The 144,179-nt window shown below is 45.6% G+C and overlaps 1 protein-coding gene and 2 long non-coding RNA genes across 3 annotated transcripts; 1 reads left to right on the plus strand and 2 right to left on the minus strand.

Annotated features, from left to right (window-relative positions):
* Positions 1 to 7,763: 7,763 nt before the first annotated feature.
* On the minus strand, positions 7,764 to 9,043 carry LOC131906953 (uncharacterized). The gene is made up of 3 exons (XR_009378251.1): positions 8,867 to 9,043; positions 8,333 to 8,416; positions 7,764 to 7,884 (listed from the first exon to the last, which is right to left on the minus strand). It is a non-coding gene; the product is annotated as an uncharacterized LOC131906953 (long non-coding RNA).
* A 40,692-nt stretch (positions 9,044 to 49,735) lies between these two features.
* On the plus strand, positions 49,736 to 98,261 carry Snx10 (sorting nexin 10). The gene is made up of 7 exons (XM_059256663.1): positions 49,736 to 49,935; positions 69,647 to 69,694; positions 83,573 to 83,659; positions 87,787 to 87,887; positions 88,249 to 88,347; positions 96,183 to 96,395; positions 96,846 to 98,261. The coding sequence occupies exons 2-7, from the start codon at positions 69,671 to 69,673 to the stop codon at positions 96,922 to 96,924; spliced, it is 603 nt and encodes a 200-aa protein (XP_059112646.1). The 5' UTR covers positions 49,736 to 49,935; positions 69,647 to 69,670; the 3' UTR covers positions 96,925 to 98,261.
* LOC131905861 (uncharacterized) lies at positions 95,844 to 100,146 on the minus strand. Its single transcript, XR_009378061.1, has 2 exons — positions 100,055 to 100,146; positions 95,844 to 96,320 (listed from the first exon to the last, which is right to left on the minus strand). It is a non-coding gene; the product is annotated as an uncharacterized LOC131905861 (long non-coding RNA).
* Between the last annotated feature and the right edge of the window lie 44,033 nt (positions 100,147 to 144,179).

Below are 144,179 nucleotides of genomic sequence, written 5' to 3' on the forward strand. Positions count from 1 at the left end.
CCCTAAGTCCCACCCCCAGTGACACACTTCCCCCAACAAGGTCACACCTCCAAATTCTTGTCAAGTATTGCTACTCCCTAATGACCAAGCATTCAAATCTCTGCGCCTATGGGGCCTATTCTTTTTCATTTTGTTTTTTCAAGACAAGGTTTCTCTGTGTAGCCCTGGCTGTCCTGAAACTCAACTCTGTAGACCAGGATGGCCTTGAACTCACAGAGATCCACCTGCCTCTGCCTTCCTAGTGCTGGGATTAAAGGCGTGTGCCACCACCGCCTGCCTATGGGGGCTATTCTTATTCAAACCACCACACCCAGTCTCAAAAAGAAAATACAGGAGTAGAGTATGAGCGATGAAAATGAATGGAAGAGGAAGATGAAGTGCCATCTTTTAGTAGTATGCCAGAAAATACATGTGAAATCAGAAGATCGGCCATTGGCAATGACCATAACATCAATAGATGATTCCAGACTAGAGTTTTTGTTTTTATGAGACAAGGTTTCTCTGTGTAGCAGCTCTGGCTGTCCTGAAACTCACTCTGTAGACCAGGCTGGTCTTGAACTCACAGAGATCTGCCTGCCTTTACTTCCTAAGTGCTGGGATTAAAGGCTGGCACTACCACCACCAGGCCAAAAAAAAAAAAAAAAATCTAAGATGGTACCATACACCATGGTTGGGGAGGTCATGGACCCTAGAGGAGAAGGTATTGCTGTTGTTTTGCTAACTGCATATGTTGTGCCCATCAAATTGCCTTCTAAATATTTGTGTTCCTGCCCACAGATTAGTGCTGTTGTGCCTGAGTAGCAAGTCACAGCCCCACCACCACCAGCAAGACCACCAAAGAGCCAATATCAGATGCAAAACACATGGGTTTATTGGTAACAAGCAAGCCCAGGCTTGGTCCATGTGCTGCTGAGGGATGTTCTGTATGTTAAATGTGTTGCTCTGATTGGTTAATAAATAAAATACTGATTGGCCAGTAGCCAGGCAGGAAGTATAGGAGGGACAAGGAGAGAGGAGAATGCTGGGAAGTGGAAGGCTGAGGCAGAGAGATGCTGCCAGCTGCCACCATGACAAGGGAGATGTAAGATACCAATAAGCCATGAGCCACGTGGCAAAGTATAGATTAATAGAAATGGGTTAATTTAAGATATAAGAACTAGATAACAAGAAGCCTGCCATGGCCATACAGTTTGTAAGCAATATAAGTCTGTGTGTTTACTTGGTTGAGTCTGAGCGGCTGTGGGACTGGCGGGTGAGAGAGATTTGTCCTGACTGTGGGCCAGGCAGGACCAGAAAAAACTCCAGCTACACATGTCCAACACTCTGACAAAGCGGGTGGAGGAGGACGGCCCTGAGCTCTCAGGGTGAGGGTTTTTTAAAGGGAAAAACCACGAGCAGGGTGGTACAAGCCTTTGCATCACATTTTTGGGTAAGGGTGTGTAACCTTTGAATTTACTAGTTAGGGGTTACAGTTATTATTTTTGGGCAGGCCTGACAAGTCCCAGGTTCTGTCCTTGAGCTGCCATGGAGGCTGGCTGGCCTAGCACATACTGACTGTGGGGGCTGACTCAGTGGCCCAGGCTCTGTCCTTGAGCTGCCATGGAGGCTGGCTGGCCTCGCACGTTCACTTGACCCATGCACATTACTCTAAGTTGGTGAGGGGTCCCAGACAGCAAACAACTGGCTGAACCTTGAGCAGTCAGAGTACCTGCAGAAAGGGAGCTACTGCAAGGACTATGTCTTTTGTTCATGGCCCTCCCAGAAACTGCTTGCTCAAGTCTCAGGAAACTGAAATTGAGGCCTGATCTCTGAGAGAAGACTGACAGCCTGTTATGGCGTCTGCTTGGTCCTCTCAGTGCTGACATCAGTTTTGGTCAGGAAAACCTGGTTTGGCAGTGGTAGTGATGTTTGCAGACTCATAACTAGTCAAAGTTCTGAAAATAAGTGGCTATTGAATGAATGTTGGGTCCTAATTGGGACATCTATATATCACACACACACACACACACACACACGCACACAAAGGCTCAGGGGACATCACTGTATTGGTTGGGGTTCTCTAGAGATGAATGCATGTTAAAGAGCATCTATGAGACTGCCTCACACTGTTTGGGAGCAGGAAAGCCTCCTCACTGAAACAGGCACCAGAAATGGAGTGGATCAGGAGAAGTTTAACAAACACATTAACAAAGCTCTGAGCACATTCACAGAGGTTTTTACAGTACTTATAGCCCTTTTGGGATTATTTTTAATTACTTCATCATCGGAAAGCTTAACTTTCTATCAGCCGTAGGGGTCCACATGATTAAGACCAAAATGAGAGATCTCTTTCTTGTGGTCAGGCATGTTTAAACGGAAGCAGACAGAATGCTGGGCATAGGGAATTTTTCCTTTTTCTAAAACATGCTAATTACAGGCAGCTATTTTCCCTGAGATCTGTAAGTAGTCATTTCCTCTAGGTGGTCTCCAAAGTTCTGTTTTTTCCCTTCATTTTATTTTTACTTTATTTCCTCCTCCAATGAAATATGATCAATATAGTTGAGGAATAGTCCAACAATGGCCATTTCATGTGGGGGTCCCCTTTTTTCTCGTGGCCTGTTGACCACCAGTCCGCAAGGATGAAGAAGTGACGGCAGAGAGCTTTGTACGGCTGTGAGTACAATGGAGACAGCTCTCTGGGTGCTCAGTGGATCTGCTCAACTTTAAACAACACGCTCCTATCGTGAAGCTCCTAGTACAAGTCTGAGCATCTGTGGAAGCATGGTCCTATTGAAATGGTCCTAGCACAAGGTCTAATTACCATATGGGTGGCAGCAGGGGGAAAGCTTCTGCCTGGGACTGTGTCCAGGGCCATGCTAGAGATAAGTCAGGCATCCGAGGCTAGAGACAGTCTCCAAATAAGGTCAGGTAGAAAACAGGGCACTCGGGCGGGTCTGTGTTGATGAGCTGAGAGCTGCCAGGCCATGGCAGATTGCAACCTCTGACCAGCAGGGCCTCTCAGCAATTTCACACTGGGAGAGGCCGAGAATCTAGTAGTCATTCAGTCTACAACAAGCCTGTGTGCCATCACAGTCCCAATTTGACACCAAAGACCTAGAGAATTCCTGGAGAGCCACAAATCTTTGATCCAAGTTGGAAGCCAGACGCTGTTGTATCAGTGAATCAGCAGCAGTGACATCCACAGAGCAAATGAGCCCACCAGCAAGAGTGGAGGCCAAGAGAGCAAAAATATGATAAAGCGTTTCTTCCAGGTCTTTTTACCTGGGATGCTACCATATCTAGGGTGGGGCTTCCCACATCAATAAGGTAGTTAAGACAACCTCCCTCCCAGACATTGACAAAGATCAGCTCTGTGTAGACAGTGCTTCACTGAGGTTCCTTTCCCAGATGACTCTGGGTTGTACCAAGTTGACAGTTAAAGCTGTCTATCACAATCACCAAACGAAGTGTCTTAGCTGATGTTCTATTGCTCTTAAGAGACAGCACCATGACCAAGGCAACTCTTGTAGCGTGCTTACAGATAAACACTGGAGAAACCAGGCAAGTTAATCACACAGGCTTGTCTCCTCAATGGAGAAAATGTCTATCTGTTTTCCACCCAAAAGGCTGGAAGGGGATGTTGTTAAGGACCTGGGGACCTTTGCTATCTGTAGGACTGGGCCACAGCCAAATCCCGTGGAATGTTTATCCCAGACTCTCCCTCCCTAGACCTTTATCCTTAGCTTTGTTTCTCAATCAATAGAACCCATCCTTAGAGGAGATGTCACATGTACTTTGTAGCCTGGTGACCTCTATGCAATCTCAGTCATAGACCACATCAGATCCTGGGGCCCTTAAACTGTAGAACCCATCTTCATAGTACAGATCTCATATACATCGCAAAAAAGTTTTGATGTAGTCACACCTTAAATTATATTGTGCACATGGGACAGGGATAGTTGTAACCAGAAACCTTCTTCCAAAATTGTGCTGGACTTAAATATGTCTAAAATAAACTGGCCTGGTATCAGACTCCAGAAGTTAGAACCAGCACTAGCTAACTAAGTCATGCTGAACCAAGTTTCTTCTTACCTTACCTGGATCATTTCCCTGCAGGCTAGGATGCCTACAGGGACCCCACAAACTCTTTTATTTATTTATTTGTTTGTTTGTTTGTTTGTTTGTTTGTTTGTTATGGTTTTTTAAGACAGGGTTTCTCTGTGTAGCTTTGGAGCCTGTCCTGGAACTCATTCTGTAGCCTAAGGCTGGCCTTGAACGCACAGAGATCCTCCTGGCTCTGCCTCCCGAGTGCTGGGATTAAAGGCATGGGCCACCATGCTGGCAGCCCACAAACTCTTATAAAAGAAAGCATTTAACTGGGGGCTTGCTTACTGTTTCCGAGGCTTAGTCCATTATCTTCACGGCAGGGAGCATGGCAGCATGCAGGCGGGCACTGGAGCAGTAGCTGGTACCCTCTTTTGTATGTAGAAGGTGAGAGCTGGGCCTAGCTTTTGAAACCTCAAAATCGACGCTCCGGCAGTGACACACTTCCTTCAATAATGTCACACCTCCTGATCCTTCTCAAATAGTGGCCCCTCCCTGATGACTAAGCATTCAAATACATGAGCCTATGATGGCCATTCTTATTCAAACCACCACAGAGGCTTAGGAAAGAGCTGAGGAAGGAGGGCAGGAGAGATGAGTCAGCTGTTAAGACCACTTGCTGCTGCTCTTCAGAAGGACCTGAGTTCATTCCAGCACCCACATCTGGGGGCTCACACACCTGCAACTCCAGGGTCAGGGCACCTGCGTTCAAAAGCACACTCCTCCCCCCAAGCATTCGTAATTAAAAGTAACATTAAATAACAAAGACTTGAGGAAGGGGTGGAGTGTTGCAGAATGCGTCTTCTGGCCGTGGCAGGGCTGCTGTATTCACCAGTTCGTAAGAGCTGTGATGACTTGTACGATACCTGCACAGGGATGAGGTGCAGGTGTGGGAGGGCATGGGGGAGTGTGGAGGCAGGCATGGTCCTGATGGGAGCGTAGAGTTTAAACCCAAAGTAAGAAATATGCATAACTAAATAATCCAGCAATGTGTGTTGTCCTCGCTTACCATTGTACCGCTCTCTCCTACAAGGTCATCTGATAAATTGTAAAATATTTCTGTAGGAGACAAGCTCCTCCTCTGGGTGCTGTTTTTCTCAGCGTGAGCTTCCAGCGGGGAGACCCTAATTCCTGAGGGTCCTTTTTTTCAATGATCTGATAGCACATCTTTAGAATATATTTATTCCTGCCAGTCTGGGCACTTTCAATATCATTTAAAATAAGAAAATAGAGAATTGTATGTTGAATAGAAAATAGTAAACTGAATAAAAGATATGCAAGGGATTAAAGAAAACCCAAATGAATGCAGAGAAAGCCTTGATCCTAGAGAAGATATTATTGTCTGAAAAATATGGTTTAAGAGTGTAAACTCGCCGGGCGGTGGTGGCGCACGCCTTTAATCCCAGCACTTGGGAGGCAGAGGCAGGCGGATCTCTGTGAGTTCGAGGCCAGCCTGGACTACCAAATGAGTTCCAGGAAAGGCGCAAAGCTACACAGAGAAACCCTGTCTTGAAAAACCAAAAAAAAAAAAAAAAAAAAAAAAAAAAAAAAAAAAAAAAGAGTGTAAACTCGGGGCTGGAGAGATAGCTCGGCGGTTAAGAGCACTGGCTGTTCTTCCAGAGGTCCTGAGTTCAATTCCCAGCAACCACATGGTGGCTCACAACCATCCGTAATGAGATCTGGTGCCCTCTTCTGGCAAGCATTCATGTAGGCAGAACACTATATACATAATAAATAAATAAATCTCTAAAAAAAAAAAAAAAAAAAAAGAATGTAAATTCTGTGTCTGGGGATATAGCTAAGGTGGCAGGTAGGGTGCTTGTCCAGCACCCATGGAGCCTTCCGTTCAGTCTCCAATACTGCAGAAGTAGAGCATAGTGGTGTAGTCCTGCAATCCCAGCACTTGGGAAGTAGCGGGGGAGGGGCTAGAAATCTAAGGATCGGCTGGAGAGATGACTCAGCAGTTAATGCACTGGGTCTTCTTCCTAGAGAACCCAGGTTCAATTTCTTGTCTTTTCTTTTTTAATAATTTATTTAATTCTATTTTATTTGTATTGGTGTAAAGGTGTCAGATCTCCTGGAACGTGAGTTACAGACAGTTGTGAGCTGTCATGTGGGAGCTGGGAATTGAACCCCGGGGCCTCTGGAAGAGCAGCCAGTGCTCCTAACCCCTGAGCCCTCTCTTCAGCCCCAGGTTCAATTTCTATGGAGACATGACTCAGCAGTTAATAGCACACTGGGTCTTCTTCCTAGAGAACCCAGGTCCAATTTCTAGAACCCACATGGTGACTCACAATCATCTATAACTCTGATATCCTCCGTGGGCACCAGGCACACACAGCACAGGGTGCAGAGACATGCATGTAGGCAAAACACAAATACACATAAATAAATAAAATGAGTGGTTGTTGTAAACAGAGCCCCAGATCTTAGCACAACTGACTCCATGATGGAAGTACCATTCAGGCCATAAAACTCAGCACATAGACAGCACCACCAACCAAAACTAAAACAAAGGCCTAATCCATCAAAGTCTATAAGTTCTAGGAAAGTCTCTAAATGTACTAACCTTGCTTTTTGGCTTCTGATAGTTCTGCTTCTGGCTAACTGTCCTTGTTAACTGAAGTACGTCAACCCAGGACATTGTTTTTGTGCTTAAACCTCACCCTCAGAAAGGCTCAGGGCTACCCTGGGATCCCAACACCTGTTATAGTCACCGGCAGGCAAATAAAGACTTTTGATCAGCTTAAATACATGTCTGAGCAGTCTTCTCTAGTGAACACCTCACAACATTTGTGAGTTGCTATGTGGGTGCTGGAAATTGAATTTAGGTCCTCTACAAGAGCAGCAAGTGCTCTTAACTACTGAGACATCTCTCCAGCCTCAACACATAAATTAAAAAAGAAAAAAGAAAAATTAAAGGAAATCCAAATTGGTTTCTGTTTCTACATAGTGAATTTGAAGCCAGCCTGGACTATAGAAGAATGTGGTCCTAAAAATAAGTGAATAATGAATGAAGGAAGGAAGGAAGGAAGGAATGAATGAATGAACGAACGAATGAACCAACTCTTAAGTCAGATTGTCTTTGGCTCTGCCATTTAGCAGTTGTGTGACCACTGGAAAATTACTGATTTCAGTTTCCTTATCTGTAAGACAGATATTAAAATAGCAGTTCTTAGGCAATTGTAGTGGCACACATCTTTAATCCCAGCACTTGGGAAGCAGAGCAGGCAGAGGCCAGCCTGGTCTACAGAGTGAGTTCCAGGACAGCCAGAGCTACCTAGTGAGACCCTGTCTTGAAAACCACAGCAACAGGGCTGGAGAGATGGCTCAGCTGTTAAGAGCTCTGGCTGCTCTTCAAGAGGGCAACGTCATAGTGACTCCCAACCATCTACAGTGGGATCTGATGCTCTCTTCTGTAATGCAGGCACACATGCAATTGAGCACTCATATACATAAGTAAATAGACCTTCAAAAAACAACAACAACAATAGTTACTTCCTAGAGCTGCTGTGACTATTACATGAGCTAGTGCATACCAGGGGGCTCTGCAGAACAGTGCCTGCCACCTAGGGAAGTGCCTTGCCCTGTGTAGTCATTTGTTGATTGGAAGCCGTGAGTCGCAGAATGTATTAGTCAGCTTTTCTGTTACTGTTACAAACATCTGACATAGCTCAAGCTATGAAAAAGAGAAAGGTTTGTTTTAGCTCACAGTTTTGGGGGTTTGGGTCCTTGCTTTGGACCCACTCGGGGGCACACGGTGACCGAGTTGGGCAATGACTTTCATTTCACAGCCAGGACCTGAAAGAGGACAAGGAAGAGGCTGGAGGGAGGGAGGGATGGCTCAGTGGTTAAAAGTACCGACTGAGTGCTCTTGAGTGCTTCCTTGGGTCAGGCGGTAAAGCAAGAGTCCCACAAGATTACAGTTGACTTTGCTCAGCCGTCCTAGAGAGGATTGTCTGTTGGGACAGTGGGTCTCACCTTGCCTTAGATAAACAATTTCAGATAAGAAAAGCTGCAACAACGTCATCATTCCTAAGCACCAGCCCTATAAGAGGCGGCCAAAGACATCTTTTCCCTCCACCCCCCACCCTTCCCCCCACCCCTGTTAGATCCCTCAACTTCCTGGCAGGAGAGAGGCTGCTCCTGTCTGTGTGTGCTAAGGTCAAACTTCTGTCTCTGTTTTCTGTCTCTTTACACTGCCTCAGAAATCTACACAAATGACCCGGGTGTGATTCTTAGCACCCACATGGTATCACAACCATCTGTAAGTCTGGTTCCAGGTGGTCTGAGGCCCTCTTCTGGCTTCCATGGGCACCAGGCACACATGGTGCTGCAATATAGACATATTTGCAGGCATGAAGATTCATACACATAAATGACAATAAAATCTTGGCTTGACATGGTGACTTATACCTTTAATCCCAGCACATGGGAGGCAGAAGCAAGTGGATCTCTGAGTTGGAGCCCAGCTTGATCTACACATCAAGCTCTAGGCCAGCCAAGGCTACATACATAGTGAGACCCTCTTTAATAATCGTCGTCGTCGTCATCATCATCATCATCATCATCACAAAATAATAATAATTACTAATTTAATGCAAAAAAAAGAAAGGGGTTGGGAGACTGACTGTCCTTTTAAGAGTATACCTCCAAATGACCTTAAAACTTCTATGTAGCCCATCTCTCAAGGGTTCTGTTACCCACCATTGGGCCCAGGTTAGATGTTTTTGGGCTCACTCTAAGATGATGGATAAGAGGTTCTCCCAGAAAGATTACTTACTTGAAGGACACAATGTTGCCTTTCTGGGCATGTACTCAAAACCAGTTCTGGCTAGATCAGCCCGTCTGTTCTTTTTACCAGGATACACTGGGAACTATATTTGAATAGAAACTGCCTAAATCTGATTGTAATCAGGGTTGGGGAGCCGTACACTAATGTTCAGAGATCTGGAGTATGAATAGCCTCATAAAGGTAAGAGTTCAAGGGGGTTCTGAGGTTGCTAGGTGCATTATCCGCCAAGAGATTGTGGAGGGCCCCAAAACAGCTTGACCAAACAGCAGCCATGACAGGCTTAGGGGCCTAGACACAGCTTCTGTGACAGGCTTAATGGCAGGTAACACCTAGATCCAGGAAAAGCCTTAAGCTGATGGGATCTACCCAGGGATGAGGAAGTACCTAACATCCCAAACATTCCAACCATTAGGTAAGGTGGCCAGATGTCCCTGAGTCTAGCACATACCTATTTTTTTGTTTTACAGATACCCCTAGACAATTGTCAGCCAATCAGGGTCCTGAACTCTGGAAATTCCCTCACCTCAACCTCTGCTATGATAAAAACTTTACCCCACCTGAGCTCAGGGCTCTCTGCTCTCACCGCTGTGTTGGACAGAGACCAAGCTTCGGAGCTTGAAATAAAGGCTCTTTGCTTTTACATGCAGGATTCAGTCTCTGTGGTGGTCTTTTTGGGGTCCCTGTGATCTGAGCATAACAGGATGTGTGCCTAGTATGTGCGGGTGAAGGTATTAGGCCATGCTATAACATGCATTACTACAAGGGGTCACAGAACCCAAAACAAAATGCGGGTCCTAGGGTACTAAACTGTCTTCTGTGTCTGTCTCAGTTCCACCACCTTCCAGAGCCTGAGAGCTAGAGACAAAACCTTCAACATGGGCATGTAGAGGGTGTTTAAAATCCCAACTATAGCACAAAACAACAAAATGAAAGCCTGATCTCCTAGTCAACTCTACAGTGACCATATAAGTGAGGGATTCAGTGAGACCACTTAAACCAGACCACTCTGTGGGTAGAGAGAAAAGTTTATTGGGGGAGCAAACTGTTAGGCTGCCTCTGAGAATACAGGACTGAAGCCAGACTTTCTTTGAACCACCAACTGCCAAGTAATGACACAGAGACTTCTTACTAAGTATGAAAGCTTGGTCTTAGCTTAGGCTTGTTACCAACTAGCTTTTTTTTTTTTTTTTTTTTTTTTTTTGGTTTTTCAAGATAGGGTTTCTCTGTGTAGCTTTGGGCCTTTCCTGGAACTCACTCTGTAGTCCAGGCTGGCCTCAAACTCACAGAGATCCGCCTTGCCTCTGCCTCCAAGTGCTGGGATTAAAGGTGTGCGCCACCACCACCCAGCCCCAACTAGCTCTTATAACTTAAATTAACCCATTTATACTAATCTACATTCTGCCACGTGGCTCATTACCTCTCCTCAGTATCTCATTGGTGAATCTCCACTTCTCTCATTCCTCCCCAGAGTTCCTATCTCTGTCCATCTGTCCCACCTATCCTCTCCTGCCTAGCTATTGGCCGTTCAGCTCTTTATTAAACCAATCAGAAGATGCCTTGGCAGAGAAACATCTTCACAGTCTGCAAAAAGCGATTTATCCCACAACATAGGACACCAACTTGTCCTGAATGCAAGCAGATTTTATATGGCAGTCATCAGGGTGGGATCTTTGAGCTGATAAAAGCTGTCCAGATTAATCTGGAACTACAAGTCCTTGCCCATAGGCAATTGACCCCTGGGGGCAGATAGGGGAGGTGGTGGCTTTCCGGGTAAACAGAAACCTGGCTTTCAAGATTCCTGAGGAATGCTGAGTTTAGGTTTCTGTTAACTCAGTGACACCCCTTCTGTTTACCCAGTCAGAGTCCTTCTGTTTAGGACATTGTCACCAGCACTGTCGTCTTTGGGACCCACCTTGGGTTTGGTAAATCACTCCCAGGTATTTTTATTTGTTTTTGGTTGGGCTCCACTTTTTATTTTATTTTACTTCAACTTTTTGAGGCACCATAAGACCAGGTCTCACATTGTAGCCTCAGTGGTCTAGAATTCATTACGTAGATCAGGCTGGCCTCAAATTCACAGAGATCCACCTACCTCCGGAATTAAAGGCATGTGCCATCATACTTGGCTATGTGTTTGGTTTTTGAAAGATTTACTTATTTCAATTTTGTTCTTAACTGCTGAGCCATCTTTCCAGCTTTGTGTTTGTGTCGTTTTTTGTATATGTGTGTGTATTTCATGTTTTAATAAAAATTTACTTATACCACGAATTGATAGGAATTCCAACCATGCCCCATGGTCATGCATGCCCGGCAGGACACTTAGTCATCCACCTAGTCATAGGTCCTGCGTAACCCATGCCCCATGGCTGCGTGGTCACGTAATTTTGAGGGTGTGACTACGTGATCTATGCACATGCGTGGAATAGTCACGTGGTCCTGTGTGCGCAGGTGTGACCTGGCCTTTAAAAGACACCCCCCCCCGCCCCCTCCCCGCGCCCCCCCCCCCACGTCCCATCCCGTCCCGTCCCGTCCTGTCCCCCCCACTTCTCACAGGTGTCCTTTCACAGACCTGATGATCACATCTATCCCTTTCTCCTTGTCTTGATAAAACTCTTGTTAGTGGATTCTGTAGTATTTCGGGACTTTTCCTTGGGTGTAGCAGTAACGCCCTTGCTACCACCACTGGTTCACCATGTCCAAGCCAGGGGCTGAGGATCAAAGAACAGAGACAAGAACAGCGGGTCTCAGCAGAATGCCATGCCGAATGCCCTTCATTGAAGGAGGGAGGAGGCCTTAAATACAGGCTTACAGCACAGTGGGAGAACCCCGGAGGGCAGAGGTTCTCTACAGATGTTTACATTCTAGCATCCTAGCTGTTTACACCAAATGCAGGATACACAAACAAGGAACCTCAGGTAAGCATTCATGAGGAAGGAAATCAGCAGGGAATTAGCATATGGAGAACATCTGGTCAAGGTCAGCAAGCAGGGCAACAGCTACTCAAGAAATGGGGGGGTTGCCCAGGGCCCAATACTTGGAGGGTAAGAGCGAGCGCCACTAAAACAAAAACAAAAACATCGTTTTGTATCATTTTTGTATATGTGAGTGTATTTCACATGTTTTAATAAAAATTTAGTTGTATCATGCATGATTTTGCCATGTTTTAAACTTAATGTATATATTTCTATGTTATTCAATATGCTAGTATGAATTAGTGTTTCTTTTGTTGTTTGTGTGTGTTTATGTGGGTACAATGAGGGCATAAGCACATATGCAAGTGTGTACACGTTGTTGTAGACGGTCGGGATTTAGTCTCAGAGGTCTTTCCATCCACCTTGTTTTTTTTTTTTGTTGTTGTTGTTATTGTTGTGCCCAGGTCGCAAGACCACCACAGAGCCAACATCAATGCAAACACACAGAGTCTTTTTAATAACAAAGCAAGCCCAGTGCTTGGTCCTTATTCCAAACACTCAACATAGTGGGTAGAGGAAGATGCCCTGAGCACTCATTTTTTTTTTTTTTTTTTTTTTGGTTTTTCGAGAGAGGGTCTCTCTGTGTAGTTTTGGTGCCTGTCCTGGAACTCACTCTGTAGACCAAGCTGGCCTCAAACTCACAGAGATCCGCCTGGCTCTGCTGGGATTAAAGGCGTGCACCACCACTGCCTGGCCCTGAGCACTCACTTTAATGGGTTTATATAGGAAAGGTTTACATGCAGAGTTACATATCTTGGGACTGGAAGAGGGGGCTAGGGGTAAGGTAGTTCTTTGAAGTTACTGGCTGAACTATAAGCATGAGGTTACTGATGGCTAACAGGATTCAGGGTATCTACAGAGACATAATTTTTTACTCCCTATGTCCTGCTTTTCCTGAACCCAGGATATATACATTCAGATTTATTGTTCCAGTCCTATTTTCCCATAAGTTCAATTTCAGGTCAGTTGAGTCCATTACTCCCCATATCCTTTTTTTTTTTTTTTGTTTGTTTGTTTGTTTGTTTTTGTTTTTCGAGACAGGGTTTCTCTGTGTAGCTTTGCACCTTTCCTGGAACTCACTTGGTAGCCCAGGCTGGCCTCGAACTCACAGAGATCCGCCTGGCTCTGCCTCCCGAGTGCTGGGATTAAAGGCGTGCGCCACCACCGCCCGGCCCCATATCCTTTTTACCAAGTCCGGGATATATAGATTTATTGTTCCAACCTTATCTTCCCATGAGTTTTACTTTTGGTCAGTTCTAAAACTGCTGGTCAGCAAGTACCTTTAGAGGAGTGGGGCAGGGGAAGGGAGGTCTCTCAAGATGGCTAGTGATTTTTCCCTTTCAGCTATCACATTTTATATATTTATTTATTTTTTTTTGTTTTTTTGTTTTTTTGTTTTTCGAGACAGGGTTTCTCTGTGTAGCTTTATGCCTTTCCTGGAACTCACTCTGTAGCCCAGGCTGGCCTCGAACTCACAGAGATCCACCTGGCTCTGCCTCCCGAGTGCTGGGATTAAAGGCGTGCGCCACCACCGCCCGGCTATATATTTATTTATATTATATATGGGTATCTTGCCTGCATGCATTGTGTTGGGGCCCCAAAACAGCTTAACCACACAGCAGCCATGACAGGCTTAGGGGCCTAGACACAGCTTCTGTGACAGGCTTAGTGGCAGGTAACACCTAGATCCAGGAAAAGCCTTAAGCTGATACCATCCAGGGATCAACCCAGGGATGAGGAAGTACCTGACATCCCAAACATTCCAATCATTAGATAAAGTGGCCAGATGTCCCTGAGTCTAACACACACCTATTTTTTGTTTTACAGATACCCCTAGACAATTGTCAGTCAATCAGGTTCCAGGACCCTGGAAATCCCCTCACCCCAACCTCTGCTATGATAAAAATTCTGCCCCACCTGAGCTCAGGGCTCTCTGCTCTCACTGTTGTGTCGGACAGAGAGACCAAGCTCGAAGCTTGAAGAGAATAAAGGCTCTTTGCTTTTACATGCAGGATTCAGTCTCTGTGGTGGTCTTTTGGGGGTCCCCGGGATCTGGGCATAACATGTGTATCTGTGTACTATATTTATGCAGTGCCTTTGGAGGCCAGAGGGGAGCATTGGATCCTCTGGGACTGGAGTTATAGATGATTGTGAGCTGCCATGTGGGGGCTAGGAGTCCAACCTGGGTCCTCTGGAAGAACAGCCAGTGCTCTTAGTGTAAGGATTCTGTATATGCGCAGCTCGGGGTCTTGTCTGGCACCTTATTATGTCATCAGCGGGCGACTGCATCCCAGCCTAAAAGCCAGACGTGCACCCCCACACGCTCTCTTGGTCTCTCTCCACGCTCTGTCTCTCCTTCTAATAAAGCTTTAAAAGGTGCCACTGGGTTCTGTCGTGACTGTGATCAAACCAGCGCCGCGGTAACCAGCGCCAGCCACAGTGCCATATACCCTCTCATTTAGCCACTGAGGCATCTCTCTAGCCCACTGTTTTGTTTTTGAGACTGGATCTCTTATTAGCCTGGAACTTGCCAAGTAGACTAGGCTGCTGGCTAGGGAGCCCCAAGGATCCAAGGTCTCCATCTCTCTAAATGTGGGCCTCCAGGTACAGAGCACCGTGTCTGTTTTGTTTTGTTTCGCTACATGGGTGCTAGAGATCAAACTCAGGTCCTCATGCTTACATGGAAAGCACAGACCTATTTATTTGTTTGCTTATTTATTTTGAGACAGGAGCTCACTCTGTAGCCCAGGCTAGCCTCAAGGTTGAGATTGTTCTCTTGCCTCCACCTCCCACGAGCTGCATCCTGCCTCAGGTTCCTCAGTGTTAAGGATTATTAGTGGTTGGGGGGTGCAGGCCTGAAATATGGCTCCACATTGCCTCCTGAAGCAGCCTGAAGAGCCCCTCTGTGTACCCCTCTTCCTGAGATCATGCTACTCAGGTGAAGCTGGGATTCTGGACTTCTTTTTTTTTTTTTTTTTTTTGGTTTTTTTTCGAGACAGGGTTTCTCTGTGTAGCTTTGCGCCTTTGCCTGGGACTCACTTGGTAGCCCAGGCTGGCCTCGAACTCACAGAGATCCGCCTGGCTCTGCCTCCCAAGTGCTGGGATTAAAGGCGTGCGCCACCACCGCCCGGCTGGGATTCTGGACTTCTACAGAGAAGAATTTCTGCAGAATCCAATAGGAAGCAGTTGCCATTTTATGATTTGCTGGGATGGGTTTACAGCTGATAAGGTAAAACTCTAGGTGACAAGGGCTGCAGGGCTAAATTCAGATTTTTTTAAATTGTAAATGAGGGCTTTGTCTTGTTTTTGAGATTCCCAGAAAATGCCTTGGAAGGTAGTATGGTCTTCTTCAAGGTCACACAGTCTCTGGCCCTGAGCAGGGTTCATGGCTAATCTAGCGTTGATATTTGGAAATGTTTCCATACTGAAAGTACTCCATCTATCGTGGGCAGACTCGGCAGCCAGTGCGGCCAACTGTGCTGTGTTCTTGGTTGCTGAGAGCCTTAACCAGACTCCTTCCTCCCCCTCCCGAGTTCCCCTAATTTCCCCCATCTTTTTATCCTGCCTCAGGATTATAGACATGAGCCCCATAGCCAGCTAAATTGATGGTTCCCATGCTGGTCGTCTACTGCAATTACCCAGAAGGAATGTACAACAGCAGAGTCTAGATCCTACTCTGTGCAGTGATCCAGAGCAATGGAGACTTGTAGACCTCTTTGGGTGACGCAGTGAAACAACATCTTCTTCTTTATTCTTTCTCTTTGAAACCAAGTCTCACTATGCAGCCCTGGCAGCCTTAGGACTCACTATGTACACCAGGCTAACCTCAAACTCGTAGAAATCACCCTGCCTCTGCCTTTTGCCGGGATTAAAGGCGTGGGCCACCACACCCAGTTTATGTAGCATGTAAGTCAAGCACTCTACCAACTGAACTACATTCCAGGTGAATATCCTTAACCGTTATTCTGCCTCAGTGATTCACTGTGGCTAGCACTGACTGTGCAGGCCAATCCCAGCACTTAAATTAGATATAGCTTCACTTTCTCTCTGCCTCCCAGGTGAGAATAAGCTGAATTTCTCAGAAAGGAAAAAAGAAAAGCTATACCTCTGTTAATGATTCTACAGAGCTTAATTCGAACTTAATGATTGTGGAGAGCTGAAATGTTGCAGATTCAGAGACAAATTATTTTTAGCAATCCTTGATTCCTTTCATAGCTATTTATTGCCCACTTCTGTGTGTGACCTAAGATCACTTGAAATATTTGGGGATAGTAGAGATCCCCCCTCTACTATACTCGAAGCTATGGTAAAGATCACCCCTTTACTCAAAGCTATGGTAGAGATCCCCCTTTAGTATAACCTGCTTGTCTGATGTTTTTTTAAGCATGTCAATTTATGACTGTAGATGTAACCAACCGTCTTATTAAATAAGAAACACAGAGCCGATTCAGAGAAGAAAGCCAAGAGGTCAGAACTAAGAGCCTTACCCTTCCTGCTTCAGCTATCCTGCTTCAGCCAAGAGAGCTCTCCAAAAAAGGGCCTACTTCCTGTGTGTATGTCATTTTATAGTCTAGCTTTTCTGCCTTCTCATTGGTTGTAAACCTAAACACGTGACTGCCTTGTCACTGCCTGTATGTACCGCCCTCCGGGTCCTTAAAGGCGTGCGCCACCACCGCCATGCACTTGCTATGGCTCAAAAACTCTAACCCCCCAGGCAACTTTATTTATTAACATACAATTAAAATCACATTTCAGTACAAGTAAAATACCACCACATATGACTTTGTTTTGTTCTGTACCTGTGAAAAACTGTGAAACTGCCACCATGTTGGAATGTGACATTTGTGGTCACCTGACTGTTCTCAGGCCACCGTCACTCATATCACCAGCATAAACTCTCATTCCCTTTGGCAGGCGCTGTGTTCTGCACGAATGGAGGAGCCGAGGAGCCTGAAGAAGTCTGGGCACTACTTTGGGATATCATTTTCCTGGATCGAAACCAGATTTGAGTCTTTGCTGATTTACTGAAAAACTGGAGATGGGATTTGGTGAAGAATGGTGGTTTTTATTTAGGATTTTGATGAGAACTGGGGGGAAAAAGAGGCCTCAGCTCCTTTCTACATTGCCTGGAGCGCCGTTGTGATTTCTAAAGATGAAAGGACACGGCAGTGTGCAGGCAAGGCTATGAGGTGAATGAGCAGCAGCCATAGGCCTTTCCCCCCCCCAGGGAACAGTGCCAACCATGGCTTGTTCCAGAGCTTGCAACTCTTCTTGATCCCTGCATGAGGATTTCTGGATAGAATTTAATCCTTTTTTTTTTTTTTTTTTTTTTTTTTGCTTTTTTTCGAGACAGGGTTTCTCTGTGTTGCTGTGGGATGTCCTGTATGTTGTGAATAAATAAAACTCGGATTGGCCAGTAGCCAGGCAGGAAGGATAGGGTAGGAGGGACAAGGAGGAGAAGAATTTGGGGAGGTGGAAGACTGGGGCAGAGAGACACAGCTACCACCATGACAAGCGAGATGTAAGGTACCGGTAAGCCACGAGCCACGTGGCAACTTATAGACTAATAGAAATGGGTTAATATAAGATATAAGAACTAGGTAACAAGAAGCCTGCTGCGGCCATACAGTTTGTAAGCAATATAAGTCTCTGTATGGTTTACTTGGTTGGGTCTGAGTAGCTGCGGGAATGGCGGCTGAGAGAGATTTGTCCTGACCGTGGGCCAGGCAGGACCAGAAAAACTCTAGCTACATTGTGTAGCTTTGGAGCCTGTCCTGGAACTAACTCTGTAGACCAGGCTGACCTCGAACTCACAGAGATCCGCCTGGCTTTGCCTCCTGAGTGCTGGGATTAAAGGCGTGTGCCACCACCGCCTGACAGAATTTAATTCTTTATTGTCCTTAGACTCCAAGAATAAAAAGATTGGAAAGTGGGAAAGAGTACCTGGCCAGGTTAGCTGGCCTCTGATGCTGCTTCCTGATGGCCTGGGAGAAAAGAACCTCAATGTGCTGCTAGTCTGTCAACTTGACACAAGCTAAAGTCATCTGAGAAGAGGGAGCCTCAATTCAGAAAAGCCTCTATAAGGTCAAGCAAGCCTGTAGGGCATTTTCTTAATTAGTGATTGATGAGGGAGGGGCCAGTCCACTGTGAGTGATGCCATCCTTGGGCTGGTTCCTAGGTTCTATAAGACAGCAAGCTGAGCAAGCCAGTAAGCAGCACCCCTCCATGGTCTCTGCATCAGCTCCAGCCTCCAGGTTCTTGCCCTAACTTCCTTTGATGATGAACAATGATATGGAAGTGTAAGCCAAATAAACCCTTTCCTCCCCAAGCTACTTTGGTCATGATGTTTCATCACAGCAATAGTAACCTTAAGACACTAAGCTGTGTCTGTTGCTGCGTTCCCATGGCTCTGTCCCAAATAGGATGTGGCCTAGGACATTTTTTTTTTTTTCAAATTCCAGAACTCTCTTTATTCCTGAATTTGAACTTTTCACTCTCTGTAGCTGAGCTGAAGGGGATTTCTCAGAAGGGGGCGCTGTTCCACACGCACTGAAACTACTCTGTGAGCAGCATGGTATAAGGACCCAAGCTATTCCAGAGAGAAACTTGTGCTCCCGATGGCTATCCTGAGGAAGAGGCAAATGGCTATCCATGAGTTCAGGACAGCCTGATCTACAAAGACCCTGTCCCCAAAAAACAAAACAAAAAGGAAAGTGTACAGCCCCTAGAGATTTGTTGTGCTTGATAGGAAAGGAAAAAAAAAAATAGACCTCTTCTAGCAAGGGTGTGCCAGATGCTCATATTTATTTATTTATTTTGGTTTTTCAAGACAGAGTTTCTCTGTGTAGCTTTGGAGCCTGTCCTGGAACTCACTCTGTAGACCAGGCTAGCCTCAAACTCACAGAGATCCGCCTTCCTCTGCCTCCTGAGTGCTGGGATTAAAGGTGTGCTCCACCACCACACAGCCCAGATGCTGATTTTTAAACATTATTATTATTATTATTATCATCATCATTGTTATTATTATTATTGTGTATGTGTGAGCATGCTTGTGTGTGTGCGCGCACATGATGCTCTCTTGCGCGCATGCATCATGGGAATTGTTATGCCCAGATCACGACCCCAAAGAGACCACTGAAGACCGTGGATGTCCAGAATGCAACAGCAAGGTTTATTCTGTAGCTACAGGTCTAGACAGGGAACTCGTTCCTACACCCAGTACAGTGAGGCAGGGAGGAGTTGCTCTTTCTTTGTGAGGCTAACTTTTTTTTTTTTTTTTTTTTTTTGGTTTTTTGAGACAGGGTTTCCCTGTGTAGCTTTGCGCCTTTCCTGGAACTCACTTAGTAGCCCAGGCTGGCCTTGAACTCACGGAGATCCGCCTGGCTCTGCCTCCCGAGTGCTGGGATTAAAAGTGTGCGCCACCACCGCCTGGCGAGGCTAACTTTTTAAAGGCAAAAACCACAAGCCCTTCAGGGCGGTTGGGGGTTTGTCTTGGGTGCAACTTGGATTGGTTTATTTTTATTTTTGAAGGTCTCTGTTCTCTTTTAATTGGGTGAGGGTATGTAACCTTTGAATTTACTGGTTGAGGGTTACAATTATCATTTTGGGGCCTGTCCAGGACAAGTCCCAGGCTTTGTCCTTGAGCTGCCATGGGGGCTGGCTGGCCTAGCACGTACTGACTGTGGGGGCTGGCTCAGTGGTCCAGGCTCTGTCCTTGACTCACATACACAGCTCTAAGTTGGTGAGGGGTCCCAGACAGTAAACAACTGGCTGAACTTTGAGCAGTCAGAGTACGTGCAGAAAGGGAGCTACTGCAAGGACTGTCTTTTGTTCACGGCCCTCCCAGAGACTGCTTGCTCAGTCTCAGGAAACTGAAATTGAAGCCTGATCTCTGAGAGAAGACTGAGCAGCGTGTTATAGCATCTGCTCGGTCCTTTCAGGAATCAGTTCTCTTCCACCACCTGGGTTCAAGGGATTGGAACCACAGGTCATCAGGCTTGGTGGCAACTACCTTTACACACTGAGCCATCTGCAACAGGACGCATGGACATGCCAGGTTGAGAACCTTCATCTGAGTGTATAGTGGGGCTCCTGTGAGGGTTATGCCCAGATCACAGGGACCCCCAAAAGACCACCACAGAGACAGCATGCTGCATGTAAAAGCAAAGAGCCTTTATTCTCTTCAAGCTTCGAGCTTGGTCCCTCTGTCTGTCTGACACAACAGTGAGAACAGAGAGCCCTGAGCTCAGGTGGGGCAGAATTTTTATCATAGCAGAGGCTGGGGTGAGGGAATTTCCTGGGTCCTGGAACCTGATTGACTGACAATTGTCTAGGGGTATCTGTAAAACAAAAATAGGTGTGTGTTAGACTCAGGGACATCTGGCCACTTTATCTAATGATTGGAATGTTTGGGATGTCAGGTACTTCCTCATCCCTGGGTAGATCACTGGGTGGTATCAGTTTAAGGCTTTTCCTGGATCTAGGTGTTACCTGCCACTAAGCCTGTCACAGAAGCTGTGTCTAGGCCCCTAAGCCTGTCATGGCTGCTGTGTGGTTAAGCTGTTTTGAGGCCCTCCACATTAGGTAATTTGCCCAGGCTGAGCATCGCCCGGCTGCTTTCTCAGCCCTGTCTGGAAGGACCGGGTTGTGACACTTCATTTTCTGGCCCCTTAGGGCCCCGGGCTTGGAATGAGACTTGGGCTTTAACAGACATTCTAGGGGTTTTGGGTGCTGGTTTTGGTGTTGGTTTGTTTTTAGCGAGGCAGGAAGTGACAAAGGCCTGGCCTGAGGAATTTTGCAAGCAGAAACAATGAGTGGCTTAGCAATAAGGAATAAGACTGTTGTGGAAAACCCAAGAAATCTGAGCAAGCTCTCGGGGCTTTGTCCAGTCACAGCAGGGGCAGCCCGAGGATAACAGGCTGAATTTTTCTCCTAAAGTCAAGTGAAATGGAGGACCAGAGAGGCTGAATGATGGATGGTGAAGTGTGGAGCCAAAGTGGATGGGTGGTGAAGTGGGGGACCAGAGCAGCTGGAAGGTTAGAAAGGGCAGGCTGGAGAGTGACAAGAACATGGGCTACTTATAAAATTCAAGCTGTGGCTGGGGTGTGGTTCAGTGGCAGAATACTTACCTAGGAAACCCAAAGCCCTGGGCTCCATCACCAACTCTGGGAATGAATACTAAAACAAACAAACAAAAAGATGGAAAAAATCAAGGCTCAGAAAGGTTAAATAACAATTCTTCAAGTGTATATATGGTCTATGGTGTGGTATATGTATAGTCTACATATGGTATATGTGCTGTGTGGTCTATATATATGGTATATGTATATATGTGCTGCGTGTGGTATATGTGTTACGTGTGTGACATCTGTCATGCACATGTATTATGAACCAATGGGAAATTTTATTTACTTGTTTATTTATTTACTTTTGGTTTTTTGAGACAGGGTTTCTCTGTGTAGCCCTAGGTGTCCTGGAACTTGCTCTGCAGACCAGGCTGGCCTCGAGTTCACCAGATGTCCACCTGCCTCTGCCTCCTGAGTGCTGGGATTAAAGGTGTGTGTCACCACCGCCCAGCTTATTTTATTGTTTTAAAGATTTATTTTATTTTATTTTTTATGCATATGGGTGTTTTGCCTGCATGTATGTCTGTGTACTATGTGCATCTAGTGCCCATGGGGGCCAAAAGAGGGCATCAGATCTTCTGGACCTGGAATTGTAGCTGGTTGTTATCTGCCATAGGTCCTGGGAACTGAAGTCCTCTGTAAGAACAAGTACTCTTAACTGTTGAGCTGTCTCTCCAGCCTTCAATTGGAAGTTTTAAATAGAACAGAAATATGGGAAGGTTTCCATTTTTAGCAGGCAGCTTTAGATAGTATTTAGAAGGAAAATGGTAAATACAAGAAGACCAGCAGGAGCCAGGTAGCTGGGGTTCTTGGGATGACTCAGCAGATCCAGGCACTTGCCACTAAGCCTGACCACCTGGGTTCGATCCTTTGGACCTACGTGATAACAAAGATTTCAGATTGTGGGCACCAGGAGCAACCAGGAAAGAGCATTCTCTCTGTGGCCTTTGTTTCAGGCCGTGTCCAGGTTCCTGCCTTGAGTTCCTGCCCTGACTTTCCTTCATGATGGACTGTGATTGGGAAGTGTAAGCCAAATAAGCCCTTTCCTCCCTTCGTTGGTTTTAGTCAGTGTTTTATCACAACAGCAAAAGCAAACTATTACAGTAATAAGATAATATACATGTCTTTGTATGTGTAATAATAATAAGATAATATGTGTATTTGGTTGATTGTACATAGTGCTGGAGTTCGGTTCCTAGTGCACATGTCACAAAGCTCACATCTGTCTGTAAACTCCAGTTGTAGGAAATCCAACACTTCTGGCCTCCAGAGGCACTTATGTGTGTGCATCATACACACACACACTGGGAACCAAACCTGAGTCCTCTGGAAGAACAGTCAGTGTTCTTAACCACTGAGGTATCACTCCTGTTGGAATTCCTGGCCACTCCCTCAGCTACATGACCACACATGCGCTGTTCAGATGCTTAGTCATTCCAGGGCTTTACATCCTACCTAATCTGTGTGCTGCGCGATCTTGTAATTTGCACACAGCGTGATCACGCAATCTATGCTGCATTTGTGGCATAGCTCCATAAGCCCATATGCGCATGTGCAGGGGAATGCATAAAAAGCGGGTCACAGACTCCTCCCCCTTCTCTCTGCTGCCGTGCCCCCCCCCCCCTCGCCCCCATGTCTTCCACAGGCCTGATCACATTCTATTCTGTCCCTCCCTTCTCCTAATAAAAGTCTTATAGTGGGTTTTGTCATACCCGGTGGCTTTTCTCACACAGTAACAGCGCCTCTTAATGAATACCATTGTGCTGCTGCTTAAAACCAATGACTCCAGCTCCACTTCCTGTCCTTTTTATACAACTCAGAACCACCTGCCTAGGTGCCGCCCACAATGGGCCGGACTGTCCTGCATCAATTAATAATCAAGACAGTTCCCCACAGATATGCTCACAGGCCCTCTGATCAAGGCAGTTCCTCATTTGAGGCGTCCCTCTTGAATGACTCTGAGACCACATTAACAAGGACAGCAGGCATGTACCATCATACCAGGTTTTTAATATTTATTAACTATTATTGCTTCCTCTTTTGTAAGTCACCTGTTTTAGACTGAAGGAGTTAATATGCCATTCCAAAATACACTGCTCTGGCCCACTGACTACTATGAATCAAAAGACCTTAAAAAAATAGCAAGTACAACATCACTCTGATTGTAAAGGTTCTCAAAACTCTCACATGAAATTTCTCTGTGAAGACACAGAATTCTTTTTGTTTGCTCCTTTGTTTCTTCTTTATTTCGTTATATTGTGAGACAAGGTCTCACTGTGAATTCCTGCCTGTCATGGAACTTGTTATGTGGACCAGGTTGACCTTGAACTTCTAGAGACCCACCAGCTTTTGCCTCCTGAGTGCTGGGATTAAAGGCCTGTGCCAGCACATCTAGTCATAGTGAAATGAATGATAAACGGTGCTGGTGGCGGTGTGGAAAGGTCAAGGTCACAACAGAACCCAGTATTAGTTTCAGAGTTTTATTAGGAGGAAGGGGGTTGGGGGGAGAGAGAGCAGAGAGAGAGGGTGGGGTCTGCGTCCGGCTTTTAAGGGCTCCCCGGGAAGTGGGCTTACGGAGCTACACCACGCATGCGCTGATTGTGTGACCACTCCGTGCAGTCGCCAGTGCACATTGATGATGTAAGATGCAAGACCCTTTGCTTAACTCCTGATCTGCACATGTGCGGTCATGCAGCTGGAGTGAGGGCAGAATCCTAACACATAGAACTATTATTACCAAAGGTGAGACGTTAGTGATACACTCACATTGTCTCATTTGCTGTGGAAGCTGAGGCAGGAGGATCAGGAGTTCAAGTTCCAGGCCAGCTTTTGGCTATTTAGTGAATTAAAGACCAGCCCCGACTGCAGCAGACCGTGTGTCTCAAAACAGACAATACATGCAAATAAAAATAAATCTTAAACTGGGCGGTGGTGGCGCACGCCTTTAATCCCAGCACTCGGGAGGCAGAGGCAGGCAGATCTCTGTGAGTTCAAGACTAGCCTGGTCTACAGAGCGAGATCCAGGACAGGTAACAAAACTACACAGAGAAACACTGTCTCGAAAAACAAAAACAAAAACAAACAAACAAAAAAACTCTAGCACTCGGGAGGCAGAGGCAGGCAGTTCTCTGTGAGTTGGAGGCCAGCCTGGTCTGTAGAGAGTTCCAGGACAGCCAGGACTGTAACACAGAGAAACTCTGTCTCTAAAAATGAAACCAAAGCAAACAAAAACAAAACATAAAATCAAGAACATTCTGTGCAGATCTTTCTAGAATCTTCTTTTAGGACTCCTACATAATTCAGTAACTTTTTTTGCAATTTACTATGCTTTATCAATAAATAAGTAATCGGTCCCAACTGTCTGGATTTTCAGAGCCTATAAGGACTCTGACGAGCCCTGAACTTACTACGTAGCCAAGGATGACTTAGAACTTGATCCTTCTGCTTCCACTTTCCGAGTCCTGACCTACAGGTGTGGGCCACCATGCTAGGTCTACATTTGTATGGCTAGGTAGGATAGCTTATCAGGTAAAGTTGTTTTCTGCAAAGCTTGATGACCTGAGTTCAATCCCCAGGACTAACATGGTGGAAGGAGAGAAGCACCTCCAGCAAGATGACCTTTAACCTCTGTGCCTCTATTGTGGGCGTGCATGCAGAGGAAAAAGATAAACGGAATAATAAATACATAAATTTGTGTGTTTTCCTCCCTGTTAATCTTTTTTATGTCATTTTATTCTTCAGCTCAGCAGGGATCTGAAGAGGATGGAGGTGGAGTTTTTCAGGTCCCTAAGCTATCTTAGCTTCAGTGTTTGTCTCTGTGTATATGTTTTTAATGTACTCAAAAAGATGAGGGATGAAAAGTAATCTCCCTCTGTCTTTATTACTTTTCTTTTGCCGTGATCAAACACCATGACCAAGGCAACTCATTGGAGAGGACATTTATTGGGGCTCACAGCTTCAGAGTCATCATGGTGGGAAGCATGGCAGGAGACAGGCAGGCATGGAGCAGTAGTTAAGAGCTTACATCATAATCTGCAAATTGGAGGCACAGGGGGTGGGGAGGGGCTGGGGGCCGAGGGGATGTGGGGAGATGGGGAGTGGAGGGCTAACTGGAAATGGCCTAGGTTTTGAAATTTCCCATACACTTCTACCAACTGGGGACCAATGATATGAGCCTATGGGGGCCTCTCATTCAGACCACTCCCTTTCACTCCGGCCTCTCCATCTTCTCCTTATCCAAGTGTAACATTCCAGAGAGAGACATCTGGCATCTTCACGTGGTACTGGCACAGCACTGAGACTGTGAATGAGTAAAGCACGCCCCCTTCCTCAAGAGCTGCCACAAGGTGCCACATATTTTGTAACCATTAATTCAGTAAAGATGAGACATTCTTCGGGGAACACAATAATGTCTAAGTACAAAGTAGGAAGCTCTTTCCTACTCTGTAGATTGGAGCTGTTATATACATTGTTTCCCAAACACCCTCCTCAAGTAGGTGTCATTTCAGATAAGGGACTTGTGCAGAGGGATGGGGTGCTTTGCTCTGGGTTGTCTGGACATTACAGACTTAGTATCCTCAGGCTCTTTCAACTGAGAATTGCACTTACTAAAAAAAAAAAAAAAAAAAAAAAAAAATTGGGCTGCTGAGATGGCTCAGCAGCTGGAGGTGCCTGCCATCAAAGCTGAGGACCCAAGATCAATCCCCAGAGCCCCGCATGGTGGAAGGAAAGGACTGACTCCTGCAGATGTCCTCTGAAGTCACCTACATTGTGTGAAGACGTTTATGCACACACACATGCACACAAAATACATGCACACATACATAAATGTTATAAAAATATTTTTTTAAAAAAGACACAAAGTTGAGTGCGGTGGGGGAGGGATCTGGGAAGAACTCAATATTAAAAAAAAACAACCTTATAAAAACTGTGTCTGTATTGAGCACTATGCAGACTTCTGCTGTTACCCAACAAACTGCACAAGCCTAAAGTTTTTGTGGCAATGATGCTGGTTAAAATTGTATTGTAAGAAACCTGGAGATAAGTGGGGCATGGTGGCGGACACCTTTCGTCCCAGCACTCAGGAGGCAGAGGTAAGTGGATCTTTGTGATTTCCAGGCCAGCCTGGGCTACAAAGTGAGTTCTAGGACAGCCAGGACTCTGTTAAACAGAGAAATGCTGTCTCAAAAAACAAACAAAACAAAACAATTAGCCAGGCGGTGATGGCACACGACTTTAATCCCAGCACCTGGGAGGCAGAGGCAGGTGGATCTCTGAGTTCGAGGCCAGACTGGTCTACAGAGTTCCAGGACAGGCTCCAAAGCTACACAGAGAAATCCTGTCTCAAAAAACCAACCAACCAATCAACCAACCAACCAACCAACCAACCAACCAACCAACCAACCAACCAACCAACCAACCAACTACAAACAAAAACAAAAAGTCTGGAGATGGTTTAGACCGTAGGCAGGAAGATGTGTGCAGGTTGTGGGCCTGGAACTTTGGCTTGTATTAGCGGCAAGTCTTGGAGCCACTGCTACTGCCCCCACATGGCCATGCCCTGAAATGCACCCACGGTCACAGGGAAAGGCCTCACTGCCAGACTCTCCCTCTTGCTTTGTTGGTACTAATTTACACCACACTGCCATTGATTTCAAAGGTTTATGTTCAAGATATGTTCAGTAACACTAAACTTGGTTTCTGTCAGTTTTTTGTTTGTTTGATACAGGGTATTTTCATGTAGCCCTGGCTGTCCTAGAACTCACTACGTAGAGTGACCAAGCAGGCCTTGACCTCAGAGAGATTAGCTTGCCTCTGCCTCCCAAATTTGGGGATTAAGGGCAGGAGCCACCATTCCCAGCTTGTTTTAGTCAGTTTTAGCTAACCAATTTATTATTTTTAGTTTGCAATAATAGCATAAAACTTGCCATTTCAACTAGTGTTTATTTATTTAACAGGCCTGGACTTTTAAAGTGAAATGCTTTTAGCCAGGCACATGTAAGTAATCACAGCACTTGGAAAGCAGAGGAGGATCAGAGCTCAAGGTTATCCTCAGCTACAGAGCTAGCTGGAGCCAGTCTGAGCCATGTGAGACTCTGCCTCAAAAACTAAAAAATGAGCCGGGTGGCACACGCTTTTAGTCCCAGCACTTAGGAGGCAGAGCCAGGCAGATCTCTGCGAGTTTGAGGCCAGCCTGGTCTACAGAGCAAGATCCAGGACAGGCACCAAAACTACATGGAGAAACCTTGTCTCAGAAAAACCTAAAATAAATAAATAAATAAATAAATAAATAAATGGGTGTGGGTGGTACATGCCTTTGATCCCAACCTCCTCAAAAGAATAAATAAACTGGACAGTGGTAGCGCTCACTGGACAGTGGTAGGCAGGTGGATATCAGTGAGTTTGAAGACAGCCTGGTCTACAGAGCTAGTTCCAGGACAGCCAGGGCTAAACAGAGAAATCCTGTCTCAAAACAAACAAACAAACAAAAAGAATAAATAAATATAAATTTTAATTTTGATAATGCAAAGCTTTTTAATTTTGATAATACAAAACTTTCTTGAAGAGGTGATGTCTCTCCCTCTGAACCCTCCCTAATCTTTGAAGGTATGAGGCTTGTTGTACTGAGAAAAGGTACCAAGCCATGTGGCTGAGTGTAGATAAAAAATATGGGTTAATTTAAAATGTAAGAGTTAGTTAGTAACAAGCCTGAGCTATTGGCCGAATATTTATAATTAATAAGTGTGGTTATTTGGGAACTGGCTGGTGGGGGAAAAAAGTCTGCCAACAGTGTGGTCTTGCTGGAGGAGGTGTGTCACTCAGGGAAGAGTTTTGAGATTTCCAAAGCCCACACCAGGCTAGGTCTCTCTGCCTGAAGACCAGATGTGAGCTCTCAGCTATGCACCAGCACCATGACAACCTGCTGCCACCTCCACGATCTCTGCTGTGATGGTCATGAAATAACCCTATGCAACTGTTGGCAAGTCCCCAATTAAATGCTTTCTTTTATAAATTGCTTTGGTCATGGCGTTTCATCACAGCAATTCAAGACAGCAGCTCTCTGGGAATCCTTCAGGACTCCCACACCTGACTGGGTCTGCCAAAACATATGGCCCTGGGAAATGAACAATTACTAAATTGTAAGACAAATTGCTAAACGGTCATAAAAAAAAAAACCCAGAGCCAGATAATGGGGTTAAAACCGAGAGATCAGAGGAATAGAACAAGCTACAGCCAACCTCACCTTACCAGCCCTCAGTCTCCAAAGAGACCTACTTCCTTATACCCACAACCTATATGCCTTTCTGTTCTGCCATCTCATTTCCTCTCTCTGCCCAGCTACATCATTTCCTCTTTCTGCCCAGCTCTGTCACTTCCTGTCTCCAGACCTTTATGGTTAACTAGTGTTGGAATTTAAGGCTTGTGCCACCATGCCTGGCTCTGCTGCCAGTGTGGCCTTGAACTCACAGAGATCTGGATGGATCTCTGCCTCCTGAATGCTAGGATTAAAGGGGTGTGCTACCATTGCCTGACTTCTGTGTTTAGTATAGTGGCTGGCTTTGTCCTCTGATCCTCAGATAAGCTTTATTAGGGTGCACAATATATTGGGGGACACAATATATCACCACACTGGATTCCTGGCCTTTCTGTTGTGAGGCAGCCATTGTTGAACCACTGGACTACATCCTGGAACTCGTCTAATAATTCATATGTAAATTCTATCAGTTCTGTTCCTTTAGAGAACCCTGACTAATACATCATCTGAGGTTGTCCTCTGGTGTCCACGTGCACGTACACACACTTGCACCCCCACCCCACACATGCACAGTTACAAAAAACATCTAGAGAATAAAAAACACAGCAGTGAAAATGTGTGCGGTAGTGACCATGTGCCCAGCACAGTAATGAGGGCTGTACCTGGGTTCTCTCCTTTAACCCCACAACCATGCCATGGAGCTGGCCCTACTGCCTTATCACCACCTCCCTTCAAAAGGAGAAACCAGCCTGGGAGGCTTAATTTCCCATGATCCTAAACTAAGTAGTGGAAAGATGGGATTTGAGTCCCCTGAAGGTCACCTTCCGGGTGGAATTTGGGTAGAGTGAAGGCTTCCCAGTGCTGTAGTGACACAGGCATAGGAAGGGAAACAGCACACAATTGAGAGAGTAGCTCATTAACCCAGGCGTAAAGATACCATGAGTCTCCAGCTTACAGAAACAGCACACAAAGGAAACGGTCATCACTGTTGATGTGCATTTCTTGATACCAGAGTAGTTTTAAGTTAATTTTTATCTTTTATTTATATGACTGTATATATATATATGTATACACACACACACACACACACACACACACACACACACACGCACACACACACACACACTTGTGTGCGTGTCTGAAGAGACCAGAATCCAGGGCACTGGATTCCCCATGAGCTGGAGTTACAGGCAATTGTGGTCTTCCCACAGTGTGTGCTGGGAACTGAACTTGGGTTCTCTGGACAACTGGTCCTCTTAACCCCTGAGCCATTTCTCCAGCCCCACAAGTTTTATTTTTTAAGTCACACGTTTAACAGCATGATTCTTTAGATTTCAATTTATTTTACTTATCTTTGCGTGTGTTTGTGTGTGTGTGTGTGTGTGTGTGTGTGTGGTGTGTGTGTGTGTGTGTGTGTGTGTGTGTGTGTGTGTGTGTGTGTTTTGAAACAATTCAAATCCTGTCTTTCCACTACTTATTCTAGGATTGTGGAAAATTAAGCCTCCCAGGCTGGTTTCTCCTTTTGAAGGGAGGTGGTGATATGGCAGTAGGGCCAGCTCCATGGCATGGTTGTGGGGTTAAAGGAGAGAACCCAGGTACAGCTCTCGTTACTGTGCTGGGCCCATGGTCACCACTTCATACATTTTCATTGTGATATATGTGGTGCAAATGAGAACAGCATCCATAGGCTCATATATTTGAATGCTTGGTTCCCAGTGGGTAGAACTGTTTGGGAAGGATTAGAAGGTATGGCCTTTTGGGAGAAGGTGTATTACTGGGGGTGGGCTTTGAGGTTTCAAAAGCTGACAACTTTCCTAGTTAGCTCTCTCTGCCTCATGGTTGTAGATCAAGATGAGCTCTTGGCTACTGCTCCAGCACCATGACTGCCTGTCCACTGCCCTTCTCCCCACTCTGATGGTCTGAAACTCTAAACCCTAATAAACTCTTTTTCATTTTGTTTTTTGAGACGGGGGTTCTCTGCGTAGCTTTGGAGCCTGTCCTGGAACTTACTTTGTAGACCAGGCTGGCCTTGAACTCACAGAGATCCACATACCACTGCTTCCAGAGTACTGGGATTATAGGTGTGCATCTCCACTGCTTGGCTTAGAACATGTATTTTTATGTGTGTGTTCAAGAAGGTCAGAGGGAGGCATCAGATATCCTGGAGCTGGGGTTACCCATGTAGGTGCTTCAAAAGGAACGTGTATCCTCTAGAAGAATACCACATGTGCCATCTTTCCAGCCCTACACAGGATGTCTTTCTTTCTATCTTTGTTTCTTTTATGTTTTTTGGGACAAGGTTTCTCTATTTAGCCTTGGCTATCCTGGAATTCACTATATAGACCAGGCTGGCCTTGAATTCATACAGATTTATCTGCCATTGCCTCCTGAGTGCTGGGATTAAACGTGTGCACCACCACCACCCAGCTCAATGTTTCTTAACTAGAACAGAGTTGAGATTTTACCGGTTTTCACTCATGGTATAACAGAAACGTCACAGCCTTTAAAAGGTGGCCGTAACAGTTCCTTGAATCCAGATTGTAAATTATGATTTTTTTTTTTGTTTGTTTTTTTGAGACAGGGTTTCTCTGTGTAGTTTTGGTGCCTGTCCTAGATCTCACTCTGTAGACCAGGCTGGCCTCGAACTCACAGAGATCCACCTGGCTCTGCCTCCTGAGTGCTGGGATTAAAGGCGTGCGCAACCACTGCCTGGCATAAATTATGATTCTTAACCCAGAAAAATGATGTAGTTACCATACTGCCGAATTAGACCAAAACAAATTTTTATTTTTTTTATTTATTTTTTATTTTTTTTGTTTTTTTGAGACAGGGTTTCTCTGTGTAGCTTTGTGCCTTTCCTGGAACTCACTTGGTAGCCCAGGCTGCCCTCGAACTCACAGAGATCCGCCTGGCTCTGCCTCCCGAGTGCTGGGATTAAAGGCGTGCGCCACCACCGCCCGGCAACAAATTTTTATTTTAAGATTTATTTTATTTCATGTGTATGAGTATTTTACACGCATGTATGTATATGTACTGCATTGGTGCCTACAGATGGTTGTGAGCCACTATGTATGCTGGAAATGAACCTGTGTCCTCTGCCAGAATAGTAAGTGCTCTTATTAGTTAAGTGTGGTGATATATGTTTGTAATTCTACTACCCAGCACATGGGAGGCAGATGGGTGATGAGTTCAAGGCCAAGCTGGGCTACACCTTGAGAACCTATCTCAAGGAGAAAAAAAATAAAGCAACAAACAAACAAAACTTCAATGTAGTGTTGTGTGCTTGAAATCTCAGCATTTAGAATTGCAGGCAAGTACCGCTATGCCTGGCTGATTGTAGCTTCTTTCTATTTTGAATTATTTTTATATTCTTCCTTTCTCTGGGCCCTAACTCTAACAGTAGACACTGGAAAGGTTGCTTGTGGCTCTGCCCAGAGTTGAGAAGTCAGGCTCTTGGATGTTGTGTTGTGGAGAACATCTGTACTTTTAATCCCAGTACTTGGGAGACAAGGCTGGATGATGGCAGTGTGTTCTGGGTCAGCCTTGTCTATATAGTGAGTTCCAGCAAATGCAGAAGTCAGAAGGCAGGTTCTTGATTAGTCTGGACTTAACGGGCACTCAGGATCTTAGACATGCTGTATTTTATTTTTCAGGCAATGAATGCTACTCACTCAGACAAGAATTTGAAGGCTAAACAAAGTAACAAACAAAAAAACGATGGTTGCATATTGTCTTAGGGTTTCTACTGCTCTGAAGAGACACCATGACCAAGGCAACTCTTACAAAGGGAAATATTTAGGTGGGATGGCTTGCTTACACTTCAGAGGTTCAGTCCATTATCATCATGGCAGAAAGCAAGACAGCATTCAGGCAGACATGGTGCTGGAGAAGGAGCTGAGGGTTCTTACATCTTGACCTGAGGGCAACAGGAAGTGGTCTGAGACACTGGGCAGTATCGTGAGCATATATGAGACCTCAAAGCCCGCCCCCACAGTGGCACACTTCCTCCAACAAGACCACACCTACTCCAACAAAGCCACACCCCCTAATAGTGCCACTCCTTTGGGGGGCCATTTTCTTTCAAATTACCACACATACATCATAGCTTGGGTGCAATTTTGATCATTAAATGCCTATGATTCAGGACTCAGAGATACAAGCCCAAGATAAGACATTGCATTTTGGAAAGTTTTGTTCAGAATGCAGTGTAACCGTGGAATACAGACACAGACAACATTTCCAGGAAGATCCTGGGTGGTCCCAGATTCAAAGAATTCACTAACACGTCCATCACTGAGTTTTTCTGTCTTTAGATTTATTCATTTTATTTTATGAGTATTTTGCCAGCTTGTATGTACATGTGCACCCCGTAGGTGCCTGTACAGAAGGTGGTGAAGTGGAGTTATAGGCAGTTGTGAGCTGCCGTGTGTGTGTGTGTGTGTGTGTGTGTGTGTGTGTGTGTGTGTGCGCGCGCGCGCGCGCGCTAGGAACCAGGTTCTCTGAAAGGGCAAAAAGTGCTCTTAAAGCTTAGCCATCTTCCCATCCTGGACCACTGAGGTGTTCCATGCACACAGGTGGGTGAGATTGAGGTGGTCCATGCACACAGGTGGGTGAGATCCAGCCCAAGATAGTATTTAGGAAATGTGCCTATCTTTGGCAGATCTCAGAGCTTTCTCCTCATAGTTCATGGAAAAAGAGATTTTTTTTTTTAAAGGAATTACAGAGAAGTTAAAAATATTTTTATAGCAATCAGTCACACGCCCTCCATCGAGATCCCGCTGTTAACACCGAGTCATGCCGGGTGGGGAGAAAGACCCACGAACTAGGTGGCTGTTCCCACGTTCCTGCAGGAGGCTGGCAGTGGCGCGGGGCGGGGGCAGCGGGCGCGCAGGGCGGGGCGGGCGCTGCGTGCGCTGGACGCGGGGCTGCGCTCCTCCTCGGGTGCGCTCCTGGGCGCTCGCCGCCGCCGCCGCCGCCGCGCCTTGAGTCAGCAAACTCCGCGGTGCTCCGGGCCCGCCGCCGCCGCCGCCGCCGCCGCCGCCCAGACCGCGCCTGAGTAAGCCGAGCCTCGGGAGGGAGCCGGGTGGCGGGCACCTGCTCAGCCCGGCCGGGGACCCGGAGGATGCTGGCGCGGGCGGGTTTTTATTTATTTTTTCTTCCTCTGAATGCAAGGCCGGGCATCTTTGAGTTTAGAGGGTGGAAGGGGTAAAGAAGGTTTTTGGTTTTTTTTTTTTCTTCTTCGTGGGATTGTGGGATTGATGGAAAAGGCCTCGGAGGAACCCACGTTGACGATCGGGTTTGATAACACAGGGAAGCAACAGCCTGTTTATCGGTTCTGGACACATCACACTTTGCTAAAATTACAAGGATTGTTAAGGGGATGGTCACGGGATGTCTGTTTCCGCAAGGCACAGGCGCGTGGAGAGCGATGGATTAGAAATTGAGAGCAGAGGGGGGTTTGGCGTGATCTCCATCAACCCTTTCAGTTTGCGACAGGTGAAACCAAGGTCCGAGGGGGGGGAGCAGAAAGCACCCGGTGGAGGGGTGAATGAAAATCCCTCCTCTCCTGGGAGTGGGCTTGTGGGAGTGGCCGGAGGGGGTTGGGGGCATTAGGAGACTCCTCCAACCAGTGGCCCATCTTTGAGGGGCTTTTCTGGAGGTGGAGGTTAAGTGTCCTGGCAACAGTATCTCAAGTGAGGTTGAGGAGTCTGCATGACTTCGCGTGATTCCTGTCCCCAAAGCAAGGATACAGCCAGGACAGTCATTCCGATTTCACCCAGCCTCTAGGTGTCTTCCTCCCTTCTGGTCCTGGGGATGGAGCCCATGGTCTTGAGCATATTAGCAAGCACCTTACCGCTGAGGTGCACCCCAGCCCCCCCCCCCCCATTTATTTATTTTTAAAGGGGTAGTAGAGTTGAGATTGACTGACAGACTGTTTTGAATAATGATATAAATGTAGATATATTTAGAAGTGACTGTGTGAAGCTGTAAAAGACCTCGTTAGCAGCTGCTTCTAGTTAACTGACCATCCATCCAGGTTTCTTCTGTGAGCACATTCTTTTTTTTTTTTTTTTTTTTTTTTTTTTTTTTACCTGAAAGGGCTATCACACTTCTTTTTTTTTTAAATTTTATTTACTTATCTTTTATACATAAGTGCTCCACATGTATAACTGCATACCAGAAGGGGTATCAGGTCCTATTAAGATGCTTGTGGGGGGCGGGAGGGGGGAGAACAAGGGAATCTGTGCCTGTATGTAGAACTTAATTGCATTGCAAAATAAAAATTAAAAAAAAAAAAAGATGGTTGTGAACCACCATGTGGGTGCTGGGAATTGAACTCAGGACCTCTAGAAGAACAGTCAGTGCTCTTAACCGCTGAGCTCTCTCTCCAGCCCCCCAAAGTCTACACCTCCGCCCTGCTTTATTTGTACTTTCAAGACACCGATCTCTGAAGGTCTTCTTATAACTGAAATCAAAGGAGTCGGGTAACACAGTCCAGAGCAGAGAAGAGTGAAGTATAAGGGCCAAAAGACAGCAACCCCACCCCACCACTACCATGGGCACACCTCCTTGGGGGCAGTGCCAGCCAGGCCCATTTCTGTAACTAAGAATGCGCTGACAAGCTGGGCGGTGGTAGCGCACACCTTTAATCCCAGCACTCGGGAGGCAGAGCCAGGCGGATCTCTGTGAGTTCCAGGCCAGCTTGGTCTCCAAAGCGAGTTCCGGGAAAGGCGCAAAGCTACACAGAGAAACCCTGTCTCGAAAAACAAAAACAAAACAAAACAAAACAAAAAAAGAAAGTACAAATAAGCACCGCGGTTCTTTCTGCATGTTAGAGTTGCCCTTATGCCCCACTACAGCGCCTCCCCTCTACTTTGACCGCTCCTGATCTCCCTTTTCAGCCCTGGCATGGCACTCCTTTCGTTTTGAGTTAAGCCATTGGGGGAACTGCTTTCTCTTTCCTCTTTTAGTTCAGGGCTGTGGTGTAACAAGCACTTGTGAAAGGCGGGGAACTGCCTGAGAACAGGGTCTAGCCTACAGTGTGGGTTTCGATTTGGAGAACAGCAGAGGAGGGTTGGCTAAGATGATGGTCAGCACTTGGAAGGTCCCCCGGATTTTAGGGCTGTTATCACCAAAGGTCTTTTTCCTAGTTATGTAATAGGTGTGAGTTAACACATAGGCTCTCCAGACTTGTCCCTACTAGAGGCTATATGGGACTGTGCGTTGGCCACAGCTTCTGGTTTCAGATCCTTCTGAGTTGAAATCTTGGAACTCTTGTTGGCAGAGTCAGGCATGGTGGTGCACATCTGTAACCCCAGCACTTGGGAGGTGGAAGCAAGAGGATCAGGAGCCTGAGGCCATCCTTAAACTTAGGAGTCCTTGTCTCAAAAGTAACAAAACAGCTGTCCTGGAACTCGGTATGTAGATCAGGCTGACCTTGAACTCAGAGATCTGCCTGCCTCAGCCTCCAAAGTGCTGAGATTGAAGGTGTCACCATGATTGGTTCTATTTTTTAAATTTTTTTATTTTTTAGACAGTGTCTCATGTGGCCCAGACTGGTCTCTGACTTACAGTGTGGCAGAGGATGACCATGAGCTCCGATTCTTCGTAGTGCTGCATTACAAGCATGAGCTACTCTCGTACGTACTTGAGGATGACCTTGAACTCTCAAGTGCTGGGGTTACAGGTGTGAGCCACCACACCTGGCACTATTTAATTAATTAATTAGTTTGGAGAAAGAATCTCCTGTGGCTCAGGGCTAGCTTTAAACACAATATGTAGCTGAGGCTTCGAAGGCCTGATGCTCCTGCACCTACTTTCCAAGTGCTGGATCACAGGTGGGTGCCCGGCATCTTGAGTCTTTTTTTTTTTTTTTTTTTTTTTTTGTTACACCTTTATTTATTTGTTTATTTTTGTGTGTACATTCATATGTGCGTTTACACATGCCCTTGCACATAAATGGAAATCAGAGGACAAGTCACTTCTCTCTTTCCATCATGAGATCCTGGGGAATGAACTCAGGCTTGCAGGCTTGGCAGCAGAGACCTTTACCATGAGCCATTTCATTGGCCTCCCTAAATCCATTTTTCTTTTTTTTGTCTTTTTTCAAGACAGGGTTCCTCTGTGTAGCTTTGGTGCCTTTCTTGGAACTCACCCTGTACCCCTGGCTGGCCTCGAACTCACAGAGATCCACCTGGCTCTGCCTCCCCAGTGCTGGGATTAAAGGCATGCGCCACCACTGCCTACCCCCCCCCTTTAAAAAAAATTTGATATAGCTGAGAATGGGTTTGAACTCCTAATCCTCCTTTTTTTAGCTCCCAAGTGCTGGGATTATAGTTGTGTGCCTCCTTGTCCAATTCCTGAATCCTTTAGGAAGATATGAAAGGTAATTTTTTTGCTTTGTTTTGTTAATAATTACATGAGGTTCTATTTTGGTAACATTGTTGAATACCGAGTTAACGATTCATCAATAACCCAAACACACGCATGTACAAAGAATTCAGTTTCTTAGACAGTTCTGTCCCACTGCAGTTCTTCAAGGGGCAGGCTCTTCTTAGGTGCTGCTTTTGGAGTCTAGTGGGATATTCGTACTAGATTTGATTGCTGCCAACATTAGTATTGAATCAGTTTGCTGAATTACGGTCGTTGCTTGTCTCCCAAGGGATCAAGGGTTTGTCCCCAGTGTGAACCCATGACAGGTTGTAAAACTTATAAGAGGTGGGGCCCAGTGGGAGTCCTTGGGTGACTGGGGGCTTTGCCCTTAAAAGGGATCACAGACAGTTCTCCCAGGACCCTGGATTAAATCTCCTGTGAGAAAGTTGTGATAGAAGCCGGAGGCTGACCTCGGGGTTGCTCTTTGCTGGCCTGGCTGCCGTGTGATGTCTTTATTTTGTGCATGCTCCCTGCACTTTGAGGCCTTCAGAGCAAAGCAGCTGCTCTGCACCCTCAGGGCCGTGCTGTGCGCTAAATAAGTCTCTTTAAATCGTGAAGGTGCCCAGTCCTAGGTGTTCAGTTACAAATGAAAAGGGACCAGTTTACAATGGAAAGAAAGGCAGTCTGGAGCCCTTTTTGATTAGGGGATGGAAAGACAGAAAAGGGGCGAGAGGAGTCAAGGGGGACACCAAAGGACAGAGGCAGGCCCCTCAAGGCGGTACTAGCAAGGGGAGCATATGTAAGGAGGCCCCAGGCTGCTGAGAAACAGCCTCTTGGAGCCTGACATTCGAGCACACGGTCCCTGTCTCCCATGGGCTATGAGGCTGGCTCCTGGGTCCCCTGTGCCTCTCCTTGGGATTTCTCTATGTTCGTGCTCCTCACATGGCTGGCCTGGCACTGACCACACTTGACTTTTCGCTTAGCACTTGCCAAGCTCTCATGCGGTCATCTTTCTGCATTTTGCACTTTGATTCCAGGCCCCCCAGCCATCGTCCACTTCTCTGGCCATTTCTGCTTCATCTGGCCCGATCCTCAACTTCCCTGAGACCCTTCCAATGCATCTTCTTCTTGTCCACACTGTCTCCCTGGATCTGTGGTTTTCAAACATTAAAAAAAAAAAAAATTTATTTGTTATTTATTTGTGTGTGTATTTCATGTTAGCTGGGTGTGCATGTGTGTCACGGCATTACAGGTGTGGAGGTCAAAGGACAGCTTGTTGAGGTTGGTTCTCTTTCACTCTGTGGGTTCCAGAGATTGAATTCAGGTCTTTGGGCTTGGTGGCAAGTGATACTATCTACTATGCTATCTTGCTACAACACCCCCCCCACCCCCCACCCCCCGCTTGGACATTTTATCCATAAGAATCATGTGGGAAGAAGGAGATTTCTGGGCCTCAAGGCCCATGGTGAGACCTGGGAGTCTGTTTCTCCTTCTCCAAGGCTGGTACAGACTGTACAAGTCGGGCTTGTGCCCATGGCTTCAGAAGTCATTGGTAAGCCAGAGACTTCCCTTCTGTGCTAGGGATGGAACTCAGGGCCTCTTGGAGCCTGCTGGGCAAAGGCTGTAGCACTGAGCTGCATCCCCAGTTCCCAGTTCTGAGCTCTCTTGTTTCAAAAACTCAGCCCCTTCATCACTGATGGAGAAGCCGAACCCTACTCTAGGTTTGTCCGTCTGTTGACTCTACTAGGTTAAAGGAGAAGCCACCAGTGTAGCTCCAGGCCCCTCTCTTCCTGCAGTCCCCTGTGTGCCAGAACCATTGTTCTGTTACTGTAGACACCACCCACTTGCTCTCTCAGTTTGTGGCTTCATTTCTTTCTTTATTATGTGTGTGTAAAGGCATGCGATGGTTTGAATGAAAATGGCCCCTCTAGGCTCATATATTTGAATACTTGGTCTCCAGTTGATGGAACTGTTTGGGAAGGATTAGGAGGTGTGGCTTTGTAGAAGGAGGTGAGCTTGGAGGTTTCTAAAGACTCCTATGATTCCCAGTGCTCTTTCTCCCTGCCTGGTGGTTGCGGGTCAAGATGTGAGCTCTCTAATATTCCTTTGCTCTGTCATCATGGACTGTCAACCTCTGACACTGTAAGCCAGATTAAGTGTTCTTTTTTTTTTTTTTTTTTTTTTAGGATTTTATTTTTGTTTTCTATGTGTATAGGTGTCTTGTCTACATGTATATCTGTCTACCACATGTGTGCCTGGTGTCTTTGGAGGCCAGAAGAAGGGATTGGATCCCCCTGAAACTCGAGTTACAGACAGTTATGAGCCACCGTGTGGGTGCTGGTAGTTGAACCCGGGTCCCCTGGATGCACAACAAGTGCTCTTAACCACTGAGCCATCTCTCCAGCCCCTAAACACTTCTTTTCTGAATTGCCTCAGTCAATAGACATGTAGCTAAGACATGACATGTGTGTGCCACGCTGTGTGTGAGCTTCTTTGTGCATGCATGTGTGCCATAGCAGGCAAGTGTTAGGCTCAGAGGACAACTTGTGGGAGTTCTTTCCTTCCCCATGTACATTTCAGAGATTGAATTCGGGTCATCAGGAATGGTGTTTATCAAGTTCCTTATCAAGTTTACCAAGTTCCTTTATCCGCTGAGTCATCTTGCCATCCCCCTGGTTCCTCTTCTGTGAGTACAAGCTTATGTGGTTAGTGGACAGGGCAGAACATGACTGTGTGTGTGGGGAACTCATACTCCTTGAAGTCACAGACATACCAGGAGTTCTGTATGGTGCTAGGATTCAGTAATGATCTCTTCCTGGCAGAGCGTAGAATGACATTGGAGGAGGTGGGGGAGGTACGCTGATCCTGCTGCGTGGGGGTCTACTTGGGTTGGCAGACTGGAATGTGGGTCTCAGGGAATAACTAACGTGTAGCCTTTTCATCTGTTTGCCTAGCCGTGATCAGACCCTTCTCCAGCCCACAGCCATGGTCCATATGCTGGGAAATGAGTGTTAGGATTGGAATCAGGGTCCTGGCCATCACTCACTTTATGTTCAGCTCATCTCTCTGATGGTTGAGCAATGGTGGAAAACTGAAAAACTGTGACCTCCCTGTTCTGAGAACTTGGCAGAGCTGAGTCTGTAGACAGACATACATCAGATGACCTCAGATTACTTCAGTGTTTCTGCCAAAAATGGAGTTAGGAATAATAACTCTGACATTTCACCTCCTTCTAGAAGGACTTTCTGTGTGTCTTACCTTTGACTTCTTGATCCAGGCCTTGGATGTCTAAGAGTGAGTGATCTGACCCTTGAAGGCGATGGCCACGACGTGGGCTTCTCACTTGCAGGTGAACCGCAGGACATATATGTTGGAAACGTTCTGTCCCCTGAACATTGTTATGTGGCATGGAGGATATTTGAAGGGAAGTTGTTTTTAAAGGACCAAGTGAGCTGTGACGGGAGCCGGCATATGAGTATCTTCTCGTTGACTCGTTACAGTAGATATATGAAGTACACAGTTGGCCTGTTTTATAGGTAAGGAAACTGAGGCACAGAGGTATTAAAGGATTTCCCTTGGCCAAGGGCAGTGAACGCCTTTACCCTCCCCTAAGCCCCCATTTGCTGTGCCCTTGGCTGAGTGTAGAGGTACTTGGCTTGCTCACAAGGTGATCCCCTTGCTCACCAGGCCACCCTTCCTCCTCACCTGTCTGTTCTCCACAGCTGGAGCAGTATTCTGTTGGGTAGTTAGAATTTGATTAAGTAGGTCACGTGTAATTCCTGATTGAAAACCCTGTCCAGCACCAGTTCTCGGCATCTGTGTAGAAGGTGGTGATTGCCCGTGTGTCGCAATACTTGTACTTTTTGTTTCCCTTTCGTGCTTTTGAGGGAGTGTCTCCGTCAGTAGCCTAGGATGTCCTGGAATTCAGGCTGCCCTTGAATTTGAGGAATCCTTCCTTAGCTTGCCAAGAGCGGGTATCCCAGGTGTGAGCCACCACATCCAGCCCCACCTCTCCCTTTTTGAGGAGAGGGTCTCAGTGTGAGGCAGAGCTTTGGGTGGCTCTTTCTCTAACCCTCATACCGGTACCCTTCCTAATCTTAGCCCCAAACAGGAATGGTGGATGTTCTACATTGTGCCAGCCTGTTCTTGAGCTCAGTCTTCTTTCTGACCTCTGCGTCGTCCTCACCCTGCCTGTGACCCCAGCCTTGTTCCAGTCACTGGTCTGTGAGTCATCTGACCCCTTCTCCATTGTGCCCTCTGTCCGCCGAGTTCTTCCTGTTGCTTGGTGGCCTTTGTTTCCTTTGGTAAAAGTTTTTATTATTTTGATTAATCCTTTGAGAATTCATTCTATGTATTTGGATCCCATTCACCCCCCAACTCCTCCCCTTAACTCCTCCCAGGCACACCCCCACCTCCCCACCCCCAGTGGTCTTTATTTCTTAGGGTGGTTTTAGGCTCTCAGCAAAACTGAGCGGAAGACGTAGGGGAAGCAGCACTTGAACTTGCCATGAAGTATTACAGCATGTCTGTGTGACCTGAAGCTCCGTGTTGACATCCTGTTAGAGGGTATAGTATCACAGCATGTCTGTGTGACCTGAAGCTCCGTGTTGACGTTCTGTTAGAGGGTATAGTATCACAGCATGTCTGTGTGACCTGAAGCTCTGTGTTGACGTTCTGTTAGAGGGTATAGTATCACAGCATGTCTGTGTGACCTGAAGCTCTGTGTTGACGTTCTGTTAGAGGGTATGAGCAACCAAACTGGACTCAGTATCGCACACCTGTGATCCTGGCACTTGAGCAGGAGTTCAAGGACATCTTTGCCTGTATGGTGAGTTTGCAGCCAGCTATAACAGGCTTTTTTTTTTTTTTTTGGACTGCCCGCCCCCAAATCATGACACAGAGACTTATTGATTATGAAAGCTTGGCCTATAGCTTAGGCTTGTCCCACTAGCTCTTATAACTAAATTAACCCACTTATATTAATCTCCGTGTTGCCTTGTGGGTTTTCAGCTCTCTTCCCTCTTGCACCTCCTGTTTCCTCTCCACGGCCTCTGGTGTCTCTCTCATGCCTAGATTCATCTCCTCTTCCTCTCTCTCTGCCCGGAAGTCCCGCCTAACCTCTTCCTGCCTAGCTATTGACTGTTCAGCTCCTTATTAAACCAATCAGAAGGTACCTTGGCAAAGACACATCTTCACAGTGTACAAAAAGATTATTCCACCACAGCCAGCTGGGGCCCAAACTAAAAAAAAAAAAAAACAAAAAAACCCCAGAAAACCAGTTGGGAGCCAGTTATAGGGATATGCATGTGCAGGTGTCTGCAGTTAGGTAAGGGTATAAGCATTAAAATTGTGTATGGGGTGTCAGCCTGGGGCTCTGCCTTGTAACAGGATAAAACTCCAGTCTCCGGTGCCATAGGAAGGAGTCTGTTTTCTCCTTCCACCCTTATGTGGGTTCCGGTTTGAACACAGGTCACTAGGCTTGCATGGCAAGTGTCTTTACTCTCAAGCCGTCTTGCCAGCTGCCTCATACCTTAAAAGTCCCATGCTGGGCCTGTTTTTCCTGCTTGTCCTCTGCCAGTGTCAAGGCCTAGGTAGTTGGCTCATGCCTTTTCTTCTCTCCCTCTTTTTTTTTTTTTTTTGAAGCAGGGTCTCTCTATTGTGTAGCCCTGGCTGTCCTTGAATAGTCTCTCTATGTGTAGATCAGGCTGGCCTTCAACTCACAGAGATCCACTTGCCAACTGAGATACATCTTCAGCCACCCACTTTTTTCTTTTTAAAAGATGTCTTGTTAGCTTATGTGAACTATGCATGATGAAAGGGTTCGTTATGTATTATATTTTGATCATATTCTCCCCCACAAATGTCTCTTGTCCCCTCCTGGTGATTTCCTTTCTCTTTCCAAACCAGTCCCTCTTCTACTTGATGGGTCGCATCACAGGACCACAGGGGCGGGGCTGTTTACAGGAATATGAACACTTTACCAGTGGACTAGAGTGTTGAGAAAAATGTCTCTCTTTCCCCCATTGCCTTGGCTAGTGTTCCGTCACTGGGAAGAGACACCATGCCCAAGGAAACTCTTATGAAAGAAAGCATTTAATTGGGGGCTGGCTTACAGTTTCAGGGGGTCAGTCCATTGTCATCATGGCAGGGAGAGTGGTGGTACACGGGCAGGCATGGTGCTGGAGAAGTACTTTATCCTGATCTGCAGGTAATGGGGGGCGAGGGGTGAGAAAGAAACAGAGACAGAGACAGAGAGATGGACAGAAAGAGAGACTAGGTTTGGGCTTTTGAAACCTCAGCGCCCACCCCCAGTGACACACCTCCCCCAACAAGGTCATACCCACTCCAAGACCACACCTCTTAATCCTTCCAAACAGTTCTTTGTCTAGGACAAAGCATGCAAATATGTGAGACCTTGGGGGCCATTCTCATTCAAACCACCACACTCATCAATCATTAATGGCCTCTCAATCCTCAGGGAGAGGAAGGGCCTCGTGAGCACTTCCCTTTTGAATTTTTAGGGCAAAATGTTAACATTATTCTTTTTTGTTTTGTTTTGTTTTTTTCAAGACAGGGTTTCTCTGTGTAGTTTTGGTGCCTGTCCTGGATCTCTGCTCTGTAGACCAGGCTGGCCTTGAAGTCACAGAGATCCGCCTGGCTCTAAATAATAAAGGCATGCGCCACCACCACCTGGCAGTTAACATTATTCTCATTAACCAGCTCATCTTCCACAGTCCAGTGAAATCAAGAACTAGGAGACAGTGAAAGCCATGTGTTCTTTAGTATATTAGCTGTGGCCAGAGCTGGGAAAATGCTTTTTTTCATCATGTGATGAAGGGTTAACCATGATGGAGAGAGGTGGGCTGGAATAAGAGGCTACTGTTCTTATGTCCACCTTTCCATCACAGGTGGTTGGTGTTATACCCAGGTCGCGGGGACCCCCCCAAAAGACCACTGTGGAGACCGAATCCCATATGTAAAAGCAAAGAGCCTTTGCTCTGAGCTTGGACTCTCTATCTGTCCAACACAGTAGTGAGAGCAGAGAGCCCAGAGCCCAGGTAGGTTTTTTTTTTTTTAATCATAGCAGAGGTTGAGGTGAGGGGATTTCCAGGGTTCAGGACCCTGATAGGCTGACATTTGTCTAGGGGTATAGGGAATGTTTGGAATGTCAGGTATTTCCCCTTAGATGCAGGCCCTCCCTGGGTGGGGTCAGCTCTGGCTTTTCCTGGGTCCAGGTGTTGCCAGCCAGAAGCTGTGTCTGGGCCTCTAAGCTTGTCATGGCAGCTATGTGGTCAAGCTGTTTTGGGCCCCCCACAGTTGAGCTTTTCAGAAACTTGATGATGCAGAAAACGGAGAGAATTTTCTGGAACTCATTCAGTCAAGTTTAATGTACCCAATATTTATTGAGTACTGACTTGCTGCCAGGCACCTTGCTAAGTGAATGCTGGGTTTTAAAGCATAAATGATTTGGACAAGGCCCCTGACCTCTGGGGACTTCTGAGATGACAGATAATAAACCCAGAAATAAATGAATGGTTAAAACAATACCAACTGCAATAAGGATAAGGTTAAAAAAAATGGAGCATTGCCTCTCTGCAGAGGTAGAGAGACCTACCCGAAGGGTAGGAAGGAGCCATTGTGGTGAGTGGGGTGAGGGAGCTGGAGTGGGGATATGAAGGGAATAGGAAGCACAAAAGGCTTTTGGTTGAGGAATGAGTTGGGCAGTGGAAATGGCCTGTTGTGTGTGCAGAAGAGTTCAGAGGTAGACGTAGCTGGGCAACTCTGAGGGGTGTGGCCCCCAGGGCCCACACAGGTAAGGCCTATCTTCTGGAATGGGGTTGGCACAGTTTTCCCATCATAGATTCACTTGAGAGGCATGAGGTGCATGGTGGGGCTGTTCCAGTGTGGGGCTTGGGTGTTTGGGATTTGGATGCCTCTTACCTTTAACTGCTCCCTAGAGTCTAGTGCTTGGGGGTGCTGTGTGTTTGGCAAGATAGGTCATATACAACTGGAGAGAAGAATTGGCATTCAAGGCTTGTGTGTGTGCAGCACACTTCTTTTTTAATAATTTATTTAACTTTATTTAATGTGCATTGGTGTGAAGATGTCTGATCCTAGGGAACTGGAGTTACAGACAGTTGTTAGCTGCCATGTGGATGCTGGGAATTGAACCTGGGTCCTCTGGAAGAGCAGCCAGTGCTCTTAACCGCTGAGCCATCTCTCCAGCCCGCACCACACTTCTTTTGCCCCGGGACACACAAGCCTTGCACAGCCTGCTTGAATAACCACGTACATGCTCTATGAGCAGTATTGATTTGTCTCCATACAGTATGTCTGGGAGCACATTAGGGTGAGGCTATAGTTTGTGACCATGGTGGAGCTTCATTGTTCATGGCTGGGTTCTCTCTAGGAAACTCAAAGGGAAACAGTCCTTGTAAATTTAGGACAGAAATGGCCTTTCTCTGTGTGGTAGGCACCATAGGAACAGAATGATAAATAAAACTCATTACTAAAAAAAAAAAAAAAAAAAAAATTAGTGAAGCAACCACCAGAACCGACAAAACCCAACAAACCAGAAAAACGTATTTGTAATTCGTGTCATTAAGAATCAGTTTTTCGGCCGGGCGGTGGTGGCGCACGCCTTTAATCCCAGCACTCGGGAGGCAGAGCCAGGTGGATCTCTGTGAGTTCGAGGCCAGCCTGGGCTACCAAGTGAGTTCCAGGAGAGGCGCAAAGCTACACAGAGAAACCCTGTCTCGAAAAACCAAAAAAAAAAAAAAAAAAAGAATCAGTTTTTCTAAAAAATACGAAAACCTATAAATCGGCCAAGAAAAGAACAAATGGAGAGGCTGAGGCAGGAGAATCACTGTCCTGTCCTGTCTCAAAAGTACCCCAAACAAAAATGGTTAAAGGATATAAACAATTCATGCAAAAGAAATTAGTAGTTCATAAGTACATGGAAGGACCTTGGCCTTGCACATATTTGGAAGACCCCCCCCCACCCCCACCCCCGAAAAAAAAAAAACCACCCCAGTTAAATCTCACTTAAATAGAGCTGGCAGGCTGGCTCAGCAGGTAAAGGTGCTTGCCACCAAGCCTGATGACCTGAGTTCAGTCTCTGGGAGCCACATGATGGAAGGAGAGAGCTGACTCTCGTAAGCTGTTCTCTGACCTCCATGTGTGAGCACACGTACAAATAAATGTAATTAAATCAAGTCACTTATGTAGACCTGGGAAAATGTGGGGACTTATCATATTAGGAAAGATTTGGGAAAACAACTCACTCAACTGTGAATTCTCTGCAGGGGTACATATCTGTCATAGTTAATAGTTCACCTGACCTTATGAACCGAGAAATTCTGCTTGTAGACATTTATTTCTCAGCTGTACTCACGAAGGTTTTCACTGAGCACTGTTGGTAACAGCACAAGAGTGTATGAGTGGGTGGCTGGTGAAAATGAGCAACAGTACATCTTCATGGTGGAGTAGTATGCAGCTGCGAAAAAGGAGAGCGTTCCGTGGATAGCTGGGTGCAGGCCACACGGTTAAGTATAAAGAATGAGGCATAGGAAGATGTGTGAATTGTTACCATTTGCAGGAAAGGAAGGATATGGAATAAATGTCTATATACTGGCATCTGCACAAAGTGTCTCAAGAAGAATGCTCGAAGGACCGGAGGACTGGGGTGGGGATAGTTTTCATTTTGTACTCATATTCTTCACATTTCCAAATGTGTTAAATTAAAAATACTTTTATTACTTTAAAAAATGTGTGTGTGGGAGCTGGAGAGATGGGTCACTTGCTGTCCTTGCAGAGGATAGTTTCAGTTCCAAACACTCACATGCTGACGCATAGCTGTCCAGTTCCAGCGGATCTGATGCCTTCTGACCTCTGTAGGTATGAGACATGCATGTGGTGCACGGACATGCATGTAGGCAAATCACTCATACATTAAATGCCGACTTGGCCCTGTGGTCGGGACAAATCTCTCCCACCTACATCCCACAGCCGCTTAGTCCCAAGTAAACACACAGAGGTTTGTATTATTTACAAACTGTATTGCCTATGGGTCAGACTTCTTTTTTTTTTTTTTTTTTTTTTTTTTGGTTTTTCGAGACAGGGTTTCTCTGTGTAGCTTTGCGCTTTTCCTGGAACTCACTTGGTAGCCCAGGCTGGCCTCGAACTCACAGAGATCCGCCTGCCTCTGCCTCCCGAGTGCTGGGATTAAAGGCGTGCGCCACCACCGCCCGGCGGGTCAGACTTCTTGTTAGCTAGCTCTTACAACTTAACTCAACCCATTTCTATTAATCTCTATGTTGCCATGTGGCCGTGGTATTACCGGTCTGCTGGCATGTTGTTGCTCCTTGGGCGGTGGGCTGGTGTCTCCCCACTCTCCTTTCTTCTCCTCTCTCTCCAGTTGGAATGTACCGCCTCACCTTATTCTGCCTCACCATTGGCCAAGCAACTTTATTTAGCAGCCAATCAGAGCAACACATATTCACAGCGTACAGAAAGACATCTCACAGCATTTAAATAGATAAATCTTTGCAGAATCTGTTTTGAAAAGTGCGTGTGTATGTGTGCAAACACATGCACACCACATGCATGTATGTGTGTGTGGGTGCCCACAGAGAGAAGCATCAGGTCCCCTTTGAATCTGGAGTGAAAGGCAGCTGTGAGTCGCTCTGCATGGGTGCTGGGAACTGAACTCGGGTCCTCGGCAAGAGCCGCAGCATGTGTGTCTGACTGCTGAGCCGTCTCACCATCCCCTAAGTGTGTTAGAATAAGAGGCTGTAAGAGCGAAATTGAAGGGTAGTTGATGGACAGACTGGTGCTTTACCCGCATTGCACAGTGTCTAGCGCGTCTCCTGTGCTGCAGCTTTCTTGCTTGGAAAAAAGGACTTTATAGGCTGTGGCTATGTTAAGGAACTTAATCTCTCTCTCTCTCTCTCTCTCTCTCGCTCTCTCTCTCTCTCTCTCTCTCTCTCTCTCTCTTTCTCTTTCTCTGAGACAGAGTCTCACTGTGTACCTCTGGCTGGCCTGGAACTTGCTCTTTAGACCCAGGCTGGCCTAGAGCTCATAAAGATCCACCTGCCTCCGCTTTCCAAGTGCTGAGATTAAAGGTGTACACCATATGCCTGGCTAGAGAACTTGATTAAAAAAAAAAACAACAAATATTATTGTGTGATTGTGAACATGCTATATGGACATGCCAGGATGGCAAGAACCAGGACATAAGAACAGACACAGCAAAGCAAAACCAAATCTAGCAGTGTGGAACCAAATCTCGGAGCTCAGTGCCTGGCATCTGAGGCTTGTAATCGTTTGGGCTCCAAAGGGCTTGGGCAGCCCTGCCTCTCCAGCTCTGCCATCCACAGCCCCCAAAGGCTGTCCCTTAGGCCATCTCCATTCCATTTCTGCAGTTCTCCTGGGTCATAGCATCTCCCAATATCCTGGGATCTCCATAGCAACTGGAGATTGACCTTCACCTATAGCCCCTCAGGCCCTCTCTGCAGGACACTGACCCTGCCACAAGGTGCCAAGCCTCAGCTGCGCTCTCTGAACCCTTCATACCTTCGAAACCAGTAATCCACGGAAGACTCTTGCATTGCCGAGTTCACTCAAGATGTAGTCTGACTCTCTTGGACTACAGTTGTTATCAGCTTCTGTATGTTGACCTCAGGAAGTACTTTGCTGTCCCAGTGAAGTATAGAAGGCTGCACTTCAGTGATACTGAGCTCTTAGGAACAGTAGCTGGTTCTTCAGCCAGTCCTAGCCTGATCTCCAATTCTACGTCGCTGCCCATCATGTGGGTCACAGCAGCAGGAGCTCAGGGAGCAAGTCACATTACGTGTGTGTGTGTGTGTGTGTGAGTGTGAGAGAGAGCACGCGTGCAGCGGTCTGAGGATAACTTTCCAAAGTCATTTTTCTCCTAAGGTAGGCCCTGGGGATCAAACTCGGGTTGGCAGGATTTTGTAGCAAGTGAGCCATCTTCATGGTCTTATTCTGGATGAGTCCCTTCAAAGTTGACAGGCTTTCCTGACTATGGACAGAGGAGAAGTAACCTGAGGCCTTGTGGTGCCCTAGTGGACATCTTGATTTTAGCCTGGAGAGACCCATGTCTTAACACGGACTTACAAAACTGTAATGAGGAATCTCTGCTGTTGGAAGTCATTAAATTGGGTGAGATTGGTTTGCAGCATTTTGGGGGTACTTGTATTTCTCATTCTTAATCTTCCTTTGAAGGCCAATTAGAACACTGCTCAGCATATGGTGTCTTTTTTTTTTTTTAAGACATACTTATTTTTATTTTGTGTGTGTGTGTTTTGCCTGCATGTATGTCTGTGTGCCACAGTGTGTGCCTGGTGCTCTCAGAGGCCAGAGGAGGATGTCAGATCCTCTGAACTGGAGTTACAGATGGTTGTGAGCTGCCATGTAGGTGCTGGGAATTGAACCCAGGTCCTCTGGAAGAGCAGCCAGTGCTCTATCCACTGTCCGTCTCTCTAGCCCCTTGTTTGCTTTGACACAGGATTTCATGTGGCCCAGGCTGGCCTTGAACTTTATAGCTAAGAGATCCTTGAACTCCAGCGCTTCTTGCTTCCACATCCCAAGTTCTGGGATGGCAAGCATGCACCACCTGCCCAAATCTTGACTATGAATTTTTGATTATGTAGACAAAGCTGGCCTTGAACTCAGAGATCCGCCTGCCTCTGCCTCCCAAGTGCTAGGATTAAAGGCATGCCCCACCACCACCCTGCCATTTTTTTTAAATGTGGAAGAGATTATCTTCTTAAGACTTTTTTAGCCTTAGATATGATATTGTGGACTATGAAGACATATTTGATGTCATAAGAACATCTTTCCCCCAAGGCCATTGCTCCCCTTTGCCTGTAACAGTTTCTGTGTCGGGAACTTGATTCCTCTCACTTTGCATGTTTAGCCAGTGGAGGAGAGAGAGCCTGAGGAGCTGCAGTGGTGTGAGAAGAACGTTCAGAGGAATAGGACACTTGCCAACAAAGAGTTAAACCATTAGTCAGGCAAATGAAACCAGTGGGCCGGACATGTTTTTGCCTAATCCTTCACCTAACAAGCCCTACCCCCTGCTTGTCTCCGCCTTCTTCCTCCTAAGGCTCTGGCGGGTCCGCTTTGTAATGAACAAAATACCCTGGGATGTCCAGTGTGTCATCAGACTGATGGGCAAACCCAGAGCCCCTAAGAACTCCGGAGATGTAGAAATACAGCTTTCTTCTTCGAACGCTATTCCTTTTTGCTTTATTAGACAGAAGTGGCTTGTTTCCGAGGATGCATTTTCAAAGTCCGTCCTTTTAACAGGTTGGTGCCTTGGCTTGTTGAGTGTGTTTGGTTTGTGATTGAGTGACTGTGGTGATTCTGTGAGGCTTGTTTTCAGACATTGGTTTGAAAGCCTTGGGCAACTTCCTTGATATGTCCACCTGTTGTGAGCAAGTGCTGAGATTTAATCATGATGAAAAGAAGAGGATTTATTTTACTTTGAATTATTTGTGTGGGTACCTGCACACGGGTGCAGGCACCCTCAGACGATCCTTTGGAACTGGAGTTACAGGCAGTTGTGAGACACTGGTGTGGGCACTAGGAACCAAATTCAGGTGTTCCAGAAGACCATCAAATGCTCCCAACCATTGAGTCATCTCTTCCGCCCAATAGTATACATTTCTTTCTTTCTTTTTTAAAGTGTTTTTTTTTTTTTTTTTTTTTTTGAGACAGAGTTTCTCTGTGTAGTCCTGGCTGTTCGGCTGTTCTGGAACTCATTCTGTAGACCAGGCTGGCCTTGAACTCACTGAGATCCGTCTGCCTCGGCCTCCTGAGTGCTGGGATTAAAAGTGCACGCCACTGCTGCCCGGCTAAAGATTTGTGTTTAATTTATTTATATGTCTCTGTGTCTCTGTGTGACTGTATGCCTCATGTGTGGCAGTGCCTGTGGGGGCCAGCAGACAGCCTCTGTCTCCCTTGAAGCGGTAGTCACAGGTGGTAGTAAACCACTGACCTGGGTGTCGGGAACTCGGTTCAGATCCTGGAAGGGAAAACTGAGGGTTTTTTTTTTTTTTGTTGTTCTGAAGTTTCCGATAGTTCCGGCTGCTTTCACTTTCACAGGCTGCTGTCAGAGGCAAAGCCCGTGCGCTTCACTGGCCTCTGCTGAAAGCATTTTAAGAAGAAAGAGACTAGGGGAGGGAGGGAGTATCAGATTGAAGTAGCAGGGAAAAGAGGCGAATATTAAGACTCCATATATGATGAGAAGAGATTAAAAGAGCACTTCAAAGAAAAGCGTTCACTGGGTTGATGAAGAGTCAGTCATGGTGTACGTGTGGGAATATTCAGGAGTCTAGCCTAGAGCCAAGCCTGGTGGCTCACACCTGTAATCCCAGCACTTGGGAGGCAGAGGCAGGAGGATCAGTACAAGTTCGAGGCCAGCCTGGGCTACATATCCATTTCCAGGCTGGCTAGGGCTACGTAGAATGATTGTGTAGGTCTGCATTTGTGAGTTCCTGAGGGGGCCAGGGGCCAGACTCTAGGAGCTGGAGTTACAGGCCATTGCTGTGAGCCAGCCAGTGTGGGTGCTGTGAATAAACAGGGCCGCTGTAAAAGCAATATGTGCTCTTAACCTCTCCAACCCCTTGTTATAACTTTTTAAAGTACAACATACTTGGCAGTATCTTAGTTCCACGATAACTAATAGGGATAACAAATCAGATGAGTTTTTGTTTTTGTTAGGAAATCAACTATATAACATGGATATTTTCTCTTGCATGTGTGGAACTGAAGCTGTCAAATTTGAGATTTTGATATTTATATCAGTATTATTTAGCATTGTACATTGGTAAACAAATTGAACCTGTTTCCTTGAGCAGATGATACCTGGGGACTCCCGGCTAGGTTAAGTAAATTGAACTAGAGTTACATGTCTTCAGAACTCAAAGTAACCCAGGATTGTCCAGCGTCCCAGGATTACTGCTGGGAAGCATGATTCATTGGTGCAATTACATCATCTTTTAAACATATTAGTATGTATTAAGTGACCAGATGAAAAGCAAACACTGGCCCCTCAGCCCTTTCAGCCTGTGGTTCCGTGTTTTTCAAAACCTAATAACAGCCATTAGCGGTAATTGTATGTGTGTCTTAATAGGGAGACTTTAGTCCAAGGTGTTCTCCTTGCGTTAATTTGTTTATTGCTCAATAACCATAGAAGCAGGTTCTGCTGTCAGCTCTTGTTTTATAAGTAAGGCTACCAGACAAGCCGAGGTGAAGCGGGTGGTCCAAGGCCACTTAGCAGGAGTCTAGGCAGATGAGTAGACCTCAGACTTTTTTTTTTTTTTTAAAGATTTACTTATTATGTATACAGTGTTCTGCCTGCATGTATGTCTGCAGGTCAGAAGAGGGCACCAGATCTCATTACAGATGGTTGTGAGCCACCATGCGGTTGCTGGGAATTGAACTCAGGACCTCTGGAAGAGCAGTCAGTGCTCTTAACCTCTGAGCCATCTCTCCAGCCCGACCTCAGACTTTTGGAGTGTGTGTGTGTGTTCAGACAGGGTTTCTCTGTGTAGCCCTGGCTGTCCTGGAACTAGCTCTGTAGACCAGGCTGGCCTTGAACTCACAGAGATCTGCCTGCCTCTGCCTCCTGAGTGCTGGGATTAAAGGTATGCACCACCACCACCAGCAGACCTCAGACTTTTTTTTTTTTTTTTTTTTGGTTTGTCGAGACAGGGTTTCTCGGTGTAGCTTTGCGCCTTTCCTGGAACTCACTCTGTAGACCAGGCTGGCCTCGAACTCACAGAGATCCGCCTGTCTCTGCCTCCCGAGTGCTGGGATTAAAGGCATGTGCCACTACTGCTTGGCCAAGACCTCAGACTTTTTGATTCACAGTCAGGAGTGCTGTGAGGTATATGCTCAGAGATCTGGCTTTGCAGTACCAACCCATGGGCGAACACCGGGCACCCTATGCTTTGTTAGTGTGGTGCCCTAAGCTCTTGGGTGACTTCTGGGCATTGTTTGGTCACTACCATTTTGTCAGTGTAATGTGACAGGGAATCCGGTCTGTGCTGTTAAGGTAGAGACCAGAGATCCCAAAGTAAACAAGGACGGAGGGGAGCTGTGCTATTTGGACTTCACAGTTTACTGGGAGGCAGATTGTAATTCAGTGTTTGCCAGATAAGGCTAAAAATATTGTGATCGGATCTTCCAAGAAAGGTTATACAAAGGAAATGTATCACAGAATTAAAAAAAATTACATTTTATAGGCAGGGTGCCGGTAGAGGCAGGTGGATCTCTGTGAGTCTGAGGCCAGCCTGGTCTACAAAGTGAGTTCCAGGACAGCCACGGCTACACAGAAAGACCCTGTCTCCAACAACAACAACAAAAGTACATTTTATTTCTTTGTGTGTGGAGGTCAGAACACAACTGGTTGGAGCTGGTTCTCTTCTGGAGATTGAACCCAGGTCAGCAGGGTTGGTGACAAGTCCCCTTACCTTGGGCGCCGTCTTGTTGGCCCATACCTGGTAGGAGGAAGTTAGGCTCAGCTCCCCTGGGTTAGTGAGCGTAGCCAGCACCTTAAGAATGCATCGTGATAACCTGTGACAGAGGGGTTGGCTTCTGGGACGGATTGATGACCTTGAACAAGTCACCTCACCTCTGAGCTTTCGTCTTTGTCTGCAGAACAGGCAGGTTGTGAGACGTGAGGGAGACAGTGTGTGTAATGTACACAGTACAGTGTATGCAGTGTGCACACAGCGTGACCAATGGCTGTAAATGGCAGCTGCTTTTATTCTTGTGGGTATTTTATGTTAGTTTTACTAGAACCTTCTTTTTTTCTTTTGAGATTTTACTTATTTTTATTTTATGTGTTTTGAGTATTTTGACTGTGTGTATGTCTATGCACTATGTGCATGCAGTACCCACAGATGCCAGAAGAGGGCATTGGATTCCCCTGGAACTGGACTTAAGAGATAACTGTGATCCGCCATTCAAGTGCTGGGATCAAACCCGGGTCTTCTGGGACAGCGTCAAGTGTTTTTAAACACCGAGCCATCTCTCCAACCCCCTACATAAGTACATTTTTAACTTACAAAAGTAAGGTTGGTTTTTTAAAGTTTGGTTACTCTAGGAGTGTATAATTACCCGGTTCTGTTTATATTGGCATACATCCTTCTGTATGTATACATTTTCATCTTTGCATATGTAAGGATCTAAGTATATATCATGTTATGAGTCTCCTCCCACAACTGAGTCTTCTTCCCTTCCTGTCTCTGGATTGTGTAACCTGTAACACCATCTGAGCAGTGAAGGAGACATTTATTCTTGGCTAAGAATGGGAGAAATGGGCTAAAAGCTCATACAGCAGCCTCTCCATCCTTGGGCAATGATAGGAGGAAGTGGCTAACGAAGGGGAGGAGCAGCGTTTCTTTCCTGGGGATGGGTGGAGGTTTTCTGGAACTTTGGGCTCCTCATCCTCCTTTTGTGCCTTTCCTGGATCTTTGCAGTTGTTACCATGGCGCCTGTCAGCTCCCACAGCACCGTGTGTCATTTATTGAGAGGTGGTCACTTCGGCAGCCATCTTAGATCTGACAAATATTGGCCAGCCTATGTGAAGAGGACTTCTGGCCCACAGGCAGCGTGTCCTCAAAGATAAATAAGACTTAATTAAGCAGGATAGAAATTCAGCGGGTGCAGCTGGGCAGTGTGCAGAATGACTGCATGTGTGTTCTTATGTCAGGGAATTACACTTCACGTCGGTGGGTGGGCTGTGCTTTCCACTCCCTGTACCATGGATGTCTCCCTGGCTCAGCATTTACTCAGTTGCCTCTTTCCGACTACTGGGTTTACCACAAATGTGTTGGACTTTACACTGTCGTTTCCTTACTAGTGGGCATTTCAGTTATCTCAGCTTTGTTGGTTAGAAATGTGAATGGATGGGGATGGAGCTCAGTGGTGGAGCACTAGCATGTACAAGGCACTGGGTTAAAACTCACTGCCTCTAAAAAAAACCAGAACAAAAACCAAACGAAACCAAACCAACCAACCAACTAACCCAAAAACCAGAACAAAAACCAAACGAAACCAAACCAACCAACCAACCAACCAACCAACCAACCAACCAACCAACTAACCCAAAAACCAAAACCAAAACCAAAACAAAACTCAAACGAAAAACAGGGCTGCAGTGAGCATCCCCTGGGAGCAGCTTTGTGTCCCGGGCTGGCTTCTGAAGGACTCTCTCCTGGACATGTGATTTTGGTCCGGGTTGTTGAGCTCCCGACTGCAGTCGGTGACCCTGCCTTCTGTGAAGGTGGCCCATGTGAGGTACCATCTACTTTAGCACAGAGCTCTGACCCTGTGTCCAGGCAGAGGTATTCCTTCGGGGTGACGACTCCCCCATGCTTTACCTCCACAAATGTGTCAAGGTGATTGTGATGACTATTCTTGGCTGTCAACTTAACTACATCTGGAGTTAACTAAAACCCAAGAGGCTGGGTACACCTGTGAGAGAATTTTTAAAATTCTCCATTTGAAGTGGGAAGATATATTTTTAATCTGGATCTTTGGAAGTGGGAAGATCCACCTTTAATCCGTTGGCAAGCTATATTAATGAATCTCTCTCTCTGTCTCTCTGTCTCTGTCTCTCTCTGCCTCTCTCTGTCTCTCTGTCTCTCTGTCTCTCTGTCTCTGTCTCTCTGTCTCTCTGTCTCTCTCTGTCGGCTTGCTCTCTCACTGGCAAGTCCATTCCTTCACTAACTTTAGAGCCTACTTCTTTGGGATTCTGTCTTAGGCTGAAGACCAGCTGAGACACCAGACTGAACAACTTGGATTCTTGAACTTTCCACTGGGACAGCCATTGATGGACTAGCTGTACCACAGCTAATTTAATATATCTATGTATATTAAATAATTATATCTATATCTATGTATCTCCTAGCAGTTCTGTGCCTCTAGAGAATCTGGCTGATTCACTGACACAGCTTGCTAACCCAGACCCTGCCTCAGCTGCAGTGGTCCTAGAACCTCCTCTGGCTCATTCTGTTCCTAGAGGAGAGTCTCGGTTTCCCTCCTGTGTTTGTTTGCCCAGGCATTTTGATAATCACCGCACTTGGGATTGCTCTTGAGATCACCAGATCAGCTTCCTATGAAAAAGATTCCCAGGCTGGATTGTCCGCCCACCCTCTTCCCCCCTATACCCCATCCCTGCCTGTCTGCCTGCCTGTCCTTGAGACAGGGTTTCTCTGTGTAGCCCAGGCTGTCCTAGAACTCTTTCTGTCGACCAGGCTGGCCTTCAGCTCAGAGAGCCACTCTGCTCCTGAGTGCTGGGCTTTGTTACGCTTCTCCCACTGGTGTCATGTCCTGTCCTGTCCACTCATGTCACCCCCACACATGCCTGTCCACACATGTCACCCCCACACATGCCCGACCACACATGTCCCCCCCCACATGCCCGTCCACACATGTCACCCCCACACATGCCCGTCCACACATGTCCCCCCCACACATGCCCATCCACACATGTCACCCCCACACATGCCTGTCCACACATGTCACCCCCACACATGCCCGTCCACACATGTCCCCCACACACATGCCCGTCCACACATGTCACCCCCACACATGCCTGTCCACACATGTCACCCCCACACATGCCCGTCCACACATGTCACACCCACACATGCCTGTCTACACATGTCCCCCACACACATGCCCATTCACACATGTCACCCACACACATGCCCGTCCACACACACATGCTCACATACACAATAAATAAACAAAATTTAATTAAAAAAAATCTGAGTTATGGTCCTGAGTGCCATCTAAGATAGCTTGTTCTAAATCAGGTGTGGTGGCTGAAGGGGACTCCTGAATGGAGGGGGGTGCTCCCTCCCAGACCCCAGATTAGGCACAAACCACACCCAAACACCTGTTTTCACTGAGAGCTCCTTTATTAAGCGGGAAGAAAAGTTAAAGTGGCTGCTTTGTGACTCAGGCAGAAAAACAGCAGCCAATGACCTTGCAGGTGTCATTCTTAAGAGAAGAGGAAGAGGGGGGGGGGTCTGTGTTAGGATGGGTGAGGATGTGGCGGTAGAAGAGATAGAGGATGAGGGACAAGGGGAAGGGGACAAGGGAAAGGGGGCAGGAGTGTTTGTCCCAGCAGGACCAAGGACTGCCTCTGCATAGAGAGGAGACAGGCATGGCCCATAGGAAAATGGCAGTTTATAAAAGTAAAGGAGAAACCCTGTGTTAGGATGAGGTGTTTAATTTTAATTGGGCATGTCAATTAGGTGAGCCAAAGGGGCTTCTGATTGCTGGACTTCAACACTTTGATAGCTGCTGGACCCTGGTGGGAGTCGTCAGGAGGAGGAAGTGGCCAAGAAAGGGAATAGGCCTTGGCGGCTACTCTGGAACGTAATCTAATAGTTTTTTTTGTTTTTTTTTTTGTTTTTTTTTATCAAGGTAGAGGGTGTGGGGGAAGGGCAAGGCCTGCCAGAGTCATGCTCACCATGCTTGAGCTGGCCAGAGTCCCTTCAGTGGCCCGAACCTATAATCCCAGCACTTGAGAGGCTGAGTCAGAAGGGGTGGCTCTCCTGGGCTACGTAGGAGTTTCAGGCCAGCTTAAGCTGTAGAAATCCTGTCTCAAAAAAGACAGGTTGTTTTCTGCCTGCCTTTGGTTTTTTTGGTACCTTGAAAAGCAGTGGAGACACTGGCCCCAGAAGATGAGTTTAGTGCAGCTGGTGTGTGTGTGTGTGTGTGTGTGTGTGTGTGTGTGAGAGGGTGGGGTGGGGTGGGGACACACATTTGATCGTCCTCTTTTTCCAAAGTATGGTTAAAGGCTAACTTCTGGTTCTCTCTTGACTTATATTCCTTACAAAATTCGTCAAATGCAGGTTTATATCTGACTTGTCCATAGCTTGCCAGCAGTGAGGCATTTAGAGGACACATTTAGGTTACACGTGAAACAGAGTCTGTGTGTGTGTGTGTGTGTGTGTGTGTGTGTGTGTGTGTGTGTGTGTAAATAAGATTAGGGGCTCCTAAGATGGCTTAGTGGGTTAAGGTGCTTACTGTCAAGTGGGACTATCTGTATTAAATCTCTAGGTACTATGTGATGGAAGGAAAGAGCCAGCTTCTGGAGCTTGTCCTCTGACTTACACACACACACACACACACACACACACACACACACACACACACACACTAAGTATAAAATATATTAGAAAGTAATTGCATTGTTACAAATATGATTAGTCTTCTAAAACTGAAACTAATGAAAGTACGTGCCAAGGGGTGAGGAGCAGATGTCTACCCCACAGTCTGTGGAGGAGGTTGTAGACTCGGTTAATGGTAAGATTCATTCAGATCTATATGCAGGGGACAAGTGGATGGTGGCACAGAGGGCAGGCGTGGCTGTGGCAGGCACCAAGGGATGTCTGGAGTTGGAGGACACACAGGATTGAGGAAGGAAGGAATTTCAGAGTTTCTAGGAATCTCGCTTGGATCACTGTAACCCTTTAGAGTTGGGTTTTTAGGTCTTGTAAGAAGTCCCTGTATTTACTTTCGGTGTGGATTCTATTAGCGGTGTTTCAGGAGTTAGGAGAAGAGCCCTTCCTTAGAGTGATCCCAACCCTTCCTACTAGTTCTGGGGACCTTGCACACCAGGTAGGTATGTGTAAGACTGTAAGAGTCATTCGGAAGGTGTGAGGGGCCTGCCCCCACTTTTCCCCCAGAGTACTCTTGAGCAGGGAGAAATGAGGAATTTGTAGATAGAAATATAGAGGAGAGAGACAGTTAGAAACACAGGATAGCCTCGGGAGGGCCTGGGTCAACACCCACCAATCCCTTCTGTATCTTCTAAAGGGCTTTTAAAGGAATGCCAAGGGGTGGAGCAAAAGACCTCCCCCCAGCACAGCCAAGTGTAGACCATCCCAGACACCTGGTGACCTTGCACATGGTCAAGCCATCCCCCAATGCAGCCCTGCTGTGTAAAGCAAGCTCCGATCTCACTAGGAAGCTTTTGTGGGCTCCCACAGCACCGTGGTCAGGTGGTGACTGTGATGGTTCCATCTTTTTGATTTTGAGATAGGAGCTCATCCTTGATGGATACCCTGACTGGTCTTGGACTTGGCCTCCTCCTGCCTCAGCCTCCTCACTTGCTGGGATCACAGACTTTTGCTACCCAGCCAAGTTTACATTTCAAAACACTCTTCATGAAATCTGGTTTAATTGGTTTTTGTTGTTTACGTTGTTGCTACCTTATCTGAAAATCATTTGCTAAATCTAAGGCCATGGGAATTTACTCCTTTTTTTTAAAATAGGAGATTTAAAATTTAGTATGCTAGGCATTAAACCCAGGGTCTTATGCTTGCTAGGCAAACACCCTACCACTGAACGACATCCCTAGACTTTTTAAATAGATTTTTCTTTGTTGTTTTGTTTTGTTTTTCGAGACAGGGTCTCCCTGTGTAGTCCTGGCTGTCCTGGAACTCACTTTGTGGACCAGGCTGGCCATGAACTCAGAGATCTACCTGCCTCTGCCTCCCCAGTGTTGAAATTAAAGGTGTGCACCACCTCGCCCTGTCTTCCTCAGACTCTTAAAATGCTAGGATTATAGGTGTGCAACCACACTCAGCTCAGAAAGTTAGTCAAAGAAAGATCTGGGATTAGTGAGTGCATCCATCTGCAGATGGGCAGCTGTTTATCTTGATGTTTTCTCATCCACAGACACAGGACATTTTCAATTTATTTAGATTGCCTTTAGTTTCCTGTTTTGTGGGGGCAAGGACAGGCTGTTACAACAGCGTCTCATGTAGCTGAGGCTGACTTTGAACTCTGGGTCCTCCTACATCATCTTCCAAATGTTGAGATTCCTTTATTTTTTACAGGGTTTTGTCTGTTAGTTCTTGGATGAAAGAAAAAAAAAGAAAAAGGAAAGGACATGACTGCCCCTAGGTATGGTGGAGGAGAAAGTTTATCATAGTTACATGGGAGGGCATAGGTTGAGGCAGGCACAGGGACATGTGGGTGAGTCCAGAGTGGACATGACCAGACTGAGCTGGGCTATGTAGCAGGCTTTCTTGAACTGCCAGCCCCCAAACCATGACACGGAGACTTATTATTAATTATGAATGCACAGCCTTAGCTTAGGCTTGTTTCTAGCTAGCTTTTTAACTTAAACTATTTCTGCTAATCTGTATGCTGCCCCAGGCTCGTTTACCTCGTTTACATACCGTCGATCCTGCTTTCCTGCTTTCTCTGTCTGTCTGGCCCTGGGCTGGCTGGCTCCCCTTTTCTCTCTGCCCACCAGCCCTGCCTATCCTTCCTTTGCCTAGCTATTGGCCGTTCAGCTTTCTGTTAGACCAATCAGGTGCCTTAGGCAGGCAAAGTGAGACAGCAACACATCTTTACATAGTTAAGCAAATGCAGCATAAACAAATGCAACACATCTTTACATAGTTAATTATTCTGCAGTTAAACAAACAAATGCAATGTATCTTTACATAGTTAAATATTCTATTCCACAAGAAGGCTCTGTGGGGAGAGGAGGAGGGGAAGGGAAAGGGGGGAGGGGGGAACCAAGTGCAGCAGCCAGAAGGCCAAAGGTACAAAAGGGGTAGGTAACCAAACCATCTGGATTATTTAGGGAAGAGCCCCTGGGGGAAGGGCAGCCCAGCCCCTGGGCTGAAGAGTTCAGGTAGAGGGAGGGTATGTCAGCCATACTCTGTAACAAGTAGGGACTGAAGGATGCTGGGAGAACCTGGAGGCCAGGTCTGCTGTGATATGTTAGATAGGCACCTTTAGTCCTGGCTTTGAAATTTAACAGTTCTGATAGTATGTGGGTTTTTTTTTTTTTTTTTTTGGTGGGGGGTGTCTCATGAAATCCACGCTTGTCTAGGACTTGTTATTAATCACTGCCTCTGTCTCCCAAGCACTGAGATTGTAAGTATATGCCTCCACACCAGGTGAGACCCTATCTGAAAACAAAACAAAACAAAACGATCCTTTGGCAGGGACTTGTCCTCTAGAGAACCCCAGACACCCCACTGTCAGTTACCCCTCTTTTTATTTACTTGCCTATTTTTGAGCTTATTTTGGCTTGCTCCGTAGCCCAGGCTAGCTGGGACTGTGTGGCATCCTTCTGCCTCAGCCTCCTGAGTAGTGAGATTACAGGCATGCACTACCACAGCTGCATTTACCAGCTGTTCTAAAACAGAAATAAACAAATGTAGCTCAAATAGATCATTAACGAAGGGAGCCTTGTTAGCATCAAAGAAGACCCGGGGAAGGTAGAAGTAGTACTTTTTCTTTTTCTTTTTTCTTTTTTGGGTTTTCGAGACAGGGTTTCTCTGTGTAGTTTTGGAGCCTGTCCTGGATCTCACTCTGTAGACCAGGTTGGGCTCGAACTCACAGAGATCCGTCTGGCTCTGCCTCCTGAGTGCTGGGATTCAAGGTGTGCACCACCACTGCCCTGCAGGAAGTAGTACTTTTTGATCTGAGAGGTGAGGGCCGTTTCTGAGCAGGAATAGCACGGCTCCCGTTAGAGCATCCTCGCGTCTGCACACCTGCTCTGGTGGCGGCCACCCTGCCCTTCCTCTGCTCTTCCTGTTCTCTTTTTTTCACCTCTCCTCCATATTTGTTCCCCCACTGTACTGAATGGTGTCTTTTCTTTTTTTTTTTTTAACTAATTTATTTTTCTTTTATGTGCCTTGGTGTTTTGCCTGCATGTATGTCTGTGTGAGGGTGTCAGATCTTGAAGTTGCAGACAGTTGTGAGCTGCCGTGGGGGTGCTGGGAATCGAACTGGAGTCCTCTGGAAAACTGCTGAGCCATGTCTCCAGCCCCCAATGGTGTGTTTCCTAGTGTGAGGATGGAAGGGGGTCAGGCCCAACACTCAGCATGCAGTTCTGCACACAGTTCCAGGATGTCGTCAGAATAATCGTGAAGTTTTTTTTTTTTTTTTTTGTTCCTTAATTTTAAACCCCAATTTTGGTCATGTTTAGCACCATAAATTTAACTTCTAGCACATATGGTAGAGATTTGAACATGAGTGGTTTTGTTGATTTTCATTCACATAACCTGTAAAAGTTTGTGGCGGCTTAAACAAAAATGGCTCATATATTTGATTGTTTGGTTCCAAGTCAGTGGGCTGTTTAGGGACGATGAGGAAGTGTGGCTTTGTTGGAGGAGGAGTGTCATTGGAGATGGGCTTTGAGGTTTCAAGAACCCACACCAGGCCCTGTCTTGCTCCTGTGTCCTCTTGCTGAGAGGATGTAAGGTCTTAGTCATTGCTCCAGCGTCTGTCACCTTGCCCTCCACCTTGATGACCAAAGACGAGCTGTCTGGAACTGTAAGCAAGCCTCCAATCCCTGCTAGTGTTTTCTTTCTTCTCTCTCTCTCTCTCTCTCTCTCTCTCTCTCTCTCTCTCTCTTTCTCTCTCTCGTTTTGTTTTGTTTTGAGACAGGTTTCTCTGTGTAGCTCTGTTGACCAGGCTAGTCTTGAACTCACAGAGATCCACCTGCCTCTATCCCCTGAGCGCAGGGATTAAAGGTGTGCGCCACCACACTGCCCAGCCTGTGCTTTCTTTATAAATTGCCTTGGTCATGGTGTCTGTTCACAGCAACAGAACAGTGACTCCGACAGAATTGTGGGGTGCTAGCTTAACACGTGCAAGTCCCTGCCTCAGCCCGAGCGCCCCCCACAGGCAGGCACACAGGCCGAGGGATGACTCAGCACTGGTGGGTGACAGGCTTTGTTCAGCTCGGAAATTTTTTCTCTACATCTTTTCCCAGTTCACCTCTGAGCCCTTTAGCCGGGACATCCTTATCTCTCCAGTTGTCTTTAACCACTTTCCAGCGCAGTTCCGAAGAGCTCCTGAGTGGCGCTCCAGGGTTTCCTGGTTCAGATGCAGGGAGGGGGCGGTCATTACCTAAATATGGGGTGGTACCTGAGGCAGCCCAGCCTGTGGGTTAGCCCCTCTGGAGTCCAACACTCATCCTTGATGTTGCAACCCATGCTTAGGGACGGTCACAGAAGTGGTGTTAGGGTAGTGCAGCTCTGGACAGGACCCGGTTCTGAGTGCCCTGGGAGGTGTGGGAGAGTGCCTACCCTGCCACAGACGTGCCCAGGGCAGTGCCCAGGGCAGTGCCAGCAGGTGAGAAAACTCCTCAGAAAACTATGAAGTATCTAGTGTCCTCGAGAGCATGAACCTAAGAGGACCACGGAACTTTAAAACTAAATTAGAAAAGCAGCTGAGCATTTCATGAGGACAGAAAAGTGAAGCGTTCTCTCTCTCTCTCTCTCTCTCTCTCTCTCTCTCTCTCTCTCTCTCTCCAATTGGCCAGCCTCATTAGATATTTTTTATTTATTTATTTTTGGGGGTGGTGGTGGTGGTTGATTCTGTAGCCTTGGCTGGCCTAGAACTCTCTGAGTAAACCAGGCTGGCCTTGAGAGATCCACTTACCTCTGATTCCTGGGTACCTTTTTTGTTTTGTTTTGTTTTGAGACAGGGTTTCTCTGTGTAGCCCTGGCTGTCCTGGAACTCACTCTTTAGAACTCAGAGACCTGCCTGGCTACCACTGCCCAGCCTGAGTTTACCATTTTAAAAGTAACAAATACAGGGCTGGGGATGTGCCTCAGTTGGTAAAGTGCTGGCCTAGTATACACAAAGCCCCCAAGTTCCATCCCCAGGATACTTGCAGTCTGGGAACCCAGGAGGCTGAGGCGGTATACCTGGAGTTCGTGGCTAGCCTAGGTGATGGGCGAGACCTTGTCTTAAACAAAACGAGAAGCCAGGCATGTCTCAACAAAAGTAACAATTTCATCTTTATCTTCTGGGGAAAATGCAGAAAAGAAAGAAATTTAGAATAGCAGTAATTCCACTACCCAGAAGTGACCATCACTTATTTGGTCACATAAGATCCATTTTTAAGTAAATAAGAAAAGAAACAAACATATACCCTGCAAAGGCATTAATAGCACGGCCTGGTTGGTCCAAACATTCTGTTTTATATTCTCATTCTCTTCCTTTTTTTGTGTGTGTGGTAATAGTGGTTGAGCCTACAGCCTTTCATTCATGTTAGGCAAATGCTGTGCCACTGGGCTACATCTTCAGTGTGTGTGTGTGTGTGTGTGTGTGTGTGTGTGTGTTGATCATGTGATTACTTGAGGGAGTTGGTTCTCTTACCATGTCAGTTCAGGGGAATTGAGTTTAGGTTATCATACTTGGCAGTGAGCACCTTTAATCTGTTAAGACATCTTTCTCACCCCTGTATTTATTTTTAATTTTAAAAGATTTATTTATTTTATTTTATGTGTATGAATGTTTTGCCTGTGTGCATGTGTGTGCACTGTGTGCATGTCTTGAGCACACAGGCCAAAAGAGGGCATTGGATTCACTGGAGCAGAGTTATAGATGATTGTGAGCCACCATGTGGGTGCTGGGAATGGAGCCATCACTGAGTCATTTTTCCAGCCCCAGTTTGTTTTTGAGGCAAGGGCTTACTGTGTATCCTTTGTTGGCCTAGAACTTGCTATGTAGACCAGACTGGCCTCGAACTCAGAGATCTGCATGCCTCTACCTTCTCAGTGCTGGCATTAAAGGCGTGCATCACCAGGCCTGGCTGTTTATTTTTCTGAGATACAGTCTCACACTGTAACACAGGCTAGCTTGAGCTTGCCTCATTCTTCCTGCCATGGCTTCCCCAAAGCTGGGATGGGCCTTGAAGGCAGAGCACATTGGGGATGTCTGCCGGTGTGCAAATACTCTGCACAAACTGCTGTTTGTGTTGAATTTTGAGCTGTTTGGGTTGAATTTTCTGAGTTAAGGAATATAAACAATTTATAAATATCTTTGAAATATAAGGTTGAATTGTCTTTTTAGAATTTTTTTAAGACATGGTCTCATTCTGTAGTTCAGACGGTCCCTGAACTCATGATCCTCCTGTCTCAGACTTCTAAGTGTTAGGTTAACATACATCACCACGCCCAGCTTGGGCCTCGATATTTTTCATGGTGTTGACATAGCTCATATTCCTACTGATGTTGTTTAATCTCCATTTCTAATGATCCCTGGCAGTCGTGGATATTATCATCCAATCTTTGCTTTTATTCTCTTAAAATTGTTTTCCACATATGAATTTTTGCCTGCGTGTATGTCTGTATACCACGTGTGTGTCTGGTGCCTGAAGAAACCAGAAGAGGGTGTCAGATCTCACAGAACTGGTGTTACAGATGGTTGTGAGCCACCAGGTGTGGGCTGGGAATCAAACCTGGGTTGGCTGGAAGAGCAGCCAGTGCTCTTACCTGCTGAGCTGACTCTCTAGCCCCGAATCTTGAGTTTTAAAGGGACAGCTGTGGTATCTGGTGTCTTTGAGCTTCTGTTAATAGAAAAGATTAAATATTTAAATGTACTTTAGAGCTTTTAAAAATCGTAAGTCTTGATTGTGAGAGGAAACGTGTAATATGAAACTCACCATTTAACCCATTTAATGCACAGCTCAGTCATGTGTAGTGCATGCATGTCACGTGCCACACTTTCTAGCTCTTTCAGTGTCTGGCAGAACTGAAACTGTCCACTGAACAAGAAGAGTGTGCCATTTCCTCCTTGCTCCCTAGCCCCTCCTACTTCCTGTATGATTTGACTGGGTTGAAAGCCTCACAGGAGGGTGTGGGTGGCAATGCCTCAGCTGGAGAAGTCCTTGCCATGCGAACATGGGGACCTAAGTTTGGGTCCTCCCCACCCATGTAACCAGCCTGATGTGGTGACATGTGTTTGTCACTCTACTGCAGGGTGGGTGCAGAGACAAGAGCAACCTTGGAGCTTACAGCCTAGTCAGGCTAGCTAGTTGGTGAGCACTGGGTTCAGGGAGGGGCTCTGTCCCTAAAAATATGATAGAGGAATTGAGAAAGACACTTGACAACACATTCATTACACACACAACCTCGTATAAGTGGAATCATGAAGGATTTGTCTTTTGTGACCAAGTTTTTCATTTAGCCTAATATCTGTGAAGTTCATCTATATCGGTGTTCTCCACCTTCCTAATGCTGAGACCCTTTAATACAGTTCCTCATGCTGTGGTGACCCCCAACCCTAACATTATTTTCATTGCTTCTTCATAACTGTAATTTTGCTACTGTTATGAATTGGAATGTAAATATCTGTTTTTTCTGATGGTCTTTGGCAGCCCCTGTGAAAGTGTTGTCCACCCCCAAAGGGGTCGTGATTCACAGGTTGAGAACCACTGCTCTATGTGGTAGCATGTATTAATGACTTCCTTTTAAGGCTGAACACTGTTGTGTGCACATGCCACATTTTGTTTATTGTTTCATCTATCTATGGACACTTGAATTGCTTCTCCATCTTAGCCTTGTGAATAATTCTGCTATGGACATGTGTATGAATCTCTTTGAGATCCTACTTTCAGTTTAAAAAAAAATCTATCTATCTATCTATCTATCTATCTATCTATCTATCTATCTATCTACCTATCTACCTATCTAATATATATATCTCCAGGGCCTGGAGAGATGGATCAGAAGTTAAGAGCACTGGCTGCTCTTCTAGAGGACCCAGGTTCGATTCCCAGAACCCACATCATGGATACAACCATCTGTAACTCCAGTTCCACAGGTTCTGACACCTTTTGACCTCTGAGGGTAGTAGGCAGGCATGTGGTGCACAGACATACATGCAGACAAAACACCCATATGCATGAAATAAAATAACAAAAATAAAATATATACTCAGAAGTGGAATTGCTGTATGTGGGAATTCTATTTTCCAAAATATTATTATTATTATTTAATTTTTTGAGACAGGGTTTCTCTGTGTAGCCTTTGCTGTCCTGGAACTCAGTCTGTAGACCAGGCTGGCCTCAAACTCACAGAGATCCGCCTGCCTCTGCTTCCTGAGGGCTGGGATTAAAGACGTGCGCCACCACTACCTGACATGATGATGATGATGATGATGATGATGATGAAGAAGAAGAAGAAGAAGAAGAAGAAGAAGAAGAAGAAGAAGAAGAAGAAGAAGAAGGGAGTATATTATTTAAAGACTAGATGAGGGATGGGGACATAGCTCAGTTAGTGGAACACCTTCCTAGCATGTGTAGGATCCTGAGTTCGATTCCTTATCTCACACATACAAATATGACCAGCTGATGACCTCCAGTGAGCTGAGCAGTGAAGACTGGCTTTGTAGCAGAGGCTGGCAAACTCGGGTGAAGGGCTGAGGAAGGAAACATGTTGTAAGAGGTAGGAACAAGGAACAAGTGGACTGATTGCTTCCTCATCAGGTTCAAACAGATTGGCCCTGCTCATCCTGCCACACTATGGAAAGAGCCTTGTGACTCATTGGCACGAATTTCAAAGTTTGTCCATTGCTTTGCACGTGACTGGAGACTGCATTCTGGTGTGACCAGTCTGTTGAGCCTAGTGTGAGACTTGGGCCAAATCAAAGGCTTTCTGTTATTTTATTTAAATACCTTGTGGGTATTAGTTTTACAGGTGGATGGCTGAAAACCTTTGCTCGCCTTCTTACAGAAAGTCTTTGGTAGACTTGCAAGAAGAGCATTTCAGGAATTGATCTGTTCGTCTTTTGTCACGTATGTTATAAATAATTTCTGTTATTTGACATGTCTATTTTCAGTTTTTGTAAATGTACTTTGACTTGTGTGTATGTGTGTCAGTGTCTGCAGAAGTTGCAAGAGTGTATCTCATCCCTGGCATTGTAGTCACAGGGGCTTGTGAGCTGCTAGGCATGCGCGCTGGGAACTGAACCCGTGTCCTCTACAAGAGCAGCAAGTGCTTCTAACTGCTGAGCCTCTTTCCAGCTCCTGTCTTTTTTTCCCCCTGGAGACAGACCACAGATTTAAATTCTCATGGGCTTAGATCAATGACTGGTGTTCAATCTTCTATTGATTTTGTATTTTTGTAGGTTGTTGTACACTAACTTTGGTACTAGGACCTGTGGTCTGTGTGTTGTAGCATTGCTTACAGTCAAGGTCAAGGGTTCGTTGGAGGATTCCCATTCATATTCTCCCTCCCTCCCTTCCTACCCTCCTTCCTCTTACCCCGTCTTCTCTGCCCCCCTCCCCAAGGGATTTACCTGTGTCTGCCTTCTCAGAGCTGAGATTGCGAAGGCATGCCATCATATCTGGGTGCTAGGATCAAACTGAGGATCTCACGCTTATACAGTAAGCGCTGTACTGACTGAGCTTATTTCTCTTAAGTTGTCCAATAAAAGAGAGAAAACGTGGGCTGGAGAGATGGCTCAGAGGTTAAGAGAACCGACTACTCTTCCAGAGGTCCTGAGTTCAATTCCCAGCACCCACATGGTGGCTCACAACCATCTGTAATGAGATCTGGCACCCTCTTCTGTATACATAATAAATAAATAAATCTTTAAAAAAATCCTTTAAAAAAAAAAAAAAAAAAAAAAAAAAAAAGAGAGAGAAAACGTGTCTCTATCAATAAAACCCACTAATGTCTCCCTTAGGTATGAATCCACCCATACTTAGTGCGTGGGTGAGGGAAGCTCTCCCTGGGGGATGTCCTCACCTCTGACCCATTTGTCTATATTACATCACCACAGAGCCAGCATTAGGCACTGGAGTTGGGAAACAGAGGGGTCGGAATTGAAGCGATTCTTGTGCACGTTCCTTCACTTAAAGACCTTGGGCAAAGTCCTCAACTGTGTGCAGTGAGCATGCTCAGGTCTCCCCCACAGTTCTGCTCTGTTGGAGAAATGCGGTAGATCAGGGGACATCACACACGTATATATGAATCTAAGTTATGTATTATAAAATATATAAGATACATATAAGATTGACTGTAATAACCATTTGTAGATATACACGTGGTTTGTTTGTTGAGATTCGGTTGCTCATAGACAATGTACAAACAATCTCCAGAATTCTTCAACTTGTGAACTGAAACCACCAGTGAACACCGCCACCCCGCTCCCTGCCACCTCCAGAAGCCACCATTTTGCTTCTGTCTGTGACAACTGTAGGCACTTCCTGCATGCCTGGGTTTTTGTGATGGTCCCCTTTTCCCTTGACATCACGGCCTCCAGGTTCGTCTGTGGGGTGTGTCCCTCCATTCTTGTCCCAGGGTCCCCCGCCCTGTCCTTTTCAAGTCATCCCCATACTGTAATTGTGTAGTTACCTCAGAGACTGAACCTGCTTCGTTCTGCTTATGTCTAGGTCAGCACATGGCATATAGTAGGAACTCGGTCCGTTCTTTGAACGAGAGCTTGGACAAATGCACGAGTCCCCTCATTCCCAGTTGTACCCCAGGTCATCTTTCTAGTTCATTCCACACAAGTCTCTGCTGTACTAGCATCCCATATTACCATGCACTTGGTCCTTCAAACCACGGAAATGTATCCTTACACAGTTCTGGAGGCTGGAAGTCTGAAGCTGAAGTCTTAGCAGGGTGCTGCTCCCTCTAGAAGCTTAGTAAATGATCCTTGCTCCCTCCCTCTCGGTCTCTCTGTAGCTCAGGCTGGCCTAGAACTCATGGCAGTCACAATGCTTCCTAAGTACTGGAACTAAGGCATGAGCCAGCACGTCTGGTCTTCTGCTTTCTCTTATGAGGATACTTGTCACTAGGTATGGTGGTGGACACTTTTACATCCAGACTAGGACCAGCTACACAGTGAATCTGAGGCCCACCTGGGATGTATGAGACCCTACTCCCAACTCAAAAAGGAGTCTTCTCATTAGATTTAGGATCCACGTCAGTGAGCTAGAAAGACTGTATCTGTGCATTCTTAACTGTATTTCCAAATAAAATCACGTTCACAGTTGTCTTTTTGGTAGCCACGGTTCAACTCTACCCTCTGAGGATTCTGTCCCTCTTGACCATACAGCACACATTTTTAATCATCTGTTTTCACAGGGCTGGAGCGGGAAGAATGGGGAGTTGTGAATCAAAGTTTCAGTTTCACAGGTTGAAGAGTCTGGAGAACATGGGGGGACTCTGGAGTGGAAGTTTGATGTCCTTAGTATTGATGATACCTTATTTTTCAGGTTGATCGGTGTCCTGAGTTGAAGATGTTTCCTGAACAGCAGAAAGAGGTAAGACACTACCTGTTCGTTTATGGAGAGACTGGGTTGAAAACATGAAAAGAAATATCCCACGGATTTTGGCTGATCACAGATTGGTCCAGGTAGTAACTAGAAGCTGGTGACGTCTTGAAAGGGGCTGAAGGAAGAGGGACACCCCTTGCCCCCACTGTAGACATGTCCGTGGCATCCCTCTCTGGGTCTGTGACTGAGCTGGAGTGCACTTTGCCAGTCACTTGTCTGTCTACACACTGCCTCCCAGACCCAGAATGCTCCCGGTTCTACCCCCCACCCTTCGCCTGGGCATCTCTCTCCTCTGCTTGCTTGGTTTTCTGCTCTACTAACTCCTCCCTGGGTGCTCCCAGGAAAGCGTCGCCTGCCCTTGGTTTCAGTCGGACCTGTTTGTTGTCTTTAGAGCTTTGTTTGTCGTTTTGTTTTTGTTTGTTTGTTGTTTTCCCATACAACTCAAGCAAGACTATCTTTTCTTGACTGCATCCTGGACTTCAGGCCTCCTGGGCTTCCATCTGGGGTAGAGCTAATTCAGCTGTCTTTTACTACCCAGGGGATTGGTTCTGTCTAGGAAAGTATCCACCCCGGAGGATGGCAATGCCTCAGGATGCTCAAGCCCTTTGTATAAAATGGTGCAGTATTTGCATATATCCTGCCCAATCCTTCCACGTATTTATGTACTTTATTTATTTAGTTATCTTTTAAGGCAGGGTACCAGGCTGGCTTTGAACTCATTATGGAGCCAAGACTGGGCTTGATTCTCTGATCCTTCTGCTTCTACCTCCCCAGGGCTAGGATTACAGGTGTGTGTCACCATGTCCAGCCTCCCACATACTTTAAATCATCTCTAGAAGACTTACAATGCCAAATGCAGTTAAATGCCGAGGTAATAGTTACATCATTTAGGGGAGAATGACAAGGGAAAAGTTGTGTACGTCTAGGACAGGTGCACTATGTAGCCCAAGATGGCCCTGAACTGGGTGTGAGCCATCATCACACTCAGCTTCTTTCCGATTGTGTGTGCACACTGGTACACGTGTGTGGGTACATGCCAGAGGTCAACCTTGGGTGTTGTTCCTCAGATGGCTGTCCACCTTGTACGTTGAGACTCAGTCACTCACTGGGATTTAGGGCCTGTCAATTAGGTTAGATTGGCTGGCCACTGAGCCCCAGCAATCCTCCTGTGTCCACCTCCTCAGCACTGGGATTACAAATGTATGCCACTGTGACCTGATTTTTATGTGGATTCTGGGGATCGAAGCCGGGTCCTTATGCTTGCCTGGCAAACACTTTATAGACTGAGCTGTCTTCCCAGGCTCTGTTATCAACTATGTTTGACATGTCATTGGTTGACTCTTTGAATGCAGAACTTCCATGGTATGGAAGTCGGACTCTATATGTAGTCTCTATTTCTTCTGAAAGCCGGAAGTGGTACAACAGTCCATGATGGTCAGGTAGTTAGGCTGTCCAGGAGCCAAACCATACTCAGGCAGGATATTACAGGTCTAGAGACAACCTGCAGCTTCAGAGGGCAATGTCCCCTCTTTGGGTGGGGTGAATTCCTTACTACACCTGCCTTAGTCTGACATCACTGGCTGAGCTGTGTCCACCGTGAGGACGGCTCCAAAGTCACATTTAAAAATGTTCTTTCTGTGTGTGTGTGTGTGTGTGTGTGTGTGTGTGTTTCAGAGTATGTGTGCAGTGATGATGTATATGTGGATGTGGGGGGTCAGGGGTCAACCTCAGGTGTTATTCCTCATGCACCTTCGACCTAGTTTTATGAGACAAGGTCTCTCATTTGGCCTGGAACTTGCCAATTAGGATAGACCATCTGGCTGGTGAACCACAGGGATTCTGTCTCTCCCCGAAATGCTGGGATTACAGGTTTGTGTCACCATGTCCTTGGGTCACCAAGCCCTAATCTAGGGATCTAACACATGTCCTTTCTTATACTTGCACAACACCCTGCCAATTGAGGCATCTCCCCTAACCCCAGTCTGTTCAAGTTTGTCCCTTTTCTGCGGTCCAGGACCCAAGCTTAGGGAATGGTGACACCCATGTTTAGGGGGAGAACTCCCATCTCAAGTAACCTAGTCAAGAGTATCCATCATAGGCTTGCCTGGAGGTTTGAGTCCAGATCCCGTCATAATCAATATTAGCTGTCACACCAACTATATAAAGATAATGTATCAATGATCTTGAAAACGTCCTCTCTGATAAATGACTATGGAACTATTATATCATTAACAAGTTAAAAAATGGCAATTCCTTCAATGGAAAAGGGAAAAAAATATACTGCAAATAGATGGAGACACAGTGTTCAAAAATTTAGCTTAGTTTTGTCAGTAAGAGGTAATTTCAGAGAAGTCAGGGCCAGGGTATACTGTAGTGTATAACATCTGGCTGCTCATCAGCTGTCTGTTCATTCTTCATGTGGACCCAGAGTGCTGAGCTGTTAGCCTTCAGAGCACAGCCAGAGTTCCTGCACATGGCTTCTAGGTACCTGCAGGCCCAAAGTCTTTCTCCAGACTTCCTTCCTACTTTTCCCCAACCCCGGGGCACTTCTTGCTCCCTGTTTCGGGCTTATTTTGGTGCCTCGATAGCTCTGTGCAGTCTTGTCCCCTGGGCTGTTTCTAATACTGCCCTCCTGCTCCATTGACTTTCGTACATTGTTGAAGGGGGCTGATGCCTTCTCTTCCTTCAGGCCTCAGTAGGGGATCAGAAAGACTTCCGACAGCCTCATTTAAAAAGGTGTTTTCATCTCCTTGATTGCCTCAAGAATACTTTACACTCAAGGCCAGCTAGAGGCGCCAAGTCTGTAGAGTGTCGTGACTGGTTGTTGTTTAGTCAAGATCCCCCTGATTGTACATGTAAGGGTCAGATGCAGTATCACTGATTGTTCTAGAAGCTAGACCAGTGTTTGTATGAGCACTTTCCAGTTGGTGCCCATAGATCGTAGCCATTACTAATTAATCATGAGATTGGCATGTGGATTAAGACCTACTTGCCATCTTTGTTTAGGGTGCAGATGGCCAGTAGTGACAAGTCAGCTCTATAGAGCTGGTGGTGCCAGCCTCGAGGTTTGGTCATTTGTTTTTTTTTAAAGATTTGGGAAATGTAGTCTCTTGTCGAAGCAGCTTTATTACCATAATAAATCTAGCAAGAGGAGAGAAGGGAGCGAGCGTCTCCCTTGTTAGTTAAATATGTTCCATTTGCACATTGGTTTGAATTCCCAGGAGAGCAGTACCTCAGCTGATGGATTGTCCCTATAAAAAGGCCTTGGCATTGGGCCACTGTAAAATTAAAATGAATTCAGACTCATTCATGCATGCAACTTTAATTTACAATTAAAATATTATGGTTACATATTTTAATAAGAATAATTAGACGGACCCAACTGAATCAACCCTTGTGTTTAATGAGACAGAACCCAGAATTCAAATGGAAAGGCAGGTGGGTGTGACAGGGGACACATTTCAGACAGCATCTTTTGTGGAGTCAGGCATTTTTGCTCTTTTTATATTCGAATGCCCAGGAAGAGCAGTTTGATTTCTCTGCAGCACTGAGGACCTTTGTCCCCTGCCTCAGGAAGCTTGTTTTCTGAAGGGGTGAAGGAGCTGCTCCCTTTGTAGGACACAGACTGTGTCCTGGAGACTCACATCTTGTTCGTGACCCTCGGGCTGCTGCTGTAACTGGAACACCCCTCTTAGGGGCTGGGACTTGTCTTTGTGCCTGTGTATCTGTATACACCTGTGCATCCCCCTACTTCCTGGAGCACGATAATTGCAGTCTCCCTTTAGAGCAGTGGTTCTCAACCTGTGGGTCGAGACCCCACTGGGGTCGACTATCAGCTATTTACATGATGATTCATAACAGTAGCAAAATAACAGTTATGGAGTAGCAATGAAATAATTTTATGGTTGGGGGTCACCACATCATGAGGAGCTGTATTAAAGGGTGGCAGCATCTGGAAGGTTGAGACCCACGGCTTTAGAGACTTACACCTTAAAGACAAGGACTTTTCTTCTTCAAAGCTTCAAAGCATCTGTACTTCGTGTTGGGGAATAACAGCGGCTCTCAGGCTACCACCCGTTATTGACACTTGAGTGAGTTCTATATTTTTATTCTTTTGGTTTTTTTTTTTTTTTTTTTGAGATGGGGTCTTACTACATAGTCCTGGCTGTCCTAGAACCCACTATGTAGACCAGGCTGGCCTTGAACTCAAAGAGATCTACCTGCCTCTGCCTCCTGAGTGCTGGGATTAAAGGTGCGCACCACTGCTCCTGGCTTGAGTGAGTGGTTTTGGCAGGGAATACCCAGGATAGGGCAAGCCTAAGTGTCCCAAGGGAGTTCCATGTACCACCAGGACCCCAGCACTGAGTGTCTTAGTCAGGGTTCCTGTTGTTGCTATGAAACACCATGACTGAAGAACACGTTGGGGAGGAAAGGGTTTATTTGGCTTACACTTACTTCCACATTGCAGTCCACCACTGAAGGCAGTCAAGACAGGAACGCAAAACAGGGCAGGATCCTGGAGGCAGGAGCTGATGCAGAGGCCATGGAAGGGAACTGCTTAATGGCTTGCTCAGCCCACCTTTTTATAGAACCCAGGACCAGCAGCCCAGGGATGCCACCACCCACCATGGTCTAGGCCCTCCCTCATTGACCACTAATTGAGAAAATGCCTTACAGCTGGATCTCATGGAGGCATTTCCTCAGCTGAGGCCCCTTCCTCTGATGACTCTAGCTTGTGTCAAGTTGACCCACAAAACCAGCCAGTCCACTGAGGGAGGGAAGGGTGCTACAGAGATGGGAAGGACCTGCTGCCATTTTGGATGAACAACCTTCGTGAATGGATGAATAGTTTAATATGTTCAAGCACACTGACCAGTGGAGACATCTGGGACTTGCTTTAGGAAAGGATGGTAAGTTTCTGTTTAAATTTTTGAGGCAAGGTCTCACCATGTAGGACAGGCTAGCCCTGCCCTCACTGTTTAGCCTAGGGAGGCCTCAAATGCCTGGTGATTGATCCTCTACCTGGGCCTCCCAAGTGCTGAGAATTAGCAGGTGCACAGCAGGATTCCCAGCTTGGCATTCTCTTTTTGCTTGAGTTTTTGAAGTGCCAGGACTGGAGAACGTGTAGCACTCTATCGCTGAGCCGCACCCTCAGCCTGAAAACCCGGGGCTGTAGCTTTTGATTTTGGGCGACAGGATGGAAACGATTAAGGTTTGAATGAACGAGTATCACTGAAAAATAGAGACCAGCACCTGTGTCCCGTGATCCTGAGCCCTTTAGTACTCTCTTGAATTTAAGGTCTGCTCTCTTCTCTCTTCTTTTCATATTCCCTCCCTCTCTCCTCTTATTCTCAGCCACTGGCGTTCTACCCAGTTACTGAGTCTTCCCACTGAAGAACAGTACACTTTCTATGGCTGGAGAGATGGCTCAGTGGTTAAGAGCACCGACTGCTCTTCCAGAGGACCTGGGTTCAATTCCCAGCATCCACATGGTGGCTCACAACTGTTGTAGGGGATCTGATGCCCTGTGCTGGTCTCCTGTCTGTACCAAGCGTGTATGTGGGGCACAGACATACATTCCACCAAACATAAATAGATAAAATAAAGAAATGACAGTACAGTTTCAGTAAGAAGAGAAAAGCAGCCTGGAATATTAATCCTTGCCCACACCGCAGGTTCCCATGGTGTTGGTATTCTGAGCCCATTTGTGTGACTGTCACTTGAGGGGCTGCTTCATTCTGTCCTCCTCCCGAAGAAAGGTTTTATTTCCATCTCCCAGATTTTAAAAGGTTTGTTCGCTGTAGAATATAAGCTCCAAGGAAAGCTGGAAACTTGGACCATTTCCTTCCCGCCCTTTCCTGCACACTTGTGTGTGCATTTTTGGAAATGGAGACTGTATAGAATTTATAGTTTAACATCTCTCTCCTCCAGGCCAGCGTTCTAATACATTTTAAGAACTACTTTGCCAGCTCCAACTCATTTAGGAGTGATTAGAAAATAATCAGCACAAAGTTATCTTCACATTTATTAACAGATAAGAAACAGTGCATTTATGATGGAAAGACCTGTCCGTCACTGCCTCAGCCAGGTGATCAAAGTGAACAGCAGTGGAGAACCCCAGTGAGAGCAGGTGCCTTGGGTGTGATGAAAGATGGACCTGCATCTCCATGGTTTTCCTTCCAAACACCCAGGGCCCCAGTCTGATCCCGAGACAAACACTGGATAAACCCTAACTGAGGAATGTCTACCAAAGACCCAACAAGTTCTCAGAACCATCAGAGTCATCAAAAACAAGGGATGTCTATGCAAGTGCCACAGGCCAAAAGGAGCCTAAGGAGACAGTGACCAAGCGTGGCATCCTGGGTGGGAGCGACAGTCGCATGAGAGCCCGTGTTGATCTACTAGCAGATAATCCCACACAGTGGAGGAGAACACAGTGACGACGGCACACTGCTGCTCAGGGACCCACCAGAGTCCAGGCTTTGGACGAGAGGCACACCCGAGTTATAAACGCAGTCCGGCCTTGCTGGTCATCTGACTTTTGGGCCAGCTGCTTAAGCTTCTCCTGTCTGTGGAGTTGGGGTAATATTACCCAGCTGTTAGGGAGGAGGAGACAAGACAGACAGATAAGGCTGAACCTGGGCCAGGGGCCAGGGAGAAACGGGCCATGGAAATCAAAGAGCACCCGGTGATTGGATTGTCACAGACTTCACGGCCTGTTTCCTCACGGAGTGCGGGAAGGATCAGTTACTTTAAATTTTTAATTCTGTTCCTCCTGGCGTTTCCTTTCATAGCAGATACAGTCATTAGGCCCAAGAAGTCGTTAAAGTGTTTAATAAGGTTATTAAATTGACTAACAGCAGCTTTGGAAGCCATTTCCATAGGAAATCCATGTGATTCCAGGTATGGGACAGAGGGCTGTCCTCCGTGGTTGACAGCTTGTCAGCATCCCCGTGAAGGATGGTGGGCAGGTCGTGAGGGATGCGTCTAATTAAGAGATTATAGGTGAACCTCGACTGTCTGGGCATGCTGTTCGTAGCTGGAAGTGTGTTGAAACTTCACTAATTTTTACTAATTGCGGGGTTGGGGAGGAGAGGCCCATCTGAATTACGGAATATTTTAAAATAAATGTGCTTTTATTACAGTCAAGTACATATTTTAATTCCAACTAGGCTAGCAAATTGTTGCCCGGCACATGTCTTAGGGGACGAAGTTACTGAGGGCATCAGGATGATTTTCAATTATTTCTATGTAAATAGGCATTTCTGAAGTTCTTTAGGGTGCTCAAAGACAGTTAGTTCTCATAGATCTTAAGCATCACTCTAGTCACCTTTTGCTGTTAATTGGCACACCCTTGGAGGACGGGATTGGTAAATTAAGATAAACTTGAGGCCACCTCTGAAATCCCTTACCAAATGATGAGTGGCGTCCAAGAGGCCAGGTGGAAGATGTTTTTATTTCAGCTGATTTAGTTTACCCCCCAAAGGCGATTTGCTCATTCCTGCAGGCGCTTACGGATCGGTTGACTGTCAGTGGGTACACTGGGGGTGGCAGATGTTCATGTCTTGAAAGCCAGCCCAAGTTGCTCATGGTAGGATCCAGGAGAGGCGGCCCAGGGGTTTGTGCAGTATCGTACTGAGAGCCAGGGAGCACGTGGTGCCTGGAGGACAGGCAAATACGTCACGGCAGGAGTGCTGACTGGGTTGTTATTTGAAAAATGATTGGATTAGGGAGCAAAAAGAAAAAAAGAAAAAGGTTGGGGTAGGAAGCAGAAGAAAGGAAAAGAAAATGGCCTGGCCTTAGTAACCTAGGCAGGAAGACCAGCTTGTTCCAGGGCGTGAAAGAAAGCACACACAGCTGCGGCCCTGGAGCTCCCTGCCCAGCCTTAGGCTGCTGTCACCGAGTCTGCTCTCCTCGGCAATGGCCACCACTTCTGTAACAGCTGGAAGGCTGAGCCTTGTGTGTCTCTTTAGGCTTGTATCTTAGGAGGCTCCGTTCTTTGGGGGTGGGTGGGTGGGGGGCGTTGCAGTGGGGAGGGCATCGGCACACAGAAGAAGGTTCCTTGGGAAGTTTGTCTGCCGGGGTGGACCAGTGTGTGCTGGAGCAGGCCGTCAGAAGTCTGGGGCTGGGAACCGACACCGGCTAGGGCGGGTGGGGTGTTGTTTATTGTGTGGAGGGACAGAATGACGTGAGGACCGTGGGTACTTGGTACTCTTGGGACTTCTGATGGATCAGGCCGGAGGTTCGGTACAATGCAAAGATGCTTGCACTGGAATGAAATGCTAGGGATCACCAGCCTGCGTTGTGTGTGCGTGTGTGTGTGTGTGTGTGTGTGTGTGTGTGTGTGTGTGTGTGTAAGGTCACCAGAAATGAGTCTGTCGGGGAACAGCAGCCTGGTATGGCTCGCAGAGCACAGCAACATAGCAGGGAGCAGAGAGGGGATGCAGGCTTACCACCCACAGAAGAGCAGTGCTGCTGAGCACCCCAGCTGTTCTAGGGAGAAAAGCGTGTATTTCATCTACAACCCCCAGATCACAGTCCATCACGGCAGGAAATTGAGGCAGGAGCTAAAGCGGAAGCCATGGAGGAACTGATCACTGGCTTGTTCCTCTGTCCTTCCTCAGTTGCCTTTTTTAATCCTCCTAGGTCCCTTTGCCCAGGGGTGGCATCACCCGCAGTGGGCTGGGCCCTCTTACATCAGTCAATCAAGAAAATGTCCCACAGACATGCCTACAGGCCAGTCTCAGGCAGCTAATTCTGTAATTAAGTTTCCTCTCTCGTTAGCCCTAGTTTATATCAAGTTGATAAAAACTAGCCAGTGAGAGCATCAACCTGGCTAAAGACTTTCAATGTTGAAAGAATAATGTAGAGACGTAGTACGTCAGTGAATTCTAGGTGCTCATTCAAAATGTGTTTCTGATGGCTGGGGACAGAGGCAGGCAGAGCTCTGTGAGTTCAAGGCCAGCCTGGTCTACAGAGCTAGTTCCAGGATAGCTAGGGCTGTTACACAGAGAAACCTTGTCTCAAAACCCAAACAAAACAGCATCAACAAATGAATTTCTGTATCCTGGTATGGTTGGAATATTCACATGCCGGTCTCTAGGCAAAGATTAGGTTCCAGCCTGCTGGGAAGAGAGGCTTTCCCATAGTGTGTCACTGTGTCTCCCTTTGCACACATTGTGAAGGACATGATTGACTGTGTCTCCCTTTGCACACATTGTGAAGGACATGTTTGACTGTGTCTCCCTTTGCACACATTGTGAAGGACATGCTTGACATGTGCACTTCAACCTTTAGGCCACTTTTTGCTAAAGAATTACACTATTAGGGTGTTTGTTACTAAGTTCCTAAACCAATATTTTTTACTTAAAAAAAAAAAGGTGTGTTGGGCGCAGCTCGAGTCAGGATTTAGAGTTCAAAGCTAGTCTGGGTTACATAATGAGATCCTGACTTGCAAGGAAGGAGGGGCCATTGATGATGATGATGATGATGATTTGAGACAAATCTCACTATGTAGACCAGGTTAGCCTTGCATTTGAGGTGATCCTGCTACCTCTTCCTCCTGAGTGCTGGGATTAGGGGTGTGTATCATCAGTCCTGGATTAGATTTTTTTTATTTCTTCCCCCCCCTTTTATTGAAAATCGTTTCTTTTCTCATACAGTATATCCTGTTTATAGTTTTTCCTTCCTCACTCACAAGGCCTGGATTAGATTTTCTTATTTCACAATGCCAGTGTCTGTGGGAAGGCTCCATGCTCTGAGCTGATAAGCCTTCTCTCCCTGTGTGTGATCTGCTTTTTATTTGTTTAGCTTTAATGGAGCATTCCCTGATGTTTTCAGTGGTGTGTTGTTATTTGATCTATCTAACAGCTGGACTAGATTGGACAGACATTCTTCCCATTTCCAGAGGCGAAAGTGAGGCTTGTTGGTGAATTAATAATTTTAGGAGGCGGGTGAGCCGGAATTCATTTGTAGTTTTGTGACTAGAAATTCTGTTCAGTGTTGATATGCCGGTAACTGGGCAACGGCAAAGAAGTAGGGTGAGAAAAACATGGATGTATCGATTTGAGAACCACTTATCGGCTACCATGGTGGATTACTGATAGGCTGTGTGGTTGGGCATATTGGCATTTGTCGTAACAGTGGGACTTACAGTTCGGACATGCCAAGATCACACATGTGTGCTGTGTTGACACGTATGTCTGCTCTTCCTTCCCATTCTTTGGCTGTGGCTTTGGTTTTGAGGCCGAGTCTCACCTTGTAGACCTGACTGGTTTGGAACTCGGTATATGGTCATGGGCTTTGAACTCACGGCAATCCTGCCTCTGCCTCCCGAGTGCTGGGATTGTAGGTATGAGCCACCCTAACCAGCTTCCCCCTTGTTTACGCGGTGTGAAGACCCACCATTTCAATAGCGGCCATGTTTTCCATCTGCTGTGAACGTGTGACAGCGAGTGGTTGGAAATAGTTGGCTTGTCTTTGACTCATCCGAGGATGTCTTCCTCTTCCATGGAAAACTGATTCTGCCAACACCCTCTGTGGGAATGTGGCTTCCACGGGACGTGGTGACTCGGAGCCATCCCTCGGTCCTGCATTAGACACAGTGCCAAGGACAATGCTACTTTTGAGGGCTAGAGAAACTGTTTTAATTTCTTTTCAAATTAGAAGAGTGAACTTTTAGGTCAAGGAAAGGCTTTGAAACATTAGTATAGTCATCTTCACACAGCATAGTAAAATATGACTATGTATATAAGTATGTATGTGTGCAACATATGCATGTGCATAATGTGTGTGTGTAACATAATGTATGTAATGTATGTGTGTATGTATGTATATAAGAAAGGCCCATGAAAGCCAGAATGGAGCCTTGAGTACGTGCAGGGTTGAGAGCCTTGGACTGGGGTTCGGTCTTCTGCAGACTGTGGTCTTTTCTTCTCTTCCCAACCTATTTATCCGGTGAGAGTGGATGTGTTCAGGGTGGTACGGCTGTGAACCCTAACCTGTTTGCCTGCCTTCCCAACCTCCCTCCCTCCCTCCCTCCCTCCCTCCCTCCCTCCCTCCCTCCCTGCTGGCTAAGCAAAGAGATTTATTAAGGAAAAGTGGGAAAGAACTCCAGAGAGCAGGAGAGGTTCCACAGAGAACTTGCCCATAACCTATTTATCTTTCTGGTCATTGGCTCACTGAGGATTGATTGATTGCAAAAACCCCGTGTAGGGATGGAGAGATGGCACAGGGGTTAAAAGTACATATCATTATTACTATTTTTTTCTTTCTGGTTTTTCAAGACAGAGTTTCTCTGTGTAGTCCTGGCTGTCTCAGAACTCACTCTGTAGATCAGGCTGGTCTTGAACTTAGAGATCCGCCCACCTCTGCCTCTCAAGTCCTGGTATTAAAGGTGTACACCACCCCCTGCCTGGTGGTGCATACCATTCTTGCCAGAGAACCTGAGTTCAGTTCCCAAGTTGCTCAAAACTACCTGTAACCCTATCCCCGGGGGTCTGATGCCTTCTGGCCTCCCGAGGGCACCTGTAGTCTCCTTCACATACCCACTCCCAACACATAATTAAAAATAAAACAAATCTAAAAAAAACCCCAAAAAATCCCAAATTGCATCTATGTGAAAAGTACCACAGGAAAGTGAATTTAACACACACAACACAGAATTAACAAATAAACAAATATTATGTATATAGCTTTTTTACATTGTTACCTGATTTTCATTCTGTCTCTGAATGATTTTTAAAATGAGAGACAGAGGCAGGAGAATCATGAGTTCGAGACCAGTCTGCATCACATGATAAGGCTTGTCTCAGGAAGACCAAAGGAGGCAGGAATTGGTGGCTCAGACCAAAATCCCAGCTCTTGAGAGGTTGAGGCAGGAAGATTGCTATGAATTCAAGGCTAGCTTGGGCTACATAGTTCCAGGTCAGCCTGGGCTGAAGCAGGAGACTGTGTCCCAAACCTAACCAAACATCGAAAGAAGGGGGAGAATTCCAGTGAAAACATTTAAAAAATTAGCCTGTTTGGGACATGCACTCACAGTCCCTAGGGTCCTGAGGGTACCTAGTGAGACAGAGTCTCAGATGCAGGATCAGAGGGTGTGCTACCTTCTGAGACAAGACTTGCTGGGCACAGTGTTACTGGCAGGAAACATGGTCTGCTTTTCTGCTTTTGAAAAGTATCTTATAGACCAAAGAAAACTTCTTGTTTATTGTCTGAACGGTAGCATGGAGGTCCGTTCAAACCCTGGCCTGCCTTCCTCTTCTGTTTAGACTATTTAAAAAAATTAAAAACCTTTATGTGTTGTCTTAGTTAGGGTTTCTATTGCTGTGAAGAGACACTGTGACACAGCAACTCTTTGTTTTGTAGTTGTTGTTGTTGTTGCTGTTTTGAGACAGGGTTTCTCTGTGTAACAGCTCTGGCTGTCCTAGAACTCACTCTGTAGTCCAGGCTGGCCTCAAACTCACAGAGATCCGTCTTCCTCTGCCTCCTGAGTGCTGGGGTTAAAGGCGTGCACCTTTAATCCACACCTGGCCCATGGTAACTCTTATAAAGGAAAACATTGAGGTGGCGGCTTACAGTTGAGAGGTATACTCCATTATCATCATGATGGGACATGGCAGCATGCAGGCAGACATGGTGCAGGAGAAGGAGCTGAGAGTTCTACATCTTGAAGGCACCAGGAAGTGAACTGAGACACTGGGCGTGGCTTGGGTACACACACACACACACACACACACACACACACACACACACACACACACACGTATATATGAGACCTCCACAGTGACACACTTCCTCCAACAAGGCCACACCACTCCAATGAAGCCCCACCTCCTAATAGTGCTACTCCTTTGGGAGCCATTTTCTTTCAAACCACCTCATGTATAGAGGTGTTTTCCTGTATATGTCTGCGCACCACATCTATGCAGTGCCCAGGAAGGCCAGAAGAAGGCTTCAGATCCCCTGGCAACTGGAGTTAACCATGTGGGTGCTGGGAATTGAACCCTGGTCCTCTGCAAGAACAACAAGTGCTCTTAACCGTGGAGCCATCTCTCCAGCTCCTTTCTTTCACTCCTACTATCTTAAAAAAAAAAAAATCCACAGTGTGTGTGTGTGTGTGTGTGTGTGTGTGTGTGTGTGTGTGTGTGTATGTATCTACTCACTAATTTACTTCCGCCCTGTAGCTGAGCCTGGCCTGGAATTTACGGCCTTCCTCCTACCTTTACCTCCCAAGTGCTGGGATTACGGGTGTGTGCCGTTGTGCCTCTGTTTTTAAAAACTTTTCTTTTACTCATTACACAGTATTGAAGGTGAAATGGTTTGCTCTATAGAGAAAATACTTAAAAATAGAAAAGCATAGTGGGAATGAAGGTGTGTGTCTTCCTGTTAAGTCACCGTGGCTCATTCTCATGAGCCTGGGGCTAGGCAGTTTCCGTCCCTGGTGCTTGCTCTTCGTGGGACCTTTGTTACTCTTTCTTACTTGTGACCTAGAAAGCAGTTTGCCAGACTGGCCCTATAGGTGTTTGAGATGACGTAAGTAGCTGCTGCGTTGAAAAGCTGAGACAAATGGAAGCTTAGTTTTCACGACTGAGTATTAAGGATCGGTTTTGGAATATGTCTTCTTGCCTGTCTTCAGACACCAGTAACACTGTCCCTAAGCACTCTGCTCAGTATTGCAGCGTTTAAAATTTCCATTTGTGGTGAAGGGTTTCGTGGACTCTGGTGACACCTGATTCATGGTCTCCACTTCTCATTTCCTGAGGGACAGTGAGCATACTGGCTGAGGCTTCCAGTTCTGTCCTCCCAGCTCCTTCCAGCCCTTCCCATAATCCTGACACTGTTCTGTTCGCCATGCCCTTACAGGAGTTCGTAAGTGTCTGGGTCCGAGACCCCAGGATTCAGAAGGAGGACTTTTGGCACTCTTATATCGACTATGAGATATGTATTCACGTAAGTACACCGTCAGTAGGAAACGGGATTTTAGGTGGTGAATGTTTTATGTGATATAATGATGCTAAGAACTAAACAAACAAACAAAAACAAAAACAAAAAGCCTTAATTCAAAGAACTGAGTTGGGATGACTCCAGCTGAGCTTGTATTACAAACGAAACAGTAAGATGATTCTTGAAGTTGAAGAATTGCTTATTGGAAGCTCACATTGTACTTGTTTTTTAAAAAACTATTAATATTTTAATGTTTATTACCTTTACTTATGGAGATGTGAGTACTTAAAAAATGGTTAAAGAGTATAACACATCAATGGCATTTCTTTGTGATATCGTATCTCAAGATAATATATTGTTTAATCAAGTTTTGAGGATTTGGGGCAAGGAGAGATACAGTATTAACCATTTTAAATTAATACAAGGTATTGGTTTTCATTATAGCATTTTTCTTCATAGGTGCCTTTATATTTTGTTCTGTTTTATATATAGAATCAGAAATTTTGGAAGTGACTATGTACATTAGCTTGCCTTAGTCTAGAGTTTGAGTCACTAGCACAGAGAAAGCATGTAGAGGTGACATCCCCCCCCCCCCCCAGTGGAAATGATACGGAGCCATAAGCTCCTGAAATGCCTGTGTGGTGAGAGGCTCGCTGTGCTCGCCTTGAACAAGGTCAGCACACCTGTCCTCCATGCAGCCGCATGGACAATGCCCTGTGCCAGCTGTGCTGCAGCTGTGCTGCGGTGCATTGAGAGCAGCCTAGACAGTATGCAAACGAACCCCCGTGATTGTGTCCCTTGGAACTGCTGGAGAAAGACAGGAGGTGGGCAGACTGGCCCCAGACACTGGCCTTGAAGATACTCACTTTCTTGTCTGAGCCGGTCCGGAGCTGATGCATCTGGGACTGTCTAGTACAAGTGAAGTAACATGCAGCATCATTCAGTGTCATCTGGGATGATACTGGAGTCGTACTAGAAGTCCAAACACCACCTAAAAATGTTTTCTTTCAAGAGTCCCAAGTTTAGAAAGCCAAGCTAGACAAAAGCTCTCAGCGGCTTCTTCCCGCTCTTCTCTTTTTTTTTCAGTTCTTCTCTAAGCCATTGCTGTATGAGTTGTTTGCTTTTGTTGTTGTTGTTTTCAGTTGTTTGTTTGGTTGGTTTTTGAGACAGGGTTTCTCTGTGTAGCCCTGGGTGTCTTGGAACTCGCTCTGTAGCCCAGGCTGGCCTTGAACTCAGAGATCCGCCTGCCTCTGCCTCCTGAGTGCTGCGATTAAAGGTGTGTGTCACCACTGCCTGGCACTGTATAAGTCGTTATTTTGCTTTTGTTTTTACTAAAAAGCTCACACCGAGGATCCATTTTAGGTGGGAAATTATGGACGTATAAGAGTAGGCATTTGGAAAGACGAGGCAGCAGTTACGGCACTCCCTGCTTTTGCAGAGGATCTGGGAGTTCGGGTCCCAGCACTCAGGACAGCTCACAGCAGCTGTAACTCCAGTTTCAGGGGATCCAGCCCCTTTTCTGACATCCCCAGGCTCCAGCATGCACATGGTGCATAGATTTACACTCAGGTCACACACATGAAATTAAATGAATAAGATTTTGAAAAGGAGTAGGCATTTGAATCAGATGTGGAGGTCCACACCTGTGATCCCAGCAAGTGGCAGGTAGAGGTGGAGGATCAGTTCAAGGGGATCCTCAGCCGTATGGTGTATTCAAGGCCAGCTTGGTCTGCTTGAGAACCTGTCTCAATCCCTGACCACCCCCTCCTCCCCAAAAAAGAAGGAATGTGCAAAAAAAAATAAGCATTTGGAACAGAATGTGAAAAAAAAAAAAAAGCATTTGGAACAGAAATGTGCAAAAAAAAAAATAAGCATTTGGAACAAAATGAAATTATTTAGTTGCCTTTTAACACCTCTAAAAATGTTTGTGAGCCCTTGTCGCATACTTGGGGGCATCATGAAATTTGATTATTTTCAGGAGGTAATGAAATGTAGATTATTCTGTGCTAATAAATTGCACGATGTGAATTGAGAACTCTACCTGGACTCAAGAGTCATACTATTTTGGTGGTGTTCTGGTATTTCTTGAAGTGCTCATCAGCCGACAATGAGTACATCTTGGCTTGGTGGAGGGCAGAGACAAGCATATGGATTTAGAGGAACCGACTTAGTCAGTGATCTCAGTGTAGACCTGCTCCTGTGGTACAGTTTACAGCTGGTAGATGAGTGAAGCTTTTGCCTAGCCTTGGTTAGCTCTGAGGACATCAGCTGGGAATCCGTTTACTCCAATGAACCTCAAGGGAAATAATACCAGATGACTCTGGGATGTCCATATTTACTTGGGATTGTAGAGCAGTAGATGACAGAGCTGTCTGCCCTGTGGTTGAAGGACTCACAGATGGGCCTTGTTCTGGTATCAGTATCCTGTGGGTTTTTGTTACCGGCACCCGTGGTGACTATGAGCTGGGAAATGGGATTTAAATGGATCCAGCTTGTACTGACGATGTCCGAAGTCCCTGCAGGGGCGTGGAACTCTGTGTGGAGAGTGCAGAGGGGATGTCTGCTTGGGCCTCGTTAGGGCCCTAATTCTGGTGTAACAAAGTCTTGGTCTCCAAGGAGTGCATTAGAATCAGGCTGTGTTTGAAGTTACCCTGCAGAATGTCGCGATGCTGTAGGCCTCTCCTGTAGGTTTCGTTTCTGTAACGCAGAAGTGGCTGGATGTGGCGTTGCACAGCCTTTGCAGGTGAGGCTCTGAACCTCTCTGCACCAGGAACTTTCCCCAGTGTGTCATGGGGCCAGCTTCCGGACAAATGCATACGGTCATTTAGATTCCCGAGGATACAGCTGAGCTTCCTTGGCAGGATAGTTTTGTAATAATACACAGATCTTAGTAGCAAAAAGTTAGTTTCTCATTTAGCAATGTAATGGTTATGAACTTCATTTAAAATGAGTATAAAGCTGGGCCAGTGGCCCACACCTTTAATCCCAGTACTTGGGAGGTAGAGGCAGGTGGATCTCTGAGTAGCTTGGTGTACAGAGGGAGTTTCAGGACAGCCAGGGCTGCATAGAGAAACCCTGTCTTCAAAACAAAACAAAACAATATACATGTGTGTAGAGGTTTTATTTATTTTTTATTTTTTATTTTTATTTTTTTTAAGGGTAGTGGTTGAAATTTTATACAGGATCTTACTCCGTAGCTCAGACAGCTTGGAGTTCATTTTGTAACCCAAATTGGCTCCAGTCAGGTGGCAATCCTCCTGCCCCAGCCTCTGGAGTCCTTACATTCTAAGTGTGAGCCATCACACTCGCAGAGATGACCTTGTGTTTTGAAACTAGTAGCCACAGATGTTTGCCACCTTTGCGTTTCACCCCAGGGAGACTATTTACTCATCCGTGTTTACCCAAAGGAGTGACACTGTATGGCTCAGCGGAGGCTGGGGACTCTGGACCTGTTATTCCTAGAGCCTGTCTGGGGCTGCCACAGGGAAGCAGACAGCTAGTAACTAATGGTGTTAACTGTGCTTGCCAGGTGCTCTTTGCTCATCTCGTATCCACCCTGTTTTCCCACTCAGGGAACCAGAGCTGATGTCATTTTCCTGGAGCAGAACCAGGGCCGACATTTATGTCTGCCCATCATGGATACTGATGCTGAACTGGGGTTCCATTGCTTTCCTGACTCAAATCCCCCATCTGTCTCATTGCCGAGCAGGATGGGAAAATGTTGTCTAGTTGAGCAGTGACTTCAGGATTCCCAGTGACTGGTGACATCCATGTTGAGATGCAGATGTCTGCAATGCCTTGTGAAGGGCTGTGGGAGGTCAATTCTTATCTACAAAAGCTCCCGGATGCTGTTAAAAATGCAATGGATGCCCCTGAGCATTTTACATTTTAGGGTGTGTGTGTGTGTGTATGTGTATGTGTATGTGTATGTGTATGTGTATGTGTTTATCAAGATAGGGTTTCACTTTGTAGCCAAAGGTGGATTTGAACTCCTGGTCCTCTTGCCTCAGCCTCCTGAGTCTGAGATGCCCACCAGAATTTATTTCCTCATCTTTGGAAGCAATGAGTTACGTGTGTAATAAGAAAGTGCTTTTTCCCTGAGGTGAGGCTCACGTTTTTCTGTTTCTGTACAGACTAACAGCATGTGTTTCACGATGAAAACATCTTGTGTACGAAGAAGGTACAGAGAATTCGTGTGGCTGAGGCAAAGACTCCAGAGCAATGCATTGCTGGTGTAAGTGACTTATGGGTTACATTGTGGAGATCTGTCTTGGTAGTCTAGAACTGAAAGTTGATAGTATCAAGATGCACCAGGTAAGGATAGGCCACAGGCTTCCTTCCTCTGGTTAGTTCTGTGCCTCCTGCATCTGAATTTAAAATCCATCACGTGACTTTACCAGTTTTTATGGATATTGATTACAAACAGCCCCAGGATCGTTTGAAGACAGATTTTCCTTTAAGTTAATATTATACAGCAATAATTATGTGATAACTGTGTGATAATTATTACCATGCACAATATGCCTTCACTTTGAGTGATTTCTATAGCCGAGTCACCTTTATTTACTGATTGATTTTTTTTTTTTTCTCATCAGACAATTACCAGAACTTCCATCTAAAAATCTATTTTTCAACATGAACAATCGCCAGCACGTTGACCAGCGTCGTCAGGGCTTGGAAGATTTCCTCAGAAAGTAAGTAAGGGTCTGTAGCCGAGTTGGGCGTCTAGGCAGAGAGAACCTGTATGGAAGATTCCATCTCTGAAATGCTGCTGGACTGTGGCCCACATATGTTCATATCCTGTATTAGAGCGCCATCTTGTGGCTCACATTGAATGGTACCGATATGAAGGGAGCCTTCTAGAAACAATGGATGACTGAATCGGAGAATAAACACATGATCTCTTAAGAGTAAAGTAGAGACAGTGGCAGCTTACATACTTCTAATGGGAGCACTCATGAGGTTGAGGCAGGAGGATTTCTGTGAATTTGAGGCCAGCCCAAGCTTTGCAGTGAGTTCTGGGCCACTGTTTGTCAAACAAATACTCCTCTACCCTAAAACAACAAGAACAAAACAAACCCAAAGCAGCTGAGGTAAAGCGGATACATGCTCCTCGGGAGTCCGGCTGACAGAAGTAACATTTCCCAGGAAATAAGTGTGCCCTATTATTTAAAAGAAGTCCTTCCTTAAAACTGGCTTTGTTTACAGCAGATAAATTGACGGGCCCAAAACGTCTGTCCTGGAGCCTTGACGGCCCTTCTCTGTCTGAATGGCTTTCTTCTTCTTGCAGAGAATACCTTGTCAATGCACATGTCCTCCGAGTCGTCTCGGGAGGTCGACTCTGGATGTCTGTGCTGGGGCACACTCCTGCGGGCGCCGCCAGAGTCCTCTCCGCCATGAGCTCCCTTGTCTCCCTTGCTCTCCAGGACGCCAGCACAATAGGCTTGTCCCACTCCGGGGGCACACAGACTCTGAAGCTAGGCTCCTGGGGTTCAAATCCTGGATCTGCCACTTTACTGGCTGGGAGTTAGGCAAGCCCTTTCCTTTCTCTATGCCTGTGTGGTCAGTCCCACCTGTAAAATGGGGACAATGGTAGCCCTTTCCATAAGGACTGAGACAGTGACGTAGGCTACGCATTGACAGCGGTGTCCGGCAACCTAATTTACGGGTGTTGACCACCATTGTTGTTGTTATTATTATTATTATAAGACACTCAGGGCTGAAATAGCCTGTGAGCTTGTTTTATATATATATATTCTAGATAAGGAAGTAGGCAGAGTCAGGTGAGTACCAGTTAGAGGCAGGGGCCTCCAAGGGTCCATTCTTCTCTGCTGGCCTTGGGATCTGAAATGATCTCCTTTTGAGTTCACTAAAAAGGACCCCGAGCTAGTCCTGGAACAATATGCTGCTTTCCCCATATGGCTCACTTATAAAGGGCCTGGGTATTCACTATGCACATGAATATTAATACTTATTTCTATTAGATTGACACAGTGCCTTTCCTTCCAAGAGGTCACTGGGACACACGGAAAGCTGGAAGCTTATGAATTGAGAGAGGGCAGGGGAAGGGCAGGCGCCAGAGCAGTCACTGTGAGAGGAATCCTCTGAAAACCTCACAGCAGTGTCCTCTGTGGTGCCACAGTGTGACCCAGCAAAGAGCTGGTCGGGGCTTCCCAGTTGTTCCCTTTCGTTCACTGTGGTCGCCAAGGTGCCCAGGTGGCCGATGGCTTCTCCCTTAAGATGGAGCTCATGTCTGCAGGGCAGCCTCATTCCAGATGCTCCCCCAGGGAAGCCTGCAGCCTGGCCACCACCTGGGAGGCCTGGGCAGGGGCAGGCGAGCAGCCCTGGCTGGCACTGGGGAGCTGTTGGGCTATTGCAGGTCCAGGGACAGAAAGCACCTTTGTGTTTATGTCACTAGGTCAGCGCAGGGCACTGGTCATTCCTGTCGCTGGTCTTTTGAAACAGGGTCTCCTGGAGCTTAGACTGGCCTCAAACCCACTGTGTACTTGACTCTGGCCTTGAACTCCCGTGCTGGGATCCTGTGCTGGGATCACAGGCGTGTGCCGCCAGGCCCAGCGTCTGGTTGTTGCCCCCTGCAGTTTTTAAGCACTGTTCCGTCACAGCGGCCCTCCCATCATCTGCTCCCACGGGACTGTGCTAGGGCAGAGGGATTTGGTTCTGTGTGTCGTTTGGCCGTTCACTGGCCACGTTTGACACACACCGTTATGGTGGCGAGCATCCTGCTTCAGGAGCTCGAGGGACTTGGGGCTAAGGCTCCCGGCAGTCCTGGCTCTTGCTATTCCAGGCTATGGAACCTGGATTCTTTTGAGTCCCTTAGCTGTTTTGGTTGTGGCGTGGAGCAGTGTAGCCCGTATGTTGCTGTCCTTGCTGGTAGCTGTGTTGTTGGGATAACTGCTTGGCAAGGACCCTGAAATGCACGTGCTGACCCTTCATCCGCCAGCTGTGTGCCAGGGCTACAGGACCGGACACAGGAGTGCCTACGAAGCTTCCACTCTCATTGGGAGCTCTGAAGTAATTCACATTTGATCTGGGAGCTGGAGGGATGGTTCAGCAGTTAAGAGCATGTACTGATCTTCCAGAGGACCTAGGTTCAGTTCCCAGCACCGACATGGCAGCTCACAAGTCTAGTTTCAGTGGAGTCAAAGCCCACGTCTGGCCTCCTTGGGCACCAGGTACGCACATGTGCACCTGTCTGGTGTACATGTATACATACAGGCCAAATACATGTACATATAAAATATGGATTGTCATCTGAGGATCAAATCGCGGAGCAGACAGCTGTCTTGGGATACTGTTTACTCCACGGGAACATTTGTTTCTAATGAATTAGTTTCACATAAACACTGACGTGGGAGGGGCTAGCGAGGCAGCTCAGGGGTTAAGAGCACTTGTTACCATTGCGGAGGACCAGCGTTTGTTTCCTAGCAACCACATGGTGGTTCACAACCATCCATGACTGTAGCTCCAGGGGCTCTGCTACGTTCTTCTGACCTCCGTGAGTACCACCCACACATGCGGTGTCCATACATACATGTAGGCAAAGCACACACGAAATAAGTGTAATAAATCTAGTTTAAAAGTTAAAAAAAAAATAGGTAAAGGTGCTTGCAGCCAAGACAGACAGCCTGAGTTTGATCCCCAGAACCCCTATGGTGAAGGAGAGAGCAGACTCCCACAGGTTGTCCTCTGAACTACATGCTGCATGGTGTGGCATGCATGCAACCCCCACAAGCGCCCGGAATAAATAAAAACCCAGTTGGCTTTGGACTGGGCCCAATGGCTGAGCCCTCCTTTATCCTTTGCACAGTTCTCCCGTTTGGTTCAGTTTGGGCATGTGTAGCTGCCATCCATGTCTTCGCCCCTGGTGCCCCTCCTACATTCAGCCGTAGGTCACCTAGGGCAGCTAGCTGGGTGAGCTGTACCCTTCAGGACCGTGCCTGACCACATCTTGGTGTCCCTGAGGGATCAATGGTCCCCCATTCAGTAGGGTCATCCATCAGTAGCCGATCCCTTGTTTGGTGGAAGGCCTCTAAAATCAATAGCATTAATATGTGACATGTGCTGGTTACAGACTCTAAGCATATATTTAAAAATTTTGATATTTATGTAAATTTTGAAGTTGTTAAAATGCCATGAAAAAGTATTTCTGCATATGTATGTGTGTGCAACATAAAGTGAAATTTTCATTTTAAGGTTATTTGTGTAATAATATGTACTCAATATGAGCACAATACATATTCTGGCTGACGCTCAAGGAGGAATCGGAGATTCTTTCTCTGTTTGGTCATCGGAGAAGATGATCTGTTGATCTTGTACGTGCTGGACGCTCCAGGTGCTTTGTTTCAGTACTTACTGGTCTTGGATGATGGGGAGTGTCTCACCTGTACAAACAAGCCAACTGTAGGGAAGACAGGTCCTGAGTGCTAGGAACTGCTGTGTTTATGATCAGCAGAGCAGCCACGGCCAGCTGAACCGGCCTGTGTGATTGTGAGACTTTCAGACGTTCCTCTGACTTCACAGTCGTGTCTCCCCGCCCCCCCCCCCATGACCGTAATTTTCCTTTTGTGTTCTCTCTCCTAATACTAAGTTGTAAGCTCTTCTAGTAGGAACGGAGGCAGAAGGTTATAGATTAGAGTTGTGAAGTCTGTGCTAGTCTCCATCTGGGCTGACTCTGCTTTACGGAATGCATCCCAGTGATAGCACACACAGCCAGTTTAGACGGTAGATGTGCTTTTCTGTAATTTTTATTCATGTTTTGTTGGTGTTTGGGGATAGTCCAGGCTGACCTTGAACTGGTTATGTAATGGAGGATGGCTATGTGAGAAAGCTTTTTTTTTTTTTTTAAACAAATGACATGTACACACAGGCGTGCACACAGACACACAGAGAGAGACACACACCCCACGCAAACACATACACACAGGTACACACAGTTTTTTTTTTTTAAATAAATTTCTATGTTCAATAGAGGGCACCACAACATAGATTATGAATATCTTTCAATGAATATTTATAGGTTTAAATTATTTCTCTCCTGATAAGAAGAGGCCAAGTTAGTTTTGTTTGTTTGTTTGTTTGTTTGGTTGGTTGGTTTTCAGCATCAACCTTCCGTACACTACAGATGTGTATAGTGAGCATCATATTGAATTCAGAATATCCAGGGCATCATTAAATGCTTTTGTGCATCATACTGTTCTTCAACTGACCCACTGTATGATATGCTTAGTAAACTCGCATTAAGGAAAACCAGACTTCACTGTGTCCACTGAGTGGAAGAGCAGGCCTGGCTTTGTCCAGCATTGTCAGGGATAGAGAGTGGGGGAAGAAGCAACTTTTGACTTGCATTGTAAATATGTTTTCAGAAATCCCTTTAAAATTCTATAGGCTGCTTTGTGAAACTCCCACTATGAAGGCTTGAGAATAATGTACATTTATTTTAATTTTTTTGGGGGGTGGGGTGGTCTCAATATATAGGCCTAGTTGTCCTAGAACGATCTATAGACCAGGCTGGCCTTGAACTCACAGAGCTCTGCCTGCCTCTGCCTCCTGAGTACTGGGATTAAAAGTGTGCACCGCCATCACCACTTATACATTTATTTTTGTGGCGGCTTCTAATAATCACGTTTATTGATTGCTTTACAAAGTCCTTGTTGTAGTAAGCTTGAAGTTCATTTTCTTTTTATTTATTTATTTTTTATTTCATGTGCATTGGTGTTTTGCCTACATGTACGTCTGTGTGAGGGTGTCAGATACCCTGGAACGGGAGTTACAGTTGTGAGCTGCCGTGTAGGTGCTGGGAATTGAACCCGGCTCCTCTGGACGAGCAGCCAGTGCTCTTAACCGCTGAGCCATCTCTCCAGCCTTTGAAGTTGATTTTCCATCATTAGATTTGTTTGTGGAAAATGTGGCACAGGTATGACTGAGGGAAACAAGGGCTTTTCTGTTCTGATGGTGGTAGACACAACCCTGATGGATGATAAAACAACTCTCAGTTAGAAGAGGCACCATGCCCTCTCAGCCTCCCAAAGCTTACATCTTTTAAATTAAAAAAATATTTTTAAAGTTATTATTATTTGAGATGGTCTCACTCTTGGTTCTCCTGCCTCAGCCTCCTAAGCACTGGGATTATAGGTGAGTACCACCACTCTGGACTCTAAGATTTGCATTTTAAATTTTACAACGTAAACTACCTGACCACAAAATGAAAACATGAATATATATATATATTAAAGTAGTTTTTTATTTGTTTCAAATTCATACCTGTACAGTCCTGGTGGCCTAAACTTAGCCATCAAGACACAAAAATTAAAAAATAAAACTAAACTTAGTGGGCATGCTGGTTCCGAGCTCTCTCAGGGCCCTGTGAGTGTGAGTATTCAGGGGGGTGTCTGTCTCCTGTCCCCCAGGCTTACCTCTCTTCCTAGTGAACTGGGTGGCCTGGTCTCTCGCTTTTCACCCTTGTGTCCTCCAGGTGGCAGTATTCAGCAGAAAACTGGGAACTAAGGAGACTAATGCACAGTCAAATTGGAAATTGAATTATGGCAGAAGAAAAGGGACAGTAGCCTTGAGGTCTCCATCAGCCTGCACCCTGGTCACTTTTGTTTGCGGTACCCGTGTGTTAGGTACCCAGCGAGTTAATAACAGCACGTGAGCAGTTCAAGGCTCAGTAGAATTGCTTTAGACGTGAAATAAAGCTAAAATGAATTTGTGTCCAATATCGTCGCCATTAGTGCACATTACTTCTGTGCTGTAATGCCTCAGACCATCTAAAATCAATTTTAAAGATCACCCATTATTTTATAGAGAAAATAAAACACATTTCCAACAGAAACAAAGCCGTGTGTACAATCCTATGAACAGCCACTTGTCCTGCGGCTGGTGGGGAGCTGCCAACAGGACGGCCACAGGAAACTCGCGGCTCTGACTTCACAGTGGGTCCAAGTTCGTATCGGGGGGCTTGTTGCCATAAAACTCTTTCCTAATTTGGATTATTTGGGACATGAATGGGAAGCATTTGTAAACAAGGGAGATAGATTTTAGTGCAGTCCAAGGCTTTTACTGCTTGGCAAATGAACCTTTAGCATACCCTACGGCCATCTTCTGGGAGGACCAGGGCAGAGGAGCACAGAGTTGAGCACTTAAGACGTTTCCTTGAGATTTTCTCTTTGCAAAGCACAATAGTCTTGCTTTTGCTTTTAGTAAAGAGCCTCGCTCCCCTCAGATTACATTTATAATTCTGTTGAGGCAGAAGGGATGACTGGACTTCGTGCATTTATAGACATTTGCCTTCTTCAAGAAATAACTGTGTTATCTGGAAAAAAAAAAAGGATGTGGTATTATGATGCCCTTGGTGTTTAACAAAATTGGTATTAATGTCCAGAGGAGAATTATTTTTCTAGTTACTTGTTTAAGCATGCAAGTTATAAAGCAAGGTTCATTTCGTCTGAAATGTGTGATCTGGTTTTCAGAGTCTCCGTATGAGAAAATCCCATGTCGTGCAAAATGACTCATGGGTTGTAGAGTCTCCCCTTTGATTCCTACATCCTGGTCCTCGTGTGTCCTGTAATGTCAGCACTGAACAATTAATAGAGACTCAGTATCATATGTCAAAAATATTTGCTAAAAAGATGAAAAGCCAGTTTTTATTTAAGTGTGAGGGGACACTGCCTTGGTTTCTTATTCTGAGGCACCCCAGAAAAGCACATACTCGGCTGTGAACATGAACGTGACGTGACCATGCTAGATGCTTGCTACGGGGCCAGCTTCCATCTGGTTCTGATACTGTAGTCGAAATTTGTGCTGTCTTTGTCACAAGTGTCAGGTCTGTCCTGTGGGACCACCAGTGTGTACTTAGCACCAGATCACCCTTCTTGGGGACAAGGCTTGGGAGCAGAATTACTTGGTTGCTTATTTTGACAAGAGATGTACTGCTGCAGAAGTTTCTAGTTAACTTTAGATATTGGAAAAGCCCCCTCAAAGGAGCCTTGTAAACGTGTGCTTACGCACACAGCACACTAGTAAAGCTGTAAAGTGCAGAATGTGCCGCGGAGTGCATTGGACTTTTCCTGTAATTTTAATGGTAGTTGAAAGTCTTGATGGTTCGTGACAGCTCATTCAATAAAGACGGCGGCACTGACATGCCGTCGGTCGTAAATTTTTAAAAGTAGGATAAATTTCTATAACCATATAAGCAAAACATTTCCATAATTAATCCACATGGTCTTAACAGATGGTTAAATCGAAGAAATGTCCTTGAAGTTATTCTTTTAACAGATGTCCTTAACCATTAGCTTCGTGTTTTTACTCACCTAAGATTCCAAATAATTGAGTAAAAGTTAGCATATGTTTTCACCCCATTGGTGGGCAGGGCCCAGCGTCGGGGCAAAGTTCTCAGAGGAGCGGAGAGATCAGTGGTACCATTGCAAGGGTTTCCTGTCTGCTACCCGATCTCTGCTCATGCCTGCTCATCCATTATTTTCTTTCCTCTTTTTTTTTTTTTTTTGTACAGAGTTCTGCAGAATGCACTTTTGCTCTCTGACAGCAGCCTACACCTCTTTCTGCAGAGCCATCTGAACTCCGAGGACATTGAGGCATGTGTTTCTGGGCAGACCAAGTACTCGGTGGAAGAAGCAATTCACAAGTTTGCCTTGATGAATAGACGGTTCCCCGAAGAAGACGAAGAAGGGAAAAAAGACAACGATGTAGATTATGATTCAGAAAGGTATTTCTTTGCACTTTGATTTAACAGACATATTTATATAACACACAGTGTCCATGTGCATGCACATAGATATATACACATTTTGCTTTTTGTTGATGTAATACTAAGATAATGAAAAAATTAATTGACTGAGATTTTATTGAGCTGTGACAGCTCATCATAGTGGTCTTCACACACACCTCCACACTGAATTAATGAATGCAGCAGAAATTCAATTATCTGCATTCTGATTATGTGACTTTCATTTAGTCAGACTTGAATTATTCGCGTTTAAATTATCTAGCTAAAAAAATATCCAACTGCACTCCAAATGGCTAATTAAAAGTCCAAATTTCCTGTCTCTCTTTGTGACTGGAGATAATTAAAGTTCCCCTCTGTTACTCGGGCTTTGAGTGTGTTGTGAAAACCAATTTCCTCTTTTTATTATTTTCCCCCTCTCCTCTTTTCCAGTTCATCCTCTGGGCTTGGACACAGTAGTGATGACGGCTCACATGGATGCAAAGCAAGCCCAGCTCTGCAGGAATCCTGAGGAGGAACCCCGGGCCGCCACCTCAGGCACGAAACCGTGCTGGCTCACGACAGATCCTTACCTAATGCCACCGTTACTATCTTAGGTAGCCAAATACTTACTTACAGTGGTGGGTTATTAGTGGTAGTATTTTTATGTTGTCTAGTTTTAGCCAGGCTTCTGTACAAAAGCTGTACGGTCTGTGAATGCCATACGACCCTTTATTGCCATATAATACTTGTAAATACGTTCCTGCTCTCGAGTGAAGCGAGTCGTATGCTGTGTATATAAGAATAAGACGCAGTTGGTCTTAACTGAATTTTAAGGAGCTAGGTGTACCAGTAGCATTTAAAACCCAGACAGAGCATCCATGCAGGGTCCCTGGGGAAGTTAGGGTAAATAGTGTGTGACTGGAGCCGGGGTAGAGTCACGGCGGCGCAGCATACTGCCTCTTGGGCACGTGGCTCTTGTTTTGTGAAGACTTCCCCTACTCTGGAAAACACTTTGTTTGACTGAAATATTTAAGAGTATTTAAGCTTTCCAGTATACTATTTCACATGTAAATGGAAAATATGTCTTACAAATAAAGACGTACCAAAATAATGTTTACATCTTAGGGGGAAAAGAATAGACATGTGCGTCATTTTGCTTAAATTTGCCATCCGTAGATTTAGAAATACATTCTCACTGTCCACAATCAGCTTAAACATGGCTTCTGGCAAACAAGGCATTTTGCCATTGTGTAGTTAGAATCATAGCTTTTGATTTATTTTCTGACATTTAAAAAAATGTGCAGTTAAAAAAAAAAATCACCTGATAACTTTCACAGCGGTGGCTCCTCACTACTTACTTTTAAGTTGGAAGAAGGTATTTATGAGTTAAATTAATTTTATCTATAAATACTTCAGTAATTTTGGGGTGGAAGTCAGATTGCTAATGTCAGAGCTCATATTCGTGTTTTAGAAGCCCTTTCTTTTAAAGGTATCTACCTGAAGATTGGCTTAATTTGGATAGTTCTCTCTCTCTCTGGCCCAAAGATGCGATGCCTTGGGTCCGCTGTTAGCCTCCCGTTCCAGATGAGGCAGCATTTTCCCGGGATAATTAGCCCAGTCCTCCCACTAGTGACGCACCCGTATCTTCGGTAGCTAAAAGAAGGTATTTTCACTTCCGTGGGATAACTTGTTGCTTTCAGTGAATGGCTCCCACTCTCACTGGGTGTAAAAGCTGCTGCAAAAGAGAGCCATTTCCTTGGGTGTTTAGAAGTTACTGTATTAATAGAAAGTTATTGAACTGTCCTTTGAAATGCTTGTTTCAGAGAACTGGTAAAAAAGAAACAAATATTAAATTTAGAATAAGAATGGGTTCTTTAATTTCTCCTTTTTAAAAAATTTCTGACACATTATTAAACTTCTATAAATATTTTGATTTAGTGTCTTAGATCTTGTCCTCTAGTATTAATTTAATGCAGGAAGATTTAGCAGCTGCTTATCTTACTGCATGGGAAATTCTAGAGCCATCCCCACCCCTCAGTAATATATATGAATTCACAACATTTCTGTTCTACAGTACTTGTGAAAAGCATATACTGGGCCACCAGTTATCATACTGTTTCTTGATGAGATTATGTAACCATCCAAGTTAATATTAAGTGATGCTTAATATTTGCTCTGTAAACTTCACAAGATCATTGTTTTCACATTAAACATAGAAAACAACATTGTTGGATCAGATCACTTATTTTACATAAGAGAATACATTTCTTCTGACTCAGACCTAAATTCATTTTTAAAATTACTGGTAGTTTTTTATGAAGAACTTTGATAAGCCTTGGTTTTGATATTTGCTGTGCTTGTATTTGCTCTGCTGTAGCCACACCTAAGCACTTGCTTTTTCAAACTGGCTTTGAGGGGCCTGGATATTTAGATGAACTTCAATGGGTCACTTGCTTTGCCTTTTTCTTTTCTGTCTGGGGGAGAGCAAAGTAACTACACCTGTAACTAAATAGATGGACATTTAGTACTATTTTCAATGTGAGTTAAGCTTAGGGATTCTAATTCTGGATGCTTTATGATTTACATTCAGCAAAACTCTGTTTTCCTGGATAATTCTGCAAGGATAGCCCTTGCACCTGGAAGGTCATAATCCTATGCATTTGTTTTAAAGCTGACTTTATAGGTAGCTAAAGGTGTCAACAATGAAAGTCAACAACCTGTTAGAAAGACTTAAAGTCTCATTTGCTAAAAACTAATTTTAATTCTAGTTAAAATTTTCAGTTAAAAAAAAAAACAGGCAAACCACAGATGTTTGTTTAGTCAGGTTATATCTGATAGTGGTAGCTGGATGTTGTTTTAAACTCAGTTTCTTTATTTTGGTGCTTTATCATTGAGTTAAATGTGTACAATAAGGTTTTAAGTATTGAGCCTTTTGCATGAAAGGCCTCTTTTTTTTTTTTCCCATGCAAAAATTAGGAAGGCTTATTCTGTTTCTAAATCGTCTTCCTCTTAATATTTAAATTACTTAGCTGGTACCCTATGAATACAATGCAGCATCTTTTTTTTCACAGAGGAAACATTGTATTTCAATACAGTTTTGTTTTGGAAGAAAACTGTTTCTTAATTTGCTATGAACACATTTCCAGATATAAAATGTCTGAACTTCGTTGTGGCAACTTGACATTCATTAAAGGCATGGATACAGTTTTCTTTGCAAGTCAGCACAAGAAATGCAGACATTTTAATAGAATGGAGCTAAAAAAAAATTAGCACGTAAAGAAACAATAACTTTGGGTTTTGATGTATTTACAAAGGATTTGGTGCTTTGTTCTTGGCCATATGCATCTTACAGTCTCGTCACCATTGTCCCTCTAAGTCAAACACAATTGCCCTTCCCTCTTGCTGGAAACTTCTAGGTCCTTGTTAAGCACAGTGCATTGGACACTAATTTATTTTAGCTGCACAGACTCTGCTAGTTCATGACCCTTTTCCTTCAAAATTCAAAGACTTCTTTTCAAAAGATAAAGCAGAAAAGAGGGAGAGAAGAAAACTAAGCTACAAAAATTTCCGCAAAATCCACTCTGCTTTAAGCGGAAGTGTAGACGCCGCCAAAGCCGGCAGGCTCTGCGTGGCATCGCGCGTGGAATCGCGTCTCTTACCTGGGCCTTCTTTATAGCTCAGCCCCCACCCCCGTGGGCCTCGGCTCAGCAGCCCGCACGCTCCCGCCATCCCACGCACGCTCCCGCTTCCTCGGTCCGGTAACCCATGGCAACCGCCCTGGTAACCCATAGCAACTGCTCTGCGGAACCGGGCGGGGCGGGGGAGCCATTTGGAGTGGGCGGGTGGAGAGCGATTTACCACGGCCCACCTGCCTCGGGCACCCACCGCCAGCGTCCCGCACCGGACAGCGAGGACCAAACAAAGCTTCCGCACACATGCCGGGCGCGGGTGGGGGAGGCACGTGGGCCTTTGTTCTTCAGACGCCGCCCGCCCGCCCGCCCGCCCGCCGAGAGCGTGCACATGGCTCCATGACCCCCACGCTGCTGAGCGCGTACCCCAGGAGCCTGGAATCTTCCAGACTGGAGCCCAGTATGCTAACATCCATCTCTCCCCTGACCCGGCGCGGACACTTGTGCCCGGTGGCAGAACTGGGCCGCTGGGGAAGGGGCACGTGCTTCTGAGTCTTGGGTGAGGCTGGTGTGTAACGCGCCCGCGTGGGGAGATAGAGGTCCCCAAGCTCCCGAGCTAGGTCACTTGAGGATGACCGGCCGTGCGAGGCCACGGGTGGACGGATGGGGTCGCTGTCGGGCAGCGTGGCGCAGCTGGTACCCTGCGGGCTCTGCCCAAAGCATCATCTGCTCGCTGGTGCTCGCCAGATCCTAAGGCTGCCGTGAAATGGTTCAGGAAATGGTATCTCTGCATTCGGGCACAAAACAGTACTGTGGCGTGAAGGGGAGACGGCGCTTAGGAGTCCAGAGTCACAGTTTCAGATCACGGTCTACCTAGCTGACACCAAACTCATTTGGACGGTTTTTAATTAAACAAAACAAAATAAAACTTTGGGCCTTGATGTTTTTGTGGCCCCCTGAGTCCTCAATTCTACCCTCTATATGTGCACATCAGTTACAAATCCAAATAGCAAAGCCATCAGGAGCATCCTTTTTGGTGATGAGAACTACACATGTACCATATACACTTGTATAAAGTGCCTTCCTTTTCAAGTTAACTAGGTCCTCCATGGGTTACACGTTTAATTGTAATTTTACTGCCTGACAAGAGAATCCGAAGTCAGATCTTAATCCCTTCATTTAAAAAAAAAACAAACACCTTTAACTGTCTATCGTTGCCACTACCGATCTTAGGGGAACTGGGTTTATTCCCATAAACCCAACCTTCTGGCTTCTTTGTGCAAAGCATGGGTACAGAAGAAAGTGTGAGTTGTAGGAGTCAGAGCACGGGTACTGACCCTGCTGGTGCCCAGTACAGTCCCAGCCCTCAGCACCGTGGTGTGTTAGGAGCGGAGCCCCGCACTTTAATTTTTTTTTTTTTTTTTTTTTAACAAAAGCAATTACAGAAAAGTGCACATTTAACGTGTGACATTTAACATTTTGCCGTGGCAGGCAGCCTCCACTTAAATGGGGCCTTTCTTCGGAACAACAGGAGCCAAAAGGCCTTGTGTCATGGAGTAATGTAAGACACAATCTGGGCTGCAAACGCACAATGAATCGGGAAGGATTTATGTAATTAATTGACCAGTCTTAACCTGTTATCGTGATGTAAGGAATTTGGAACTCATTAATTTGGGCTCTGACAGATTTCATATTAGAGCTGGCAAATATGGATTGAGCCTCTTATTCTTGGAGCAGCTGGAATTTCCACGACAGTGAGGGTTACCAAAGAAGGCCTATTGCTAGAGTCAAACTGCTTTTTTTTGTCATCAGTAGCCCTGCTTTGCATTAAAGGGATAATGAAAAAGAAATTACCTGGCGTGGTGAGTGGAAGGGGCTGGGTTCACCCTGCCACTGTGTGTGGTGAGTGCAAGCATTTGCCCCTGAAAGAGAATACTAATTTCCATCTTAAAGTTAGGTGGTTTCTCAGGTACCCTGAGACAAAAGATGGAAGAGTCTTGGGGGTCAAGGTTCCTTTTGTTGTCAAAGTTAAGAGGGAATTAAAAGAAGGGGGTCTTGGAATCTCCTCCACGTGGACAGGGACAGTCGGGAGTTCTGGTAGTGCCTACCCCACAGATGAACAATTCAGAGCCCTGAAGGAGACTGGCTCTCTCAAGACTTACTTCCTGTCTCCTGGTCAGAGCTCCTTAGCAGACCTCACAAGGCCAGGGCATTAGTGGATAATCTAATCTGGATTCCCTTCCCACTGATGAGTGAGTCTCCCATTTGAAAACATTTAGCTTCTTTGTGATTTTACAAAAACCCAGTAAAAGCCCAACTTTCGTTTTTCACTCTGCCTGACAGTCAGAAAATTGCTAGGTTAGAAAAAGGTCCCTGAGATTAAACGGGATGTTTTTCCCTTTCTTGCACATTAGGCCTCCCTTATTGCTATGCTGTGTGATAAGGTTAATACAGCAACTGCCATAAGGATCATTAATACGGGAAGATAAGCAAAGTTGCACATTTAAAACGTTCGCTGGGATCGTTTGCCTCCTTGTGCCGATAAGGAAGACTTCCTAAGGAATCTGGAGTAGAGGCCCAGAATACTTAGACCAGAAGTCCAATTGACCTTTCCTAATGCATTATTATTCATAAATGCTCTTCAAAGTTGAGTATTGGCTGCTCTTGAAATTTATTTCCAGTTGTCGCCTTAAGAACTTCCTGCCATTATAACAACTTGTGTTTTAATAGAACAAATATGGTTAATAAATCTTGGTGGAAAAGGAGCCGATTTCTATTCCTTTCCCCCTGCATTTTTTGCTGTTTTGGAGGTCTTGATTCCGACCGAGTGCCACAGTAAAGAATTTTAGTGAGGGCTAATAGGATTTGCTCTATCAAAGTACTTGGTGAGGAATTTGTTTGGGGTGTCCTCGTTAATGAGTGACTTCTTCAGCTTTGGTGAATAAATGTGCGATGATAAACACTCAACATTTGTGTCCATATATTAACGTTATCCTTCACACTGAGCAAGAAGAGCTGGTGGTTGGGATTGGTATTATTATTTCAGCAGGATGACAATGAAGATAAACAGCTGATAGCAAGGCTTGAGCAACTGGCACAAACCTGACGGGTTATTAATAGTGTAGGTGAACACCGTAGCAGTTTATGTACACGATCTCAGATTTCATGTAGGGATTTCTTTTTCTTTCTTTCTTTTTTGGTTTTTGTTTGTTTGTTTGTTTTGAAACAGGGTTTCTCTGTGTAGTTGTGGTGCCTGTCTTGGATCTCGCTTTGTAGACCAGGCTGGCCTTGAACTCACAGAGATCTGCCTGCCTCTGCCTTCCGAGTGCTGGGATTAAAGGCATGCGCCACCACTGCCCGGCACTCTCTCTCTCTCTCTCTCTCTCTCTCTCTCTCTCTCTCTCTCTCTCTAACGAAGGGGGAATATATGTGTAACTTGACAATTGTGATGCTATCAGCTCTCTGTGTGTTCTGTTTATGTAAAGCAGGAGTATAGAGCAGACAGACTGAAGCCCAGTTAACTAGAGACAATGTTGATCTGGAAGTCTGCTAAACCAGATTCTGTTTCGGCTGCTGGATTATACTCAAGGGCAGTTCCCAACTCTCTGGACCTCCATTTCCACATCAATATCACAAGAAATCTGGGTACAGAGTATCCTCTGGATGTTCCCTAGAGTACTGGGTCTGAGAAACCCAAGTAAGCATTCCTAAAAGGAAAAGGATGGAGGTTTTAACGGCTGACCGTGCTCCAGACACATGGGAATAACTTTAAAGATTAGCATTAAACCTGTTCGGGATTTTTCAATGCCTTTGCATGTCACAATTTCCTGTGAACCTGTGTGTCAGGAACAGGAGGGGATTGTAGGCAGTTCTTACACTGTTTTAAAGAAGAGAATCTAAATATCTTTGAAACTATGGTGCTTTGGATTCTTTCTCAGAACAATCCAGAGGCTCTTGTATTTCCACTTGGTGTTCTTGAGGCCAGGGTGCCAGGGACAAGTCCCCTTCCAAACCTGTCACCACGCTGCATGCGTGTGAACTCAGCAAGTGGAGGCAGAAATCCGGCCATCTTTGCCTACATAGTGGGTTTAAGGCCAGCCTAGACAGCGTGACATTCTGTCTCAGAATAAGTGAATAGTCGCCCTTCAAGACAAGGTTCTGCTGGAGAGGCAGGCGGTAGGGTGGTAAGTTGAAAGTGAGTACTGGGCCGGTCACTTCACCGTTATTCTGATGTTGCTTCTTTGAGAATAAAACTGTGCTTGAGAGCCAGTGTTCGGTGCAGGCGGATCCCCTTGAAGGCGTGCTGGTTCCTCTGCTTGCAAAGAACTCACCCAGGTCCTTCCCAAAGCCCCTGGACTTGGCCAGTTTCTGTTAGTCATTTATGACTCCGAGGAAATGTTCAGATGCTCTGACCACACCCACTGAGGTCTGGTGCCCCGCCTCTCTGTTTCCGTAGTCCCGCCTTCCCCATCTCCAGGTGTCTTTCTGACAACACTCGGAACTCTTTAATAATGCCTTGTCACCTGACCATCCCTGTCTTCAGGCAGAAGGCGCTGGAAGATGGGGACCCCATTGCACCTTGGATCCCTTCTCCCTCCTGTGACACCAGCCACAGCCGATGGAGGCAGAGCACACTGTGGAATGACTCCTGTGGAAGCGAGAGGCCCACAGGCCCTTCCTGAAGCCCCTTTCCTGTGGCAGATCTGTCACCAGCAGGCCTCAGAGCCTGGTGAGAGCCTCTTTGCAAGGACTTGGAAATCTCCAGCCATCCTGAGGGCAAACAAACCCAGCTGAGACTTTGCCGCCATTCTCCTCTGGAGAGGCTGCGGGGAAGTGGTAACTCATTCCTTTCATGAGGCTGACAGTGTAGTCAAAATCATGCTCTAGCTGCAACTGCCCTTCTCTTTGACCGAAGGGGAATTCTTTGGTCATTCCCTGGAATATCTTGCTTGGCTACTTAGGTCTACCTGTTTCTGGTTAGGTGCTGTGTCTACTCTAATGTGTAGGAGGTGGCACGGCCACTCAATACAGAGGTGGTAAGTTGAAATATTCACCTATGCAGACGGGGAGCATTTTCTCCAAGTATCTGCGGTTCTGCCACAGAGGCCCACACATCTGACACACTCACTGAAGGAGCTTAAAGCCTGACTAAGACCTAATACCATCAAGCAATGGAATCTTACTTAACCTCTCAAGCTTCTTAAAAACCTGGCTTCTCTCTCTTTCTACACACACACACACACACACACACACACACACACACTCCATACTTCTGCTGCTGCTTCTCAGCCTTTTTGCACACTGGCAACCCCAGCCCCACTGGCTCTGTCCCCTTTCTCTGCCACCCCCAGTTCTGTTCCCTCTCTCAGTAGGGCTCGGAACATGCGACCATGTACCCCCTCACTCCACTCACACTAATTCCAAACCCAACCAATCACAGCTTAGCACTGGCCTGAAGGGAAGGAGAAGGGAGGGCGGAGTGTGTGTGTGTGTGTGTGTGTGTGTGTGTGTGTGTGTGTGTGCAAAGGCTGGCATTGGCCAGCATAGTGAACAGAGTTCAGCCTGAAGCCAAATTCCTCATTTTGTTTAGGTTAATGAGCACTACTTGCGTTGGATTTCGGCTTTCCACTTTGCAGATCTGTCTGTCAAATTTATGCCCTGACTTTAGAAAACTGGCCTCTAAAACCTTGGTGTCTCTGGCAATCCGTGACAGGGGTGAGCACTCCTCTCAGAAAGAACCTCCCACCCACATGGCCCATCCTCCAGGTGAAGCCCAGGTTAGGGCAGATCCCTCAGTGCTGGTGTCCATGCACCACGAGGCTACCAGGATGGACAGGCTGCCCTCTGAGCACACTGCAGTGCCCAAGTCCTGAAAGCGGTGTTGAGCTCTTCCCAATTTAGACAGAGAGAGAAAAAAATGGCCCAGCTGCAAGGTGTCTTAAATACAGCTGTGTTTAAAGATTAAAACGAAGACAGATTTAATTTTCATTTTTATTCGTGTTTGTGTGGGGCAGAGTTCAGGTTCGGTATGTGCATTTAAGTTCAGACCTGTATAGGCCAGTAGAGGGCGCTGGCTCTCCCGGCGCGGGATCACAGGTGGTGGGAGATGCCCAGTTTAGGTGCTGGGAACTGGATTAGGGTCTCTGCAAGAGCAGCATACTCTTTATTATTATTATTATTCAACTTTTTTATACAATATATATTGATTATGTCTCCCCTATCAAACTCTCCTCACCTCCCTAACTGTGTTTCCTCTCTCCTTAACAACACACACACACACACACACACACACACACACACACACTAATGACAAACAACAACAGCAAAAAAACTATCAAGTCACCAATAAGTTAAAAAAAAAAAGCTCAAATGAAACAAAATTAAATAAAAAGTCCCAACAAAAACCAAAACAAAAACATAAACAGCCAAGGAATTTGTTTTGTGTTGGCCAAATACTCCTGGGAATGGGGCCTGCCCTGGAGTGTGGTTGATAACCCCAATGACATTCCATTGGAGATCTCCCCATCTCTCTTTCGAGACAGGGTTTCTTGTGTAGCTCGGGCTGTCCTAGAACTCACTCTGTAGACCAGGCTGGCCTTGAACTCAGAAATATGCCTGCCTCTGCGTCCCGAGTGCAGGGATTAAAGGCGTGCACCACTACTGCCCGGCCAGTTCATTCTCTTAACTGCTGAACCATCTCTCAAATGAATGACATTTTTTTTTTTTTTTTGAGAGAGGGTCTCATTATGTAGCCCTAGCTGGCCTAGACACATGTAGACTACATACTTTCAAACTCACAGAGATCTGCCTGTCTTTGCCTCCGAAATGCTAGGATTAAAGACATACGTGGCCATGACCAGCTTAAATTTTTTTTCACCATTTTTTGTTTTGTTTTTAACTTTCTTTTTATTTCTTCTTTGTGTCTTTCATATCATGCATCTTGATCTCATTCGTTTCCCCTCCCTGTGTATCCATCCATCCTCTGCCCTTGCAGCCTTCCTCCACCAAAATAAAATAAAATAAAATTTAAGAGAAAAAGAAAGAAAGAAAAAAAGAAGGAAAAAAAATCTCGTCATGGAAGCTACAGTATGACACAGTGAGTCACGCAGCAGACCCTTTTGTTTTCTGGTTGAAATGTTCTCAACATTACTATTTCATCCTAAATTGTTCCTTGTTGCTGTTTGTGTGTTTTGTTTTGGTATTTTTGCATGCTTGTTAAATCTTTTACATTCCCAGCCCTCATCCTTAGTTTTGATAAAATGATTTATGATATTTTTCTGGATCAAAAGTTTGCCTACAGCTATGTTAAAGAATCAAGTTCCAAGCTCCAAAATGTGATATTTGTGTAAAGGGCTTTGCAGTGAGTTCTATCAGGGGCAGTTTATTTATTTATTTGCTTGTTTTGTCTTAAAGACAGGGTCACACTCTACAGCCCAGGCTTTCCTGGAACTCACTGTGTAGCCCAGGCTTTCCTGGAACTCACTGTGTAGCCTAGGCTGGCTTTGAACCCATAGTGGTTGATCTTGACTTGGTCTCTATAGTGCTGATGTTGCATACAGGTGGGAATCACAACACCTGGCTAGAAACAATTTAATTAAGGTTGCCATGGCAGCCACATAGTAAATTCTAGGCAAGCCTGGGCTATAAAGTGAAATCCTATCTCAAAAGACAAACACACAAAAATAAACAATAAGGGCCGGGGAGCTGGTCACTGGGTAGAACACTACTGTCCAAGCTTTGTAACCCAAGCTCGATTCCAGGAGTCTCCATACTTGTGGTGCACATCTGTCATCGAAGCACCCCACGCTGAGATGGGAACCAGAGACGGGAGAATTGTCGGGGAGCCTGAGGACTAGCAAACAGGACAGGACACCTCAGACAGCAGAAATAAGCACAGCCCCACCGCAGCAAGGGGAAGGCAAGAACCGACTCCTGACCTCTACATTTGTGCAGGGCCACCAGTGTGCCTGTACACACACACACACACACACACACACACACACACACACACACACGTGCACATACACATAAAAACACAGGAAGGTTGTTTTAGGAGAATCTAGGTATGTGTGCAGCTCCATCTCCAGAGTAGGAGACTGACTGAGAACCATATCTGACCACAGTGGACATCAGCACTATGGTGTTCTAACATGCACCAGCCTATAAAATGACCAGAAAAAAAGGACGGGTTGGTGAAAGGTGGGGACAGTATGTGGTTATGTTATTGTTAGAGTAAAGGAAACAGATGAGGAGCTTGACTTACCTGGAGGACCCGAGACTGGTAGGAGACATCGTGAGCAGTGGCTCACATGGCTGAGAAATCAGCTTCTCTTTCAGACAACTCTCCCAGGGCAGGAAGGCAAGCCTGGCTCCAGGAAGGCATCCAGGGACCAGGAGGAGCCTGTGGTCTGCAAAGTGTGTTTTAGTCACAACTGGGGCAAGTTGTGACTTTTCATTTCTGTTTCTCTCTTCCTTTGCTATTTATTCCTTCCCTTCCTTCCTTCCTTCCTTCCTTCCTTCCTTCCTTCCTTCCTTCCTTCCTTCCTTCCTTCATTGTGTGTATGGCACAGCTCATGTGTGAAGGTCAGAGGACAACCACTGTCTGAGCTGGTTCTTTTTTCCCACCATGTGGATTCTGGGAATTAAAGTCAGGCCTTCCCACTGAGCCATTTCACTGGCCTTCTAGTTTTTTTTTTTTTTTTTTTTAAACAATTAAAAACATTATTGAATGATGTCATATCATACCTCCCCACAGCCACGTAGGCCAACCACTTACTTTCAGAGGGCCCAACAGACATTACTTCTATCTTTCAACTATGCCCCATGCCCCACCTCCTTTCTGAATTATTTAAAACAGAGCCCTAGGCATCTTTAAACAGATGATCTGGCCAGGCGGTGGTGACACACGCCTTTAATCCCAGCACTCGGGAGGCAGAGCCAGGTAGATCTCTGTGAGTTCGAGGCCAGCCTGGGCTACCAAGTGAGTTCCAGGAAAGGCGCAAAGCTACACAGAGAAACCCTGTCTTGAAAAACCAAAACAACAAAACAAAACAAAACAAAAAAACAGATGATCTAGAAGCTGTACACATCACTGTATTACTTAATGAGAACTCTGTCACATGGCACACCTACCCACAAGCAAGGCTGGGCAGGTGTTTGCCCAGGAAGAAGGGAGGAGTGCTGTTCTTAGGATCACAGGTTTTTAGGTGCATGTATGAAGGTCAGATGTCAAACTTGGGGGATGTCTACCTTGTTTTTGTCTTCTTTTTCTGAGGATTTATTTGTAGATCGAGGCATGTGTTGTTGTCTATATGGATGTATGTGCTTGTCCCGTGTGCTCTTCCAACTCCTCCCACTGGTTCCTTTGAGGCAGGGTCTTTCCCTGAACCTGAGATGTGTAGTTTCTTGGCTGCCTGGAAGCTAGCAAGCCCTAGTGATGCCTCTGTCTCTCCCTGCCTCGAAACTGGAGTTACAGGATTGCACTGGACTGTTCGTTTCTTAGGTAGGTGCTGGAATCTGATCTCAGTTTCTTCTGATTGTGGAGCAAGAGGAGCCATCTCTTCAGCTCCTTGTATCTTGAGACAGGGTCTGTCACAGGTCTCTCACTAGTAGGCTGGGCTGGCTGACCAGTGAACTCTAGGGATGCATTCCCTAGTGCCGGGATCCCAGACATGCCACCATCCGCCCACCTTTTTGCATAGTCCTGAAGACTGAACTCGGATCCTCTGCGTGTGCGGTATCTCAGCCCCAGACTGGGCCCTAGCTCAGCCCTACGATTGCAAAATTTGAAGATGGTGGTGCTTAAAAAGGGCTTTAGATTGAAATTAAATTATTCAAGGAAAGGCCAAGGTCATTTCTACTCTAGTAGAATCCAAATGATGACACTGCACATGGAGGCCTCTGGAGAGGACACAGGGAATCCCCTGCTTTGCATTTTTAGCAAATGCAACATTTACTGAGTGGCAACAACAGCAAAATCGCGTGGCTTAGGGAGGCTGAGTTGCACTCACCTCTCACCTGTGTAAAATCTAAGGTGATGAGGTTGTCAGAGGAGAGAAGGTCGCTAGGTGTGCAAGGAACAAAACAGCGTATCTGCTTTTGCTGTTGGGATCCTGTCACTTGCATATTGGTTTGAGACTTTGTGCAGTTTTTGTGTGATAAAAAGACAAGATGTCCTAGAAGTTGAAATGAGCAAAAGAATGTGTCTAGAGTAGCTTAATGAATCAGTTCACATGAAAAGTCTGAGCACGTGTCTGGAGAGGATTGGCCCTGGGCCTGGGGGACACAATGATGAACATACACTCCTTATTCTGAGGGTTTCCACTCTGAGGGTAGACACATGGACGTATATGACATGACTGTTCTAAAGGACAGAGCGAGTTGGGTTCTTTGTCTTGCTCACACTGTGCTCTCAGAACCAAGGCTGCCATGAAGTCATGAAACGCAATGAAGGTGTGAGCTTTGCCAGAAACATCTGGGATTCAATATACATGTGATGTTGAATCAATGTTGGTCATTGAATCACGACTGGTTACTGTGCGCTCAGGAGTCTTTTACTATTGCCATTTTTTTACAACCCCCACATTCAGGTATTGCCACCCCGTACCTGACCCACAGTTTATGAAGCCGTGTTCTGACGAATCCACTTCCTTGGGTTATGACTAACTCACTTCTGCCATAACAGCCCCGATCCACTCATGGGGCTGCTGCTGTCATAACCTAATCCCCTTTTAGGGGCCTACTCCTTAGAGCTGTCGCAGGGCAGTGAAATTCCAATATGGTTTTGGAGAGGCACTCAAACCACAGCCGTGTGCTGGCACTTGGCCTTCAAAGTCCGTTGTGAGAGTTTGAATTACTGTCCTGCTGTTTATTGGTTGTGCAAGTTTGAGTAAATCTCTGCATTTTGGAGCCTCGGTTCTTTACGTGTAAGAAGACTATAACTGACCATATCCTCAAGCGTAATTTTGAGGATGAGCTGAATTACTTTCCACATATGGGTGAGTCGTTGCCATTACTGATCTTCGATGGATAGAGGAAAAAAAAAATAAGACCAAAGGAAGTTCTGCAAAGGCCTGTAGCCATTATTATTTGAAATAATCAATTTCAAGACAAACAAAATACATGCTGAGTCTTGCTGACTCCTGCATATTTATTTGAGATTGAGCGCTTGTATTTATGAGTTTGAATTTGGACATTTCCTTTATTGCATGTGTGTCCGGTTTGTCATCTGCCTTCTTTCGGTAGGCTGTTTATGCTCATGCATGACCTCAGAGACAGGGTTTTACTTCTCTGCCAACCAGGCTGGAAAGCTTCACAAACCACCCTCTCCCCTGTCCCTCACAGGGCATCTTGTTTTCAAAAGATGCTTCATTATCTCCCATCCTAAAAAACAAAACACAAAAACCATGATTTTATTTTTTTGTTGGCCTTTGATGTAGATTTTGAGTTAGATTTAGTCCCTGTGCCTGGAAGTTCAAGGTTTTCTGATATTTTCCTCCAAAATCAAAATCACGTTTGGTAGCAAAAAAGTCAGAGGAATGAACGCCCTTCCCTGTTGCTTGGTGATACATAGGGGCGTGCTGGCAGAAATTTGAAAGCATTTGCATACATACAATTGTCTGCTCTTTGCTTCCATGCTCCCTCTCTGCTGGCTCTGTTTTCTTTGTGCAGTGAATTACCAATACAGATACAGATAATGAAATTTCTGATCCCGCCTGCAAAGCAGATGTGCGTTTTGGAAGGCATCTGGGGAAAATGAATAGGTTCTCGGGCTCTTGTTGCTTTATCCAGACAGGGCAGCGGAGAGGAGAAAGTAATTACAACGACTTGTCTTTGGAGGTAGCCTGAGTGGCGCTGACAGGGTCTCTTTTCAGGGAATCTTGTAAAGATGCTATTTTCTGGTTAATAGCAAAAGGTGTTATTCCTGGAGATGGAGTTTACAGATTAAATGTCGGTTCAGCAGATGGGACACTGTGGGCAGGAGGCAGAACCAAGTCCTGTGCTCATGACTTCAGAATGGATGCTGTCTGGGGCGTGTCCAAGTTGCCCCCAGCATGAGGGTATGTCTGAGAGAAGGGTGAACAGCTACCTGCTCCTGTGTATTTACGAGTGACCAAGTCCCCAAGCAGAAGCACGACTTGTTTGGGCAGCTAGCTGGGCTGGTTCCATGACCCTGATTAGACCACAGCTATGTCAGATCCCCTCATTTCAGAGTGTGTTTCTATGAGCTGCTAGAAGGTTCCTCAGAGACCAGAGACCCGAAACAAGTTTAATTGATTTTTTTCAAGGTAGCAAACATTTTCTTCTGCCTATATCCTTGTAGGAGACCTGAAGTCAATACTCTGGCAAGCATAAAATTAAAATGAAGCCCAGGCATTCTGGTTTGTGGGGAGCGGGTTTAAGACAGCATCTTGCTTTGTAGCCCTTGGATTTGTCCTTCTCTGCCCTGCCTCCCAAATGCTGGGATTATAGGTCTGTATCACTACACCTAGCTTGAAACCATGCTTTCTTTTTATGAAAAAAAAAAAATTAAATTAAAGAGTATAAATTTATGTGTCTGTGTGCATGGTATGTTTGTATGTATGCCCATGTACACATACCATAGCACATATGTGGAGGTCCAAGGATAACTTTGTGTAGTTGGCTCTTTCCTTCCATCTTTAAATGGATTCCGGGGATTCAACACAGGTTACCACGCTTGCATGGCAGAGTGCCTTCACATGCTGAGCCATCTCACCAGCCCAACGCATGCTGTCTTAAAGAAGCAAAAAAAAAAAAAAAAAAAAAAAAAAAGCTGGGCACATGCCTGTAATCCCAGCACTCAGGAGGCAGAGTCAAGGGGATCTCTGTGAGTTCGAGGCCAGCCTGGTCTGCAGAGCGAGATCCAGGACAGGCACCAAAACTACATAGAGAAACCCTGTCTCAAAAAAACAAAAAAGAAAAAAAAAAAAGCAAACAAAAAAGTTTTAGCTGTCAATAAACTCAGTAATTTAAAGCCCAACACACCACCTTTGATTCCATAAATGCATGTTACATCTCCTTTTCTTTCAAATAAGCTCCGATGTTACCTGTCGTTGACCTTTTAGCATAGATCGTGTGGTAAAAACCAATTCTGTTTGCCTGAACAGGTTTCTAAACAACCCAAGTTTCTACTGACAGCTCGTATGAAAAGAACAAATATTTGCTTTTTATTTCACGTAAATATTGCATGCTGTCAAGCAAGATGGGCTTAAAGAGGCTAAGATTTTATCTTTCATCGCTCACTAAGGGACAGCCAATCCATAGCAGAAATAATTTTAAATGTAGCACTGCTGTGTGGAAAACACAGACCTCCCGCCGGCTGAGATGACATTAGTAGAAAAAAATTTTAGCTGAAAAATGTTATGATATGTTTATTTTGTCATACAGCTTAAAATATGCTGAGGATAGAGAAAAAAAGAGAGAAATGGTTTAGAGATGGCTCTACCAGCCATTACTCTGTTGGAAATCAGTTTAGAAGCATTATAACATTTTAAATAGACATATGAAATGATGTAAGAGCGCTAGAACCCAGCTACGTAACAGCGCAAAGCGACAATAGTGTTATTTTGGAACGTATAAACAAGTGCTATGAAGATCTTTGGGCGGCCACTGGGTTCTGTTTCCTGTCTGCTCTGTGTGCTCTGTTCTCCAGCCCCATCATGCTGTTGGACCACACACTGTGAGGGCTTAAGCTAGTATCTGAATTTCATTTGCGGATATAACACACACTGGTCTACGCAGAAAATATTCATTCCGTGCCTTACTGCTTCTGTTTGGATTCATGCTGTCTGCCGCCTCCGCCGCCGGGGTTGTGGCCCACCTTCCCTGGGGCTCATTTCCTCTTTCTCAAAGCCTACTGTGCAGAGCCACTGGCTTGTCAGCCCCTGAGCTACCTGACGGGTGTGACTGGCGTCCCCCCCCTTCCCCCGCGCTCCCCCCACCATTGTGCCTTGAAGAATGAACTGTTGGGCACTGTCAACAGCCTTCTGTGACACACTTTGTAACACAGAAAGAGAATTTTAATAAGGCCTCCAAGGGTTCTGCTGCCATCTTTAGAGGGAAGGCGTGCTTGGAGGAAGTGCATGGGAACTCCCAGGAGGCAGCTGTTGCAGCCTCCCCTGCTGAGAGGAAGCCCTGTCATCCCGTTTTCCTTAGCTGTCACTGCAGCCCTAGCATGATTCTGACAGGCTGCTCTTTCCTCTTATAGCCAGTGCTACTTAATGTCACTTTCTTGGTTGAACATCTTTATTTCTGACTTGTTACAAGCCATTAACTAGTTTTCAGGTCTCAATGTCCTGGCTACTTTTGACTAGTCAGTCATTTGGCATAACAAGGTTTTTTTTCCCTTTATCTTCTTGCTAAAGCAAATCTCTACAAGAAATGATCAATGTTCCAATTTTTATGAGTCCTAGCAGATAGGAAGTGCCTGTCATCGGATGCAGGGCATCTTTCCTGAAAGCATATTCCACTTCAGATAATAGAACTTGACAGACACTCTAGGTACCGTTGCAGTCATCGAGAAGGCTTCAGACAATTTGAGTGCGGAGAATTTTACAAACACACTTGCGTGTGATTGTTTCAAATAAACACAACAGCGTGGTTATTAATTTGACTTCCCAGATGCAGTTTCCGCAGGTAGAATTCCTTGAGTCTGGTTTGAGAAGCATTAAACAGATGTCAATCTCTATAAGCACGTCTTTAAGGTGTTAGTTGTATACTGCATGGCTAAAATGAAGACTGGCTGCTGGGATATTGATGCTAAATATAATCTATACAGACATGGAGTCTGATGATATATTACTAAAGCATTAAACATGGAGGCTTAGTTTGCTTTTACATAGAGTTTCTCACACAGAAAACTAAGGGAATTGAAGCTTAAAACTTTTTCTTCATTATTCTGTATTATTAAGGTTTTTAAAAATACATTCCTTTAAAATGTCCTTAAATATTATGGGCACTTCTATTAATGAACTAGTATATTATCTAAAGCTCAAATAAGAATATTTTTATTATTGCCTAATTAATGGGCTAAGGAGTTTCAAAGGTCAATTATTGACCTAGTGATTGCTCTGATAGGAATCTACCTGAAAGTAGGAGGTCAGCAAATTCATAAATGCATGTCCAATATGTATGGCATTTTGTTGTTGGTTTTTGTTCTTCAGACAGTTTTGCTATGTAGCTCAGGCTGGCCCTGAAATCCCAATCCTCTTGCCTCTGAGTACCAGGATTATAGTCTGGCCTTGTTTTTCACTTAGGCATGCATCAGGAAGGGTATAGGTAAACACATCACAGGGCATCCATCAAATGGAGCACTGATGTTAAAAATGAGCAGCAGACAGATGTGCTGATGAGCTGGGGTGTCCGTGGTACTGTGTTGAGTGGGAGGACCAAGTCGCAGCACAGCACGTCAGTACCTTACCACTTCTGAGCACAGCGGATGCATGCTCCCCGCCTCCTCTGTCCCTGCATGAACACAGAAAACAGTCTGGAGACACTACCACAACCTGGGTGTGAAGACCCGGGGCAAGCAGGGAGAAAGAGCTGGCTTTTGTTTTATCTCCCATACTATTTGAATTGAGACTCTGTACTATTTATGGACACAATGAGTTAACAATGCGATTAAATAATTTTCAATGGAAATCTCCATGCTGTAGAAAGGACCAGATGGAAAGAGATAAATGCACTTGAAATTTCTAACAAAGGTGCATCTTTCTTCCATTCTGCTAACCCTGACACTTGGAGTGTCTGCATCTCTTTAGAGGTTTTAACAGCCTCAAAGTGTGGGTGCACATGTTGTCAGCCCCTAGTCTGTGTCGCCTTAGGCAGCAGCCTTGGTCCTCCATTGGTTTCCTGGTGCTGTATTTCAAATCCGTTCATAAATTATTAATCATACATGTGTAGGTCAGAGGCACACTGACCCTGACAATCATTCTATAATATTCTCTCTTTAGCACTCAAAGAGAAGAGAAGGGAGTAATCAATATGCAGCATCAGAGGCACATCTCACATAGATATGGTGCCTGCACCGAGAAAAAAAAAAGAGGCAGATCTTTACAAAAACCTGTCAGCCCAGCATTAATCTTGTATTATGAGTAATGTGGCTATCTATGAATCTTTAATATTCCTTAAATGATGAAATTGTATGGTGTGCTCTACCAAAGCAAATCAGATAAAGTGTGAGAATAGTTTGATCAAGGAAGATGTTGATGCACATGACGAGAAGACCTTAGAGCCACTCACGGATACAGAAAGAGCAACAGCTGAGAAAACTCGCAGCCCAGAGTCATTGAGTTCTGCCCTCTTCCACAGTGCCTTGGAAGTTAACTGTGTAGTAAAATAACTGGTTAAAACCATTGTCCCACAAGGCACGGCTTCTCTGACTAAATGCTACTAGCCGCCAATATCCTACTGGTTTCCAGTGCATAGTAAAAACAGCACCTGAAAATTAACCAACACACAGATGCATGCTTCAGACATAAGATCTGCAAGTGAGAAATTATGAATCCAGTGGTTTGCTGAAATGCTGCTGTGTTCACTTGTGCCCATGAAATAGCCCTGGAATAATTTGTTCCAGGTTTAATTTTTGATGAAATAAAAGTGGACCAGGAACTTTGTTTATGAAATTTTCCTAATGAAGAAATTTTAATCAGTGCTTGTTGAACTGAAGATAAAAATATAGTTTGTTTCTTCAGATTTGAGGAGAATTAACATGTATCTGATTGTTAATATTTGATTCTTGTTTAATTATTTATGATATCAAGGAATGAATCTGTCAAGTAAATAATGAAATGCGTACACGCGGCATATGTAATTAGGTTAGGTGCATAAATCCAAAGTGTTCGCTTTAGACTTGTCAGTGCAAAATTTATTAATAATGAGCAACGTTAAGTGAAGAAAGTTCCTAACATATTCTCCCTCATTAGTGTGGATCGTAGCAATTGTTGGTCAAAGAAGGAGAGGAGAAGAGGAGAAGAGGAACAAGAGAAGTGGTGGTTAGGTTTCATTTCCTTAGCTGTGCTTTAATGGTTTAAAAAGTCAGAGTGAACTGGAGCACATCCTAGATCTTTCTATTTAGAGATGTATGACCTGATCAGAATGGCTTGTGGGTTTGTATAACTGCTGCTAACGGAAGAATTCCATACCTTTTCAATACAGGTTCCCGGGCCTCCAAATCCAAACACTGATTGCAGGGGGAACATCCAACCAAAAATCTAAGGTGTGAAAATGTACTGTGTGGGGTGGAGGGAGAGCTCAGTGGTAGATATAGCTCACCCAGCATGTGCAAGCGCCTGGGTTCCACCCCAGCACCACAAATGAAAGCCCCCGTTCTTACGGCTGACCCGCTGAACCGTCAGACTCCCTCCATAACGTCGGGCTCTGACTTCACCGTGATGGGGAAAGGATGGTCAGCAATGCTCACTTCCGTCCTGTTTCCCTCGTCCTTCGCGGGCGGATCAGACTGGGAGCCAGAGCCTGGCTGAGGATGCCCTTGAGCGCTAGATTTGAAGAGATGCAGAAATGAGTAGGCTTCAGGGGCTAGAGGAGATATCAGGGACCTGTGTGTGAGACTCGAGCGGGTAGAAGGTAGGATCCCTGATTATGATGGGCTGGGGGCTAGAGGATGCCCTTTGTCCAGGTCCTCACCCTTCCGAGTTGTGTGGGAATGGGCACTACTACCTTGAATTAAGGGTCTAATGGGATCACCTGGTTGGAGGGAATTCTGCCCTTCAAGTGAATCATCAAAAGCATCGTGTGCCTTACAGACCAACAAGAAAAGAAGGAAGCTTGCTCACGCTGTCATTAAGCAGCATAATTTCCAGAAAGTTCCTTAAACTCTAGGGTCTCAGTTTCTCCACTGGATTTAATGGTCTCTGGTTCACAGAGATGCCACTGTAGCACACGAGAGTATATGTAAGCAACGTGGTGGTGGGGTCTTTAAGACAAGGGGCAAAGGAGGTAGAACTTGGTGAACCCTGAATCTGACAGCTTTAGTTACAGAGGTGGCTTACACCTGCTTGTTGAACGAAGTGGATTTGAGGCGGACCTGAAATAATCTGCAGCCTTTAAATGGTTGGAGACGGAGTTCAAGGGCACACTAGAGACTATGGACATCTAACCGCGCAGTGCACGTCATGGGAAGAGGCACACCAATATGATAGTGGTAGATAAATGAGGTTAGGTTAGGCGAAGACCTGCAGTTTCCAGGGGAGCCGTAGGGTGTGTGGCACACGTCATGTAAAGCAGGTGCAGTGCCTTGCACTTAATTTAGAGAGAGCCTCAGAGGTGCGCTCGGTGACTGCAGCGCTACCGTCACACGGATGGACTAATTCTACCCTCCATGGCTGTCACAAGGTGTGACTTCTTGCTAAGGAGGGAATCCTCCCTTTTTCTGTGCCACAGAAGAAAGGCTCCAGTAAATACCGCTTTCCTCTTTGCACATGGCTTGCCTTAGTTTCCATCCAGAGGAACACAGGCCTAGGAATAGGGACGCGGGTCCTGCAGGTGCCTCAGTATCCTCCGGGTGGCAGTAGGACCTGAAGGGCTAGGGAGCCGGAACTGTAGTTCCTCCCTCCCTGCTGGGTAGATGAGAACCCTCCTTAAGGCTAAGGCCAGGCGTCCCTGGGGGTGGTGACCCTGGGCATGGGCAGGACCCGCGCCATCAGGGTTCAGGGTTAGGACCGGTACCCGGATGAGAGCCGAGAGCTAGGCTCGGGAGACACTGCCGAGCCTGGGCAATGTCCTGGCCGCCGACTCGGCTCTGCCTGCCGGCCGGGAAGGAGGCGCCTTGGGCCGCTCATTACCCCGGCGCAGTGGCTGCTCGGGGCCCGCAGCCGGCGGCGGAGCGGGGGCAGGCGGCCGAGACGCGCGAGCCATTTGCATTCCCCGGCAGTCATTTTTATATGCGGAGGTAATGAAGTTGTCAGCGGCGCCCCGAGTGTGGCAGAGCCTGATATTCAAATCGCCTGCCGTGTCGCCTGCCACCCCGCCCCCGCCCTGGCCGTCCCTTGAGTCCCGGGGCTGCGCCGCCCGCATCCGCCTCTCTCTCTCTCTCTCTCTCTCTCTCTCTCTCTCTCTCTCTCTCTCTCTTCCCAGTCGCTTTGTCTCCGTTGTCGCGCCCCTCCCTCCCCTTTGTGTCTCTGACGAGACTCCGAGTCCCAGATCAGCGACGCCCCCAGGTCTAGTGACCCAGCGACCCCGGGATGCATATCTAACCACCTATGCGCAGAAGCCCATTCTGCCCTCTTCCCTCCCTCTGCAGTCATCCCTGATCGCCTTCAGCTTCAGCTGCAAGAAAGATGACCTAATCCTGGCGTGAGCGATAGGGCCGAAAGGATTGTCCTCTTCTCCTTCTGAATGCGTATTTATGAGCATGTTTATGATTACAAAACCCATATCGGACCTGAACACCCAGGCTGCTAAGAAAAGACTAGCAGCCTTGGTGAGGAAGGAGGGGGAAAGACAGGCACACTTGTCTAGACACATAAGGTAGCCATGACCGCTTACATACCTGTTATTCATCTCCCTAGGCCATGACAGCTGGGCTGCTCACCAGCTTGTCCTGGCCACCTGGGACCTGCAGTGTGGTCAGGCCAAATCCTCCTGCAGAGGAGATACAGCGTGAGGGAAAGATCGTGAACTCTCTCAGTAGTCGTTGTGAAGTACCGACTGGACGTTGGAAGCATCGTATTCTGGATATAGTGTGTGAAATAAAATACAGTGTTATGATCAAATATTGCTTTCTATTTTTTAAAGATGTGTGCCTGTGAACAAGATTTACAATTATGTCCGTGGCTCCTATTCTATTTCTGTTGGACAGTGTTAGTCTGGAGGTGGAAGAGCCAAGGAACTTTCTAGCTCTGATTGTACCAACTCCCTTTCCTCTGCAGATGGTTCGAAACTGAGCAGGGAAAAGGAAGAAATCAAGAGCGGTTGTCTTTGCGTGGGACCTCCTGAAGACACAGAGCAGAGTCTGTGGCTTAAAAGGTGTCTGTTCTTTCTTTGTTTTCTGTAGGGGTGCCCACAGCCATGCCACAATCCCATTGTGTACGAAGTTGGCTTCCAGGAGTGCTTTGTGCCTTTTAGGAGTTATTTGTCCCACACTACACTCACTGACATGCCGTTTACAAGAGTGAATACTGTGTATGTGCTGTGACTATTTCATAAGTACTGTTGGTGTGTGTTGTTCCTCATCGTGCACAGGCAGCAGAGTAAGGACTCCCGGAGTATGCATTGGCATGATGCGCTGCAAATGATGCGGCCTGGGGGAGTCCCCGAGTGTGTGCTGATTCCACATGCGGCCATGGCTCCTACTGGGCTCTTATGGTATGGCTCACCAATGATCCGTGCACTAAAGACTCCCGGAATACACATTGACACGATAGACTGGAGTTGGTTGGGTCTTTCGTGGCAATGATCCGGAGATAATGACCATATCTTGAGATTGGAGTGCTCGTGGTCCTAAGGCACAACCAGAAATGCCCCAGTTAAGCCCCCCTGTGGCTCCCAGTACAGGGTGTCTGGGTCTTTGACCTCCTGCATCCAGACACTGTGGTATCATCAATGTCTGTCGATGTTGTGACTTTCCCCCTACATATAAAATTTGAAACCCAGCACTTACAGTGGGGTCCATGTACTGGGGTTTTGCCTGGCTAATCACAGGTTAAAGAACTGTGAAAGGTCATATTTAAAGGGGAAAAATGGTTTGGGGGAACACACTTGGGAAATAGATTTATGTTAGAGAGAATTAATATAAAATAAATAACCTCATTCCTGAGAAAACCTAGTGAATAACTCACGATGGATAAAAAAAGGTGAGTAAGAAGATGGAAGATGCTAGAAATCATGAAGGCAGTATATTCAATAGTAACAATTCAATTGTATAAAACACAAGATAAAATCTTCTCTCTTCTTCTTCTACTATACTTTCGAACGTTACAACCACTGTTAATGTTTTGTATATTCCTTCCATTAATTTTGTACACAGACAACTGTATGTCTCTGTTCTTTGGTTACACAAATGAGTTGACAAGAAACATTACTCTTTGAGGTCTTGTACGTTTAATTAATAATATATTGAACATCTCCTCTCACCCTTTGCAACGACGGCATAGAATTCGGCAGCACGATGAAACAATTTTTAAAGGCCTACCATTTGTACCCTCACAACAATGGATACTCTTACACCTGTGTGCGTTTTCAAATTTGGACAAGCACGTTCAGAGGGAAAATTTTCAGAGTGGAAATTATTCTGAGGGAAAGAAGTGCACAGTTAAGTGTGGACGCATACTGCCAAGTTAATCATCTCGCATTCCAACTAACAGCTGTGTGTCTACTGCCCGCTCCTGGTCCAAGCCATGTTTTGTCACAGAGCACACTTCTGATGTGTGTGACCCTGAATTTTCCCACCAAGCTTTCTCCCCAGCTTTCTGGTGCGAGTCCAGCCCTGGGCATTGTGATAAATACAGTGCAGTGTAAAAGTCACACTATGGAGTAGGAAGTCCTGTTAGTCAAGATAAAAAAGAAAGATTGAGCCACAAATCACAGTGAGATTAGCTGAATCTTGGCAACAGTTTCCCACTGTGGGAGAACTAGAATACGGTCACACTAATTCGTCTTTCAGCAAATATTTATTGAAAAGTTATAAACAGCAAGAGAGTTCTCTTTTCAACAGAGTTCTGCTGCCCTTGACTTCTGGGAAAATGAAAAGATATTCTCACTGGCCAGACTTTGTTCCACATGAATGAAATACCAGATTTGGTTCAGTGAGGAGTCAACCCTACAGGACTTCATAGTGGATCCAGGTATGAGGCCGGCTCACTGGCAGCCATTTTGGAAATCACCAATATCAATGTATGAGGCATATGGCTAGGCTCTGCCGGTTCTCATCTAGTCCCTCCGGCTTCTGGTTTTCTTTTGTAAAGTTCAAGTCTCCAAAAAGCCAGGTGAAGCCAACAATAGAGCCTTCTTCACTTAGTCCAGAATTCCACCAAACTCCTTCATATTAGGCAAGCCATGCATCGTAAGAGACGATAATTTGACACATAGTTGGTCTTATGGGTGTTCTACTTACGTCTATTTTGTTTCTGTCTGGATAAACTCAGATACACGGAAAACATCTTGAGTCTCGTAGTGGTTTGAATGATGTCCCCTGTAGGCTCATGCATTTGAACATTTGGTCCCCAGCTGGTGGTGCAGTTTTGGGGGGTTTAGGAGGTGTGGCCTCCCTGAAGGAAGTGCGTCACTAGGGGTGAGCCTTGAGAGCTTAGAGACTCCAGCCATTTCCAGTTGCCCCCTTTCTGCTTCATGCCCGTGGTTTGAAACGTGAGCTCTCAGCCTGCTGTCTCCAGTCCTCAGGCCTGCTTATGCTACTTACTGCCGCGCTGCCCCAGAAGCTGTGGCGGTTTGGGTAAGAATGACACCCATAGACTCAGATGTTTGAATACTTGGTCCACATTGGTGGAACTTTTTGGGGAGGATCAGAAGGTGTGGCCTTGTTGGAGAAGGTGTGTCACTGAGGGCAGATTTAGTGGTTTCAAAAGACTGATATCATTCCAGTGTGTCCTGCTTACAGATCAAGATTTGAGCTCTCAGCTGTTTCTGCCACCATGCCCTTGCTACACCATCATGATGAACTCCTACCTGTTAGAACAAAGTCAAAGAAGCTTCCATTAGCCGGGCGGTGGTGGCACACGCCTTTGATCCCAGCACTCGGGAGGCAGAGCCAGGTGGATCTCTGTGAGTTCGAGGCCAGCCTGGTCTACATAGTGAGATCCAGGACAGGCACCAAAACAACACAGAGAAACCCTGTCTTGAACCCACCCCACTCCCCCCAAAAATTACATTTATGTGTTTAGTGTGTGTGCATGTGAGTGCATGCATGTGTGAGTGCATACATGTGTGTGTGTGTTTGTGTGTTTGTGTGTCTGTGCGTGCTCATAGCACATGGGAAGTTAAAGGACAATCTGTGGAGTTGGTTCTATCCTTCCACCTGTGGGGCCAGAGGAATGAGCTTCCATCAGGCTTGGTGGCAAGTACCTTTACTATCTTGCTAGCCTTGTTCATTATTTGCAACAACCAAGCCAAACAGGGCTTGGCACGACAGTGTGTGCTTGTAATTGCCTGGCACTTGGGAGGTAGAGGCAGGAGACTCAGAAGCTCCAGGTTTACCCTTACCCACATGTCTACTTCAAGGCCAGCCTGTGCTTTATGAGACCTCGTCTCAAAACCAAAGCCAAGAACAAAACAAATGGCGTTGGGAAATGCAGCAGGGAATGTTTTATTTACTGTTGAAGATTTGTGACATTAACACTTTGAACACCATAGTTATTGTTAATCATTTGCCCTTTTCACTAAACTTACAGGGTTTTACATTATTTATGAAATACAATTTACCGAGTTTTCCCTCTTTCTGTTTCCGGACTTTGACTCATAATTGGATAGACCTCCATTTCTCCTGAAATGGCAATGAAAGTCTCTGTTTTTCCTCTATACTTTTACCCTCCCAATCTTCACATGTTTTTGATCCCTCTGGAGTTTACACAGCACGAGGAAGGACTCTAGGATGAGTTTATTTCTTCCAAATGGCTAGCTAGGTTTCCCAAGACCATCCTTGAATGATTTATCTTAGCCCACTGATACACAATTCTCCTTGTCCACATGCCCTTCTGGGCCCCTGATGGTCATTTGCTCAGTTTCTAAGGCAATGCCATACATGTCAGCATCTCATTTCTCACTTTTAGAAATTTCTGGGTTATTCTTGAATGCTTGTTCCCTTAGAGGAATGTAAGGATTATTTTTTCAAAGTTTCCAAAAAGATCCTGTTGGGGTTTTTATTAGAGCTGTATAATTTATGCCATTTATAGCTAAATAAATCTATGGACTAACTTGGGGAGAATTTTCATAGTTCTGAGTGTTATATGAGAATCAGACGTGTGTGTGTGTGTGTGTGTGTGTGTGTGTGTGTGTGTGGTGTGAAATGGATTTTACCTATTCTTTTGGGGCATGGGACTGAGTCAAGGTCTCATTTAGCTCAGTCTGAACATAAACTTGATATGTAGTTGAGAATAACCTGAATCCCTGATCCTCCTGCCTCCACCTCCTAAGTAAGCCCTTGGACTACAGGTGTGTGGTGCCACACCCAACTCATTATCTTTTAATTTGTTTCCTGAAGTTTATTTCTGGGAATCTTTTTGGAGTTTGTTGGCTGGCCATGAGTTCTTAGGTATGTGCATGACAAGTCGCTCCCCAGCATAAAATGTAAGCTTGGAACTGGAATGCAATGGCTCTGGGATCTACCAAAGGCAGCGTGAGACACACACACATGGGCCTTGGGGAAACCGCTTGGTGCTGAGTGGGTCATCAGACACAGGAACTGCTTGAAGGCTAAAGCATCTGTCTCCAAATCCTCCCAATGCTGAGATTCCCAGAAGCCTTCACAGAGAGCTCCTACACTGTGAAAGCCCATTTGCTGTGACTCTGAGCCCATCCAGGGGCTGGCTCTGTGCTCCATTGCTGAAAAGTTAGTGGCAGCCATATCACAATGGGAGGCCTGGCTCCTTCTTCTCTGGTTAATTAATGATCCACTGGGGCCTTGGGGGTGGGGCTTCAAAATGGTAATGGCTTAGAAAAATACATCAGAGGCACATAGACCACTTGGAGTACCCAGTTAAGAATGATTTGCCACATACAGGAGAGCTTCACAAAGACTTTCACAAACATGGGCATTCAGCTCTGCTGATAGCCCCACATCCTTAATGGCATAATCACCAACATAATCCATTCAGAATAATGGCCTTTTAATACAGAAACAATTACTTCAGATAATAAAATAACACTTTAATTTGCTTGACACCAAGTTTGACCTATGCGGATCATCTGATGGGGAGGTGAGGGGAAGGGAAATCGGCTGAGCTCTAAATACATTATAAAGTGATAACGTACCATGTACTTCAGGCCTGAGATGCTTTAAAAGGCTTGGCAGGAAAAGAAAATGATAATCAGAGTAAGTTATTGCTTTGGAATTTACAAAATACTTGGTAATTTGAGTATCGACTTCTTCCAGTTTCCTTAGAGAGAGAAAGCTATACCTTCGAGTTAATGCACTTGGATTAAATTTGTTCATTTTGAACACCTACTGTGGGAAGGGATTTAAGGCATGCAATCGCTCAACAAATTGTTATTGCATGAAAACTAATACTGCCTCCTAGGAGGGAAATGCAAACAAAATCCATTGCTCCGCTACATTCTCATATCTTTAGAGCTATCTTCTGGTTCTTGTAAACTATTTCTATTCTGTCTTTAATAGAACTGTTTTCTTAAGTGTCTTCAAATTCTTTGGGGAAGTAGGTGAGTTTTAAGTCTTAAATAATTAAAAGCTTCCCTAAGTAAATCTCCTAAGTTGGGAAACGAGACAGCCATTTACTTACTTAGTTTCATGGATTGTTGGTATAGGCAAGCACTCGTTCTTTGTCATTTGGAAAGAGAAAAGCTGGGTCCAGGGTTGGGGGTAACATCCAAAGTCTCATGTGATAACTGACTTCCAAGTACTGTTGCAGAGCCAACAACTGAAGTCTTGACTGTGAGTTTCTGATAACTAATTCTGTCTCTTATTAAGTTAAATATTTCTTAGTACATAAGAAGGAGACGTAGTCATCATTTGTACTTTAGTGAGAATTAATTTGTAACAACTTTCCTGCAATAAGTAAAGGAGAAAATTGGCATATTTTTCGAAAAGATGAGTACAAACTGCCAGTAGTCTACCAATCTGTAGTTTGGGACAATGTGGTTCGTAGTCTTAACACTAGGCTTTGGTGCATTCGAGGTGAGATCATATTTGTTATAGAATATTGTATGCTCATCTTGTTTCCTCTAACATTTTAGGTTTTTTTTCCCATTAAAAATTCTTTGATACAGACTGCTTTCTAAATTCAAGTCTCTCTACCCAGTAGTACTGGATAGTACTCAGCCCTCATCAGAGAAGTTTCTCAGTGCAGTATATCATGGTTAACTCAGAAACTCATAACTGGCCAAAGTGCAGAGAAGAAATGTTTGTAGCCTGCTCAGCCACACATGGGACATCGATATCTCAGCCCCTCGTGCCAAGACTCAGGGGTCACTGCAGAAGAGGGAGTGGGAGGACTGTCAGAGCCAGAGGTTAGGGAGGTTGGAGTGAATCAGTGTCTTATGGGCATGATAGGACCACTGCACTCATGAGCTCAGAGCAGCTGCACATGCCTGCACAGGATCAAGCCAGTCTTAGTCTAGCATGCAATGGGGAGGGGTCCGGGAGTCCACCCATGGCTGAGGAGCTATTGGCAGTTGATGGGGAAAGGATCAGTTTTGTTCAAGGATGTGGCCCCTGGCAGTCAGTCAAATTCCGGTGGATATTCCCACACCTAGGAGTATGCAGACAGACAAACCGGACTTGGGTTCTAAGAAAAGGAAAAAGAAAAAGAAAGGGGAGGACATGAAGTTGGGAGTGAGTAAGGGTTGGATCTTGGAGGAGTTAGGGGGAGGAGTGGGGTGAATATGATCGAAGCACATTGTACGCATGCATGAAATTCTCAAAGAATTCATAAAATATTATGTCAAAATATTTGATATCACCACTTCTCTGGACTGAATTATATCCCCTCCCCAATTCATCAGGTGAAACTGTAGCTAGCCCTCCAAACCCCCCTACCCCGCCTTGTCACTGTATGTGGAGGCAGAGCCTTTATGGATGGGGTTAAGGTACGGATGGGGTTAAGGTACGGATGGGGTTAAGGTACGGATGGGGTTAAGGTACGGATGGGGTTAAGGTATGGATGGGGTTAAGGGTATAAAAGGTGTTCTGGTTAATTGTTCATCAACTTGACAAAAGCTAATGTCATTTGGGAAGAGGAAATTTCATTTGAGAAAATGCCTCCATCAGATTGGCCTTTAGACAAGCCTGTGGGGCTATTTTCTTGATCAATGATTATCTTGATCAATGAGTGGGCTCAGCCATTGTGGGTGGTGCTACATCCAGGGCCTGTGGTCCTGGGTTGAAATAGAAGGCAAGTGGAGTCAGTCAAGGAGAACAAGCCAGCAAGCAGCACTCCTCCATTGCCTCCGCTTCAGTTCCTGCCTCTGCCCCTGCCTTGAGTTTCTGTCTGGACTTTTCCTCAAGGATAGACTGTGACTGAGATGTCTAAGCCAAATAAACACTTTCTTCCCTAAGCTGATTTGGTTGTCATGGTCACTACCATAAGAACAGAAGCAAACTACGACAGGGAGCTGTAAGTAGGGGGCTCTTCCCGAACACAGTTGATGTCCTTATTCCAAAAGATAGGCAGAGCTCACTGACTGCTGTCTGAGAACACTGGAAGAAGGCATCTGTCTGCAAACCAGGACGTGAGCTCTTATCAGAAACCATCCTGTAGGAAGTAGCATAGACAGTGAGCAAACACTCGGTGTTTAAAGCACCCGATCTCCCAATCTATGGCAGTTTGTTGTGGAAGTGGGAATTGAGCAACACACCCTCTAATGCTCTTCCTTCCTCCTTCCCTCCATCCTTCCTTCCTTCCACCCCATCTTCCTGCTCCTATCTCTCTCTCTAGTGTTACAAATTGAACCCAAGTTCTCGAATGTACTAAGTCCACCCTTTGTGACTGAGCTAGACTCTCAGGCCTTATTTGGACTTTTGGAATTTCTCTCTTGGAGAAGAACTTGTGTATGCCAACATGCATGATAGACCAGTACACCCATGGCCTCTCCAGGCTCAGGGGCTACAGCTAGACCAGTGCACCCATGGCCTCTCCAGGTTCAGGGGCTATAGCTTACCGGTCCCAAGTCAGTGCTGTGCATGGGGGTCTGTTCTAGTGCCTCCCTACACAGTGTGCTGGCCCACATGGGACAGATACAGAAACTGAGAGAAGCTTGGAACCCTTCGAACTCATTGTTGTACTGTCTAAGAAGTGGCCAGAGGTGGGTTTGTAGGATATAGAGAAGGTTAGGTTATGAGTATTATGTGGCGAGCGTATTAGTCCATGGGAAACGGACTAAACAGATAAACAAACTGTTCCTCACTGTAGACAGGCTGAGAAGCACACCCTGATCAGAGAGGAGAATGCACGCACAAGGGCCACGAAACTCCATTAACCCTCAGAGGGAGGAACAGAGTAAAGGAGTTTAAGCTGAAACTCCGCCTCTGCCTGTCCTTATTCTGAGACCTTTGCTAGATTTTTTTAAACTCTCGGTCTCATGGCTCCACACATGCAAACATGGGAATAGCAGCAGAATTAACTCCATGACATGATGCCACAGGTGAGGAGCATAGTGCAGTCCCTGGCTTGTATTAGGAACATGTGGAAGATGCTGGAAGCTTCTCTTTACTTCTTGTAGCTGCAAAACGCAGCTTTCAGAAGTACCTTTTTTTTTTTTTAATCAGCCTCTCTGTGGTCTAGAAGCTATTTGTGTTTGTCTTTTACGGAAGCCAGGGCCTCATCCTTTTCAGGGCAACTTGGATCAGGCCAGACAGGCCAGGAAATCACACACCCTTCAGAGTACTGAGCCCTGCTCCTTCCTTCCCTGCCTCCAGCTCATCAAAAGCTCCGAGTGTTTATCTCACCCTTGCCAGAGGCCATCTGTTTTGGGTTGTCCTGAAGTTTACTGTCTTGTCCTGTTTACAATCGTCATGTGCACACAGTGGCCCGAGATGAGGTAAGGGATGGGTGTCTGTGACATGTCCGTATCAGGCGTGCTGAGGTCTGTGTGTTCTGCTTTGCTCTGACACGACTTCAGACCTGTTTCCTAGCTGCTGGCTTGGTATGCTCAGAGGACCGAAAGAGATGAAGTCAGACTTGGGTTCTGACCTGACTGTGGTGTCCATGTTCTCCGCGTCTCAGCATTCTTATGGGTAAGATGGGGACCTTAAAGAAACCTTAGCATGTGACTGTGGTGACAGAACAGGACAGCCTTTGAGAATTGTTCTCACACGCAATCAATGATGTTTCCTTCTCACTCTGCCAGCTTTGGGTACCTTCTTTCTCCCATGTGGGTGCACTAAATACACAAGGCTAACACAAATGCACAGGGTGAATTTACTAATTCACAAAGTCTCCACATTGGCAGGGACTTACTTATTTTATTTATTGTTCTGTGTTCAAGCTCTATAACAATATAAGCCACTATGGATAATTAATTAACAAATTCTGGACAGATAAAAGTGAAGGCCACAGTCCCATGACCTGCCAGCTCCTTCCACACTTGTAGATCTGAGCATCAGAAACCCTGACCCATAGTGAGACACATTATCTCATAAAAGTGGAAGTTTGGAAATACAGTTATGTGATCGGTTATGTTGATAGCTCAGTAACGTCATCCCTGTCCCAGTGCCTTCTCGTCCCTCTGCCCTGCTTAGGTGCCCTCATTGCCGTAAACAGCTGCTATAGCTCCAGGCATCACATCTAGGCAGTGAGAGCAGTTGAAACAGAGAGAGCCCCTCTCCCTCCCTGTCTTGAGTCTTTTCCAGAGTGGCAAATCCCACTCCAGACATCTCTAGCTGACTTCTGCTCACTTGCCCGTGTCTAAATCAGTCAACAGCTTGGACCAGTCAAGATTAACTCTGAGTCATGTATGGGGAGAGTAGATACTCAGGCCTTTTCCCAAAAGGATGATGCAAAGGCAGTAAAGACTGCTGTATACACCTTCTCACAGGAGTCTTGCAGGGAAAGACAGCGACGAAGCAAAAATAAATTGAACAAGTGCACAAAAGAGGAAATGTCTGTTATATGCCAACGGAGGGCTACTGGTGATGAATGATAAAGTTCTAGTTCTCTGGAAGCAGAGATGCTCTCATTGGGCGGCAAGTGGAGTTGCGGCCTTCTGTTGCTTAGAGTTGAGACTATATAAAAAGGACAGCAGGAAATGTAACTATGTGCATTAATTTGTCCACTGTATATTAAGGGCCGGTGATAATGAGAGAATTTCATTTGGAGGCAATTTGACAGAATGTGTTCTACCCAGCTACCCAAACTAATGTGCAGTGCTGCCAGCCGACTGTGTCAAAGGGGATGCCTCAGTGCAAAACGATCTCAGGTAAGTCCTAGTGTATGCACTGTTACAGTGTCTCCTGGATTAAGGTAGAGATTCAGATACCCCACGACAGTTGCCGTATAGTCTCATGAATGCATCTTCCCTTAATTCGGAGCACACACTAGGTCATTTGGCCAGGCTAGTGTTGACCAGTATTATGCAAAAGAAGAGATTCTCCAAGCAGGAGTATAGAGAATGTGTTAATACTCCGTCATATGAAATAATCATATACAAATAATATTTACCGTATTATTTAAACAAGACCCCAGAGCCTGTAGTTGGCACATTAGTGACCTGTGGATGAAGGTACCATTCACACGCAGAATTATCCGAAGTGGTATATCCTACGAGGTCATGCAAATCCTTGAATTCAGCCATTACCCTCCCTGCAGCCAGTTTGAATCTGTGAGGTTTTCTGGAGGCCTCAGACCTCAGGGCAGGAAGTTGGCAATAACACCATAGCCCGTGCATTCCTTGGTTTCTGGTGTTGCTGCTGCTAAGTGGTTGAAGTTGGACTATGGCCCACATGTGGCAGTGTGACATCTGAGTGTGAAGCCTGGTTGGTCACACTCCTGGTATCATGCCTGGCTTGGCTATGCGTTATTGATGAGAGCTCAGGGCAATTTTACTCCATCTCCATCCCTCAGTTCTTCATCTGTAAGATGGGAATGTTGGTAGATACTGCCTTCTAGTGTTGCAAAGGATATGTGAATTAGTAAATAGAAAGTTTTATATATATATATATATGCGCCTGGTTCATGGTGTTATTGAACTGTTTACTATTTATATCATATTTCGAACACACGGGTTCAGCCTGAATTGATCGAATCACATGTAGTCTGAATCAAAGAACAAATTTTTGACCAGTTATATTAAGTATAGAGGAAATTCTTTCCATGTCCCTTGAAATGTGGCACTTCCCTAGTGCATGGGCAAGTTCGCCCCACATGTCTCCAAGCAGCCACAGTACAGCAGGGGTAAATGTTTAATGAGTCACAATATTTTAATAAAGTCTGTTATCAACAGACGGCTCAGCCCTCTCAAGAAGTTCGCAGTGATTTGGTTAGAGTGTTCTGGTAGGTAGTTTTTACCTTTATTTCCCACTGAGTGAAGCATAGTAGATTGAATATATGGTTCCAGCATTGTGTTAACATGTACTTTTTTATTTGGGCTTGAACTTAGTTGACTTAACTACTATCATTTGTTTAGAAACTGTCAGTACTTTGCCACAACAGACAGAAAAAAAAAATACATTGCTCAGTGACCCCTTTAGATATCTTAACTTTCTTCTTGGTGAACTATCCTGCTGGAGGTTAGGGTGTGTCTGACTTTGGCAATGAATAGAGACACTCTGCATCCATGGATCTGGGGCTGGACCCACTCTACTAAGGCTGATGACTTCTCGTGGGCATGTAAGTCGCACCCTGAATTATTATCTTTATAGTCACCAGCAGTCTGAGCTGTGGGAGCCGAGAGACACTGTCTCCTACATTCTGAAAGGATAGGAAAGCAATTGACCTCTTGCCTGTTTCTGGAATTCTTTGCATCCTTCCAAGAATCAAGATATTGTCTTCTCTTAGGTTCTGGCTTAGTCTGCAATGGGAAATCAGTCAGTCTCTCTCTCTCACACAAACTACTATTCAAGAATCTCACATTCAGCACCTTCTGGAAAAAGCTGGGAACTTAGAGACCTAGAAAGCTCTCAGGATGGAAGCTCGTTATCAGTTTAACATAGCTCTCTGGTTATTTTACAGACTAGTCTTTTTATGAGCCTTCACAGGATGAATTTGAAATTAGAGGCCCTACCCACAAGTTATCCCCCACCCCATATTGATCTTACGTTCCTATCTGTTGCATACCTTCCATGGTTTCCTACGGTGCTTATCATAAAATCAACTGTCCCTTGTGGTTCCTTTTCCTGAACATTTGAAGGAATGAGTCAGATGTTCTCATAATATATGGGCAGCCGGGAGAAAAATGCTGTTATTTTAAGAGCTGGCCAGGAATTCCTTTCAGGGAGGAGACAGTCTGCCACCTTAATGGAGGCATTTGGCCATGAAGATAAGGCCCAGAGGAGATTGCCCGGACAGGCTGGAGCTAGCTGAAGAGATAGCAAACTGCTCTGAGGAAGAAGTTTACAGGAATGTGGAGATGGAAGAAGAGGTGGGAGATGAAATGCGGGAGCAAGCAGGACAGCAAAGGACGGGAACTTCTGAAAAGGGAAGGTCGGCTTCCCACAGACACTTTGAGTCTCTTGGTGGACAGAAATAAAGTGGAAAGGGTTGTGTACAGGTCTAGACTCTAACTCGGCCACAGGAGGTGTGAGACAAGTGAGCCATTGGAGAGAGAGGCAAATGACCCTGAGAATGTCAGCTCTCAGCCATTCTCAGACATCTAGGGGGAAGATGCCGGCCTTCCCACAGGATGTGGGAAGGAAGCTGGAGCCAGTTTTTATTTAAACCTAAGGGAGAGAGTGATCGTAGCTGACAGCCATGTTCCATCTGCTCCAGGGGAAAAAATAGAAGAGTGTTTGAGTTTGAGAATTTTTGGAATACCGCTCTGGAGATGAATGAAACCATAGAGTAAATTTTATGACTTGTGTCCCCAAAGAAGAAAAAATGCAGCAGCAGCATTTAGAAAAAGTTATTTTAAAGGATTTCTTCATTCTAATGGATAGAGATTGTCTTAAGATAATACAAATATTCCAAAGATTTAATGAAGTTATCGGGAGCCTTGTTGACATTAATTAGAGTTCTGTAATTAGAATTATAGTTATAGAAGCTCCTTCCTGCAAAACAGAAGCCCATATTTCAGCATCTCGGGTTCCCAGCGCCATCGGGCTCAGTACCTGATGCATTTTTATATAGCAGGGCTTTCATAATTCTTTTTAAATAACCACGTTGATAGATATTTAATCGTTTTTTAATTAATGGTAGAGTAAAACCCATTTATACTTGTGCTCATCTTCTTTTGCCTCGGCTCACGAGCGAACTGTCAGCGGCTGGCGTGTACGGCCGCCCAAAGCGACAGCGACAGCGAATCCAATCAGGAAAGCAGGGCAAAGATGAAAGGTCTCACCAATGGGAAGTGAACTTGCTAAAGTATGCCTTTCAATGAATTTGGACAAAACTGAAAAATGTTGTTGATATCAGATCCTTAGGCCGATTACTGAAGCGTTCGATTTTTCAGTATGTCAATTCATCACTGTCCACCTGGTTATATTTAACACTTTCTCCCATTCCCAGTGTGTCTGCTGAGATAGGCACTTGCTGTCACGGGGTACTTGCCTCTCTAGAAGGTCAGCAGACCAGGGGGAGGCAATGCCCCCCCCCCACTCCCGCCACTGCCCTCATCCTTTCTCAGGTATTGGTGATGGCAGATGGAGCCTCAATGTCTTGTGGGATCTAAAATATTAATAAGATAAGGCTTTTATCCTTCAAACCGTTCAGCCTTTCCTTTTAGAGGCTCTGTAAAGTGTCCTGTCTGTTAATGTATGATACTGGCTCCCCAGGAAGATCTGCCATCACTTCCACACCCCCGAGCCCCACTTTTCCCTGTGTCCCTCCTCTTCATCACATCAGTTCACATTGAAAATCACTCTTGTCTTTCAGGGACACTTGGATGCATTCAATTCCATTTTGAGATTAGAGGTCTTGGGGTGCATTTTGATAAATATTTGATGGAGATGCTAGCCTTGGGGGTCATTCTTATTTACAAAATTAGAGATGGCATCTCAGAGGAGAGCTTAACTTTGGGAAGAAGCCGTGCTCCTGAAGATGCACAGCACTAACTCATGGTGTTCCCTCCACTTTTCAGAGCACAGTAGTTGTCCATGGCTCCATTTTTAGAAGCAGTGATTAAATTGCAGAGCGCCGTTGGGTGATGCCAATTAGAACAATAACTGTCTAGTCAGCGGTCATCTCATTTTAAGTGGAAAGCCAAACCCACTCTTCGGCATATTTTCTACAAAAACCCGTACATCGTGTGGTGTGCAGTTTAGATTGTTTTAAAGGACTGTAATGGCTTCGGTTTTAGCTAGTCCATTCTAGCCAGGCAATGAGTATCAATTTTGTTAATTAAGAGTTTCAGGCTCTTTAAATTTATGATACAATTACAATTTACTTCATATTGAAGACAGTCTTTACCCGGTGGCACCATTAGCAAAATGCCCACTTGCGTTGTTTGCTGACAATTCCAAGGCAGCCGACTTTTGCAGGAAGAGTTACCATTTCGGCTTCTGCACTGAAATTTCTCCTTGGGTGTCAACTGCTCGTCAGCACAATGTAACCATGAGGACTTTTGACTTAAATCTTTCTTTCTTTTTTTCTTGTTGGTCTCTCCCCTAAAGAAAAAGCCAATTCATCAGGTAGGAAAGGACTGCCTTCCTTAGTCTCAGGTCCTGCCAAAGACAAATGACTGTAAAAATTTAAAATCAATCATTAACAGATTAGCTGTTGGCCCAAAGTAAATAGCAATCAGCTTATTAGGCATCAGGCGGAGTGAGATAAAGGGGAAGAGTTATTGAAAATGAGGATGTTGTCTGGGGCTCTGCTTGGGCCATAGCTCAGAGGAGGCTGTTTCTTTGTTAATGTAACGACTCGCAGGAAGTACCGCAGCAGGCTAAGTTGAGTGCATGTTTGTGCTAACCAGGCTCCTGTGGTTTTCTGTCCTACCCTTTACTCGCTTTGGTTACATGGAAGCTGGTATGTTCTAGCTGTTCTCTTTATTGACGTCTGCAAGCCCTGTGAAAGGCTGTTGGCTTGACTCTGCAAAGCAGTGCAGAAAGGTGACTGAGAGTCAACCAGTCCGAGGAAGGACCATTCTGAGCGCTTTGCACACTTAGTTCGCGTCTCTTGGTGGTTTGGTTGGGGATGGATTCCAAGGGACGGTTCATTAGTGGCTCCCTCTAGCTTTCTGTGTGCAAGATGCTGTGCACAGCAGTTGTAATGTCTCAGCTAATGTCGGCTGCTAGAGGTTAAAGTCCGCCATGGAGGGCTCGAGGAGAAACATGCTGTTTGTGGCCTCTTCCCCAAGGTGGTTACTAACTTCAAAAGAAAACCGCTGACTGCATGATGGTGAGTTCCTGCAGAGACTCCTCGACCAAATAGTCAAAGCTGATGTCACCGCAACAAGACAGTGTGCCCCAGCACTCCAGAGGGACACAGCATCATTCTTACGCTTTCTTAAACTAACACACACACACACACACACACACACACACACACACATCATGAAAACACATCAGATAAAGTAATTCTATAAAAGAAGTGATCAGTGGTTTTTAAAAATGCCCAAGTCATAAATGTCAAGGAAGATTGAGGAACTGTTGGGATGGGAAGAAGAGAGCAGAGATAAGGCTTATGGGTCAAATCCTAGAACTCAGGCGGGACACAGAATGAGAAATGGTGAAGCACCAAGCCAAGCCTAAAGCACACCCAGGAATGTCTTTCCAAATGAATGCCCCGGTTTGGATGGTAAGATTATGTAGGTTTATATAGTATTAGGGAAAGCTAAGTGAAGAATATGCGAACTGTCTATTTAATTATTTTTTTCTGCAAGTGCAAAATGATTTCAAAATAAAAAGTTAAAAAAAAAAAAGGGAAGATACACTGAGACGATGCAGTGACTGTAGACGCCTCTAAGATGGGACCCAGCTCACATCTGGGCCAGTTCGACCTTTTGGTTACTGTTCTGCTCTCTTTTGCTAAAGCTAGAGTGAACAGTTGCTTTGTTCTAATATGTGTATTTTAAATGTGTTTGGATTACTGTATGCTAGTTGTTCAACCACTGCTTCCAGTGGGAACAAAGTCATCTTCATGTGTGCCCCTTCCTCTCAGCTCCTTTCTGGGAACCACATTTTTTTGATGGGTAGTAAGTTGTTCACCGAGGCACAGTCACAGTTGATGGGATGTTGGATTCCTGCTCCAAGTGACTTGGATTCTGCAGGTGAGGGTTATATTACGCTGTTTGTTGTTTATGGGATGTTAGATTCCTGCTCTGAGTGACTTGGATTCTGTAGGCGAGGGTTATATTATGCTGTTTGTTGTTATGGATCTACAGGCTGGCTGACTTGGTTTCGTCTCATTCTGCAGGTCTGAGTCTGCACTGTGTTGGATGGACCAAGGGATAACTGAAGGTCAAGACAGAAATATGAGCGGGCGAGCCCCAACACACAAGCACATTTTAAGCCTTAGCTATGTCCCATTTCCAGTTAGTCAAAACTATTCTTGTGGCCAAACCCAAAGTCCAAGTGTGGGGAAGGATCCTCCTCCAATCTGCCATAGCACTACACACACACACACACACACACACACACACTATATAGATTGTGTATATGTGTAATTTATTTATTTAGTGTGTGCATTTGTATGTGCATGTGTGCCGTGATGCTTATGTGGAGGCCAGGGCAGGAGTTAGTCCTGCCATTCCACTTGGCTGAGGTCAGGTCTCTGGTGTATCTGCTATTGTTCTAGTTTTTTTGTGGGTCTGGGCATCAAACTTGGATGGTCAGTTTGTTGGGATGAATGCTTTTACCCACCACACCATCCCCCAGCTCCTTGTTGTTTATTGAGACAAGGTTTTATATAATCTAGGCTGGCCTCGGGAATTTTGATGTAGCCCAGGCTAGCTTTGAACTTCTATTCCTCTTGGCTCAGTCTCCCAAATACTAGGATTACAAGTGCAAAACAAAAACAAACAAACAAACAAATAAAAACAACACCCCCCCCAAAAAAAAAAAAACAAAAAAGAAAAAGAAAAAAGAAAAAAAGTTACCATGTCTGGTCAACTGGTTTAACTGGCTTTTGTTGTCTCTTGCTGGCCTGCCTCCGGGGCTCTCTTTCTTATGTAAACATAGATAAAGGACTGGCCTGCCAGGATATAATCCATTCTTCCCATGCTGTAAGGCTTAGTCAGCAGCCAGCAGTGAGAGGATGCTCACCCACTGTGCAAAAGCAGGAAGTCCAGTGGCACAGTCATTGGAGCACTGAACTGTTAAAGTGGTACCCAAAGCCCCTCCCTCGGTGTCTGCCTGGGTCTGAGGCTCTCTGGGTCAGAGGCTCCAGTTAGATGGCGGATTTGCAAAGCTACCACTTGTATTTGGCTCTTTCCAAAGACTGGCTGGCTTTGTCAGGTCTTATCCACACGGAGAGTTTTCTATTGCTATGATGAGACACCATGACCACAGCAACTCTTGTAAAAGAAAGCGTTTAATTGGGGCTGGCTTACAGTTTCAGAGGTTTGGTCCATTATCATCATGGCAGAAAGCATGGAGGCATGCAGGCAGACACGGCGCTGGCGAGGTAGCCGGGATCCATAGCTGGATCCGCAGGCAGCAGCAAGGAGAGCCTGGCTTGGTCTTTTGAAAACCTCAAAGCCCACCCCCAGTGACACACTTCCTCCAACAAGGCCACATCTCCTAATCCTTTCAAATAGCCCCATTCCCTGGTGACTAAGCATTCTAATCTATGAGCTATGATGTGTGTGTGTGTGTGTGTGTGTGTGTGTGTGTGTGTTCTTATTCAAACCACCATATTACCGTCCCTGTCCCTTCATCTCCTCACACCTGGCTTCAAGGCTGCCTCTCTCCAGATATAATGACGTGGTCTGAAAAAAAAAAACATTTCAAATTGGGCATGGTCACACAGGCTTGTAATCCTAGCTTTTCAGGAGGCTAAGACAGGGGATCAGGAGTTCAAGGCCTGCTTGGGCAATTTAGTGAGAATCCCACTTCAATACATAACCAAAAAGGAGGCTGTGCCCATTGCTCAGTGGCAGGGCACTTGCCTAGCATGCTGTGCAAGGCCTTAGATTCAGGCCCGAGCACCACAGACACAAAGACAAAAAAAGCAAAAAACAAAAGATAGCTCAAGTTGATACACTTGTTCATTTGGATCCCCAGAAGATCCCTCAGCTCTGCCCTCCCCCCATCAGGGGGTACAAACAGGGCCCCTACCCCAGGAGATCCTGTCTCGGATTTTACTGCCTCTACCTCCCAAATGCTGGGATTACAGGTATATATTCCCACACTTGGCAGTATTTTTGGCTTGAAATATAATTTTAAGCACATTGGAGGCACTTAAGAAATCCATGATGCCTCAAAATATAAGTTGCAGAATAAACTAACCTTTTTAGTGAAGAAGTAAAAGCTAGGGGAGAATCAAGAGACACAGTCAGTGCTTGCCCCAGGCACAAGGACCCGGATTCCGATCCCTGGCACACAGGTAAAAGCAGTGTGTGGTGGCTCATGCCTGTCATCCCAGTGAGGGGACAGGGAGACAGGAGACTCCCAGGGGCTTTCAGGACAGTTAGTCCAGCCAAACTGGTGAGCTCCAGTGAGAGATCATGTCTCAAAAAATAAGGGGGACAGTGATTGGAGAAGACACCAGCGTCAGCCTCTAGCCTTCATCCCCAATGACCACGCCCCCTCCCCATGAATGTACACACATGAACACACACGTAAAGTCAGGAGTAGATATTTGCAATGAGGAGAAATAGTCTATGTTGTGTTCAAGTATTAAAAAGCAATACTTTTCCCAGCCCAGGCACCCGGGCCTTTCTTAATCAGCTATGTTCACCTAGGTACCTGCTTCTCTCTCTTTCTCATGGTCCTCCACGTGTAAAAATGACATGTTTTTATGGCACATGTGCAAATTGCATAGGATTTTGGTGACTCTATGCAGGGGAGTGGTGTGGGGAATCAGTACATATGCCTGAGAGTAAAGAGAAAATGAAAAAGCATTTCAATAAGAAAAGAAAGAATCAAGAGCCAAGTGTGGCGACACAGGTCTGTGGTTGCAGCATTTGGGAGGCAGATGTAGGAGGATCAGGAGTTCAAGGTCATGCCCAGCCACCTAGGGAACTGGAGGTCAGTCTGGACTTCACACCCTGTCTTGGAAAATAGAAAATCAAAACAAACAACCAAATCAGAACAGAGCAAAAGAAAATTTGCCAAAGTGTAACCGGAGTTTCAGGGCGCAAGTACCTGAAACGGTAAGGTTTAGCCACCTGTCCCGATACGCCAATCAAAGACAGTGTGAAAAACAGAAAAAGGACTTTAATCAACGCCACTGGGAAGAGGAGCAAATCAGGGGGTCTAGAGACCCTGAGTTCATCTTAAAAGGCATTAATAGGAGCTTTAGTCTTCAACAGAGGCTGAACTGGGGCAGGTGGCCAGCATTCTGCCTAGTCAGGCAGGTGGTGCATACATTTAACCCCAGCACTAAGGCAGAGGGAGGTCGAGCTTTTGTGAGTTCAAGGCCAGCCTGGTCTGCATGGTGAATTCCAGGCCAGCCAGGCTACATGCTGGGACCCTGTGTCAAGGAAAAAAAAAAAAAAAAGTATGCATAATTAACCAGTCCTAGTCAGGTATGGTCCTGCCCATCACTGTCTCAGCTCTGGTTCTGCAAGAGGTCTGATAAATTATTAATCTGTTAATTGCTGTCATCACCTGAGGGGACCAATCTGCTTCTGACAGGATGATGTCCTCCAGGGTGAAGGCTCTTCAGCAGAGGTAATTGTTTCCATCTTGGGGTGGTCTGTCCTGTAAGGATTTGTTTCTAGATGCAGAGTGACTGCAGTTTAGGACAGTGACTTATCTTTGTGCCTTCAGCCCTGCAAGGAGAGGAGACTGGCTAGGAAGACAGACTCTCCGGTGATTATTGTACCTACACAGAGATAAGCAGGTGTCTGACCTGGCGGAAAGCAGACAGACACAAAGAGGGGGCGGAGGCACCTGGCTTTCGTCCTGCTTCCGGTTTCCTTGTGGTCCCAAGTGAAGACTCAGTGTTTGTCAGGAACAGCAGCTCCTCGGTGCTTGTAACAAAGGTGTGTGCGAGGATTTCCAAAGGGATAGTGACTTTATATGTGAAAGAAAATAGGTTCCCTTTGAGGTCTGATTTACCTTTTCGCCCACTGCTTTTCAGGTGTCCCTGACACACGTTTGGGGCTTCCCCCATCTCCTCTGTGAAGCTGTCCCTTTCTTCTGCTGAACCCGGGCTCCACAGCTTCGAAAGATGCCCTGTCTTCTGGTTCCTTCCCTACTGGCTGTGCCACGTGCTGCCTTTCCCATGGTAACCAGGCCTGTTTTCTCCTGGAGACTGGAACCTCCAAAGAAGGCTTATTGGCCCCTCGCCTGCTGCCTGGCCCTCAGCACCCCTCAACTGAATACTAGTATAGTATCCAGTACGTATATTGTATAGTATAATAGTATTATCAATATTATTTGGGAAGATGAACATCTTACCTGTCTGATGGCCAGAAGGCTCTGATGCCCCACTTTATCCACCATGACCTCACTCAGCGCCTCACGTAGAGTGAGAAGACTGTATGTTAGTTGAAAAGAAAGAACATACACATAGGATTAAAGAAAGCATTAAAAAACAAAAACAAAAACAAACTGGGGCTGGAGAGATGGCTCAGAGGTTAAGAGCACTGGCTACTTTTCCAGAGGTCCTGAGTTCAATTCCTAGCAACCACGTGGTGGCTCACAACCATCTGTAATGAGATCTGATGCCCTCTTCTGGCCTGCAGGGATACATGCAAACAGAGCACTATATATACAATAAATAAATAAATCTTTAAACACACACACACACACACACACACACACACACACACACAAACCCAAACAAACTGAGGAGAGAAATGTGTGGGATACTGAGGTGAAAATCAGTGTGATCACAAGCCACTCCAGGTCCTTGAAAAGGATTGTCATGCCACACTGCAACCAGTGTATAGCACCCTGCCTGTCTGAAGAAGGCTTAAGTGTAAGAATAAGAAATATACACACTCCTCTCCCCATTGATGGTAATACTAAACTTAATAAGTCAATATCTTACGAGTCATACGACTTTGAAATTTTTCAGGATCTTAGTATCTATATTGTTTTAAGTGTGGCATTTAAAAGCACAGACTTCAATTAATTAATTGTGATGCTGCAGATGGAATTCAGTATGCCAGGCAAGCTGTAGACCATTGAGCTACATCCTTGGGTTGTCGAGGCAGGGTCTTGTTCTGTAGCCCACGCTGGCCTTGCGTGCTGGAAGTCTGGGTGTGCAGGGAGCACACCCGGGAGGAGGTGGAGCCCTTGCTGCCCTTGGGTGGGCTGCTGCCTCCTGCTGAGAGCTGTTTCCACACACCCTCTACTTCTGCTCTCCACTTCCTAGCTTAAGAGTGACGCCGGCTTTTCATCCATGAAGCTTATTACTCCCCCCGGCCCCAGGGCCAGCCGTTGTCTCTGGCTCGGGATGAAGACATCTCAGAATCAGAGGGAAAGGTGGAGCTGGGCTGCTGCCCTGGAAATCAGAACAGAGAGGCACGGCAACCATATGCAACCTTTTCACAAAGCACTGATACTTTGGAATTTATTTCGTATAAGCCAATCTGCAGGATTTTATGCAATATTTCCATCTTTGTCATCATGTCTCGTTCTTAAAATATGAAAAAAAAAAAAAACCCCTTAGAATACGCTCTTTTCCGTTCTCCAAAAGCTTTGCTATGTTAGCAGTTCCTAAGCACAACTAGTCAGGCCGATTCACCAAACCGGCGGCTGCAGTACTAAGCATTTGAAAATGCTCTGCCTGACACAGGCCAGGGAGGCAGGTAGCCTAACTGCAGAGCTTCACCTCTCCTTCTTGCTTCCAAATCCAACCCCCTGTCCCACCCCCAACTCTGTAGCAGACTACCTGTGGCGGCCTCCCCTCCCTCTCTGCCCCCACTCCCAGGGGACTAAGCAGATTCTGGTAGAATACCCTGCTTTCCTCCCTCCTCCCTCCCCTCAGCTCCCCCTACCCTCTTCTAGCCCATTCCCATTCCCGAGCATCACTCCCAATAAAGACAAGACCAGATATCAGCACTTATGATCATCCCAACCCCAGATGCTTAGACACTAGTATAAAAACACAATCAAAACAAGCAGAACAGTGTGTTCTCACTAGAGTCCAGTAACCTGACTGCAGTAAACCTTGAGAAAGGCAGCATAGTCGAAGCACAAGACAAGGACCTTAACATAGCTTTAGAATAGCTAGAGGTCCTGAAAGGGGAAACAAACAAATCCCTTAAAGAAATCTATGAAAACACCAGTCAGTAGAAGAGAACGAACAGAACAGTTCAAGACCTTTCAATAAAGAAAACCCAAACGAAGGGACATTAGGAACTGGATCAGGAACCTCAGAGGCAAGCCTCAGCAACAGAATACAAGAGCTGGAACGAGCTTCTCAGGCACTGAGAACAAGGTAGAAGACATGGAGACTTCAGTCAAAGAAAGTGTTAAATCTAAAAACTCCAGGCACAAAACATCCAGGAAATCTGGGACACTACGAAAAGACCAAATCTAAGAATAATAGGAATAGAGGAAGGAGGAGAAACCCAGCCAAAGGTATAGAAATACTTTCAACAAAATAGAAGTAAATTTCCCTAAAGAAGGAGGTGCCTATCAGGCACAAGAAGCATACAGAACACAAAAGAGACTGGACCAGAAAAGTTAACTCCTCTTGGCACATAATAATCAAAACACTAAGTGTACAGAACAAAGAAAGAATATTAAAGGCTGTAAGGGAAAAAGACCGAGTAACATATAAAGGCAGATCTACTAGAATAACACCTGACTTCTCAGTTGAGACTCTAAAAGCCAGAAGGGCCTGGACAGATATTCTACACACTCTTAGAGACCACAGATGCCAACCCAGTCCAGACTACAATACCCACAAAACTTTCAATCACAATAGATGGAGAAAGAAGGGTATTACAATACAAAACCAAATTTAAGTAGTATCTATCTACAAACCCAGCTCTATAGAAAGCACTAGAAGGGAAACCTCAATCAGAAGAGGTTAACTACACCCAAGAAAACACAAGGAATAAATAATCCTAGACCAGCGCATCAAAAGGGAGCAGACAGGACAAACCACAAGAACAAAATAACAGGAATCAGCAAATACTGCTCGTTGATGTCTGTCAACATCAATGATCTCAATTCCCCAATAAAAAGGCACAGATTAACAGAGTGGGCATGAAAACAGGATCCATCCTTCTGCTGCATCCAAGAAACACACCTCAACATCAAGGATAGACATCACCTCAGGGTGAAGGGTTGAAAAAGATATTCCAAGCAAATGGTTCTAAGAAGCAAGCTGGTGTAGCCATTTTAATATCTAACAAAATAGACTTCAAACCAAAACTAATCAGATGACACAGAGAAGGACATTACATAGTCATCAAAGGAAAAATCCACCAAGAAGATTTTTCAATTCTTAACATCTATGCCCCAAACACAAGGGCACCCAAGTTTTCAAAAGAAGCACTACTATAGCTTAGATCACATATTGGCCCCCACACACTGATAGTGGGAGACTTCAATATCCCACTCTTGCCAATAGACAGGTCATTCAGACAAAAACTAAACAGAGAAATGCTGGAGCTAACTGACATTTCAAACCAAATGGACCTAATAGATATTTACAGAACATTTCACAGAAGCACAAAAGAATATATCTTCTTAGCTGCTCATGGAAGTTTCTCCAAGATTGATGACCTAATTAGACACAAAGCAAGTCTCAACAGATACAAGAAAATTGAAGCAACACCCTGCCTTCTATCTGACCACCACACATTAAAGCTAGGCATCAACAATAGAAATGACAGAAAGCTTGCAAACTCAGGGAAACTGAACAATTCACTACTGAATGAAAAATTTAAAAATTGATTAATACAGAATTTAAGAAAAAAATTAAAAAGTTCTAGAATTGAATGAATATAAAAACAGCATATTCAGACTTATGGGACATGATGAAGGCAATTCTAAGAGGCAAGTGGATAGCACTAAGTGCCTATACATAAAGAAATTGGAGAGATCCCATACTAACAACAGCACTCATGAACAATCTAGAACAAAAAGAAGAACTCACACCCCAAATGAGTAGAATGCAAGAAATAATCAAACTCAGGACTGAAATCAACAAAATAGAAACAAACAAAAATAATACAAACAATCAATGAAACAAAGAGTTGCTTTTTTTTGAGAAAATCAGTAAGATTGACAAACCCTTCTCCAAATTAACTAGAAGGCAGAGAGAGAAGATCC

This window comes from Peromyscus eremicus, chromosome 3 (genome assembly GCF_949786415.1).
Source record: "Peromyscus eremicus chromosome 3, PerEre_H2_v1, whole genome shotgun sequence".
Taxonomy (NCBI): Eukaryota; Metazoa; Chordata; class Mammalia; order Rodentia; family Cricetidae; genus Peromyscus; species Peromyscus eremicus.

What these genes read in the sequence shown, in the direction of transcription:
- Snx10 (XM_059256663.1), top strand. Translation starts at nt 69,671, where the DNA reads ATGTTTCCTGAACAGCAGAAAGAG. An exon ending in TTGGAAGATTTCCTCAGAAA is followed by an intron (nt 88,348 to 96,182) that starts GTAAGTAAGGGT and finishes TTTTTTGTACAG; the next exon opens with AGTTCTGCAGAATGCACTTT. An exon ending in GTAGATTATGATTCAGAAAG is followed by an intron (nt 96,396 to 96,845) that starts GTATTTCTTTGC and finishes CCTCTTTTCCAG; the next exon opens with TTCATCCTCTGGGCTTGGAC.